General features: G+C 44.4%; 3 protein-coding genes and 1 non-coding gene across 10 annotated transcripts in view; 3 read left to right on the top strand and 1 right to left on the bottom strand.

Annotated features, from left to right (window-relative positions):
* Positions 1-39,336: 39,336 nt before the first annotated feature.
* ITCH (itchy E3 ubiquitin protein ligase) lies at positions 39,337-97,185 on the top strand. 3 transcript variants are annotated; one of them, XM_062505152.1, is made up of 25 exons: positions 40,282-40,297; positions 41,687-41,803; positions 64,108-64,198; positions 66,586-66,724; positions 68,601-68,725; positions 69,898-70,035; positions 72,014-72,056; positions 74,091-74,260; positions 75,379-75,607; positions 76,820-76,915; positions 78,835-79,009; positions 79,843-79,909; positions 81,380-81,464; positions 82,875-83,003; positions 83,656-83,728; positions 85,135-85,206; positions 85,851-85,939; positions 86,591-86,750; positions 87,030-87,163; positions 89,328-89,468; positions 91,225-91,345; positions 92,311-92,415; positions 92,637-92,733; positions 93,091-93,163; positions 93,820-97,185. In XM_062505152.1, the coding sequence occupies exons 3-25, from the start codon at positions 64,129-64,131 to the stop codon at positions 93,917-93,919; spliced, it is 2,631 nt and encodes an 876-aa protein (XP_062361136.1). In that variant the 5' UTR covers positions 40,282-40,297; positions 41,687-41,803; positions 64,108-64,128; the 3' UTR covers positions 93,920-97,185. The 3 variants fall into 3 exon arrangements, with proteins under 3 accessions (XP_062361135.1, XP_062361137.1, XP_062361136.1); XM_062505151.1 differs by lacking the exons at positions 40,282-40,297; positions 41,687-41,803 and adding an exon at positions 39,337-39,394; XM_062505153.1 differs by lacking the exons at positions 40,282-40,297; positions 41,687-41,803; positions 74,091-74,260; positions 75,379-75,607 and adding an exon at positions 39,337-39,394.
* Positions 97,186-100,057: 2,872 nt separating this feature from the next.
* On the top strand, positions 100,058-105,503 carry DYNLRB1 (dynein light chain roadblock-type 1). 4 transcript variants are annotated; one of them, XM_062504888.1, is made up of 4 exons: positions 100,058-100,109; positions 102,535-102,610; positions 103,869-104,036; positions 105,112-105,503. In XM_062504888.1, the coding sequence occupies exons 1-4, from the start codon at positions 100,107-100,109 to the stop codon at positions 105,153-105,155; spliced, it is 291 nt and encodes a 96-aa protein (XP_062360872.1). In that variant the 5' UTR covers positions 100,058-100,106; the 3' UTR covers positions 105,156-105,503. The 4 variants fall into 4 exon arrangements, with proteins under 4 accessions (XP_062360872.1, XP_062360870.1, XP_062360873.1 ...); XM_062504886.1 differs by lacking the exon at positions 100,058-100,109 and adding an exon at positions 100,263-100,690; XM_062504889.1 differs by lacking the exon at positions 100,058-100,109 and having other exon boundaries at positions 101,596-102,610; positions 105,118-105,503.
* A 4,834-nt stretch (positions 105,504-110,337) lies between these two features.
* MAP1LC3A (microtubule associated protein 1 light chain 3 alpha) lies at positions 110,338-127,034 on the top strand. Of its 2 annotated transcripts, XM_062505160.1 has the most exons (5): positions 110,392-110,443; positions 110,894-110,971; positions 119,782-119,837; positions 125,431-125,537; positions 126,056-127,034. In XM_062505160.1, the coding sequence occupies exons 1-5, from the start codon at positions 110,404-110,406 to the stop codon at positions 126,216-126,218; spliced, it is 444 nt and encodes a 147-aa protein (XP_062361144.1). In that variant the 5' UTR covers positions 110,392-110,403; the 3' UTR covers positions 126,219-127,034. The 2 variants fall into 2 exon arrangements, with proteins under 2 accessions (XP_062361145.1, XP_062361144.1); XM_062505161.1 differs by lacking the exon at positions 110,894-110,971 and having other exon boundaries at positions 110,338-110,443.
* A 15,081-nt stretch (positions 127,035-142,115) lies between these two features.
* TRNAK-CUU (transfer RNA lysine (anticodon CUU)) overlaps positions 142,116-142,171 on the bottom strand; it is a 73-nt gene continuing 17 nt past the window's right edge. The window contains exon 1 of the tRNA in view: positions 142,116-142,171. This exon is cut by the window's right edge and continues 17 nt beyond it. This is a non-coding gene — a tRNA (tRNA-Lys).

Raw genomic sequence — 142,171 nt, 5'->3', positions numbered from 1 at the left:
TGTCCCTGTCTCCTGTACTGGGCAGCCCAGCTCTGGGCCCAGCACTCCAGGGCTGGCCTCACTGGTGTGGAGCAGAGGAGAAGGATCCCCTCCCTCCACCAGCTGTGACACAGCTTACATATTCAGAAGGATTTGGCAGGATTTGCAACATGGTTTTCTGTTCCATATCTTATGTGGGAAAAAATGTAATGATCCATGCTCCCTGTCACCAGCGGTGGGAAAAGTGGTCCTCTTGTTGGTGACAATGGATGTTGCCTGATGTTGCAAAACATTCAACAGCCACGCAGTCTCCTCACTGCCTGAGTGGCGAGATATGGACCGAGTGATTGGCGAAGTGAATGGAAAACTGCCCAAACCAGCAGGCTCAGTGCTGCTGGATCAGGTGTATGTAGTGGCCAGGTTGTGGTTATACCACTCACTGATCATTCCTGGAGCCACTATTACTGTTGATTAATGACTAATATTTATATGCAGAGGATGTCTCCTCTAAGCAATTATGTGCCGTGAAATTTTACAATGGGAATTTGTTCCACCATGTGTCCTGGTTTGAAAGACAGGTGTTTGCTAAGGAAAGCAGAAGCTTCCCTTTGGACTGAAAAAAAACGTGATTCTTCCGATTATTATAATTTTGGAATTAAGAGAGCTCTCAGGCAAAGATATGGGGGTAGGAATAACAGTTCTTTACTAGTATATCTAACAAGACAGACAAGAACAACAACAGCTATGAAATTACCCACAAACAGAACAGTAACTCAGTCCCAGTGTTTTTTGGCTGCAGGCACCTTTTCCCTGAGCTGCAGTTCCCGGTGCTGGGGGCGGGCGGGTCCCGCAGAGCCGCAGGAGGGCTGGGGGTGATAGCAGCGCTGTCCCAGGGGGAGAGAGAGAGATGGAGAGAGAGAGCCCTCTGCTCACGGTGTGGGTCCTGATACTCAGCAGAGTGCTGGATGGTGGTAGTTCACAGCGAGAAGGCAGCAGGGCAGGGTCCGATAGTGGTTTCCCGGCATTGGGATGGGACAGAGAGGCAGGAGGCGGCGATCGTCCTTCTCGTCCCAACTCCGCAGGGGAAATTGGCCGAGGCCCAGCCTTCCGCTTCCTCTTCTGGCTGTTTGAATCTCGTGGGGCTTACCTCTTCCCTCCCGTCCCCTCCCCCTTGTCACCAGGGCCCAGTCAACAGGTATCTTAGCATGACAATGGGGAAAATTCCACAGAGGGAAAAAGGGAGAGAACCAACCCCCAACATTATCCACCCCGAATTTTCCCCTACCATGATGCTAAATCAAATTAAAATCTTCAAATTATACACATCCATACAGTTACAGATACAGGCACAGTAGTGTAGGTAGTTAACCCAAAACAAGGTCTCCTTGGGGTATGCATCGGGTCTTTCCATCCCTTTGCATCACCTACCAGGTACAACCTGGCCCTTGAGCAAAGACCACCCCACGAATTGGATTGTCTTTGCTGGAGGCAGGGTTCACCCAAACAGTTTTTCCTAGCATACCTCTCATATGCACCACTGGAACCTTGTCCCCATCTGGTGTTCTCAAGGGCTCAGACTGGGCAGGGCCTGCTCGATTAGTGGAACCTCGGGTGTTCACTAACCATGTGGCCTTTGGTAGATTAATCTCCCAGTTTTTGAGAGTCCCCCCACCCAGTGCCTTCAAGGTGGTTTTAAGCAGCTCATTGCACCGTTCCACTTTCCCAGCCGCTGGTGCGTGATAAGGAATGTGGTACACCCACTCGATGCCGTGTTCTCTGGCCCAGGTGCTTATGAGGCTGTTCTTGAAATGAGTCCCATTGTCTGACTCAATTCTCTCAGGGGTACCATGTCTCCAAAGGACTTGTTTTTCCAGGCCCAGGATGGTGTTGCGGGCAGTGGCATGAGGCACAGGGTAGGTCTCCAACCATCCAGTGGTGGCTTCTACCATGGTCAGCACATAGCGCTTGCCTTGGCGTGTCTGAGGCAGTGTGATGTAGTCAATCTGCCAGGCCTCCCCATGCTTATATTTGGACCACCGCCCCCCATACCAGAGGGGCTTCACTCACTTGGCTTGCTTGATGGAAGCACACGTCTCACAGTCATGGATAACCTGGGAAATACTGTCCATGGTGAGATCCACCCCTCGGTCTCGTGCCCACTTACAGGTAGCATCTCTGCCTTGGTGACCTGAGGCATCGTGGGCCAATCGAGCCAGGAACAACTCTCCCTTGTGTTGCCAGTCTAAGTCTATCTGTGACACCTCTATCCTTGCAGCCTGATCTACTTGCTCATTGTGTTGGTGCTCCTCATTAGCCCGACTCTTGGGGACAGGGGCATCTACATGACAGACCTTTACGGGTAGCTTCTCTACCCGAGTGGCAATGTCTTTCCACTCATCAGCAGCCCAGATTGGTTTTTCCTTATGTTGCCAGTTAGCTTTTTTCCATCTTTCCAGCCAACACCACAGAGCATTGGCTACCATCCATGAATCAGTGTAAAGGTAAAGCTTTGGCCACTTCTCTCTTTCAGCAATGTCCAGGGCCAGCTGAACAGCTTTGAGTTCAGCAAGTTGACTTGATCCACCTTCTCCTTCAGTAGCTTGTGCAACTTGTCGTGTGGGGCTCCATACGGCTGCTTTCCACTTCCGGTTCATCCCCACGATGCGACAGGAACCGTCAGTGAAAAGAGCGTAGTGAGTTTCATCTGCTGGCAGTTGGTTGTATGGCGGGGCTTCCTCAGCCCGGGTCACTTGTTCTTGCTCCTCTTCATCGGCAAGACCAAAATTTTCACCTTCTGGCCAGTTTGTAATTATTTCCAAAATTCCAAGGGCGATTTGGGTTTCCGATACGGGCGTGCTGTGTGATGAGGGCAATCCACTTGCTCCATGTGGCATCGGTGGCGTGGTGGGTAGAGGGGACCTTCCCTTTAAACATCCACCCCAGCACTGGTAGTCGGGGTGCCAGGAGGAGCTGTGCTTCTGTGCCAATCGCCTCTGAGGCAGCTTGAACTCCTTCATAAGCAGCCAAGATCTCCTTCTCTGTTGGGGTGTAGTTGGCTTCAGACCCTCTGTAACTTCGGCTCCAGAATCCCAGAGGTCGGCCTCGGGTCTCACCAGGTACCTTCTGCCAAAGGCTCCAGGACAAGCCCTTGTTCCCGGCTGCAGAGTAAAGCACATTTTTCACCTCTGGTCTCGTCCTGACTGGGCCGAGGGCTACAGCATGAGCGATCTCCTGCTTGATCTGGGCAAAGGCTTCCTGCTGCTCAGGGCCCCAGTGGAATTCGTTCTTCTTCCGGGTGACCAGGTAGAGAGGGCTCATGATCTGGCTGTACTCAGGAATGTGCATTCTCCAAAAGCCTATGGCACCTAGGAAAGCTTGTGTTTCCTTCTTGTTGGTTGGTGGAGACATCGCGGTGATCTTATTGATGACCTCAGTGGGGATTTGGCGCCACCCGTCTTGCCACTTTACTCCCAGGAACTGGATCTCTCGGGCAGGACCTTTTACTTTGCTCCTCTTGATGGCAAAACCGGCTCCCAGCAGAATCTGGATGATCTTTTCTCCTTTCTCAAATACTTCCATTGCCGTGTTCCCCCACACAATGATGTCATCGATGTATTGCAGATGTTCTGGAGCTTCACCCTTTTCCAGTGCAGCCTGGATCAGTCCATGGCAGATGGTGGGGCTGTGTTTCCACCCCTGGGGGAGTCGTTTCCAGGTGTACTGCACGCCCCTCCAGGTGAAAGCAAACTGAGGCCTGCACTCTGCTGCCAGAGGAATGGAGAAAAATGCATTGGCAATGTCAATGGTGGCGTACCACTTTGCTGTCTTGGACTCCAGCTCGTACTGGAGTTCCAGCATGTCCGGCACGGCAGCGCTCAGCGGTGGAGTCACTTCATTCCATGCACGATAGTCCACAGTCAATCTCCATTCTCCGTCAGACTTGCACACAGGCCAGATGGGGCTGTTGAAGGGTGAGTGGGTTTTGCTGACCACCCCTTGGCCCTCCAGCTCACGGATCATCTTGTGGATGGGGATCACGGCATCTCGATTTGTCCTGTACTGCCTGTGGTGCACTGTCGAGGTGGCAATTGGCACTTGCTGCTCCTTCACCTTCAGGAGTCCCACTGAAGATCGGTTCTTTGACAGTCCAAGCAAGGTGTTCAATTGCTTAATGCCTTCTGCCTCTACAGCAGCTATTCCAAAAGCCCACCTGAGTCCCTTTGGGTCTTTGTAATAGCCATTCCTGAGGAAGTCTATGCCTAGAATACACGGTGCCTCTGGGCCAGTCACAACTGGATGCTTCTGCCACTCCTTCCCAGTCAGGCTCACCTCAGCCTCCAGCAAAGTCAATTCCTGTGATCCCCCCGTCACCCCAGCAATAGAAACAGGCTCTTCCCCCACATGTTCTGATGGTATTAGGGTGACCTGTGAACCAGTATCAACTAATGCCCTATGTTTTTGTGGCTCTGATGTGCCAGGCCATCGGATCCACACCGTCCAAAAAACCCGGTTTTCCCATGCCTCTCCCTGGCTAGAGGCAGGGCCCCTCTAGCACTGGTTATTATTTCCTTCCTGGGCATACATGTTGGAGGTTCCCTCAAGGGGATCTGACAAATCATCCTCCCTTTTGTAATACCCTGCATCTTGGTTATGGGAAGTTGAGGCTACCTTCACTTTAGTGGAGCTTCCTTGGTTAGTGTTTCCCTCCCTGAGTTGATGCACCCGTGCTGCCAGGGCAGAAGTGGGTTTCCCATCCCACCTCCTCGTGTCTTCCCCATGGTCACACAGAAAGAACCACAGGTCAGCTCGTGGGGTGTATCCTCTCTCCCTAGCTGGGGGACGTTGGGCTCTAACTCTGGTATCTGTGACTCGCACTGGTGCTGCATTGACCTTCCTCATCTCCTCCCTCACCCCTCTTATCTCCTCCTTGAACTCATCTCTGAGTTCCCTAATCACAGCAGAGAACTGGGCCTGCATTGAGCCATTCATTATGCTCTCAAAATTTCTGAGCTTATTTTGGCAACAGAACCCACTATCTCGTGGTTGGTGTCAGCATTAATGGCTGCAATGAATGTGGTGTATTGAGATGGCCCCAGGTGTGCCAGATTCCACAACATCTGCCCTGTGCACCTGACCTTGTCGGGGTCATTGTCATGTTGTCCACCCCTCCCAAAGAGTACCTCCAGTACTGCCACTTCTCTCAGCTGTTGGATCCCCTCCTCAGCAGTCTTCCAGCGCAATCTATGGTGGTGCTCCTGCATTCTCTCTCTATGGACAAACCTCTCTCTTACACTCATTAAAAGCCGCTCCCAGAGGGAAAGGGGGCCTGGTTCCCTTACAAATATGTGATCCACACTTGAGTCCTGGGTCAGGGGTCCCAAATTCCTTGCCTCAGTACCATCCAGCTGCACACGTGTACCCATAAGGTCCCAGACCCGCAGTGACCACGTTGTAAAAGCCTCACGGCCCCTTCGCACAACATCTTTACGCAGATTGCGGAGACTCTCGTATGACACGGACTCTGTGACGATCTCAACCTCTGGCTCCCCTGCTGGTTGCGAGGGCCCTGCTTTCTGATCATTATTATCCAGGTGCTTTGTTTTCACCTTAGACTTTCTAGTTTCCACGGGGGCAACTGCTGCTGGCTGTGACAGCCCTTGCAATTCAGCTGGAGCCTGGAGAGATGTAACATTTGTGGGTTCCACTGCTGCACCATCAGGTTCTCCCTCTTTAAGGCAGAGGGACAGTTTCTCAAGAGCTGGGGAAAGGTACTCCTTCAGCATCTGGCCCATCTCCTTCACTGGAAACCCCACCCACTCTGGATGGTTCCTTTCTCAGGTGAGCTCTGGGGCAGAATCAGGCTCAGGGGCAACATCCTTAGCCTCTGGGGCAGAATCCTTAGTCTCTAGGGCAGAATCCTTAGTCTCTGGGGGAGAATCCTTAGTCTCTGGGGCAGGGGCAGGGCCAGGCTCTGGGGCAGGATCCCTATTCCTTGGGGGACGTATCAGGGTTGTCATCCAAGTCAATCTCCCCTCATCTCGGAATGTTAAATAGAACAGGTTTACAAGGCCTATTAGCAATGTCAGCCACTGTATGATATCATTACCACTTAGAAGAGATTTGAACCCTTCAAAAGCTGGTGGAGCAGACCCAAAAAACTGTGTAAGGGGTTGGGACAAAATTTATCCTGGTGTCATATCCTCACAGTATGTACCATTATTAAAGTAACCCCCACAAACATACAGTTAGAGTGTGAGAGCTCTGAATCCGTGTGCCCACCTTCCAGAGGAAGTTAAAAATCCATGAATTTCTCACGTTATCAGCCCACAAAAGGAACTGGATAATAGTTACAGCAGCCTGAGTTATAGGACCCATGTTCAAGTAAGGGATTGCAAATGGGAGAGATAAAGCTGTGGCCACATGGAGCCCAAACCACGGTAAGCTGGACAACATGATGCCACCTAACACAAAACTGAGGTAACTCAAGAACTGTTATTCCTTTTTCACCCTTTTCTCTCAATGCCCTCGGGCCCCACATTGGGTGGCCAAAATCTGTCCTGGTTTGAAAGACAGGTGTTTGCTAAGGAAAGCAGAAGCTTCCCTTTGGACTGAAAAAAAACGTGATTCTTCCGATTATTATAATTTTGGAATTAAGAGAGCTCTCAGGCAAAGATATGGGGGTAGGAATAACAGTTCTTTACTAGTATATCTAACAAGACAAACAAGAACAACAACAGCTATGAAATTACCCACAAACAGAACAGTAACTCAGTCCCAGTGTTTTTTGGCTGCAGGCACCTTTTCCCTGAGCTGCAGTTCCCAGTGCTGGGGACGGGCAGGTCCCGCAGAGCCGCAGGAGGGCTGGGGGTGATGGCAGCGCTGTCCCAGGGGGAGAGAGAGATGGAGAGAGAGCTCTCCGCTCACGGTGTGGGTCCCGATACTCAGCAGAGTGCTGGATGGTGGTAGTTCACGGCGAGAAGGCAGCAGGGCAGGGTCCGATAGTGGTTTCCCGACGCTGGGATGGGACAGAGAGGCAGGAGGCGGCGATCGTCCTTCTCGTCCGAACTCCGCAGGGGAAATGGGCCGAGGCCCAGCCTTCCGCTTCCTCTTCTGGCTGTTTGAATCTCGCGGGGCTTACCTCTTCCCTCCCGTCCCCTCCCCCTTGTCACCAGGGCCCAGTCAACAGGTATCTTAGCATGACAATGGGGAAAATTCCACAGAGGGAAAAAGGGAGAGAACTAACCCTCAACACCATCTTTCTGCATTACCCACCAAGTGTAACCAGGTCCTTGAGCAAAAATAATCCCAGATTGGTTTGCCTTTGCCTGTGGTGGGATTGATCCAAACAGTCTTACCTAAAATACCTTTCATGTGTACCACAGGGATTTTGTCTCCATCCACTGTGTGCAGGGGTTCAGATTGGGCAGGATCGGCTTGATTGATGGACCCTCGGGTGTTGACCATCCAGGTGGCTTTTGCCAAGTTCATTTCCCAATTTCTGAAGGTTCCCCCACCGAGTGCCTTCAGGGTAGTTTTAAGGAGTCCATTGCACCGTTCAACTTTCCCGGCAGCTGGCGCGTGGTAAGGGATAGGATATATCCATTCAATACCATGTTCTCTGGCCCTGGTGTTGATAAGGCTGTTCTTGAAATGGGTTCTGTTTTCTGACTCAATTCTTTCAGGGGTACCATGCCTCCAAAGGACTTGTTTTTCTAGGCCCAAGATAGTGTTCCGGGCAGTAGCATGAGGCACAGGGTAGGATTCCAACCATCCTGTGGTTGCTTCCACCATGGTCAGTACGTAGCGCTTGCCTTGGCGGGTTTGGGGAAGTGTGATGTAGTCAATTTGCCAGGCTTCCCCATACCTGTACTTTGACCATCGTCCACCGTACCACAGAGGCTTCACCCGCTTGGCCTGTTTGATTGTGGCACAGGTCTCACAGTTCTGGATGACCTGTGAGATGCTGTCCATAGTAAGGTCCACCCCTCGGTCACGGGCCCATCGGTATGTTGCATCTCTCCCCTGATGACCAGAAGCATCATGGGCCCAACGAGCTAGGAATAATTCTCCCTTGTGCTGCCAGTCTAGATCCACCTGTGATATTTTTACCTTGGCAGCTCGGTCCACCTGCTCGTTGTTGTGATGCTCTTCATTAGCTCGACTCAGGTACGTGCGCATTCACGTGTCGAACCTTCATGGTTAGCTTCTTTACTCGGGTGGCAATGTCCTGCCAAATCTCAGCAGCCCAGATGGGTTTCCCTCTGCGCTGCCAGTTGGCCTTTTTCCAGCGATCCAACCATCCCCACAGAGCATCCATGAGTCAGTGTAGAGATAGAGCTTTGACCACTTCTCCCATTCAGCAATATCCAAAGCCAGCTGGATGGCTTTTAACTCTGCGACCTGACTCAATCCACCTTGTCCCTCGGTAGCTTGTGCAACTTGTCGTATGGGGCTCCATACTGCAGCTTTCCATTTTCGGTTAGTGCCTACAACTCGGCAGGAACCATCAGTGAAGAGGGCATATCGTCTTTCAGTCTCCAGTAGATGATTATATGGTGGGGCTTCCTCAGCACGTGCCACTTGCTCCTCTTCTTCAGAAGATAACCCAAAAGTCTCACCTTCAGGCCAGTTTGTAATTATTTCCAGAATCCCAGGGCGATTCGGATTTCCAATACGGGCGCGCTGAGTGAGGAGGGCAATCCATTTGCTCCATGTAGTGTCAGTGGCATGATGTGTGGAAGGAACCTTTCCCTTGAACATCCAGCCCAGTACCGGTAGTCGAGGTGCCAGAAGCAGCTGTGTTTCAATGCCAATTACTTCAGAGGCTGCTTGAACTCCTTCATAGGCAGCCAAAATTTCTTTCTCTGTGGGAGTGTAGTTATTTTCAGACCCTTTGTAGCTTCTGCTCCAGAATCTCAGTGGTCGACCCCAAGTCTCAGCAGGTACCTTCTGCCAAAGGCTCCAGGATAGACCATGATTTCCAGCTGCAGAGTAGAGAGCACGTTCTTTACCTCTGGTCCTGTCCTGACTGGACCAAGGGCTACCGCATGAGCGATCTCTTGGTTGATCTGGGTGAAGGCTTGCTGTTGTTCAGGGCCCCAGTGGAAATCATTCTTCTTGCGGGTAACCAGGTAGAGAGGGCTCACAATCTGGCTGTACTCAGGGATGTGCATTCTCCAAAAGCCTATGGAACCTAGGAAAGCTTGTGTTTCCTTCTTGTTGGTTGGTGGAGACATAGCGGTGATCTTGTTAATTACCTCTGTTGGGATCTGATGACGTCCATCTTGCCATTTGACTCCTAGAAACTGAATTTCCTGAGCTGGTCCCTTGACTTTACTTCGCTTAATGGCAAAACCAGCCTTCAGCAGAATCTGAATAATCTTCTCTCCTTTCTCGAAGACTTCCCCTGCTGTGCTCCCCCATACAATGATGTCATCGATATACTGTAGATGTTCGGGAGCTTCACCCTTTTCCAGTGCAGCCTGGATCAGTCCATGGCAGATGGTGGGGCTGTGTTTCCACCCCTGGGGGAGTCGTTTCCAGGTGTACTGCACGCCCCTCCAGGTGAAAGCAAACTGAGGCCTGCACTCTGCTGCCAGAGGAATGGAGAAAAATGCATTGGCAATGTCAATGGTGGCGTACCACTTTGCTGTCTTGGACTCCAGCTCGTACTGGAGTTCCAGCATGTCCGGCACGGCAGCGCTCAGCGGTGGAGTCACTTCATTCAATGCACGATAGTCCACAGTCAATCTCCATTCTCCGTCAGACTTGCACACAGGCCAGATGGGGCTGTTAAAGGGTGAGTGGGTTTTGCTGACCACCCCTTGGCTTTCCAGTTTACGAATCATCTCATGGATGGGAGTCACAGAGTCTCTGTCGGTACGGTGTTGCCGACGGTGTACTGTTGTTGTGGCGATTGGTACCTGTTGCTCTTCAACTCCCAGTAGTCCCACAGCAGAGGGGTCATCTGAGAGACTAGGCAAGGTATTCAGTTTTCTGATGTCTTCTGTCTCTACAGAAGCTATCCCAAAAGCCCAGCGATATCCCTTTGGGTCTTTTGAAATACCCATTTCAAAGACAGTCTATGCCGAGGATGCATGGGGCCTCTGGGCCAGTCACGATGGGGCGTTTCTACCACCCTTTCCCAGTTAAACTCACTTCGGCCTCTACTACAGTCAGCTGCTGGGATCCTCCTGTTACCCCAGAAATAGAGATTGACTCTTCTCCTATATACCTTGATGGCATCAGGATACATTGGGCGCCGGTGTCAACCAAAGCCTTATGTTTTTGTGGGTCGGATGTGCCAGGCCAACGGATCCACACAGTCCAGTAGATCCGATTGTCCCTCTCCTCTACCTGGCTAGAGGCAGGGCTCCTCTATTCCTGGTCTTGGTACAGGTTGCTCTCTTCCTGTAGATAGGTTCTTGAGGTCCCTTCAAGAGGATCAGTCATATCATCGTTCTGATACTGTTTGGAGTTCTGTGCACGAGAGACTGGAGCAGCGTTGACTCTAGATGAGCTTCTTGTGTTCGGTGTCCCTCTTTTCAGTTCACGTACCCGGGCTGCTAAGGAGGAGGTGGGTTTTCTATCCCACTTCCTCATGTCTTCTCCATGCTCCTGAAGGAAAAACCAGAGGTTACCTCGTGGAGTGTGTCCTCTCTCCCTGGCTGGGAAACGCCGGGTCCTAATGGCAGAGACTCTTGTTGGTTCTGGTGAGATCTGGTAGTTTTCTGCCTTAAGTTCTTTTTTAAGCTTCTGGTGGCCCTCTTCAATCAAGCTCCGGAGTTGCTCAACCAGCCTTGTTTCCACGGTTGAGACATGGGTACGAAATGGGGCAGTGACAGTGTCCTCATAAATTCTTAGTTTATTGGCCAAGACACCTACCATGTCCTCACCTTCCCTCCATTGCAGCGTTGCCAGGTAATGGGAGTATATCTCTGGTCCAAGCCGTGTGAATCTCAACCACATCTGTGACGTGCACTGGGCTCTTAGGAAATCTCTCATCTTCTGAGAAAATGATCTCCAGCACAGCGAATTCCCTCAGGCATCGGATACCTTGTTCCATTGTTCTCCATTTTCCTTGGTGCACCTGCAGATCTTTACAAAGGTATCTGTCCTTCACACTTGTCAGCAGTTGCCGCCAGAGGCTGAGGGTTTCTTGGGTTTTCCCAACCCCCTGGTCAATGACCACATCCCGGGACAGAGATCCCAGTTGCCTGGCCTCACTTCCATCCAGAACTGTGTCATTGGCTGCAGCGTCCCAAATGCGGAGCAGCCAGGTCAGGATGGACTTGTTTGCCTGGCGGGTGAATTCCCTCCTCAGGTCACGCAGCTCACCCAGGGATAGAGAGCGAGTGATGATTTCTGGGTCTGTCTATTCTGCCGGGTGCGAAGGTCCTGCCACATCCTCATCAGTGACTATGTGAACTGATTTGCTCTTTGATTTCTTTTTCTGAACGGGGGCGACTGCTACTGGTCTGGGCTGTTCTGGTTCGGTGACAGTTTGTGTGGAGATGCTGATGGCACTTTTGGTTCCTTCTTCCTCGATAAACGTCTGTGTAGAGATGGATGCTGTTGCTTTTCTTTTGGCTCTTTTCTCCTTTGTGACAGTCTGTGCAGACATGGACACAGTAGATTTGTTTCTTTTTTCCTCTTCCTCAAGAATACTCTGCACTATACCATGTAGTGTTTTGTTTCTAAGCATGTTGCAGGCTGTGAAGGCTGTGCAGAGAAGAAAAAGCAGAACTAACAACAATATTATGCTGTCCTTGGCATCCAGAGAGAACTCAACGTTTCCAAAAACTGCTGTGCCATGCCTGAAAGATTGGAAAAAATCATCCTTTTCCCCTCCCCCCAGGGGCTGGGTGCGATTGTTGAGACCCCAGATGTAGCAGCCTAGACTAGGACAAACAAAGTTGAGTATATATTCCGAATGATGTTCATTGCCTCAGAGGTTATCATGCAATAGACATAATAGACCAATAAAGCAATTTTTATACCATACCCTGGTCTACACAGGAGCATTATAACCGGCAGATAGTTACCCCTGTGCGGAAAAATAAAGAGAGTAAGATATAAAACCCACGTAAGCATGTTGAGAATCATGGTGAATAGGTGGCTGGCACAATTCAAAATTGTAATGCTGACTTTTTTCTCAGTACCTTCTTGCCCCACGTTGGGCGCCAATAAATGTACTGGTTTAAACAATAAAACCAGTGAGACTTCAAGTCAGTAATACAATTTTTAATAGGGAAGAGGAAAAAAAAAAGAGAAAAAACAAAATACATGCAATAATAAAAATAAAACCACTGACAGAGTCAGAATACAACCTGATACCCTGTCAGTCAGGGTGCTGGTACAGTTTTCCTCCAAAGGGTCGAGCGTTGATGTGGATAAAAATCTGGTTCTTCCTCTGGAATCCAGTTGAAAAAGGCTGCCTTTGGCGTTCTAAACCTCAGTTTTTATCTAGGTAGGAAAGGCTTGGCTCGTCCTCCTGGCTGGAGCATCTCCCAATGGCATGATGTAATCTTATCAGTTATACAGTAGGACTGCGTGGCCCATTAACAGAAGATGCTTCCCACAGAGATTAGGATGATCACCCTTATCAGTTATGGCCCATCAACAGAAGACATTTCCCACAGATATAAAGATGATCACCCTTCTCAGATGGTAATAGAATATGTATGTTGTATTGTAAACCAGGACAGTACTCCTTCAGCATTTGGCCCATCTCCTTCACTAGAAACCCCACCCACTCTGGATGGTTCCTTTCTGAGGTGAGCTCTGGGACAGAGTCAGGCTCAGGGGCAACATCCTTAACCTCTAGGGCAGGGTCAGGCTCAGGGGCAGCATCCTTAGTCTCTGGGGCAGGGCCAGGCTCAGGGGCAGCATCCTTAGTCTCTGGGGCAGGGCCAGGCTCTGGGGCAGAATCCCTACTTCTTGGGGGATGTATCAGGGTTGTCATCCAAGTTAATCTCCCCTCATCTCGGAATGTTAAATAGAACAGGTTTACAAGGCCTATTAGCAATGTCAGCCACTGTATGATATCATTACCACTTAGAAGAGATTTGAACCCTTCAAAAGCTGGTGGAGAAGACCCAAAAAACTGTGTAAGGGGTTGGGACAAAATTTATCCTGGTGTCATATCCTCACAGTATGTACCATTATTAAAGTAACCCCCACAAACATACAGTTAGAGTGTGAGAGCTCTGAATCCATGTGCCCACCTTCCAGAGGAAGTTAAAAATCCATGAATTTCTCACATTATCAACCCCCAAAAGGAACTGGATAATAGTTACAGCAGCCTGAGTTATAGGACCCATGTTCAAGTAAGGGATTGCAAATGGGAGAGATAAAGCTGTGGCCACACGGAGCCCAAACCACGGTAAGATGGACAACATGATGCCACCTAACACAAAACTGAGGTAACTCAAGAATTGTTATTCCTTTTTCACCCTTTCCTCTCAATGCCCTCAGGCCTCATGTTGGGCAGCCAAAATCTGTCCTGGTTTGAAAGACAGGTGTTTGCTAAGGAAAGCAGAAGCTTCCCTTTGAACTGAAAAATGGGATCCTTCCTTCCTACAGATTATTATGATTTTGAAATTAAGGGAGCTCTCAGGCAATGATATGGGTATAGGAATAACAGTTCTTTACTAGTATATCTAACAAGACAAACAAGAACAACAACAACTATGAAATTACCCACAAACAGAACAGTAACTCAGTCCCAGTGTTTTTTGGCTGCAGGCACCTTTTCCCTGAGCTGCAGTTCCCGGTGCTGGGGGCGGGCAGGTCCCACAGAGCTACAGGAGGGCTGGGGGTGATGGCAGCGCTGTCCCAGGGGAAGAGAGAGATGGAGAGAGCCCTCCGCTCATGGTGTGGGTTCCACTGCTCAGCAGAGTGCTGGATGATGCCAGGTTAAAGAGAGAAGGCAGCAGTGCAGGGTTCGACAGCAGTGAGGATGGCTCCCAGCGCTAGGATGGCAGGGATGGGACGGAGTTGGTGATTGTCCTTCTCGTCCAAACTCCGCGGGGGAAATGGGCCGAGCCACTGCCTTCCGTTTCCTCTTCTGGCTGTTTGAATCTCGTGGGGTTTCCCTCTTTTCTTCCCTCCCCCTTGCCACCAGGGCCTAGTCAACAGGTATCTTAGCATGACAATGGGGAAAATTCCACAGAGGGAAAAGGGAAAGAACCAACCCCCAACATCCAGATACCATCACTTGTTACCCATACAAATTGTCTTGCACTTTGGATTGTACTCTTTTCACATCCCACTATTATCTTATAATCCACTTTACTTTGTTTGTGTTTGATCTTTCTGCAGGCACAACCAATTTGCAAGGCTACTGCTAGTGGTGGCATTTGTTTTATCTTTATGTCATCAGAAGTACAATCATAAGTGTTATTGCATGCCCACCAGCTTAATTTTTCTGCCTTTATTCTACTGCTAGTAGCAGTGTTTGTCACTGCTGGATCTGTTTCATTCTCAGGGCCTTCCCATTTAATGCACCAAGGGGTATTTGCCATATATTGAAATTTCTGAAGTATACTCATGGACCACGCACTGTCCCAGGGTTCCATTTGACCTTTCCAATGTTTTTCCTCACACTTCCATAAAGAGTAGTCTCTGTGATATTCTCTTTAATCTTTTTGGAGCGTGGCAAGAAGCATTCCCAGTCTGCAAGGTTTTGATCTTTGACCCACCATTCTATGATTTGTCCTACCTTTGCATGACTTAAAATACAGTCCTGTTAAAGGCCTCATCCATTCCCTTATTACTTTCCAGGTCTCCTTGATTATTTGCCTCGACTCTGGTACTTGTTTACATGCAATTATTTTGTTCTTTTGTATTTCAGGTAATTTTGACGTTATGATTCCCCAGCTTATCGGGTCTCCCGCTGCCTTCGGTATTGGCAGACAGGCAGTTATTCTACTGGTGTTTTGCATTTTGGCAAAGTCTTTGACTAATCCAATCATTACATTCTCAGCCCAAATTGCATTGGGAACCCTTATCACCTGTGTTTCTGCCTGGACCTCCCTCTTCATTCTGGAATGAAGAGTGGTCAGTTGATCCTTTTGCATTCCACATCCCAAAGCAACATTAATTCCAGCTGGTGACATTAATATTAATAACCATAAAATGAGCATTGGCACAATTCCTGACATCATTTAAAACAATTAAACAGATCTTATCTGCAGCTTTGTTGGTCCTACAGCTTGTGCAGTCCACAGTCCAGGACAGACTTTTCTTCACTCAGGTATAGTGTATCCAGGTATCCACTCCAGTCACCTTGACTGCTGTAAAAGTTGTCAACAGCACCTGACAGGGTCCACTCCACTTCTCTTTTAATAGTTCTTAGTTCCACATCTTGATGTACATGTCGTCTCCTGGATGGATGTCATGAACTGGATTCTCAAGAGCCAGTGGCCTATTCCACATGAAGGCACTCCAAAGCTGAGCTAAAGTTTTCCCAAGAGACAGAATATAATTATACACTTTCTGCTTCCCTGTGACATATACATTTGGATTAGGTTTGGGAGATTCATATGGTTTCCCATACAATATCTCATAAGGACTGACTGACATCCCACTTCTAGGCTTTATCCAAATCCTCAGCATTGCTATGGGTAAAGCTTGTGGCCACTGCAATTTGGCTTCTTGGCATATTTTACTGATTTGCCTCTTTAATGTCTGATTCATCCTCTCTACCTGTCCACTTGACCGGGGTCTCTGGGTGTGTGGAGGTCCCGAGTTATTCCTTGCAACCTGCTCACTTCTTTCACCACTGTGGCTATAAAATGTGGGCCCCTATCTGATGATATCCCTATAGACACCCCAAATCTGGGAATGATCTCTTGTAGTAACCATTTAACTGTTTCTTTTGCTTGGTTTAAGTGAGAGGGAAGGGCTTCTGGCCAACCAGAAAATGTGTCATCCCCCACTAATAGATATTTGTATCCTCGAGTTCTTGGTAACTCTACAAAATTTACCTACCAATAGTCTCCTGGTTCTATCCCTACCTGAATTCTTCTCAGCTGTGCCTGTCGTCTACCCACCAGATTGTTTCTCAAGCAAATCTCACATTTTGTCATTACTGATTTTGCCATTGCTGACATTCGTACCAAGGTTAAATTTTGTTTTAGCAATTTTACCAATGCTTCTGCACCGCAATGACATTTATTATGTCTAATTTGTAAAATTTCTCTCATTATTAAGGGAGGTACCACTATTTGCCCTTGTGTAGTTACATACCACCCTTCTGAATTCTTTTGTGCATTCAGCAAACATCTCAGTCTCATCTTCTGCTGAATATTTTGGTTTTAGAGGCAAATTAAACTGAGATACATTAAGTTTTAAAGGTATTAATGCCACTGCTATTTGCACCTTTTGAGCAACCTGTCGGGCTGCCCAGATTGCCTTTTGATTCCCCTCACAAATTTTGGAACCTCCTGATTGATGTGCTTTACAGTGTATGACTGCCACTTGGTCAGGTTTTTTGCACTGCTTTTATTAGTTGCAGGATTGCATCTTGATGTTTAATGTGTGTACCCTGAGAAGACAGCAGTCCTCTTTCTTTCCACAGTGCTCCATGCACATGTACTACTCCAAAAAACATATTTTGAGTCAGTCTGTATGTTCACCTTTTTCCCTTCACTAAATTCTAGTGCTCTGGTTAAGGCAAACAGTTCTGCCTTTTGGGCAGATGTGTTTGGTGGTAAGGCTTTTGCCTCAACTACTGTACTGATGTTACCGCATATCCAGTGTATCTGGTTCAGTTCCCCACCAAGCTGTTTCCATCTGTGAATAACTCCCACTCTGGTTGCTCTAATGGGACATCTTTTAGGTCTTCTACACAGTCATGATCTAATGGGCTTTCTTCAATTATGGTACCTAGGAACAAGGCTGGATTAAAAAAGTTAGTTGTCTTTAATGTGACATCATCCTGCTTGGTCAGGATTACCTGGAATTTTATCATCCTGCTTGGAGACAGCCAGTGGCCCCCCTTTTGCTCTAAAACAGTGGTTACTGCATGTGGCATATAGACATCTATGTGTCTTCCCATCGTGAGCTTCCTGGCTTCTTGTATCAACATTACAGTGGCTGCGACCACCCTCAGACATGAAGGCCATCTGGCACTTACATTGTCAAGTTGTTTGGAAAAATAGCCCACCAGCCTTTTCCAGCTTCCCAAACGTTGAGTCAGGACAACCAGTGCCAGGTGCAGCCTTTCATGTACAAACAGCTGAAAGTCTTTAGACACATCAGGTAACCCTAATGCTGGAGCAGTTGTCAGTGCTTCTTTCAATTTTAGGAAGGCCTTTTTCTGTGGTTTGCCCCAGGTGAACGGCTGCATCTTCTGAGCTTCATACAGGGGTTTTGCAATTAGTCCATAGTCCATGATCCACAGACTACACCACTCTGCCATTCCAAGGAAGACTTGCAGCTTGTGGAGACTCCGGGGCTCTGGAATAGCACAAATAGCTTGGATACAGTTAGTACCTAATTTTCTCTGTCCTTGTGAGTTTTCACATCCCAGGTAAATTACAGTCTGTTGGGTAATTTGTGCTTTTTTTCTAGATACTTTGTATCCTCCCATAACCAGTGAATTCAAAATCTCAATTGTTACCTTCCTGCAGGTTGCCTTTTCTTCTGTCACTATCAGTATATCATCAACATACTGCAACAAAAGGTATTGGTCTCTCAGTACTTGCCCCTCTTTGGTCCATATCTCTAGTTCCTTTGCCAGTTGGTTTCCAGATAGGGGTGGGCTGTTCTTAACTCCTTGGGGTAGTCATGTCCAAGTGAGCTGGGTCTTTCTTCCATTTCCTGGATTTTCCTACTCAAAGGCAAATAGTTTCCTACTTTCTTTGTCAATGGGTATGCAGAAGAAAGCATCTTTTAGATCAATTACAGTAAACCATTTATTTATCTCTTTTACAGATGTCAACAATGTGTACTGGATAAATGTCTTTAGTTATTTCATTTATTGCCCTAAGATCCTGTACTAGCCTATAATCCCCACTGGGTTTCTTTACTGGGAATATTGGTGTATTATATTCTGATTCACATTCTTCTAGAATTTGATATTTTAAGAGTTTATCAATAGTCTTTGCTATTCCTTGCCATGCTTCTGTTTTTATAGGATACTGTTTGACCTGTATGGCAATTTGCTATATGCTGTTTGCAATATGCACACTAGTTCAAACCCAACCCTTGCATGACTGGCCCTCCGCAGCCCTTGCCAAACCTACCCCTCCCCATAGTTCTGCCTCAGCTGCTTCTAGCACCTCCCCTTGCATTTTCTTTTACCACTGCCAAGAGGTTTCGCCCCTGCTGCTTGGTAACCTCTTTTTCTCTATTGTTATAAACCTTCCAAGCTACCTCAAGCAGTTTGTCTAAATTTCTTAACTCCCCCCTTTCTGGCCTGATCTCATATAATTTGGACCAATTCACAGCCCCAGGCATGGCACCCTGAACCCCTCCACCTAGATCCACCCTTGGTATTTCCCCAGCCCCATCATATCCACTCCAGGTGGGCCACTAGGATCCCACAATGGGTCCTCGGTAGGAAAGTTATAATCCAAAGTCCCTGTTACTAGCCCATTGCAAATTTCTCACCCTTTCCCTGGCTGCTGTAACTGCCATTTCCTTTATTGGTAGAGTCCATTAGAGTATCTAATATAACTTGGATGTCATCCCGGTCCGGATTTTGAGTTTTCAGAATCATTTTCACTAGTCTGGCCACTTTATCAGGGTTTTCTCTGTAAGTCCCAGCTGACTGCTTCCAAATTACTAAATCTCCCAGGGAAAAGAGTACCTTTACAAAAACCGGTCTGTCCACTCCCACTAGTTGTCTCAAAGGGGCAACTACAGTTCTCTTTTTTCTGCCTGATCTTAATAAACTCTCTCTTGTTTTAGACCAAGCCAGGGCTAATTTTGATCGTGTCCAATGAGCTATAGGGGTTAGTGGTTTATCTTCATCGCTCCCACTACTATCTATCCCTTTTGCACCCTCCCCATGTCTTTGTATCACAGTTACATCTTGGTCATTTTCTGGGGAAGGAGGGGCAGGTGAAGATGGCAGAGAGGGTACAGGAAGACAGGAGCAGGCGAAGGAGGCATTGGTAGGAGAGGAGGGTATTCCTGAGCAGGAGTAGGTGAGGCAGGAGAATATCCCTTGAGCAGGAGTAGGTGAGGGAGGAGGGTATCTTTCAGCAGGGGGGGTATAAGTGGGTCAGGTGAAATAGGGCCAGGTGAGGTAGGGTCAGATTCCCTTGATGCCATGAGGGCTAGCAGCAATTCACCATCCATATCATTTTTCCAATATAAACTTTCATCCAATGCCAGGTGTTCCAAACAATGCTTCCCTTGGACACAACCCATGCACTTTTCAGGTACTTTAACAATCATTAACCCACACTCAGCCAGCCACTCTGGTTTTTCCTGCAAATAGAAAAGCAAATCAACATACGGAACTTCATCCAATCTCCCCTCCTGTTTACAAAACATCAATAACTGTGAAATCATGTCAGATTGCAAAGAACCATTTTTCAGCCATGTTTTCCTTTTTTTCTCTCTCTTTTTTACCTTTTTTATTTTTTTTTTAATTTTATATGCAAGACATATTTTGGCCACCAAGTGTTACAATAATCAATCAACTTAACCTTATGTAACTCTTGCCCAAAATTATCTTCCTTCCAATGTGCTAATAAGCACCCCAAAGGATAAGTGTGTAGTATGGGGGCATTGCCGCCCAAAATCCATTTGAACTTCTCCATGTTACAGCTATAATAGACCACTGATGTTGAACCTGCAATGCTTTTGCGATTGACTGACAGACGGTGCCTAGGCAATACCAGGAATTCCTTAGCCCAACAACACACAGCTTTCGCTGCGTCTAACTGGCAGGCAACCAGACCAGATTAAAAGCACCTTACCTTTCTCCAGGGGACATTGTGAGCGGTGGGGGGTTCCAGTGCCGATGGGCTCCCCGAGAATCCCTTGGTGCCGGCTAGAGCGTGATCGGGTCGTGGGGTCATCAGCAGCACTCACAAGGTCCCATCTAGGTCACCAAAATGTTAGCATGGAAACACATAATCACAGGATAATTATATGCAGGTGCTTTTATTGAAGAGCTCTGGGAGCCGGGGTACAAACCCAAATCTGACTCCAACATGGATTCGAGATGAACATGTTTTTATAACCTTTTTATTATATAACTATATATTAATCATTAAACCCATATTGTTCTATTGTATACATTGATTTTATCCAAGCATGAATTCTCATAATTTTCATCAGGTCTCCCAAACGTCTTTGTTGTGATTCTTATTACAATTAAACAATATTCAACTACCAATCAATCGCATCATTTATCATATGATAATTACACAGGTGACCACCTTTCTCATAACTCTTATTACAATTAAACAATAACTATTCAACTACCAAACAATCGTATAATTTATCATACGATGATTACACAGGTGCAGTTTCACTTGATCTAATTCATTCCCAGGGCCTAGTTCCCATTCTCAGGGCCTAGTTTCTATTCCCAGGCCTACCAGACCCAACCTTTCTTACCATCCCCTGAATCTATATAGTTCCTGTGATTTTAGAGACATTTTAACCTTGTACTATCACACCCAGACATCGACAGAGCAGCCATGAACACAAAGGTCTTCTCCAGGGGCCAAGCAGCCTCTGAGGGCATGCAGTCATTGAAACAGTCTGCACCATTCTGTTCCATCTGGTTTCTTAGCTGGCATGATAGAAATGTTATAGGGAGACAAGGCTCCAAGAGACCTGCCTTTAACAGGGACTCAATAACAGGCTATAACCCCTTATTTCCCACCCTTGAAAGAGGGTATTGGTTTTTAGACACTAATTGTCCTGGTTGCTTCAAAGTAATTTGGAGAGGCTCTAAGTCTAGTTTTCCATATTTCCCTGAGGCTGCCCACACTTCTGGATTTACTTCAGCATAAGCCTTCTCAGACATTTTGCACAAAGATATCACAGTTTCAGACTCCGTTTTGTTTTTACAATAATAATTTGCATTCCCATTCTAGCCATCAAATCTCTTCCTAGTAAATTACAATCACAATGGGGAACAATCAGAAACTCATGCTTTTCAAACCCATCTCACGCATTCAGCAAAGTCTCGCAGCCTTCCCGTATTTCTTTTATTTTCCAGCAAAACTCACAAAATCCTTAAAAGAGAATCCTAATCTTTTCACATACAATATGCATTTCCCGATAGTCCTTCATCCTTGTTCTCCCTGTCTTTATCACACACTGTATTCCAGAGCCAGTCCCTGTCCTGTCGCAGTCCAAACACGGCTCCTCCTCCACCCGTGCTCCCAGAGGGCACGGCCAGCAGCCTCACATAGAGGGGGTGTCCCACAGCATCACGGGGGCCAGCGGCCACTGCTGCCACTGCTGCCACTGCTCAGGGGTGGCAGGGTCAGGCACTGCCCAGGGCTGAGCCCTGGAAGCCCCACAGGCCCCCACAGGCCCCCAGCCCATCCTCCCGGTCTTGCACCTCCATGCCTGATTCTGCCAGTCCTTGCCTCACCCATGTCTCTCCACACTCCCCTTCAAACAATTCTGTTCCAACACACAAACATTATTTGTCCATCCACTGTTGTCGAGACCATTTTTCTACTCCCGTTATTACCCTCCCCAGGCATGGATTGTCGAGATCCCTTCTTGACATCTCTTATTGCCCCCTTTGGGCATCTACATTCTTAAGTACCTCTGGCAGAATGTGTAAACCAACTCTACATTCTTCTAGGGATTCCAAAAGAGATATTTCAAGATCATAATCTCTTTTGCTGGGGCTCCTCCTGGCTTTACCCTTGCTACCTTCTGTGGGTGCCCTCCCAGGTTACCTGTGCTACCCTCCGTGGGTGCCCTCCCAGGTTTGCTCCCCGAAGATCCCATTTTACTCACTGGTGAGATTTTCAGTGGTCCTTCCCTGTGGACCCTTCAAAGACCCCCCTGGTTCTCATCTCATCTGTCTCCTGGACAGTTTCGGGAACCCAATCGATCACTCGGTGCCAGCCGACAACAAGGGGAGCTGATCACCAAAACCGGGTGAGGTGCTCCTTCAGCTCTGCTCACTGCCCCCTGCCCCAGACGGTGGAAATATGCTGGATGAGCCCCCAGAATTGTCAGCAAAATTAATCCACAAGCATCAGAGGTTTATGTCCAACAAGGAGACAGAGGAGTCCTTTTTGCTTTATTCGAATAAAGGGAGAGGTCATGGGGCATTCCCCTGGGATCTCTCAAAGTTTTGGAGGACGCAATTTCCCGGCTGCATTTCCCTCTTTCCATTGGCTGAGGTATTTCAGAAGTACAGACTTCCCAGAATGCCTGATGCCTAAGATTCCCTTCTAATGTATAACCCTCTCTTTTAATATTTAATTCTTAGAGAATTCATAGCTTTTTCCCATTGTGTCTTTCAGCTTTCAAGATCCAATTTCATTTATCAGCAAACCTACAGTTTCTTTGTAAAGGGAAATCTTTTCCCATTCATCAATCAGTAGAATCCAGCCCATTGTTTCTTTTATCTCTCAGTGCAAGTCTTATCTACCAGCAGATCCACAGCTTGTTTGTAAAGCCAGCTCTGAATTCCTCTCCAACACATCTGTCAGGGTGAGTGAGCACAGCAGTCTGTCAGCCCTTCCAGCCGGGGGGAGCTGCAATCCCTGCCCCGGCTACCGAGTTCTCTGCTCTCCAGGCCTCGGTCTTCAGCCAGATTCCTGAACAGGAAGGATCTCCAAGAGATTATGTACGTGGATCAAACCTGGATTTTCGGCGTGCACCTGGTAAGAACGGCCAAGAAGCCCCAGCCTCGAGCTAGAGAAGCCCCCTAAGCACGCTGCTCAGAGTGTGTGGTTGGCAGCCGTGCCCCTACCCAGTGCTGCACCCACACGCGGTTCCCTTTCCTGGGCCACGAGGGCTCTGCTCCCAGCTCCTGTGGCCCCGAGCCGGATGCCGATGAAGCCCCGGCCCAGCTGGGCTATGCGGCAGGGCAGCACCGCGGCTCCCCGAGCAGCAGCCGGCCCTGTGCCCCCTCTAGAGCCCGGCGCCAGCGGCTGCTGGCCGCCTCTCAGGGCTGTGCGAGCAGGGGAGGCCAGTGCTGGCCTCAGGGAGCGCCCGGCCAAGGGGCTGAGCCTGCACCAACTGCACCCTCCTGGCGCTCTCCCCAGCTGGCAGAGGACAGGAGCCGAGCAGCCGAGCACCTGCGGCACGCCCTGCTGTACCTGGACAGCCCGCAGGAGTCCCTGCGACAGGCGGCCATCAGCTTCATCGGTGAGCCATCAGCCCGGGCTCCCTCCCCACCACGCCCAGCGCAGCTCACCCCCAGACCCGGCTGCCGCCCCAGCAGCGCCATCCGAAGCCGGCGCCGTGGAGCCCCGGCTGAGCCTCGGGGCTGCTGCCTCCCTCTCGCAGCCGTGTCCTTGGGCGTTAGTATGCGGCAAGGGGCGGGGCTGAGCCCTGCCGGGGGCACGAGGGCCTGTGGCCACAGGGCTGGCAGCGCCGCGGGCAGGGAGCTGTGCCGCTGGGGCAGCGACAGGCTCTGTGTTCTCAGGGATGGCCGGGCAGCACATCAGGGGAAACAAGCGAGAGCTCCAGTACATCTGCCAGGGTGAGTGAGGGCAGCGGGCTGTCATTCCTGCCCTCCGGGGGGAGCTGCAATCCCTGCCCCGGCTGCCGAGGGCTCTGCTCCCTGTGCGGACCAGGGCTGCGGTGGCCAGAGCAGCCACAGACATGTCTGGGGCACGTGCGGCAATAGTGTCCAGTAGCTTTGGGCTGATCCCCTTGCTCCCTGCTCCCTCCTGGCCATAGCCAGAGCCCCCTGGGATGGCCCTGGCACGGGGGTCTCCTCGGGTCTCCGGAGATGTGGGATCTGACCTTGGCTCTGTTCCTCTCTCTTGCAGAGGACATCAGCCCTGGCATCAGAAGCCAGGCTCTCGAAACAGCCTATCTCCTGTGAGCAGTAGAGAGAGCTTCAGGCCCCATCTTGCAGAAGCTGCAAAATCAATTCCGCAGTGCACGCAGGAAACGGCCTTGTCTGTGGGGCCGTGGCTGGCTCTGCTGCTGCAGCTCTGAGGAGAGCTGAGTGGAGAGGCGCCCTGTGAGCTGGGACCACCTGAGCCAGCGGGCATTGTTCTTTTCTCTTAGGTTGTTTTTTCCTTCTTTCTCGTTCTTCTTTAGGGTGTAAATATAGGATGTGTTCTAATAGCCAGCCTCCCAGGAGCTTTCTTTTGCTGCCTGTGTCCCAAGGGGACAGGGGAAGAAGGGAAAACGAGTCCTTGTGCTCAGCAAGCTGCCCAGGCGTGCAGTGGGGAAGGGAAGATGGCCAGAGGCCCCTTGGCCTTTGGTGGTTCTGTTGAAGCCTTGACGCTGCCGAGCGAGCGGCTGGGCGGGGGCCGGAGCTGCGGGGATCCCTGTGAGACCGGTGGCTGCAGATGGCCACAAGGCCTCTCCCAGCCAGGAAGCGCCATCTGTGGCCTCCTGCCCGTGTGTTGCTGGCCGGATTGCTGAGGGTTCCGAGGTGCCTTTCGATCTGGCTCCTGCGGAGCTGCATCGGGGCTGCACCACTGCCGGGCAGGTTGGTGGGGCTGGGGGAGACCCTGAGGGGACGGGGCGGTGGGAGGCTGCAAAGGGATGAGATGCTGCTGGGGCCCTGACAAGACAAGGCCATGGAAAGGCAGGAAGGACACATAGATGGGAGGGAGTGGGTGGCAGGAGCTTCCAAGGGGACAGGAGGCCCCTGAGGTAATGGGCTGGTGAGAAGCCCTGAGGAACTGGGTGTCAGAGGCCATAAGCAGCCCCCAGGCAGTTGCCTTGTTCCTGCCACCTGGCTGCTCTGACGCTTCCCCAGAGAGTCTGCCACGCCTGTGGCAGAAGCCCTGGAGGCTGGGCCTCAGCAGGAAAGTAGGGACAGCCCCAAGGGGCCCAGGCTGGGCTGTCTGGGGACAAGGAGGCCAAGGGGGCCCTGCCAAGGCACAGTCACTGGGGACTGCCAGGGCAGTGGGTGCAGGCAGGGCTGGCGGTCAGACCGGGCCCCGGCGGCTGCCCAGGCCATGGACCTGAGACTGAGGCCCCCCTGACACAGAGCTCTGGGCCCGCAGAGCTTCTGCTTCCATGGGGAGGGTGGCCACATCTCCTCAAGCAGGGCGGCCAAGTCGCTGCTGCCCCAGTGGCTCCGGGCCCACACAAACAGCACAGGAGGTGCAGCACCCCAAATGCTGGCACCTGCTCAATGAGGCATCCGCACCAGCTGTGATACCAAAAGGGGGCATGCTGTGGGCACCATTGCACGTGCTTTGGCAAAAGGCTTCAGCAGAATTGGCCACAATGATTTGCTCTTGATTTGTCAGCCTCACAGCAACCCTTGGCAGCTGCAGCTGAAGGCTGTAGCCCCGACTGACTCCAGTGGCCATGCTTAAAGGCAGACTCACCTTCCACAGGCAAGCATCCCAAAGCAGTGGCCTCTGTGTCACTGTGAGAGGGACACAAGTCCTGCGCCACAGCTACCATGCCTATCCTCTGTGCAGGCACCATAAAGACATGTGCATGAGCTTCCAAACTAAATCCTGGACTGGCCTGGAAAAAAGGCAGAAGCAGCAGGCACTGAAGAAAAGCAGGTGCTTGTGGCCAGTGTTCAGGGCTGGAGGGAAGCACTATGGTGTCTGCTAAGGAGGTGGCCCGCTTCACCGGCTCAGGCTTTGCTGCTAGAAGATCATGCTCTGCCCTCACTGGAGGCTATTCCCTACCAATGCATGCCCCTCCATTGTTCCTGGATCAAGTCTGGTGTTGTGTTGGGGGTTGGTTCTTTCCCTTTTCCCTCTGTGGAATTTTCCCCATTGTCATGCTAAGATACCTGTTGATTAGGCCCTAATGGCATGGGGAAGTTGGGAGGGGAGGGGAGGGGAGGGGAGGGGAGGGGAGGGAGGAGGGAAACCCCACGAGATTCAAACAGCCAGAAGAGCAGACGGAAGGCTCTGGCTCGGCCCATTTCACCCGAGGAGTGATGAGAAGGACGAGAAGGACAATCGCCGCCCCAGCCCCATCCCTGCCATCTCAGCGCCGGGAGCTATCCTCACTGCTGTCGGACCCTGCACTGCTGCCTCCTCGCTTTAACCTGCCATCATCCAGCACTCTGCTGAGCACTAGGACCCACACCGTGAGCGGAGGGCTCTCTCCATCTCTCTCTTCCCCTGGGACAGCGCTGCATCACCCCCAGCCCTCCTGCAGCTCTGCGGGACCTGCCTGCCCCCAGCACTGGGAACTGCAGCTCAGGGAAAAGGGGCCTGCAGCCAGAAAGGACTGGGACTGAGTTACTGTTCTTTTTGGTGCTAATTTCATAGCTGTTGTTGTTTTTGTTTGTCTTGTTAGATATATTAGTAAAGGACTGTTATTCCTGTCTCTGTAACATTGCCTGAGAGCTCCCTTAATTCCAAAATTATAATAATTTGTAGGGAGGAGGGATCACACTTTTAATTTTCAAAGGGAGGCTTCTGCCTTTCTTAGCAAATACCTGTCTTTCAAACTAGGACAACCTGTGGCAGCAAGTCTGTTCCGTGTGCACTTGACAGCAGAAGAGGGCAGGACAAGTCAGCTTGCAGCACTTGTCTTGGCTGCTCCTTCAGGGGACTGACACCATCATCAGAGACACAGACCAGCTCCTCCCTGAGTTATCCCAAGCCTCTGCACTTGTCCAGGTGTCTGCCTTGATGTTCACTGGGGATGTCCCTGTTTGTGGCTGTCCATTGTTGTCCATTGCCCAGCAGGCACTCAGTTGTGTTTGGACATGAGCTGCCACAGACAGACACACAGAAACTGGAGTGTTGAATAGCAGAGGCTGGGGCAGCTCTTTTTTCCAAAATACAAGAAGGATAGAAAAGCACAAGGAAACACGGCGCTGTCTCTGTGGAGTCTCTTTGTCCTGTGAGATCCAGTAGCTGTTGGTGTTTTTGTGCTACTGCTAATCTCTTCCATGAAAAAAAGCATTCCAGGAAGGACTAACATCATCTGACACATAGCAAGTGTTGCCACCAGTTGCTGCAGGTTGCCCTGCTAACGGCCCCTGCAGGATGGAGCACAGCCCTCAATGCACTTTGGCTTTGGCTGCCCTCTGGAACAGATGTCCCTCCGGGGCACAAGACTTTGGAACAGGAGACAGGCACCAGCGCTTCCAGGGCTCGGGACAGTGTCAGGTCTGCTTGGGCTGGGACTCTGTCACACCTGCTGATGTCACTGCTCCCTGCACCCCAGGGCTCAGAGCAGCATTCGTGCCCTGGCCCACACATTCCTTATCTGTGTCACACCCACAAGTTTAGGATGGCCACGAAGTGGGAGGTGCCCCAAGGAGGCTGTGCCAGCTTCTGTGGAAGGCCCTGTGCCCTTGCCATCTCAGCTGCCTCGGCAGTCCCGGGGTTCCTTCTGATGCCCTGAGCCCGAAGAGCAGGGCAGAGTTTGCTGATGGTTTGAGCAGTTCCTAAGGATCCTGTCGGGCTGTGTGAGACATGAGGGGCAAGGCATTCCTTCACACCTGAGCCTCTTTGGGGGGGCTGGGGGCAGCCCCAGGGCAGGCGGCAGTGTGTGCAACAAGGGCCCTTTTTGACACGGTGCTGGAAGTCAGGGTGTTGCCTGCAGCTGGTCCCTGCCTTGCTCACTTGTCTAGTATCAGGCTATGCATTGCTTCCAAGATTTACCTTTCAGGTATAAGAAACTCTTTTTTAAAAGTCACAGTGGAAGATTTGTGGCAAGTGTGGCACAGAACCTTATCTATGCCTTGGGGTAGTTTTTGTTTTGGAGAGGTTCCTGTGGGATTTGCTAAGACATGGGCTCCTGCTATTTCATTTTGTGGGTTTGTATGTACAAGAAAGATACTTCAACTGTGAATTCAGCTGTGTTGGGACTTACAGATGTGCTCAGGAGGACACAGAACCTACCAGGCTGTGGGTGCTCTCCCTGTCCCAGAGTGGCACCTACAGCAGGTCTAGCCCTCCAATAATCAACAGCCAAAAATAACAACAGGTCGGGTGCCTGTTCTGGTCCTCCCCCACTTGATCAATGTCAGGCTGCATGGATCAAAGTCCAGAGTATATCACTGACCTTAGTAAATGAAGCACAGAGGGGTATGGCCCTGCCTGTCCTAGTCCCCACATAGCTGGAGTCCTCCCTCCTCAGCCTGGCATGTTGGCTGGGGAGTTCACTGGAAACAGCTGAAAAACAGCTTTTTCAGGGCCACCACACTGTTCACCAAAGATAAGGAAGGTTCTTAGGGAAGGGATAAAGCCTTGGCAGGCTGGATACTGCTCTAGGTAAACACAGCATGGGTCATCCCATGGAGCTGGCCCCAGTGTGTGAGGATGGGTAGGATGTCATGTCACTCTGCTCTTCCTGAGAGTCTCCTCCTGGGCTGTGGTTTTCAGCACCACTTCTGGTGGAGTTTTTTCCTGCCGTGTCCTAGCTCTGGATCTGAAAGAGAAAATAAAATCCAAATTGCTGTCTACAGGGAAGCAGCCAGGGGTATCTTCAGTGAGAGGTTCCTGGTTTATTCCCACAGAACTGTGAGTTTTCTTTGCCTGTCTTGTTTTTCTTTGGTGATCCCCAAAAGCCTCTTTCTACTGAACAGCTTCTACCTGTCCAGGTAGTACCTGGCAGATGAATGGGGGTGATTCTAATGAGAATGCAGTGGATAACTCCTCCTGCCCTGCCCATACCTCAGATAAAGCTGCAATTTTCTGTCAGAACTCTTGTCCTTATCTCTGTTTTGTGCTCTTATTTGCCCTTGATTTTTCTTGGAGAAAGTGATGAATGAGACATGGTGGGCCTTTTTTTGCAGCCTGTGTGGGATTCAGGATGTATGGTGCTGGAGTCTGAAGGCACAGATCTGACTGTGTGAAGAATTTGGGAATTTGTACATACAGGGCAGAGGATTTGGGAAAAAAAAATGATAAATTCTAGAAAAATTATGAATGCTGGACTCTTTTGTCTTCTTCCATGGCTACTGGGAGGAAACTTGTTTACTTTCATGACTCTTTGTAACAGTTGATCAAGTTGATCAAGTTGATCAAGTGTTTGATTTAGGCACTGAAAATAAATGGGCATTTTTAGCACTGGTCTTTGAGGTGCAAGGGATGACGTCTGTCCTATCAGACTGATGAGAGACCTCATCACCCTGCACTGCGCTATTTTCTTTGAGGACATGGTGAAACCCCAGTTGAAGAGTTATCACAATTGCATGACTTCTTCTTTTGCACACATCGGGATTCCTGAGTAATTCCTGTGTTACGTGTAAATCCCTTTTCTAAGGATATCAAAGTCAAAAATATTTGGGGGGAGAGGAAGTGTTGTCAAGTTAGCAGGACAAAAGGGATTTACAGCAACTCTTCTGCTTTAAAGCTTTCCACAAGGTACCTCTAAGCAACTCTGTGGGTAGAAGTGAGTAATTCCAGAGTATTAAAGTTTATTGTAGACACAACAGTGCAGCAGAAGTTATTTGTCCTGGCTCTTGCTCATCAGCACAGTCTCGCCTTCTCTCCTTTGTGGCTCAGCGAACTGCTAGTTTTGCAGCTTCAGTAAAAGCATGGAAGTATCTGGAACAGAGAAATGTTTGCAAGAAAATTCTGGGTATGTTAAAAAAACCACAGCAATAGTATTGGGCAGCTAAGGTAGTCTGTGTTTTAAGGATGCTGCTGGAGCTCTGTGCCCAGCCTGGCTGCACAGGTAGCTATAACTAGTGGTAGCTATAACTAGTACTCTACAGTGTGATCAGGGGATATGGGACCCTGCCAGCTACACAGATCCCACTGAATGCATTACAGGCAGTGGAAAACAGCAAATTATCTTTTTGCCAACAGTGGTGTTGGGTCACTCTCTCCTTTGGCATTCACATGTTTTTTCTCTTACCTTCACAATCACTTGTTTTATTAAATGAGGACAGATCAGCTCCACTTGGTGTGAAGATGCTCCAGTGACAAAACATTCTCAGTCATTTCTGGGTACATAAGGAATGCTTAAGGAAAAGCCACTCTAGCTGCATGGTTCATTCTGACCCTCTAATTTAAAAGATTAATACCTCACAGCACACAGTACTATAGTACTACTACTACATTTTCATGTATTTCATGCCTTGAATACTCCATTACACCATGGTCCTTTCATTGTTGCAATCACTGGTGAATCTGGAACAACAGCTGGCACAAGACAGTCATGAAAGGAAGAGAATAGGATGTAGTGAAAAAGAAGTACAGGAAAAAGAAGAGTACAGAACCCTATTACCCAACAGAGTCCATGATACAATAACAGGATGTTATTCATGTTATATATCCTGTGACTATTTCATTTATTGTAGGAGTTCAAGCAGGGAAGCTGTGGGATGTAAATTTACACATTTCATAGTCACTGAAATGTTGTGGAACTCGGGGGGAAAAGTCTCACTGCTTTAAAATTAAGAATATGATATTTTTTCAGAAGTATATTTAACAAAAAACCCCTGGGCTTACTGGTATGGCTAGGAAGTGCTGTAGATGTCAAGACCAAGAGGAAAACATCAGTCTGAGCCTCTGTAATACAGGTGATATTGACACAAATGCTCCATACAAAGCCAGCTAGTAGCTTGATTGGGATGATTTATGTGCTATAAACATTATGAGAAGGATTTTATACAATCTGATTTTTATTATAAAAATAATTATTTGTTCAACAGGATTTTCACTTGGCAGAACACTGGGAAGATCTATATGAGTGTGAATTAGAAACACACAGAAAATGAGGCTGTTGTTCACAGGATTTGACTTGCCACAGCAGGTAGAAGATGGGCACCAAAGAGTGGCAAGTATGGTCTGACAATTAATGCAGTGCTATGAGCATGGAGAACAAGCTTCTATCCCCTACAGCACATCATCTCCTTGTGGTGCTGCCTCAACCCCTAGGACAGGCTTTGCAGAAATCCTTAATTTCATACTCATTTTCTAGGTGTCCATGACAAGTGTCCTCTGCTCTTTCCTGTTTCTTGATCAATGTTCTTGATCAATGTCAGGCTGCATGGACCAAAGTCCAGAGTGTATCACTGACCTTAGTAAATGTAGCTGTTGGGGGTTGGTTCTCTCCCTTTTCCCTCTGTGGAATTTTCCCCATTGTCATCCTAAGATACCTGTTGACTGGGCCCTGGTGACAAAGCGGGGGGGGGGGGGGGGGGGGGAGGAGGGGGAGAGAAGAGGGAAACCCCGCGAGATTCAAACAGCCAGAAGAGGAAGCAGAAGGCTGGGCCTCGGCCCATTTCCCCTGCGGAGTTCAGACGAGAAGGACGATCGCCACCTCTGTCCCATCCCTGCCATCCCAGAGCCGGGAGCCATCCTCACTGTCAGACCCTGCCCTGCTGCCTTCTCGCCGTGAACTACCACCATCCAGCACTCTGCTGAGTATCGGGACCCACACCGTGAGCGGAGAGCTCTCTCTCCATCTCTCTCTTCCCCTGGGACAGCGCTGCCATCACCCCCAGCCCTCCTGCAGCTCTGTGGGACCCGCCCGCCCCCAGCACTGGGAACTGCAGCTCAGGGAAAAGGTGCCTGCAGCCAAAAAACACTGGGACTGAGTTACTGTTCTCTTTGTGGGTAATTTCATAGCTGTTGTTGTTCTTGTTCATTTTGTTAGATATACTAGTAAAGAACTGTTATTCCTACCCCCATATCTTTGCCTGAGAGCTCCCTTAATTTCAAAATCATAATAATCGGAAGGATCACATTTTTTTCTCAGTCCAAAGGGAAGCTTCTGCTTTCCTTAGCAAACACCTGTCTTTCAAACCAGGACAGTAGCACAATTCCAAATACTCTGACAAAGCACTCCCAGCATGTCTCAAAGTGGTACCCACAGGGAAAAAAAAAAAATCACTTAATGTTATAGTCTGTACCTCGTGTTGCCCTGCATGTAAACTGCAATGATTTCACCCTTCCACAAACTCAGATGAACATTTGCAAACACAAATTCAGTTCTGCATTTCAGGCACTACAATTTTGTGGTGGTGACCTTCAGGAGACCCTGGTAAACCAGTGGAAAGACCACTGGAAACCAGTGTTGTTCTACCCTACACAGTGGTTTGGTGAGGAGTGAAGAATCCCCATGTTGAATGATGCAGATGAAAGAGGATGTGCCTAACTGCTATTCTAGCCAGCACAGCTATTTTGTGCAGAGGGACACAAGGAGTGTTTGATGATCCAGTTAGATCACACCATGGCAAATGTCATAAGGTGCCTAGTGAAGACACCGGTGATGGCATCACTGGTGTCTTCTAAGCAAAGTGCTTTGTCTGTAGCCTCACACTTTTGAGCACTCCAGCCAGCAGTATAGAATGGCTGGGATCCAGTTCAGTCTCCATCCACAGAAATGTTTATATTACTGTAGCAACAATTTGCATCATGATGCAAATTACCCCAGTGATATTAATTTTAATGCATTCCAGTTTTACTGCAGCTGACTTTCTCCCACCCTGTCCTCAGTAAAGGCTTCTGCACCATGCCAGGTCCTGATGCTGTAATGGTACCATCCCTTCTCACCATGAACTGCCCAACAGAGGGCAGAGAGAGCCTTCATTTTGCTTCCCTGGGAATAGAGACAAGCAACATTGAAAAGTTGGGTATGATTGAGTTGGTGCCTTTTGGGAGGAGCGTAGTTAGTACAAGGGTTAAAAAGTGGCTGTGTTTTTGTTTCAAGAATTCTAGAAATTCTTTGCTCATGAACATGCTGTGTGTACACCAGGTGCAGGCAGAAACTGAAGCAAGATCCAGAAGACAACAAATGAACTGGTGTGAAGGGAAACTTGGGCTAATTTTATTACCTCTTGCCTCTTATTTTCCTTATACCCTCAACAAGAGGAAGAACAGAACAATTTGTTACTTGTGGGAACCCTGGGGCCAGCCTCTTACACAAGAGGCTGGTTCAGTCCATGAGAGCCCCAGGCTCTGGGCTGGTGGTAAGTCAAGTGCATCATCTTCTCCTCCCTCTCCAATCATAGCAAGCATGTACAGAACATCAACTGAGGACCAAACCCTGAGCCTTGCAGAGCAAGTTTAACTGAGTAAATTCTCCCTTAATCCAGTCCAGGAAATCATGAGCACTACACCTGGTATGTTAATGGCATGTGATGGGACTGGTACAGCAACCTTCCTGCCCCTGCTGTTACTCACCCTCAGACTGCAATTCAGTGCCCAGTTACTCACTGCACACTGGGCATAAGAAAGGCTAGATAAAAGAAATCTTGGAGCCGCAGTTCCAAGGGACAGAGGGGCATAGTGAAATACCACTCCACCTCTCTCTCATCAGAATTGAAAGCTTGTGTGGGGTTTTAAATTTTAGTGAAGGACATTCAGGTATCCTGTTACGAAGTGCTACATAAGGAAAGGAAGGTACATACCCCTAAAACTGATAAGGACTATTAAAGAATTATTAATGGAAATCAGTTTATTAGCTTTATTTGGCTTTGAATCAAGCTCCAGGTATTTAACTCATACTTCCTCCCTTTGTATTAGTTTTGGCATTACATGGCTTTTTATCAGCACCTGTTCTGCTCTGAAACACAAGCTGATTTATACCAGAGCAATTTGCAAGAAGGCAAACCACTCAGAGAATGAGTCTGCCTTTCAGACGTAGATAATTCACAGCTGTATAAATGAGAGAGGTGATTCAGGTGGGACGGGAATAAACCTTTGTCTAAACAAAACGTTCTGTCTCTACAAACATCTGCATGTCAAAAAACTCCTCTCAAAGAGCCTGGCAGAAGCAGGCATCCAGCTTACACTGACACTGAACAGCTGCTCCCATCGTGTGTCCTCAGTGCATCATCCAAAAGGCAAAGCTGTAAGTGGAATCCAAGTGGTGCCTGTGGACACACAGTGGTTGGTGTGCTGTGGTGCCTCCCACAGGCCCAGCTGACCCTGATTGCAAGGCCCCTGTGGAGATAAGAGCTGGACAGAGCCACCAGCTAAGCACTGCCTGGTGTGTTTTACCTTTCTCAGCAACAACATCTCATGTCTGCTTCTGAAAACCCCCTAGCACATTTTACAGTGTCACATTCTTCACTCCCAGAGAAAAATAATTTTCAGTCTTTTGCATGAAGAAGAAAGGAACAATTTTCCCAGTAGCTTCGCCTTCCTTTAAAGCATCTGCATATCTTGACTGTGTCATTTCCGTTCTCAAGACACCTAATCACTCCCTCCCACTTCTCTGATTATGCACTGTAGAGCAATTGAGTAATAAAACACTTCATTAAATAGCAGCATGTCTTTGTTATACCCTTTAATTAGATTACTTGGAAATAATAATAGTTTCTCGCCAACCTGAAGGGTTCATTAATTCCCTCTGCAGATAACAGGAAGTAATCTATCTTTTCCTACTGGTATTTTTCTAAATCTTAAATCAAATTAATCAATTCTGATTTTAAAGTCAATTAGAAATAGATACACTCTGACACTACACCATTTTCTTCATGAGTGAAATGAATTCAGACCCTCCTTACAAGGCAACTCAACAAAATTTCTCCTCCTACGGATGACCATTTCAAGACAAGAAGTCAGATTTTAAAATATAAAGCACTTCCTGGAATAATTATCCAACTAACAAAATGCTCCAGAAGAATAAGAAGATTGACTTTATATAAAGTGTTTTAACACCAGTAAAGAAAAATGATGTGAAAACAAAGTAATCTTGCATTTACAAGTCAACTTTACACAACCTTAAGTCAGATAGCAGCATTAAGCCATAGTTAAAGACTGACAATTGCTTAGGAACTAATGGATGATCATGACACCTGATGACTATTCCGCAGTCATTGTGATACTTGCTCCAGGCTGTGTCTATCCTAAAACAGGTAAACATCCACACTACCAAAACTGCCTCCATGGAGAGATGGTCACTGTGGTCTCCCCAGTACCAGGACCAGCTTCTTGTTGTCAGGTTAATCAGCAATAGGGACTGAGGTCCTACAGGAAGGTGAATAAAACCCTCAGGAAACTCAGCAAAGACAAATGCAGGTGGTCAAAGACAGTTCTGGGAGGGAGTAATTCAAATTCAGCAGGACATGGGGTGCTGCCTTGAAAGCAATTTGATGGAAGAGGTGCTGTGGTCCTCATAAGTTGAGTAAGACCCCAACCGAGCACCCTGTGCCAAAGAAGGACGTTCAGGGCTCCGTCACCAAGAGTGCAGCCAGAAGGGTGAGGAGCCTCACCTTTTACTCTGCAGTGATAAGAACCCACCTGTGAGTACTGGGACCAGCCTGAGCTCTGAGCTCCCTGGTGCCTGTCCTGTATAGGCACTGATGTACCAGAGTCCAGAGGAGGCCACCAAGCTATCAGGGATGTAGCACAGGACACATGAGGAGCTCCTGAGAGCCTGAATCTGTTCAGCCTGGAGAAGAAGCAATGAAGGGGCACCTTACTGCTGCCTGCAGCTGCCTGCTGGGAAGGTGTGAGGAGGACGAGCTGGATTCTTTGCAGAGCTGTGAAGTGAAATCACAAATAAATATAAGGTAATAAAATGGACTGTGAGGGGCATCAAACACTTCACCAGGGCACAAAGGGGCTGTGAGATCTCCAGCCTTGAAGGCATTTATCTCTCACCTAGGTAGCATTATTTAAGTTGGTTCTGGTTCAAGCATGGGGTGGATTTAGAGGCCTCCAGAGGTTCCTTCCTACCTGAATTATTTTGTATTTAAGTGATTCGGTCAGGATTTTTGTGGGCCTCATAAAAAAATAAAAAAACAAACAAACAAACAAAAAACCATACCCAAACAGCAGCAACAACAAAATCTCACAACACTAAACTAAACAATCATTGAATACTCACAAGGAGCTAAGAAACCTAGTCCTGTTTCTAAGTCTGACAAGAGACTTGGTGTGCAACCTTTAGGAAATTATGTAATGTTGGAAAGAAGAGGTTTGTCATGTATGAGATCAATGGAGTTGGTTGAGAACGGAAAAACTGAGGGAATGAAGGCAGGGTCTACTTCAAGAGAGGGAATCCCATACTCTAGGGATAAGAGAATAATAAGAGTGTTCAATGCTTCGGTTATACAGTCTTGTCCCAGCCCTTTAACTGAGGGAGCCCAGGGCCCAGAGGTATCAGTGAGCAGTCTTCATTTGCAGACTTCTGCTCAAAAATCAAACCGAATTCCAATATCTTAATGATCTTGCAGGATTATTTTATTACCCCACAAAAGGTTCAAACATGGAAATCATTTATACCACTCTGCCACACAGACCCTTATCCTCAGTGGCTTCCCAGTCAGCTCTCAGCACCAACAGCCCTCACTGAGTGCTGTTCTGAGTGCAGTTCTGTTATAACAGGGTAAGTTTCCATTAGGGATGTGAATATTATCACTTACCACAGCCCAACCAAGAATAAATGCTACACATATTTTGCCACAAGCACCAATCTCTGTTCCACTGACAAGTCTGTAACTAAGAAAGAAAAGAAAAATATTATAAAAATTATTAATTATTATTTCTCAGAAATTATCTCCCAGAAACACAGCTTCACCATCCCAAACGCAGCAAATGTGGAAAGCTACTAAACATTCAGTTTTTCTGAAAAGCCTTTGCATAAAACAATTCTGCACTGTTGTGGGAAATTTTCCTATCTGTTGGGGTTTGTACTTGTCAAAAGAAAGCTATCACAGGGAACAGCAAGAAAATTTCATCCCGCCTGAGTACCTTGTAGTTATAAAAAGAATAGAGGAAAAAGACAATAATCGAGCATTCCACACCTCTCTCCAAAGGTAAATCTTGGATACATAGTTCTTCTGCCACTCAATTATATTCATCTTCTCTCAACACATATTCTGTGCTAATTATTTATTTGTTTTTCCTGTTCACTGACAGGCCATGATTTTTACCAGGGAAAATGATATCTGAAAGAGTGTGACTGTGAGGATTGCTCTGCATTCCTCTTGTCCTGGCAAGCACAAACTGATCAGTATCTGGAATGCACCTGGAATACATTTTTTTTCTCATGAATTCTACACAGCAGATGGAACTAATGGAACTTGATTGGAGGCATCAGAAGCTGGAAAAAAAAGAGATTAGGGCTGCTGAGGTTGAAAACCAGGCACTTTGTCTGAAAAAGGAGGGGAAAAACAGTAACACAGGACAACTGATGTCATGTTCTTAAAAAGAGAGTGTTATTCACGTCTGCTTTAGCAACCTTTACCTACTAAAACCTAGTAAGACAAAAAGAGACTGCAAATGGTCACACTGCCCAAGGGATGGGTATATGCACATCTGCTGAATTCCACAGGGGCTACAGGGATGTGTCCTTGGGGGCAGCATCTGGCTTCTTCCTGCAAACACTCAACTCTGCTAAAGGTAAAATTAATCCAGGAGACTGGGGAGAAGGGTACACTGCAATGTTCCCACTGTTTGGAATCAAACTACAGGCAATGTGCAAAACCAAACAGTGTTATGTGGCAGCTGGGAGACAACAAATCCACCACAAAGGACACCCAGCTGGTCAGAATGCCAGCTGCAGTCAGCCAGAGCGTCACTGGCCAGGACAGGAACTGGACAAGAGACCACTGTTTATGTAGGTGATGCATGAGACAGATCTCTGTTCAGCAAGGCTTGTAGAACTCATTTTTATCATTATTAATTTTAATAGACCATTAACTGGAACTTTAAATGTATGTGTATGTGGCCAAATATATTTAAAGGAATATAAAGACTTAAAGGTGCAAAGAAAAGGTTTAGAGAAAATAAAAAACTCTCCAGACCTTATTTCAGCTGTTCAGTTTGCTTGTCCATATTCTGGGCTGTAACCTTGGGTCCAAACTTGTTTCCCAGGGATTCCCACCTGTCTGACAAAGGCACACACTCCTGACTTTTCCATACTCAGCCTCTGGCTGAGTAGCACACATTGTTCTGTGCTGGAGTTAAAGTGATTTCTGTGCCTGAAGTGATGTGCACATGTACCTTGGTCAGTGGGAACCACAGATGGCTGACTGGCATCGAAATGTGCATGTTAGTCTGTCGAGGAAACAGTTGGAGCTGTTTTATTGCTTTGGCCTTATCAAAATAAACAGTTACTTAATTGTGGCTGTGAGATCTTACTGAAGTTTATGTGTGGAAGACAAGTGGACTTTCACATCCCTACCAGTTGTACGAAAATGCGAAACTTTGTACATGCAAAGTGTATAATTTCTCTGAAGAACTATTGAGGATATTCTACTCTCTGAAGATTGGGCAATCTTTCCTCTGATTTCCAACCGTGGACTCTCTCATTCCTTACTGTCAAAAGAGGAAGTGCATTGTAACTTCTATGCATTCACTTATGCAAGTGTGTTCAGGTTAAGAAAAAAATACACTTGAAACAAGATTTTAAGTAAAAGTTAAATACTATCAATGGCTTAAGCCATTGCAGCAGATACAGCAACCTGCAGCAGATATTTTAAATTCACAAAAATGATTTTATTTTAAAAGGGCTTTATTTTGTGTTCCAAAGCCCACAGTGACAGCAGTGATGTCTCAGCTGCTTGACTGTCACAGACTCATGTTAGCCAGGATGTCCCTTTGTGCTCTCAGGGATTTCCCATTACTGATGTCACTGCAATAACACAGGGACAGGGATGACTGTGGGCTCCTCAAGGTGTTCTTGTATGTGCAGAGCCCTCAGGGGTGCTTTGATTATCCAAGATTTTCACTGCATTGTGTGTGTACACATACACATATATACACACACCCATACATATACACTCTTTTTACAGAATCACAGATTCATGTAATTATTTGGGCTGGAAGGGACCTTAAAGATCTTGTTCCACCCCCTGCCATGGGCAGGGACACATTCCACTGTCCCAGGCTGCTCCAAGCACCTGTCCAGCCTGGCCTGGGACACTTCTAGAGATTCAGGGGCAGCCTCAGCTTCTCAGAGCAACCTGTGCCAGGGCCTGCCCACCCTCACAGCAAAGAATTTTTTCTCAATATCCCATTTAACTCTGCCCTCTGACAGTGGGAAGCCATTGTCCTTGTCCTGTCACTCCAGACCCTTGTTCAAAGTCCCTCTACAGCTCCGTCGGAAATCCTTAAGGCACTGGAAGGCGCTCTGAAGCGTCCCTGGAGCCTTCTCTTCGCCGGGTAAACACCCCCAACCCTCCCAGCCCGGCCCCACACGATACGGATTTCCGCTCTTTACCAGCGATCTCACATGGCCCTCCTTGCCGGGTGGCCCCGTGACCCTCACCGAACATGCGCAGTGCCTGGCGCGGGGCAGGGAGGGAGATGTAGTCCTTGTGCCCCAGCCAGGGGACTCGGCGCCTGCGCATGTCGCGCCCGACTTTGATAAGTCGCTGCCGGAGGCCGGGCGGGCCTCGCTGCCATCTTGGACCTGAGGGAACGGGGAACCGCCGCTGGTGAGCGGAACGGGGCCGGGGAGCGGAGAGGGGACGCGGGGCTAGCGCTGGGGACGGGACCCTACGAGAGGGAGACATGGGGGGCGCGGGAACCCCGCGGTCGGGCCCGGATCCGGAGGGGCCGCTCGCCCCGGGAGGGCTCGCTGAGGGTGGACTCGCCGCTCTGTACCCCCGGGCCCCGCGGGCGGCTCCGGCAGCAGGGCAGTAGCGCTCTATTCCCAGGGCGCGAGCGGCGGTCCCGGGACCCTCGCGCTGCCCATCCCCGCCGCCCCTCTGCGGCTGCCGCGGGCACCTGCCCGCACCCCGGTGCCTCTAGGTCTGAATCCCTACCCCCGCTGTCCCCGGCAGTGTTGTGTCCCTGCCCAGCCGGACCCCGCCAGCCTCTCCCGGTTCCTGGTCGCCACGGTCTGCCTCTAAACCTTCGCCCTCACGGGGCCTCGCTCCCTTCAGGGCTGTGCTTTCCGCAGCTCTTCCAGCACAGCCTCTTTTCCGCGTGTGTGCTCCCTCTGTCCCGGGGCTCCTTCCAGGTGTTCGACAGTTCGGTGTCTTTGTCTCGGCCGAGTACAGCCGGACATTGAAGGAATGTTTCCTAGCGATAAAGCGTGACTACGGAGGTTTATCCCCAACGGTGTTCCCTCTTGTAAACACGGCAGAATGGCAACGTTGGTGCCACCGCTCTATTTTGGAAACACGGACAAGTTCTGGCTGTTAACTCTTCCGCTCCCACGCAGGTTGTCTTTGACCTTGTATGCAGTGCTATCGAGATACAAGCAGACAAAAGTGCTCGAGGATGGATTTCTCTAATTTGCTCTGATATTCGAGAATTCAGCATGTTTTATTCGCTATAATTTGTGATGTTAAATTGGCAGAACACCTTCGGATCTGTGTGTGATGCAGAGAAAGGTAGCGTTTGGGGTACCTGTGTTGTGGCAGTCTTTACCGTTGATGCTTCAGAAAATACCCCCAGCAAAACTTACCTTTATAGCTTAGTTAGAATTGAAGAAGTCAGAAACCAGGGTATTTTAGACTATCCTTTCCCAATATATTGATGCTTATTTTTGTTAATTTCTTTTAAATTGTTTTGCTTGGCTTCTGCTACCCTGTCTGTAAACCTTTTCAAAGGGAAGTGGAGAGAAATCTGGACTGGGGTATTTGAAAGAAGGCATTCTGTGCTGAGAGAGTGACAGTAGATCCAGCAATTGCTTGTGTTTACCTGAGAAAAGTCACAGGCGCGGATTGTCTTTGGTTCTGAGGATTTTAATGCTTAAAAACTTATTATTTGAAAAACCAGTAAATTCTTTTCTGTTTTCTTAAAGTGAAAGTCCAAAGCAGTTCTAATTGCAATTACCTTACTATTCACTACAGCTGTTTAAATCTGAATTGTGTCTAGTGTGCATTCTTAGTTGTGATTTAGCTGACATTTAATCACTGCACTGAATGCATTCACTTCCAAGTGATCTTTGGAATAATGTGTAGCATTCAGGCCCAAAGTGAGTTTTCTTGCCCTTAAAACAAGAACTTATACAGTAGATGTGAAAGATAATGTTGGAGTGGAAAATAACTGAGACTTCTGAGTGCTAATTTTGAAAGCTTCTTACAGATTAAAGTTATTTTGGGGCTTAAGAAAGATTGAGAGAAGATTATTTATATGAATTTATTAGTTAAGCAGTGTCACTGCTTTTTCTTCCCTCAATTTTCTCCCCCTTCTTTAAGTTCTGTTTCCTCTGTTGTGAAATAGACCTGAAGCATGAGTTATCTTATTTCTTTGTTCCTAAGTTTCAAAATGGTTTGGGGGAAACAACAGAATAAATAATAGAAAAAAAGGCAGTAAAGTAGCATGATGTTTGCCTTGAGGAGTTTAAATTAATAATTTTTAAGAGATCTTGTCATAGACTTCTTGAAAAATGTTTCGTGAGAGATTTACAAAGTAATTTCTTCTTATTTTACAACATGTGCAAGAGATAAGATGCTTGTCAGTAGCATTATCAGTGTCAATCAATGATAACATCTAAGTAAACATCTTTTGTGAGTTTAAGCTGTTTAAACAAAGTGGTAAATGTATTCAGTCATAGTGAAGTACTTTTCAAGCAGTAAAACCAATTTGATTTCTTCTTAAAAGGAAGGAAGAGAGTTTGTAGGGTGAGAGTAGAAGAAAAACCCTCACATGGTGGTGGTGAAGCTTCTGGGAGTGCTTCTGAGAGTTTATTTTTAAGCTTTTCTGTTTGCTTGTTACATTCATGTAACATTTTAGCTTTTGTCATTCTGCTGTACTTACATGTTGCATAATTGCAGGAACTTCTTTGTGCCTTCACAAGTGAGGAAAGTGAAGGTGTGTGGATAACCCAGAGGAGTGCTGGCCCGAGTTCCTTACTGTAACTGTACTTTGCCCAGCTGCAAAAGCATTTTGAAGTGAGTACTCACCTCAGAAGAGGAAGTAGACAAGTCATGATTGTAGTCTAGTTTGGGAGTATTCTAGATATTTAGTTTTACTGTCTCATAACTTGAGTATTTTTAAAGACTTTAGGCAGTCTTTCTTGAGCTTGGTTGGACTGTTATCTGAGCTAATTCTGTGTGCACGTTTAGGTGAGGAAAGGTTCTTCATCCTTCTCTCTGAAGACTGAAGCAGTAGAGATTTGGTCATTTTCTCTAAATGACTGACACTCAGGTTTTACTGTAGTGCAGAGTTGCTGGAGCTGATGGATTGATATTTTCCTTCATAAGAATTGCGAATTACACATAGTAGAAATGAAAGTATTGCAACAAACTGAGAAAGTGTTTTGAAGAAGCCAAGTCCCTGTTTCATATGACCAGCTCTCAAGTTATGCCTGGAATTTCTACTTTTGCTATACCAAAGCACAGCAGGTTTTTTCCTCTCTGAGGAAACACAGCACCAGATCTTGTTGTGCTGGTTATTTAAATAGTTTTTCAAACTTGGCAGCTTTTTTTTTTAAGTTTTATTACAGAGTTCTTGTTTAGGAACTGATAATTCCTGCCTTCTGCCCACCTGCCCAAGCTATTCTCAACTCTGCTGCTGGAAGAGGCCTATTGTTTCAGTCAGGCACTGTACTCCTGTCATGTTTGCATTTGCATCACTGGTTCTGAAGATGGATCTCAAATGGTGTTGTTGCTCAGCAAGAAGAGGCCTGTTCAGGAAGATTGTTCCAGTTTGATTTTGTGGAATCTTGTTTCTAATCAGGAAGTGAAAGTTAGGTGACTTACCTTTACCTGAAATGTGCAGATCTCACATTCTGGATTTGTTAGTGATACAGAAGCTGGAGCTTTCAAGAGGAGTGTGTCGCTATCAGCCTCTATAAAATCTTCATGTTCTGTTTTCTGTTTTTGATAGGTCTATTTTTCTTGCAACGGTAGCCTTTACACATATTTTTTCTTTCTAATTATTAGCTGGGTACCTAGTAATCTTTTTAAGTTTATTACTAAGGAAAAGAAATATCAGGGAAAAGATTAAGGTGATCTTGAAACAGAAAAAGACATGGTAAGACAGGTCTGCAATCTGCTTCTGATTTATTCATTAATTCATCAAATTAATAACCCTCTGCAGTGAAATATCCATCAGGAATATAAAATGTATGACTGGAAGCATGTTAATTTACTGAAAAATAAAACAGGCTCTTTGATCCCTTCAGTTTCACATGATTGGGATGGCATTTTGCCTGGGCGAGTTATTAATAACTTACTACTCTTTTTAGCTTTGCCTCATTCAATGGAAAAAGTGAAGGAAAGCTCAATGCTGAGCAAGCTGAAGAGATGGACTGAGACATAGGAGAGTGGGTTGTGTTAATTTTTAACATGCTTTTGGTCAGTATCCATCCATCCAGTCCCCAGTGCTAAGTAACTTTTAATTATGTATTTATAATCTCTATTCTTTCTCAACAGAGTGCTCAGATAGCCAGATTTTTATTTTTTTCACTGCTGGCTTCATAAACATTTGAATGGATTAAGACTTGTTGCTCTGAATACTTTTCTACTTTTCTGACACACTGAGGTTTCTGCTCTGTCAGTGCTGGTTTTTTTCATCTCTTTGCAGAGCAGCTAGATGGAGTGAATTTGTTCTCTGTAAGGATTCTTCTATAAAGTTTTTTCTGCTTTGGCTTTTCAGAGCCTGAATTAAGTGATCTGTGGATCACTCTGATTAATTTTTCTTAATAAGCTTGTCTCTACAAGTGTGTGTGCCTTGGATGTGTACATGTGTATTTCCTTCTGCTGTAAGTATATAATTTCATAGACTAGATAAGAAATGAGGACCAATATATAAAAAAGTTCATAAATGGTAATGAATTTGGCCTAATATTTAACCATGCTTACTGACTTCTGGGAAAGTGGTGAGCTGCATATTTTCACCAGATTTTACCTCAACACCCTTTCCTATCGATTCAGATTAAGACTTCCTGGGCCGTCCTGCATGTGAAGGGCTCTTTGTAAAGAAAATGAGAGAAAATTTGTGATCTTAAACATAAAAAGTGAGAATTGTCATACTGTCTTGCTTTTTGTATCAGGATCACAGCATGATTTGGGTTGGAAGGAACATTAACAACACCAGTTCAATCACAAAGCTGCTTTGGTTCTTAAATGTATGTGATTGACCCAGTGCATGTGATGTCTTCAATGGTGAAGCCTTCAGAGCAGTTTTATTGCAGCTGTTTGAGGGGGAATAATGTGTGTAACGTTAGCAGGGAAGAGGAGGGAAATGCTGAAGGAAGACACTTTGATCACCTCAGTCTACATGGAAGAAGCTTCCATAGCTGCCCAAACTAAACAGCTGTCACCCGTGTTTTCAAGCGGACCTCACCACGTGTAACATTTCTAATTCTATTTAACGGCTCATCACCTAAAGATACAGAGGAAAACTTAGGATCCACAAGCAGTAATCCTGCATGTAATTGGCATGTTCCACTTTGTGTACATTAAATTGAGTTTACCAGTAAGATTTCAGAATATCTTTTTTTTTGCCTTATACCATTGAGGCATTTTGTGAATATTAAAAAGACTAATTTCCAGAGAATGCTGCATTTATTAAACCTTTGCGTGAACCAAATTGAGTTCCGGTCAGTGAAAAAGCTTTCATGAGGCAGTGGTGTTCTCATTGTTCTTCTGTGTACCCACTGAATCAGGGTGTTTAACTCCTATTCTGAAATCTGGTTTGGGCAGATGGATTTGCTGTCTGGAGACCTGTTGACATTGCTGGTGGTTTATGTTATATTCTCCATGGTTTAAAGGTTTTAAACATAGCCCTTTGAGGCACTGTGGCATGGGGTATTTTTTTCTCCATTCCCTTTTCCACTTGTCATGAGGCTCTCAGAACTACAAGACTTAAGGCACTAGTGAGAGCTTGAGTTGTTAAAGAAAAAAATAACATTTAAGCAACATCTTGCTTTCACACTTACGATGTGAACAAAATAATACTGTCCTGAGGGGGCTATTAGGGGTGAAAATATTTTCAGACTAATGCCTGTTCATTTTGAGGCTGGAAGTTTCCCAATGCATTCTGTGTTTGAGTGGAGAAAGACAGCAACAAAGTGAAATTCATAGTTAAGGGTGGCTGATGTGGGAGGTGAGAGAGAAGGGGACTTAGACTGTAATAATAGGGATGAGATCTATTCTAAGAGAGTCTGTATCACAGCTGGGATTTCTTTGCTTTTTTGGCATTTCACTTCCTGTTTTAGAAATCGTAAACTCTATAATTCATATTCTGTATTCCTGCCTTCATGACTTCTAAACTCACACAGTAATGTTCTGATGTATTGCAAGCCAGATAAAGTGTCCAAACAGAATTCAGAAGAAAGCTGTCAGAACTCCTCACATGGTTCAGACTCAGTATTTGCATCTGTAAAGATGTTTTGCTGATTGAGGTGATCATTGCACAGCATTATAACTCTATGGGCCTGTTCTTTTGCTCCAGTATGTGGGTTCCTTTTTGATGTTCCACGTGATGCATGGCCAGGGAAACCATGAGAGAGTAGATATATGATGTAGTGTGTTCACAATGAATCACTCTCTCTGCACAGAATATTTTGCAAAGTGTGCCTATTTTCTTTTTAAAGAATACACTGTTTCACAGTTATGAGAGCCCTAGGCTTTTTTTCCTGAAGATTTCCTGGATTAAAACAGGTCATTGAATATCAGTTTATGATGAGAATTGACACAACGATAGGGAAGGACTGTGAGACAGGGGAGTGTCAAGGGGAAGGGTGGGCCCACCCCCTGGGCAGTATCCAGCTGCAGGAGAGGAATACCCGATCTGCACTGCTCCATAGGTGCAGCAGCTGCACTGCTGACACATGGGTGGTGCAGTTACTGCTGGTTCACTTGAAAGTTTTGGTTTAGGAACCAGTCCTAAGCTTCTTCACCAACCTGTGGGCTTCCAGTTGTATCCCAGCAGTAAGGTGATTCCCTTGAAATTGAAGGATACAGTCAGTGTTTGTTATGAGAAGATGGTCTTGTTCTTTTGGTTTTATTTAATGTGCAAATATCAATTTTTCACACTGAAGATCTAGGATGTACAGACCAAAACTTTTGTTTAAGGATTTTACTTATTATTAGTTGGAAGAATTAAGATTTCTGACATCTGCTTTATCTTTTGATAAAGGTCAATTTTAAATAAAGGAAATTCCTTTAAATTCCTTTTTTCATAAAGGAATTTTAGGGCAGCCTCACAAAACCCAAGTTTAATGGAAGTGTTGAGAATATTAGAATAGTGATGTAGTTTCTGTTTTATTTTACATGAGCTGGAATGTAGCAAGCAGTCAGATTTTATAGGGTTAGGATGGGTGTGTTTTCCACTCATGGCTGTACTTTCATGTTGCCATCTGGTCACTTATGAAAAATTCCTAGGAAGCAGGTAATGGACTTCTGTTGAAATTAGAAAACATGAAGACGACTCCTCTGGAATGCAAGGTTTTGCTTGCCGCAGTTTGCACTTTTGGAAAAGTGACCCGTAGCAGATTTTCAGATACCTCGGGTATCTGAATATTAAATAATCTCACTACTTTTTCCTCTCCCTGAAATTGTAATTTCCATTGCATCTTTTTGGCTTTACTTTAGTAATAAGTAATTTAGCTTCGAAAAATGCTACCTTTATTTTCTGCTGACAGTTAATTTTGCACACAGCAATATTACTTCATTTTGTTGCAAGTACCAGCTTTTCACTTATAGTTTCTTTGATTCTACTGTTTGAGAATACTCAGAGAAGTAGCTTATTTTTCTTAGGGGGCAGTGTATGGGTAGTCATACCTTGGTAGTGAGTTACCTTTCAGAATTTTAGTGTGTTGTCTACAGCAGTTCTTGTACCCACAGCTGAGTCAATCAACAGGAACTGTCTTACACCGTGTACTTTGCTGAAGCAAGTACAAGCAGCAAGTTACAAAGAGATTTCTTTTTCAAGAGCTGTCAAGTCATCAGTGCATTTCAGATGTGTGGTTGTTGCTGGTAGTAAGGAATGATTCATCATTTTTTGATGAGCCTTGCCCAGGCTGAATTGCAGAGCTGTGCAGTCTATTTCAGTTTCGTTTATTGCTCAGGTACCTACAGTGAGGTTCTGTTTAGCAAGTTTTTATAGGCAATATCTCCTGAAAGCTCCATGGGCCTTTTTATCTGTGTTCTTTGGAGCAAATGAGTGGAGGTGTGTCTGGGGCTCTCTTCATTGCTATACCTATAGAGGGAGATAGTGCTCATTAAACCTTCAGCAGTGCTGTTGGAAACTTAAAGTGCATTGTGTGCTGGACAGTCCTGTACAGAACATCCTGAGATATCATGTTTAGGTTCATGTAGACACCAGTGCTGCATTTTTGAAAATTCTCTGCTCCATTTGAGGCTTCCAGGTGAGATGATCAGGGTTGACATTTTGCTGGTAGACAGCAGTCTTTCCAGAAGCTACTTGTAAAAACATTACAAGTGTACAATTTTGCAAACATATATACATGTACAACAACTGTAATGGCTGCTGAAGTTGTCATTCTTAGTAGTGACTACAGGTAGTTGGGTAATTTAATGGTCAAGCTTTCTGGTTTTTTTCACTCCCCAGAGTTAAAAGCTTTTTGCAGGTTTGTTTAGGTGTGTGTATGAACCATTGATAATGAAATGTAGCTCTGAGAAAGGAATGGGGAAATAACGTGAAGCAAGCACTGTAAATAAAAAGTAAAACTAATGGCTGGAGATTATGAAATCCTCTGTAGATGCTGCCCTCTGTTAATAACTGAATGTGTAACTGCTTCTGAAGGGACTTGTTCCAAAGCTGCAAGGTGGGTGGCAAAACAGAAGGTAGTGGCCTCATATTTTGTTTTGCTGTTCTATTTTGCAGCAGATAAAGCATTTCTTATTGACACTTTGATGTGCTTAGGCCTGAGTGGCAGGCCTCAGCCAGAGCTGATTTACAAGATGAACCCAGGGCATTATGTGACTAACACCATCAGTATTATTTAGTTAAAAATAAATGACACAGATGCTTATGTTAGCTCTATATACATATAGCTTATGTATAACCTTGTGTAGTTATCTGCAAGAAATATGTCATTTTAAGGAACTTTACCAACTGCCATGAATAGAGGCTCGTTTTAGGGATATTGTAGTAGAAAACCCTCCCAGCCAAGGCCTGAACTCTGGCCCAGCTCTGGTCCCTGCTGGTCAGGAAGTGTGCCATCAGATCCAGGAGTTTCTGTGCTAAAAATACTATCAAGTCACTTTGACTAGCTGATTTGGGCCTATAAAATCTGGACCCATTTTCAAGGTGAATTTGGAGGCCTCACCTATGGGTGGATGCACCACATAGGATTTTCCCAGTTGCTGGGCAGGGTTCTCCAGGTCATCACTGTAGAACAGGGGTCCCCAGCAACTGTGGGCTCTGGCTGGCAGTGTTCAGGCAGTTGGTGATGTATCTTTCTCTGTCATTATCCTGTCTCTCATATAGCAGTTATTAGGTGCATTACCTTGCATCTTTTTGCTTGTTGCTAAGCCAAGTGTGTAGTTTTATTGAATGTATTATTTTACTTTTGTGTTGCCTTAATATTCATAGTCAAATTCTTTCTATTGGTGTCTGCCTTTCAATTGCCCCCATCAACTGGCAGAACACACTTCAAAAGTAGTAATGCCTTTGAAGTACATTTAAAAATGTACATTTAAAAGCTGTAATATAAAAACCATGGATATTCTTCCAATGGCAAGTCACAAAATAATGTGTCAAATTAAAGTTCAAGTGATTCGCTTAACATATCCAGTGATACCAGTCTATTTGTCTCTTCCCATAAGCATCAAATTAAATTCTCCAGTTTCTGAAATTTGCTCAGGAAGGTTGACTATTTCTGCCTTTTTAATTGAAAAATAAAGCAGTAGTGTGAGCTGTGATGCTATGTGGGTATGTCTGTACTGAGATAGGGAAGATAAATGTAGGCACTGAAAAATGAGGGAATGTCAGTGGTTGAGTGAAAATCAGGCTGAAGTGGTAGAAGAGTGCATTGATGAGAAAGGCAGCTATGTTATGGTATGCAGCTATATTATACCTTCAAAATCAACTTACCTGTATAGACATCATGGGGAGTTTTGACAGCATTATTTTTGTTTGGTTTTAGTATCATAAGTGAAACTTCAGTGCTAGTCTCTCTTACTGAGGTTTGGATTAATACATATAGACACTTAGGAGAAGCTTTTATAAAATGTTGAAGGATTGGCATCCTTTAAGCAACTGTCCAGCCTAAATTTGTCACAGATGGGATATTCTTAGGTAGAAGATAGTAATTAGTTTGACTGAAAATTCCAGAACAGTGGCTTTAAAGCAGCATGGGAGACATATGGAGCAACATAAAGGTAACTGTCCAGATTTGTTTGGGTAAATAATAACCATGTAAGTTAAAATCAAGAAAATATATAAAAGCATCAACAGATTATGATATAATTTTGGATAAAGAGAGTATCAGCCATGACATTTAATGACTTTCTCATCTCTGATGTTTTTATAATTCCAAGGCAGTGATATGTGAATTTTTATGAGGTTTCTTATTAGGGCAGAAGAAAATGAAAATCAGCCAGGAAAACATTGTGCATATGAAGTGTCTAGTAACATCTTTATGTAGGGACGGTTGAGCCAGTTGACTTCTGCATGGTTTTCAGTTTCTTATTACCTGATTGTCATTCATTGGAGCTGGCTAACACTTGGGTCTGTATAGTGGTGGACATGTAGGAAATTTACTCAAGCTGTATTGCTTTGGTTCTTATAATATACAGCAGCAGTAAGAGAAAAGAAAGTAGTTTTTGTAAGTGAGAATACCTGGTGTAGCCTTGTGCATTGAATTTTAGGACTTAGGAAAAGCTGTAGAAATGAAAGTCGTGATGTTCAAGATGAACATTACTGAACCTGAAGAATGTGCAATGCTGATTTATACAATCTGTGCCTTTCTATTCAAACTAGTAAAACTTAAGATGTATTAATAACTGGGTAGTCAAAGGGATCCTCGGTTTGGAAAAAAATAGCATATATGACCAGCTTGATTGATGTCTCTTTAGAGGAGGAATCTGGACAGAGAGCCAAAATGAACAGGACAGGTACAGCAGGAATCATTGAGGTTGTTTTAGGGAGCTCAAAGAGAGAGACTTCTGGACATGGACATCCAAATTCATCTTAGCGCAAGACCAGTTAGAGTGGTCAGTAATGTGTTCAATCAGGTTTGGAATTGCTCTGAGAATAGTAATTTAACCTCTTTTGACAATTTCTCTGCTGTTCAACTGCCCCACAGAAAAATAAATAACTCCATCCCCTGTTTTTAAGTTGAATTTCCTGTATTTTAATTTGTGGCCACTGGCTGTTGTCCCATCCCTGAATACTGCTAGGGAGAGTCTGCCTTCAGCCTTTTAACCCTTCAAGTATTTATACACATTGATAAGATGCTCCTGATCATTCTCCTTTCCAGGCTTAACAGCTTTCTCAGCCTCTTCCCAATCACTTTATTGTCTCTATCGCCCTTTGCTGGTGTCACATCAGTACATCTGTGTCACACTTGATTTGGGAAGCCTAGAATTAGAATGAGAGAGAAGGATCACCTTCCTCATGCTGCTAGAGATGCTTCTTCCTAATCCAGGATGCTGGCAACCCTTTTATTTGTTGTTATTGTGATGAACTATTGCTAGTTCGTGTACAACAGCACCAGTGCTTTCTGCAGAGTTGTTCAGTTGTAAAGGCCCCCCAGCCTTTACTGGTGCATGAATTTATTCCTCCCCACCTACAGAACTTTGCACTTCCCCCTTGTGGAATTTTTGTTTCATCAGCATATTTGCTGAGAGTGAGCTGGGTCCAGGTCAGATGGGGAACTTAAAAAGCACTGGTCAAGTCTGTACCCCTGGGCTACAGTACTGATGCCTGGGTTCTAACTGGACAGTGCACTTCTGATCCCAGCCCCAGGAACCTTGCCCTTCATCCAGGCTTGCAGTCTACCCCATAGTCCTGCCTGGTCCCTGCTTCATCCCCTTGTGTGAGGTTGTAGGATATGGTGTTGTCCCAGCTACCAAGTCATATTCTCAAAGAAAGCTCTCAGGTTAGTCAGATTTATTTTATTTCCCATTTATAAATCCATGCTGACTAATACAAATCACTTTCTTGTCCACATTATGTTTGGAAATGGCTCCTGTGAGAATTTGCTCCCTGACCTCCCTGGAGTTGAGATGATGCTGGTCAGTCTGTAGCTTCTTGGATCATGCTTCTTGCCCTTTCAAAGAAAGGAGTATAATTTGTTTTTTCATTACCAGGAATGTGGAGAATCACTCACAGGAGCTGGACTTTTCACTTTAATGTGGCACAGAGTGGGCTTCACTGATTTTCTCTAATGCATAGAATGAACAGGAAAAGAAACTTCTGTTTTTCAGCATCTCTAGATGCTTAATACTTCTGGAAATTTATCCTCCTTGTGGAAAAAAAAAATTGTGCTTATACAGGTAGTGGTACTCAGTTACTTCTCCTTCCACATGAAAAAAGCAGTTCTGTGGTCTGGCTCATCACTTAGGCCTCAAGGGAGACAATCTTGCCCTGTTTGATGACACAAATATGTTGTGTTTTATGACAGACTTTTTTTATTAAACTACCGGATTCATAACTTGTGTTAAACAGACATATACTCTAAATGTAATCTTAATCTAGTTGACTAAAAATACTCTGATTTTTACTTATACCAGAGCACAGCAGTTAAAACTTCCTAGTAGTTTTGTAGAAGCAATTTTCTAGCTTTGATTTTGAAGAAGGGAGAAAACACACCTGTCCCACTGACAGAGAGTGAGAATCTTGGGACTTCCTTTTTTATAATTTTATAAAGGAAAATGTTCTGAAAAAGAATCACATCTGAAACTGTCAAAATGGAGTGAAAGGTGGCAGTCCAGAAAGAAAGTGACCAAGCAAGGTCACATATGAAAATTCTCCTGTCCATGGGCAGGGAATTAAAGGAGAACAGAAGCAATGCAAAAAGACTGAATTTGAGGCAGTGGATGTGAGACCTCTGCAAGTTTTCCTCAGTGCCAGAAGGTATAGCAGAGAGAACAGGAAAAGAAACAATCTTCATTAGTGGTTTGATTGTTTTAATTTGGATGAGGAGGCCACTTTGGAAATTAATCCATTGAATGTTCTCCCAGACTGCACTTGATTTGACTTGTGAAGTGAGCTTGGGTCAAGGAAGCTGTGTTGCTTTTTGATGAAACTAAACTGGGAGCTGTGGTCCTGCTGGTGTGGGACTGTGGGAGCCCAGTAGAGCTGTTCCAAACTAAAACTCCAAGAATATATCCCATGTAGGTTTCAGGTCTGCAGACCTTGCTGCCTTGCCCCACTCCTGTTGCTTTTGGGTGTGGGCGCAGCAGATCCTTATGGGGGAGTTCAGAGACCATCACTGGAAAAGCCTGTGCCATTGTGAAAGGGGCTGTAGCAAAAAAGAGACAGGTAAATTACAGAAATTAACTACTAATTCTGAAAGGTGGGGGCACAAAGAGTTTTTAGGAAGATTAGAGTGCAGGAGGTGAAAATGGGTTTTCTGTAAGAAAATAGGAATCTGTTTTGGCAAGTAATTCCTACAAGGAAGCTTAGAAGCCATATGACAATGCAATGAGCTGGTACAAGCTGAAGGGTAACAGTCTTATTCTTAAATGCAGCTTTTATTATTCTTATTTTAATTTTTCTCTGAATGTGTACTATATGAACAAGTTGTGAAAATGAAGCAGCAGTGGAAGGCTTCAAGAAGAAACCAACAAAAAAACCCCACCTAAATTGAGAATAAGTGAAGCATTTATATGGGTTTTTATTAATAAGAGGAAATATACATCCTAAGATCTTAAAGGAGTAGCTTAAAAACTAAGGAGAATCCTTCCAAAGCAGTTAGCTTGGAAATTCTTCTCAGTCTTTCAATTGAAAGCCATCTGAAATGAATGTACAAGTATACACAGAAAAAATGGTTGCACTTCTAAGAATTAAATAATGTAACAAAATAAATCTTGACATATGCAATGTTTGGTTTGTTTGTTTTAACTGTTAGACATTTCCTGTGGTTTTAGTGAAGCTGTTTGATTTGTGGTATGAAGTTCTTACAGAAGTAAGCAATCTTGACTGTGAGGTATCTCTTACCATGTTATTGCCAATATCAAGAGGAATAAAATTTCTAAGGAATGCATATTTTTGTAATTTCATATTTAATATGTTTTAGTTTCCTTGGTAGGTTTCAGCAGCAGTATGGCAGGAAGATGTGAAAGGCTGACACATTAAGAATGGAAGGCATTATGCACATTTATGCCCTAGTAAAATAGCATGTTTATGTAGAGCCTCAGAGCCACTCGCTTTGTTGTCGTTGTATCTGCAAACATGAATATCTGTTAAAATGCCTCTATTTTACAAAAACATATTTTGCTCCTATTTGAATGTAGTGAACATTTCTACAAGATACTGAACAGCTTGGGTTAATACTGGTGTTCCCTGTTTTGGAGGTTGTTGGATGGGATGACCCCAAGAGGCCCTTTCAAGCCCAAATTATTGTTAGTTTCTATTAAAAAATGAAAATAAATTTAAAGAAATTCCTAGAAGTGTGTTTTTGTTTTAAGATATCGTTGTATGCTCTTTTAATAACCTGTTTTCATTTATGCTATTTTCAGATCATTCTTAGATTGTGTTTTGCTTAAATGCACAACATAGGGAAGAGCAGAAATACTTGGAAAAGGTCTGGGAGGTAAATATATAAATGTTGCTTGCACTTGTAGGCTGTTTTCAGAAGTCTTGCACACTTTTCTCATCCTCAGTGAAAAATTTTCACAAGATTAGGTACCCTGACTTCAAAGCCGGTGCCAATTCTGTGTGTTTTGGCCCCTTGTCCTTGATTTTCTGGGTGCTTCATAACAGGCAAAACTTTGGGTTTGGTTTTTTTTTTTGCGTGTCTTTTCATCTTTTCAAGTTTTGTTCATGTGTTACGTGTTTCATATTTTTAATGAATGAATGCCTTTGTTTTAAATACATAGGTGTTAATTTGTGTTTTTCCTGACTGCTTCTGCTAACTTCTTGGAAACTTGCAGGAAAAGTGTTGAAACTGCAAAAAGGTGGCTAAAAGGAAGGTGATTTGAATTACCTCTTCCAGGCAGTCATCAGTTAATAGATTATAAGTAAGAAAATTGACTTAATGTTTTTCCTCTGAGTGATCACAAGATTATTTCATTGCCCCAATCAAAACTTAATTGAATAACATGAATAAGTAGCTTATAGCTTGTGGATTTATGTGACTGTTTTTTCTCACTACTGTGTCACGCAACTGAAGCAGTGGTAAGCAGAGGCCTCCAGATAAATTCCAATGGTAACAAGGCAGGAAGGGACTTTGGGTAAACTTCAGAAGATTCCTTTGTATGCTGTCATTGTAAGGTCTAAACCTGTTGTGAACAGCACCATGAATATCTAAGATGCACAAGCTTGGGATTTTTGCTTTGTAGGAGCCTCTCTGCCTTTGAGCCATCTGAAACTAAACATGGCTATAGGGAAAAACAAGCTTTTACAGGGCAGATGGAACAAACCATTGTTTGGGGTAGCTGTTTTGTTAGCTTTCTCGTGCTACTTCTCTTCAGTGCTTCTTTGGGCTCTGAGTTGTCCTTTCTGATAAAATGTGAGTTGGGTTGGGAAACCTGATCTCCAAACAGATAAATGTATTTCTACAGTCAGGGTGGGATGTTACCTGGGTGTGCCATTACCGAGGCTGCATGCTGTAGGGTACAGTGTTTATCAAGCAGCTGCAGTTTATAGGAAGCACTGAATGTTCTCAGAAACCTGGTCAAGTTAATGTCAGAGCAGTTTAACAGTGCTTGGAAGTATCTGGCCATACTGTGTGCTTTTCCCTGGAGAAAATTCTCTTCCAAGGTTACCACTGAAGAAATACTGTTTATACTTTCTAGGTACTTTCTTTATAGAAACCTTGAAATGTAACAGTTGGGGTTTTTTTTGTTTTGATTTGTTTTGTTTTGTTTAAGTAAAATGTAAAATATTTAATTGCCTGTTAGGGAAAAATATGCTGTTGATTACATTGCTTCAGTCTGTCTTCTTCCTCTCTGAGGAAGGATATCCCTGAAGTTACAGCACAGAATATTTCTTTACCTCTCTTTCCTCAAAAGTCCATGTAGGACATGGTTCACAGTGCAAAGAAGTGAAGAATTAAGAAAGGCAGCTGTAATTAATTTCTATAAGATATGAGAGTTCTGATTGCTAGAACTTGATGTCTTTTTTGTTATAGGTCTATAACAACAATCTAACAGTCCTAGTAACAGGAATTTTTAACTTCAGAGAGTCTTTGGAGATGCTAAAAGGGTATTTCCCTGTGGAAGAAGGGTATTGCTCATTCTGAGAAGTTGGTTCACTGTACAGCCAAATCATTCCTAGTTCTAGGACTTTCACCTTTTAATGGCATAAACTCTCTGCTCACAGTACTGTCACCCATTGGGTTTCAGATTGTGGGTTTAATCTTTGTTTTGAAAGCTGAACTTAATTTAAACCATTCTGTGAGGAATGTGATGGTCACATCAGAGCAATGGAGTGGGTTAACCGTGTCTGGCTGCCAGGTGTTCACTCTGCCTCCTCAACCAGGTATGATCAGATATGTTTGAGTAAAACTGTTGTGTGCTCACACCTTTAGGAGTGTCCATTGAGAAAAGGCAGCCAGCAGTGAATTAAAACTCTTGACCTTCCGGAAAAGAGGGGCTAGGAAAGAATTTTGCCCAACATGAGCTAGACAGAAGAGCACATACCCCTCTAAATGAGCTTTTACTTTGTGTGTTGTCAGCCCATGTAATACCTGGGAACTGTCATCTATAAAGGAACAGGCTTGAATATCTGGTTTCTTGAATGAAAAGCAATTTGTCATGCTTTGCAGGTAGCAAGGTAACTACTTACCTTCCACTTCACAAACTGTAACTTTGTTCTGGTTGTGAACTCCCACTGGGAGATTTTCCCAAAACGTCATCACAGAAGCATTAGAATGAAACAGTTCTGAGTCAGTGCAGTATTGTGTTGAAACTATGTGATTACCAAAGATTTTTTGCAAATCATTTTAAAGGCTAAAATTAATTTCTAAAAGCAGTGGCTTGTAAAACACAAGAGTTCATGTCCAGTTAATATGGGTAAATCCAGTAATTCAAACATCTGTTTGAGGTTGTGGTAGTTAGTTACAACTATTCCAGTTTCACTGCCTTTCCTCTGTCATCTTAATACTAGTTTAATTCTCTGTGCTGGGGGTTACCATGCGTGCCAAGTTTCATAGATGTTTTCCAATGTCAGCATTTAAGAACCAGCCATTTTAAATATTACTCTATTTCAAAGATTACAGCACTGAACCAGTTTTAGCTTAGTGGTTTGCATATATGAATTGTTGTGCTCTTTGAAATGGATTGTACCATGAGAAGGAAATGGCTGAAATAAAAATAACCATCTCTTTGTTTTCACAAATGGTTTTAATTATCCTGTGCAGCTCTCTGCAGTGACTGCTCTTGCCAGGCATTTGGAAATGAAGCAAAAGACATATGATGTTCATGTACATTTTTCTTTTTTTTTCTTCTTTTAGTCTTTCTTAAAAGTTAGTAAAAGCTAACATCCTCCTAGTTAGGAAGGAAATCCATTGGGATTGTCCATTGTCTGAGATGTCTGAGTAGTAATGCCTGTTTTATCCCTTTTGTCCTTCCTGCCAGAGTTTTAGTCTAAGAACAGCTTGTGGTTGGGGAATTTCTGATGTAGTACTGAAAGTGTGAAAAACTGTCCAATTATGCTTGTCTTTCTTGGAATTTTTTATATTACAGTTCTGCTTCTTTACCTGTCTTTTTCCCATTATTTTATTCAGAATCAAATACTACATGTATGTAGAAAAAGTAGTGTGAACTATTTCAGCTGAGGTGCAGGTTTTACAAGCAGGCTTCTTATTGCAGAGAAATGCTAATGACTGAATTCTCTGTAACTTTGCTGAAATTGTCCAGCTTGGGAGGCCTAATGACAGTTTAATTTTGAACCGCAGGCGGTGTTGGAAGCATTTTTCTCCTCGGGCTGAAGTTGATAGACGAGTTTTTCTAACCTTTGCCATTTGCACAAGGAATGCTACCTGGTGATCCCAGGTATTCAGGGAAAAGTTAAAATGAGTATCAGTGGGTGTCTGGCTGCAACATTTCCAGAGTTATTCTGCCTTTCATTGGGCAATATCTGTGCTTTGGTGGGCAGGGTGAATGTTTTTCAACTTTTCCAACTTAAAACCTGAGATTCAGAGGAGTTTCCCATGTTCAGTTCTCTCTTGAAGTGCTAAATATTTAGGAACAACAAGGAATCAGCACTGATTATTACTGTTGCATAAATAATTGTTTCTAAAAATATGTTTAAGGTTGACTATATGTAATCTCTTAGTCTTTGCTGCTGTGATTTAAGATCTGTTTCTGACAGTTTTTTATTGCCATTGCTGGATATCAATATAGTGTCACACATTATCATTCGTGTTGCATTGAGGTTGCAGGAAGTTAGTAAGACGTAACTCGGTATGAGACTTTGCAGGGTAAAGAGTCTCACTCTCTTTACCACAGAGAATGTGGTATTTGTCTTTAAAATCTCACATTACTTATACACTTGCACACATTTCATTAACTCATCCTCTCCCTCGTGTTCTCTTGGACACCAGAACATTTCCACATATTGAAGTGGGATGGGCAGTGTCTCTTTTATGCTTTGCCTAAGAAGCATAAAAGGAGGGTGGAACTAATGATACCTATCACTGTTTATTGTGCTTCAGGTTCCTGTTGGTGACAACTTCAGATATGGATATTTTATATCCTCTGGGCAAAAAAGTTGTTTTTGCTAGTCCTGTGCTTCAGAATATGGCTTACTTCGACTTCCATAAATCTTTGGGGGAGGCTAATGCTGCTTGGTTTTTTCCTTATTTGGAATATCCATCTCTTTAAAGCTACAGTATGTTTTCCTGTTGGGCTGACCGGAAACAGAATGACATATGTGATGTTACATAACCCTGTTGCCACTCTCCACTTTGGAGTGCAGGTTGTTTTGCTGGTCAGGCATCTGTGCTGGAGTCTTATCAGAGTGAAGGCATCCTGGCCTTGATACAAACATTCCTCAGTTTTATTCCTGCAAGAAGTGCCCCTTGTTATCAATCAAAGCCATTTTAACTCCTGTTTAGCTGCTTTATGCATGTTTTCATCCCTACTTTGTTAATTTCAATTTAGCATCTTCATTACATTCTCTACAAGGTATGTTTTACTGCTCATAGCAGTAGAAGATTCAGTAGGAAAGTTCAGAATAGTGGGTCTAGAGAACAGATTTAGACAATCACACTTGTAGAATTAGACTTGTTGATTTAGAGATGTGACTTCTGACTCTTGATATACCACTCTTCTTGGAAAGAGTGCAGAAATGATAATATGTAAGGGGATGTAACAAGAAAGTGATTCCTGTATTGAGCCAGGAGTACAGTAGGTCGTATATGTTGTATGCATGATCAGATATGAAAAAAAAAACAACAAAACAATTTTAAGATAGGATAGTAGATGAAGCTTTGAAGTTTCTACTTCAGCATAAAGGATTTTTTGTTAGTAAGTCTTCTGTAGGGACAGGATAGAAGTTGGGTCCCTCTTTTCATTTGTTTTGGGTTTATATATCTTGTGTATCCCTCCTTGCAGCCTCTGAAGGTCATGTCACTTGGTTTGCTTCCCAAACCGATTAAATTGTATCCCCCACAAATATATTTTTAGCCTGTGTATTGAATTGGCTCCAGCTTTATCTTTCAGTTGGGATCTCTCTTGTTGCTCTCAGAGCAGCTGCGTGGATGTTGGCTTGTACCTGGATAATCTGAGTATGGAGGCTGCAGGAAGGTGGGCCTGTGCTGGCTCTGATGGCAGGGGAGACAGGACCACACAGTTCTGTAAGCCAACCCACAGCCTGCTTTTAGACCTAGCATGTATTTGACATTTGTTCAGATATCAGTTCAGGCATTTTAAGTTCCAGCAGTTGTATTCTGGCACAGACTGCTTGGATTTTCCAGACTTCTTGGTGAACGGATGTGGTGCTGTTCACAAAGTAATGGCCAAAGGGAGCCAAGCTGCATTCTGTGTTAAACCTCTCTGATCCATTCCTTATATAAATATCCTTTGATGCAAACCTCATAATTGCTTCCCTTTCCAACATGTGTTCAACACTCTTATAATCTGTGTCTATTCTTTTCTCCCTGGTTGTTTACTCAGCAGTTTCTTCCTTTCTGTCTTTTGACTTGTTTGAGCAAACCTGACCACATCTTTAAAACTTATTTTAGGGGAGAAAAACTGTAAACCACTAAAATCAGCTTTGTCAAACCACATTTTACTTTAAAGATGAAACTTGAACAGTTAAAGTAACTGCAAATTTGCTAAGCAAGTAAGTTGCAAAACTCCCTGCCTCTGCCTGGGCTCACTGTGTAGTTATAGCTAGCATTAAAGAGAAAAATATTTTCCGCAATATGCATGCCTTCAGTTAAAGAGAGGCTTCAGTGTTTGTGAGAGAAGGAGAGGAAGCATTTCTATAATTTCTCACACACAAGAAAGTGCATGTATCTGTCACATACCTGTTGATAAAAGGGACATGTTACATTTTACATGCAGCTTTTTAAACAAAGTTTTGTATACTTTATGCTTTTTCCAAAAGTCTCTATTCCTGTTACGTAGTGAGATTCTCAAAACCCCTTTTAAAATTACTAGGTATGTTAAAAGAATTTTTTTCATCATGTGGGTTTTTTCTCCATCATTGAAATTGTAAATGCATTTCAAATAGGAACACCTGCAAAAAGAGAAGCTTAGCATATTCTTAAAATTAATTATTAAACATAAGACTTAAAGGAGCCAACAATGTGCAACTATTTCAGGTTTTTTTAAATTATAAAGAGCGCGTGCCAACGTATTTCCAAAGCTGTGTGTATGTAATACAGTCACAAATAAATAAAAAACAAAATCACCTTCAGTAAGCTGGTTCCTTACCAGATAAATTCCAGTGCTGAATAAAGTCACCCAAGTTAAATTGGTGTGATGCTGAAGGTCTCTCAGTCCATTGATAGCATTTTTCTTCTGTCTATACTCCCTGATTTTATGGCTTGAGGAGCTGCTCCTCAGCTCTTCCCCTCCTTTGGTTTAACCACAAAGCACTAAAAAGGGTGGGGAGAAAAGCAGCTTTCCCCCTGATTTCTTAGAAAAATAAGTGAGGATACTCCTTTGCTGCCTTCCTTTGCCCCAGCATAGCATTTGGGCTGCAGTTTCCTCCTCTTCCACACCCCATGCACTGTAAACTGTGGTGGAAATTAGTTGTCTTGGATGAAAGTACCCCAGCAGCACTGGGTCAGGCCAAAGGGGAAGCTGCTGGGAAAGCACTGGGAAAGGTAGGATTCAGAGAACATGACTAAAAGGATGCATGGTCCAAGTTTCCTGCTATGAGGCAGATTTATTTTAAGCAGTGTTTGTTCAAACCTGCCTGAGTACTAGCAATGGTGCATGCAATTAGGAAACTGAGCATAATTTATCTAATAATTTTCATGTTATGGTAGGATGTTGTAGAGCCAAACCTCCCTTGGAGCAGGAATGCAACTATGGAGGAAATTCAGAAAACCATTTCAATGGCTTATTTTTAATGGCAAGAAGATACTCTTTCTCTGTTCTGTCTTTTTATATGCCAAAGAATTTGTCTTGTTCATTTCTGAGAAAATCATACTTAACCTGATCATGCTTTGAACATCCATTACATTGCTCCAGTTATTCTGTCACAGCTCTCAAACTTTTCAGCTAATGTTCCTAAATGTCAGTTTCTGACAGTTTCTTGGAAGTGAGTTGCAGCATCTGGGAGAAAAATGGCAATAGGAGTTTACTATAATTTAAAACAAAACAAAACCAGAACAACAGAACTAAACACCAACCAATCAAAAAAAAAAAAAAAAACCCTCAAAACCCAACCTAAGCCACACAAAACCCCTAAATATCCATGAAGGTGTGTTTGATATTTCTACTGCAGAAAAAACCCTTAACGTGCATTCTCAGCTTTGGAATGACAGTTTCAACTTGTGGAAGTGCTTGTAGCATTACATTGAATTTATAAAGACATTTGCTTTTCCTGTTCCTAAGTACCATTTCTGTTATAATAAAACTAGATGGAAGTACTTTGACAATGATTGAGGAGGTTTTTTTTATTATTTTGTGATTAGGCTTACAAGTAGCTGTAGGCTGATTCTGAGTTGAAATAGTCTGCAGCTTTTAGCAGAGTAGTTTTTTACACACAAACAGAATCTGTTTGGTATATTTGTTACATAAATAAAGAGGAGTAAAATGTTAAAAATAGTGTAAATAGACAGTAGCTGAATATCTGTGACTGATGACGTTACTGCCTTTTGCACTCTCTTTTGCTTCTTTCTAAGTCCAGTTCATTAATCACCACGGAGTCTTCTTTGGCTAATCAATATGTTTTAGCTTAGTTTCCTAACAGAATGAGGTGTACATAATTCTACCTGCTCTCTTCCCATTTTCCTGTGTGTTGCACTACAGACATTCTAAATTACTGATCCACTCCAGCTAAAAACTGATGGAGATAGAGGTAGAGAAGTTGATTAAATTCCTATGAGTTGTGAAAAATCCAGATAAAGTACATACATGCATGGTAGGGAAGAGACTTAAATTAGTGCCCAGCTGAGAGAAAAGCTTCAGTGTGTTTTCCATTATTATTCTTTGCTGGAAGCTTGGCATGGAACGAACTATTCTGCTTGTGGAATCTTCCTCGGCAGGCACTTAAGGGGAGAAGAAGAGGCACTGGAGTCAAGGTATAGAAAAACATGGAAAGACAGGTAGGGATGTTGAAGTGCAGGGTAGCAAGAGTAAAATAAAATAAGCTTTGTTCAAAAATAATTAGAAACTTTCTAGCAGCTGAGAGAACTAAACAATGTGTAGTAGTTTTGTTTGTTTTTTTTTTTTTTTTTTAGAAGTTTTGGCAATCAGTATATTCCTGGAAATTTCCTTAAGCTGTGGGCTGGTGCAGGCTGTGTCTCCCAACATACACATTTATACATCTACATGTGTTAGCTCAGCTCTGTTTGGAGGATACTCATTTCAGATGTGGTTAAGATGCTAGATTTTCTCTGCATATTCTCAATGAAAATGATCACATTAGTAAAATAAGTTTGGGTGTATTTGCTGTGTTAGAAATCAAAGTTGGCTTTAACACTGCTTCTGAATGAGTGTTGTAAGGTGTAAATGCTTAGTGTGGGAATTCAATTCAGAGTGATCCCGTCCAAGAACCCCAGGGGTATTCTGTGCAGTCTTATTTCTCCAGGTAGGGAGCTGGGAATTGGCAGCTCTTTCATAAATCCAAACTCATTCAGACTATCCAATGTGTCTGTGTTAATCTAGATGTAATCTGATTGCTTTCATACTGCATAAAGGATACCCAGGGAGGTTGGTACATCCAGTCACAAGAGCAAAATTAAGAATTGCCCTCTAAATCATCTAAATTTAGGCTACTTTATAAATACTTGCATTAAAATCTTTCTTATTCTAACATGATTGCATTTTTTTATTATTATTATGTGATTCATATCTGAAGCTTAGTAACAGCCCTGAACTCTACAAATAAAACCAAATACTATTTGAGTATGTCATTATTACCTTTTTGGTACTAATTCCTAATTACAAATTAATTAGTAATTTGGTATTATTTTTGGTACTAATTTGGTTCCCTTCTGCAATAGGGAATACTCACATCAGCAAACTGCAGGATGAAACAATTACCCACTTCAAGACTTTGAAATACCTGTGGGATTACAATTTCCACAGTCCCTGTCAGACATTTGCTTTGAATCGCAGCCTCCAATAAGAAAGTTGCCATATCAAGATCTGATCTCCTTGTACAAATTCGGGTTTCCTTGGTGTGGCTGAACATGTCTGGGGTTAGATAAACTGCTTGTGGTATTATCAACTGTAAATTCATAAATGGCATGTTTTGACTCAAGATGCAGATAGCAGCAGCCTAAGCTAACATTTTCCTTTCCTTGTTGGAAGTAATGTGTGCTGGAAGGTGCTTGAGAGCTGGCAAGGGAGGTTTGTTCTGCATTGGGATCCCATCTGGTGGTGGCCCAAAGCAGAGCATCAGGGGGGACTCAGGGCTGATGAGCAGCTCCTTGGCCACAGCATCTGAGCCCCATGAGAAGGGGGGGTCAGCCAGAGGTGCACAAATAGTTGGCAGTAGGTTCTAAGCAAGGAAGATGGTGTGGAAGTGGCACAAATGAGGGAACATGGCATGACAGAGATGCAGCGAGTTCTGGAAGTTGGTTCCAGCAGACTGTTCATTTTGCAGTGGAGTTCAGTTGGTAAGAGATGCTGAGGTGAAATGTGTTTTAACAATGAAGAGGTAACAGTGGTATCTGGCTATTTCCAGAGTGATGTCTGTTTTTAATGTAATAGAAGTAATAGTACACGATTTAATTTCTCTGGAACCTCTATGATGCACACTGTCTACTTTGTTGGTTTCCCCCTCCCCCCCCCCCCCCCCCCCAACCAGTACTGCAAGGAGGAACCTGTGCTGCTTTGGGCTGGGAGGATCAGACAAGCCTTGGTGTGAGGGTTGGAGTGTGCCAAGAAGGAAAGTTGTGCAGTAACTGAAAGTTATCTTGCTCTCTTTGAAAAGTGATTTATTTCCTTTTTAAAGTGCTTTGTAGAGTTACAGCCCCTGTCTATAGACTTGATCTGATCAGGTAAAACCAAAAAAGATACCAAAGCAGCTTTCTCTAAATTTTAAATTCCTTTTTTAATTTAATAACTTATTTTCAGTCTTTTTGCTATGCTTGTGGATTGTGGTGTTTGTTTATTTTTTTAAAACCATATAGTACTTGACACAGATAAACTTATCCAGGATTTATGACACCAAGACAAGCATGCATTTTAGACGTGAGGTGTACAGCAAATTATGGAATTAGAACATCATTCACTCATTAATTGGCAGAAGGAAGTGACAAACTCAAAAGACCTCTTTTGCCTAGAACCTGAATAGTTATAGTTCATGTAATAGAGACTGAGCCCTTTGTGAAGGATTTTCTGTACTTTGGGGAAATGGAAGGGTACTACACAAAAACCAAATATGCTGGGTTTGTTTGCACTGTAATGTATCCACATGTCAAAAACCAGATGAATTTTTGAGCTTCTAAGTGTTGAAATGTTTGCATTCTCTCTTCATGCAGATTCAAGATCCAGCCCATATTATGGCTGGCAGTGGGTCCAGATCAGGACCAGCTAGTGGATTGTCCATGAAATCACAGCTTCAGATCACTGGTGAGCCTTCTGAAATTATCTGTGTTTTCTGGTTAGAAATACGATGCTATTTTTCCACAACTAAACAGAGTTTGCTATGTTGCATTTCAGGAAGTTTTGCATTGTAAAATGCCCAAGAGAACTCAAGATTGATGTTAGGCTATCATTACTTCATTACAGCTATTTTATTCTGAATTTTATCTAAAATGCATTTATAAATTATGCGTATTTGTGTAAAAGAAAAAAGAAAGGAATAATTATTTTTGGGTGCTGTTAAGTAAATTGTACAGGCAGTCCTCCTGGAAATGTAACAGTGCATTATGGTACTTCTTGCACTTACTGAAACTTGGCATAATGTCAAATCTAAACACTTTCTCCTGATACTGCTGTTCGTTAAAGTTGACTTAAGGCTTCTCCCTTGTTCCATGTTTTTATGGTCTTCATTGAAAAGGATAAAAGAAATGATAAAAAATTTAATAAAAGCGTTGGTTAGAATATCTCTGCAATTGAACAGCTCTGGATTGTTTGGAAATGGATTCATATGATAGGCTTTGCTTTTTTGTAGCACCTCACCAAGAGAGCAGGTGTTGAAACTTAATTACCAAAGCTTCCTCACTTTTGCTCTCTGGAAATTTAACTGAGGTATCAAAAGTGAATGGGAGATCCAGGGGTGTGTGCAGGTCTCTGTTTAGAAGCATAAAGAGTAAATTTTGCATCCTCAGTGTGAAGACCTGTGGGTATATGCAGTTGTTTCAGAAAAGGGATATTGTGGGGATGGAAACGAATTGTCAAAAATAGATAGAAAGCTTTAGACTAGGAAGGAGGTGGGGGTCTCACTAACACAGGCTATAGATGTCCCCCTGAGGTCACAAGCTTGTATTTCCTTGTAGGTTGTCAGGCTGTATAGAAATCTTGTCCCTACAGGTTGATATTGTAGAGAAATTGGAAGAGGTTTTCGAAGGTACCTCCTCCACATAGGGATGGAGAGCAGAGCCAAGGATTAAAGTGGTGATTTGCTGTCCAAGGCTTTCCCCATTAAAGGCCCGAGACTCACACAAAGACAGTAAAGCTGAATAAATACCTCAGTGTTTAGAATTGAGACAACTGAGGTATTTGAATTTTAGGTCTGAATTTCTGTAGATGTTTAGCCATGACCTGCAGCAAAGTTTTGGTGGTGTTGCCTCCCACCTGCCCTACCCTCAGCACCCCATTCTGCTGCCCTTGTTGGTTTTAAATGAAATTTCAGTGTGTCTGGGTAAGAACAAACCTTAAAAGTAGGTACAAGTCTGCTGTTTTACAAAGCAGATCTTCTAGATAATTAGAAATGTTGAAGTATGACAGGAGGGGAAGGATGGGGAGCTGTTTGTGAAAATTAATGAGTTAAATTCCGTGAGATGTCTGTAATACACAGAGAAAGAGTTTTCCTTGGGAGCAGTTCAGATACACTAAGCTACTTCTCTAAAACTCTAAAGGAGCATAGGCTATAAAGGGAATCTGGGGAGATTAGCCAGATGGGCCTGAATTAGTCATTTCTTTTTAAGGATGTAGTGAGACTGTGGTGTGTGACAAACACAGAGGAGCAAATTGTTTTTTGTTAGAACAGTGAATTCAGGGGCCAACTGGAAATAGCATCTTTGTCTTCAGCACTGTTTTGTGAGTTCAGTGTTGCCGGTGAATCCAAGAATGCCTGGGACTCTGACATCGGGGTAGACACACATCATAAATGAGGCAGCATAGCAGTGGTGTTTGGAAAGATGGGAATGCTGCAGTCAGTAATACTGAATGCCAAAAAAAACCCCAGTCAACACCCAGCACACCCTCTCCCCACCAAAATCAAAGCGCTAGAGCTGCAAGTCCTGTCCAGATTTGTTGTTGCTAGAATAGGGGGTAGTTACTGGAGCCCAGGGTTTGGATTCAGCTTTTCAGTAAGTTTGCTTAGCTACAGAAAACTTTGCACTAAATTAATTTTCTCAGTGGTGTTCTGTTCGTGAGAAGTTGTGGCAATCAGTGCCTTCATGAGAGGCAGATCATGTTTTGTGCTTTCTAACAAGTAGTGTAATAAACTCCAGGAATTCTTTTGGCTGGTGATAGACAGGAGGAGGTTGTAGAGGATATTTTCTGCTTTCAACACCTAAGCACTTCTGTGGATCTTGTACTGGTTATGATTAATAAGAGTGTCTGATGTTGCAAAAGTATTGCTGCATGTTTTAGGCATTTGTGTGAGCTGTGGCTTTGTATAAATGTGCTGGAATGAAAGAGGATCTTTATCCATCTAATGTGGGGTTTTTTTTCAGTGTTACTATCAGGCATCAATGACCTGACACTTGAATATTGAAGCACCCAACTGAAAAAGTACCATTTACAATTGAAATATTCCTGAGTTAATTACTTTTTTTTCTGTTTAACAGTTATTTCAGCAAAACTAAAAGAAAAGAATAAATGGTTTGGACCTAGCCCTTATGTGGAAGTCTCAGTAGATGGACAGTCAAAGAAGACAGAAAAATGCAACAATACAAATAGTCCAAAGTGGAAACAACATCTTACAGTGTAGGTTTGGTTTTATTTTCCTTTTTATTTGAGCTAAATTAAGGCAATTGACAGTGGTCTTAAAGACTGTGTTTTTATTTTAAGCAAGGAGTAGAAAGTTGCATGAGGTGGTGACATTTGTATAATTTTTAGAGTAAATACAGTACAGTCTGAAATAGATATTTACAAACTATTACATTGATTGTGCTTGTATTTTGTATTACTACGTGTGGCATATCAAAGGAGCTCTAATTCTGTGAGTAGTAATGTAATGTAAATGGTAAAGTAATTTAATATTAAAACTGATGGCCCCATGTACATTTTTATTGTCATATTTAAAGTTACGGTTTTCAGAAGTTCTGTTGCTGAAAAGTGTAGCTGTTCTTTGTGTCCCACTGTGGTGTACCATGCCATAACACAAGGTAGTTGCCTCTGTCTTGTGCACCTCTAAATTCAAGCACAAATCCAAAATTCCCAATTAATTTATGCAAGTTATTAGTACAAAACTAACATCAGATTAAAGATGAATACAGCTGTTGATGTTTGCTTGGCCCAGTATTTGTGTTGTGAATAAAGAAGAAACACAAGTTCTATAAAATTTAGTTTTCTCTTAATGTCACATGGAACTCTGGGATATAGATCAGTCTGTGCTTGCACATTGGACAGAGACTTTTCACAAGGGCATGCCAGGTGGGATATTAGGAAGAAATTCTTTTCCTGGGAGGGTGCTGAGGCCCTGACACAGTTTGCCCCCAGAAGTTGTCTACTCATCTCTGGGAGTGTTCAAGGCCAGGCTGGATGGGGCTTGGAGCAGCCTGGTATAGTGGAAAGTGGGGTGGAACAAGTTAGGCTGTAAGGTCTCTTCATTGCAAACCATTCAGTGATTCTGTGATTTCTTGTACTTAAATTGTGGATTATTCTTCTTGAAACATCTGGAACATTGCCTGAGGAAAACCTTTTTTGTATCTGTACTTTTATTGTGAAGTTTTAATTACTACTATTACTACCTTACTCTGCACTGAGATATGTTAAGAAAAATAAAAGCTTGCACTTTATATGTGTGTAAGTGTAGAAGAGCAGAATTTTATTTTGCCTTTTAAAGCTTGCCTTTTTTGTTTTCTAATGGGAATGTTTGTGGTTTGTGCAGTGTAAATCTACACAGTAATATATGGGCAATTTTTGCTGCTCTTGAGTAAGAGCTGAGCACAGACATGCCTTCATACATACATATATATATATTTTATATATTATAAAAAAAACTTCATCGAAAATTACATTAAAGCTATGTGGAGCTTAGTGAAGTGAATTGGTTTTTAGGAAATATTTTGGCACAGCTGTCTATATTCAGATTCAGGATTAAAAGGAAAAATGTGCTTCTGCAAATGAGGGAACCTTCTTGGGGTTCCTCTCCTTGGAGTTTGTTAGGTGGATCTTCTGAAGGGATTGGCTGACTGAAAGTCTGAACTTATCAACCATATACAGCTGAAATTATCCACTGAGAAAATAAGCAGTCATTTGTACCTATTTCTCACAATGAAAATAATTTAAAACTGTATAAATATTAGAGTGTTCCTTATAGAAAAAGAATATCAGTATTAAAAATTACTTAAAAGTTGCTGTCACAGAGCTTAATGTGTATTGGAGTTGCTGGCAGCTTTTCTATATTTTCCTTAAAAGAGTAATAATAAAAAAATGTATTTGATCTGTGAACAACCTCACATTGATTGAAGTGACATATTCAGGTGACATGAGAATGTGGTAATTGGAAGTAGTTTGGTGTTACCACCATTATTTATTTATTTTTAAATAGCTTCTAGTGACAGTGGAAGTAGATGGCTCAGTTCAACCCCTTCCCCACCAACAAATGCCCTTACAGTACTCAATTTTCTCTTTTCAGAATTGTCACTCCTGTAAGTAAATTAAACTTTAGAGTCTGGAGCCATCAAACATTAAAGTCTGATGTCCTCCTGGGAAGTGCTGCTCTGGATATTCATGAAACGTTGAAGTCCAACAGTATGAAACGTAAGTCTGAGATGGAGGGTACCTCAGAATGCCACAGAGTTCCTCAGGAATTGTCTGTCAATAAACAGGAATGCTGTGTGAACCTCTGGAAATGGTCCCTTAAGGCTTCCTTTTGGTGTTCCTGGTTGCTTTTATGAGCTTCCTCCCACTTTTTGAGAGTAATCATTTTTTGTTATCCACGGGTTGCCATGGTGTCCTTGAAAACAAGATGCTTTTTACTTTGCTAGTATGTGCAAGGCTGAGTGAAAGGCTGATTAAACAGGAGAGTTTCCTTATACATAGCTTAAAATTTAAAACTATGGGATTGATGCTAGACAGGAAATGTGTAAAGTTATTTTTGTTCTAAACTGCAGGGGTATATTGTATTATTTCAGTTATCTTGGAACTAGTTAGGCTTTGGGCAGTATGTGCATCCTGGGAAGCTTGAAGGAGAAATGTAGGTTTTTACAGACCCGTTAGAGCGCTCATGGGTCTGCAATACAGAGCTCTGTGCTGTCCTGCTTTTGTTCTGTCCTTTAAAGAAGCGCTGGCTTCCCAGCTGTCATACATGGGTGTTGCAGATGGAGAGTGTTGACAGCAGTGAGAGCTGCTCTCCTGGCAGTGTCTGTCCTGATCAATCTGGGTGAAAATCCCTTTGGGTCAGTGCATTTGCTGTCTGAATCCGGGCACTTGTTGGAGCTCACTGGGATTTGTTTCAAACCATTTCAGCAAGACTGTTTACTTACTGTTCTGTTTCACTGAAAACCCTGACTATACCATTGGTCTGGGAATATGATGGAAAATGATTGCATTCTGAATGTGAATCTGGATGTCATTAGGTAAACGTGAACCTTTTTAGTCAGAAAACAGAAATTGTATCTGCTCTTAATCAAGAATAAAGTAAATTACACTTCCTAACTCTGTATTGGGGGCAGGTGCATTAATTGCTTTAGTAATGTGAGACTCAATCTCTGCTGTAATGATAATCCTTTCTAGGCAGCAACAAGATTATGCTCAGTTTTACCACACAAAAAAATAATGGAGAGGCAGAGCTGTAGTTCTGGAGAGTGTTTGGGAGTTTTTTTCCCCCTTGATCACTGAGAATATGAGGTATGCAATTGGCTTCTTGTGTAAAAGGCTCTTTTTTTCTCAGGCAGTAAGATAAGCTCCCTTTGTTCTGTGTTCTTTTCCAGTGGAGCAGGTAGTGGTGACGTTGCACCTCGTCAGTGACAGGGAGCCAGCAGAAGTGGTGGGAGATCTGTCGGTCTGTCTGGATGGGATGCAGGTTGACCCTGAGCTCCTGACCAATGGGGAAGCCTCAAGTACAAGAAGTGAGAAACTTGCAGTCCAGATCTACATTTATCTGCTATGCAAAGTGATTTTTGGGGAAGCTTTAACACAGTGTTTAAATAAGCCAAATAATAGCACTTTCTATAACTTTCTGTTTATAGAGATCAGAAATCTCATGCATTTTTATTTGAGGTGGAGTCATAGTTCACAGGGCAGACCTTCAGCTTTATTGCAACAAAATCAAGATCAGCATCTTTATTTTCTGGACTTTGCAAGCTTTTATCTAGTGATCCCAAATGTTAATGAAAGCCTCTAGGTTTCCTGAATTTTAATAACATTGGAAACAAAAAAATAAAAAGTTTGTTTGATCTCACCATCATCCTAGCAATAAGTATTCTGCTTACTAGAAGACATGGGTTTATATTAATTTTTCTTAAAATAGCTAATTTAAATAAATGTATTCATAGATTTAGTTCCCTGTGGAGAGCTGCAGAGAGGGATCCACTTTGTTTAGTTGGTGTGACAGCTTTTTAAACTGAAAACTTGAATACATGTAAAGTATCTAATTAGAGTAAAATAAAAAGGTAATTTTAATTCCCTTGAAATATGACAGTGGAACATATGTGAAATATGACAGTGGAACATATGTGAAATACTGTGCATTGAGATGTGGAACTATGTAAGACTTAATCTCCTAGAAAGCAGCAAGAGAGACTGTCTGTAGTAGTGACCAGCTGTACACTTTATTGGCAAGTTCTAGGTTTCTGGGTTGGGAAGGTGTTTAAATTAATTTAGAGGAAGTTGCTTTGAAATTTCATCGAAGTATCATAGAAAATTTGGATTAATACACAGCTTCTGTAAACATTATTTCTTAGAGCTTTTAGTCCATTTTCTTTGCATTTTGTTAAAAAGATCAACTGCACAGACTGATTGTGTGAAATTTTATTTGTAAATAAAAGCCAGATGCCGGGATTTTGTGACACTTACAGAGCAGGGCTGAGGTGTAGGGATAGAAATATCTCATGAAAGTACCAAATTTTCCTTTTATGCAATACTTGATTTTCATCTGTGCGTTCTTGGATTTTCCAAAGTTCACCTACTGAGAAAGAGGTGGGAAAGTCATGCAGGTAGGCAAATACATTGTTTATGGAGTTGCTTTTAGGTTTAGGTTTCTCTTGCTGGGATTTAATTCCTTCCATGCACAGTCCACTAACAGCACATTATCCTAAGCCATTCTGCGACTACATCCTTGTCTTTGGCCTAGATCTGTCCGCAGTTCCATCAGAACTAAAAACTGATTTCTTTAATAATGACATTTGTTTAACTCTGTGGAAATAAAATATTGGTGCTGTCTACATGAATGAGCAGTTCTGTGCTGCATAATCAAGGTTTGCAAATGCTGGCACAAGCGGCAAATATTTTCAAGCTGGCTGAATAAGCAGTTGCAAAACATTTGCAAATCTAGGCTGAGCTTCTGTGTAATGCTTTTGGAGTACAGCCATATTTTATACCTGCTTCAATGCCTTTGTGTTAAATAATTTACTGAGAAGGGGAAGGGTCTGGGCTAGAGAGCCCCCCCCCAAAGAAAAAGCCCCCCAGCCAACTAGAGAGGAGATTTTAGTGAAGTTTTTGCCCTTTCTGCTCCGCCTGCCATCACTGAAAAGGGAGCGAGTATGAAAATCCAGCTCCACTTAAAAGAATGAACACTGCTTTATACTGCTAGAAAGTCAGTGTTATTAAAACTGTGTGTGTTTGGGAATATTCATACAGTTAAATGATGTCCTGTTGCATCTTCCATAAGGTGGAAGTATTACAGTGGCAGTGGTTAAAAAAATTGTGTTCACACATTCAAATAGAGACATGCAAAATATGTACAGCTTTGAAACCCAGTAGATAAACAGCACATTATGTCTCACCTCTACACTTGAAAGAAGTGTGAGCATTAAAGGCTGCTGCTTTCCTTGGAAATGATTCATTGTTGCTTATGCTTATGTTCTCTTCTTCTTCCTGGTGTTTTAGGTCCTACACAGAGTGAAAGTTCCAGAGTGAGGAGTGATACACGGTAAGGTTTTTTTGGTGTTTTTTTTTTTTTTTTTTTTTTTTGGTTTTTTTGGTTTTTTTTGTATTCTGCCTTTTAGTATTCACAGTTTGGAAAGAAGAATTGTGTATTTTGTAAAGACAATGAAAAATTTATGAATATGCCCTGCAGCAGTATCTGAGATCTGAGAATGCCCTAAACAAAAACACTCAACTGCTGCTCAGTTCCATTGTCCAGCCTCAGTTTTGCCTCCATACTGATCTTTTTGGTTTTTTCCCTTTGTGTTCCTCACCATTCTCCCAGTGATTACCCAAAGTAAAATATATATTTAAGAAACCCCAAACAAATGGCACTGCTTGTTTTTACACTGGTTTATAGCATGGAGGTACCCGAATTATATTTAGCTTTGTTGGGAAGATCCCAAAAGCTGTCTGGCACTTAGTGTGCGAAGGCTGATATCGGATTATGAACCTTGCTGCCTGCTGGGATAAGAGTGTGCCCAGCACCATGTTACTTTAATTAGTTCCCAGTTCTGTGAGTATTTTAAGGATCTGTACAAGGTACAGCACTCTGGATGACATCTGGAGTAGCCAAGCTAGATTTCACCTTTTTTTAATAGTTTGTATTCTTGGCTATGTTGTCTGAAGTCTTCCCATGAAAGTTTCTTTTTCTTCTGTTTCCTTTTTGTGTTTGAAAGAGTGTTTAGATGCCTGGATATTCAGAATACCTGAGTGTATATTAGATTAATAATAACAATAATAATAGTTCAATTTTGGTATCAACCAGGTGGCTTCTGGTGGTCATTGTGAGGATTGTGTAAATGATCAGGAAAGCCTTTCTACAAGGGCATGGTGTGAAAGAACAAGGGAGAGTTGCTGAAAAACTGGGGCTAAACCTCCTCTGGACTTGAAGTCACTAATGATGTAGACCCACTTTCAGAGTCATTTACTTTGGGATTGGTGTAGTATGAAAAACATGCACCACACCTGGTATAGAGCAAAAGTCTGTTTGACCATGATATTGAGGTTAAATGAACATGGTTTTACTTGGTCCTTTTTGACTTGTGATTTACCTAGCCTTACCTACTAGGTTTTATTTTGTGTACATTTAAAGGAATGTTATTTTAGAGGTACTGCATTGAAACTGTTACCTCTTTATTTCTGATGGTTTATGTGCTTGACCTGTAAATCCACTGGAATTTTAGTTGACAGCCTTTTTGTATTGCCCAACATATTCTGAAAATAAAATGCTTTAGAATAAATACGTAGATACCTCTGACTCTGCTTAGGGAGCTACAAATATATCAGAATAATACTCTGCCAGGTGTAAGTGAACAGCACAGCATGGGACAGTACTGCTATGTAGTTTCTTAATTCCTGTAAGGTTGAGCAGTTTATATTCATAGCTGTTGGTCAGAACTTTAATGCTTAGTCCTAAATTCTCCAGCATGTTCCAGAATTGAGTTTAGAGGAAAAAATATGTATGCATAAGTATGATTTCTAAACATTTGTAGCACTGTGTGTTCTGAGCATATGCCAGCCCTGTGGAGTAAAGGCACACAGTCTGTTCTCAGGTGTTAGCTTTTCATCTCATTAGGGACTCATGGGCAGGAAATAGCAGAGCAGCAAAATCCAGAGCCTGGACCTAAGGGCAAGTGTATCAAATTGGGGAAATGAAAGAGATTTTGGTGAAAGATGTTACATACATCTATTTCACCACCTTTCCATCAAATGAGGTTTCAGGTACCTTAGGAGATTAACTCTTGAGTGTGTTTATATAGATGTATAGATACTTGGAATTACTGTGAGTGTAACAAATCTCACCTAGTTGTAAATATTGCATTCTAGTGACTTTCACATGTCTTTTCAACCCTTCATGAAAGTGTCCCAGGCCAGGCTGGATGGGGCTTGGAGCAACCTGGTCTAGTGAAAGGGGACTGGAATGAGATGAGCTTTAAGACCTATCCCAAGCCAACATCTTCCATGATTCTGTGATTTGCAAAATTTCATGTCACCTGTGCTCTACTAGAACAGTTTTCTGTGTCTTTTCCTGCAAAAGGACTAACTCAAATGGCCTTGAAAACTGCGAGGATGCTGCTTCCAGTGAAAACAAGACTGTTAATGGCAGTGACTCCCCGTTGTTCACCAATGGAACCTGCAAACCTGCCAGGCCTCCCAGGCCTGCCAGGCCCCCACCCCCCACTCCCCGCAGACCCCCATCAGTCACTGGTATGTTCACTGGTCTGGGCACTCCTTGAGTGAACCTAACTCTTTCTGCTCCTGTTGTTTAACTGCACTTTTGATGGTAAATTCTTTGGCAGGTCATTTCTGGAGGAATATTTTTTAGCTTGCTTTCAGTACGTGTTGTGTAGTCATTGTTCTTGTTAGTGGAAATTTCTTGTTTCCACATCTGCTCAGGGGTGGTGACAGTCAGTGATGCTGCTACAGAGAGTGGAGCTGGAACCAGGCGAGCATGAGTGCTGCTGCTGCACTAAGACACCCGCTGAGGGTGACACAAAATCCACTGAAGGACTCACAGCACTGCCTCAATTTGATAATACTGGGTTCTGAGATATGAGTTACTGGTTTGTACAATTGCAGTTAGAGTCTGTGAAGCTGCAGCACTTAAAGCATTCATTACACTTCTGTGCTGCAATGGATAGATTTTTTTAAAAAAATCTAGTTATTTTAAAACTACCTGAAGGCCACAATTCTAAAAAGTTATGAGATGTTTTTGGAGTAATTCCTTTACCCCCATACAGTGCAATGTTTCAGTAGTCTCGTCATTACAATTGATAAATGCTGGGTCTGGATGGGCCCTGCAATACAGTAATTACTTTGAAAGATTAATCCAGTGCAGTTAGTTAATGAGACTTGACCTGTGTTCAACTTCTAACCCCACCCACCAAATGGCATTATGATAAAACTGAAAACATTTAAAGAATGTCTGTATTCTCCTCGTATTGTGCTTGTTACTTTCCATGCAATGGAAAATATCTTGAAAATTTTATGCTTATCATCACTTAAATTAGTATTCCAAATAATAAATGGAAAATAATTAGTTCATTAGTACAAGGAAGTCATTTTTTTACCATCAATTAATTTTTACAGAATGCAGACAAGGTAAATATTTATCAGGGTTATCAAAATGCTGTTGATGGCAGTTCTTGGATTAAAGTATTTTTACATTGCAACAGAATTGCTTTTTAGTTTTTGTCTTGAGCTGCAAAACGTGGCTGTGGAAACAGCAGTTCTGGTAGGTTTGCTTTTGTAATGTGTAACTTATGCAATAGATTGGTGATAAATGTCAGTTAAAGGCTTTTTTTCTTCTCTCTCTCACATCATAGTGAGTGCAAATGGTCCTTCATCCACAGAGAGTGATGGGGCCAGTGCAGGATCACTGGCAGGTACAGTCTCAAATACACCTTCAGAGCAGAGCCCTGAGGGAGCAACAGCTGCAACCACAGCTCCTGCCACTCCTGCACTCACCACTCCTCCAGTGTCGAGACAAGTCCAGCCAGTAAATCCTTCACCTCAGGCCCTTACTACAGTCAGCCAAGGTCCTCTTCCACCTGGGTATGGGTTTAATGGTTTCTTTCTCCCCATGTGAAAACCACTTTTCTGGTTTTACTTTATTGTACTTATCAATTATTTGTTACACCTACTATAACATCTGTCTTTTGCTGCCTGACAAAACCCCCCAGTATCAATTTGGAGAGTTTATAGCTGTTTTGTATGGTTGGTCTTCAAGCATTCAAGGAAAGAATTACTTCTGATATTTATCATATGTTCCCTGTCAGTGAAACATAGGTTTAAAATAGTGTGACAGCTTGTTGTCTTCAAATTAAAATAAAGTCAGGTAGGAAAATATTGGTACGGGTAAGTAGAAGGAAAGCTGCTGTTGCAGTTCTGAGGATTTGGATTTCATACTACAGCGCCTGAGAGTAGTGTGGACATGCTGCTGTGCTTTGGTTAGATATAGAGTTTGGTTGGCCTGTTGCCCCAAAGCTCTCAACTCAAAAAAAAAAAAAAAAAAAAAAAAAAAAAAAAAAAACCCACAAAAAACCAACCAAACAAACCCCAAAACGTTTCTGGACTCTGAGTAAGGGAAATCAAAGACTTTCCATGTGAATGGTGTAGTTGGTGAATTATCTGCCTTTGTTTGCCAGTATTAGAACCAAAAGGTAGAAGAGGTTTGAATTACCTCACAGGATAATGGAAATAAAAAAGTGGTCTTGAAAACATCAGTTGTTGCTTTTTCATTTTGATTTCAACAGAAATGGCAAATAGTGGGGTATTTTTTTCCCTTTGTGATGTTACATCAGATGCAAATACAGGGGTAAGTTATTGTCTCAAATGCTGCATATGCAGAAAATGGGACCAATTCCCCTAGGGTAATCTCTGCATGTACTTGATCACTGGAAAATGTGCATATATTGGATTAATGCTACTATAAAAGGGTATTATGAGCTATAGTTGGTTCTGTTCAACAGGTTATTGATACACTTGATATTGAATACAAACTTTTGCTAAAATTGTATACCTAGGCATGAATATGAACTTCTTTCTCCAGAAAGGTGGTCATGTACGATGTTTTTTTATTTTTAGTTGACATAGAATCACTGTTAATAGGAATGGTACCACTGTATGCAGCACACTGTTCTGGTGCATCTCATGAGCCGAGGGTTAGTTTTAAGCATTTTATTTAGAGATAAGCGTTTTATGCTGTAGATGAATGGTGGGAGTAGTTTGATCTGGAGGAAGCTAAAGTTTTTGATGTATTTTCAGCTGGGAGCAAAGAGTAGACCAGCATGGTCGAGTGTACTATGTGGATCACGTTGAAAAAAGAACAACGTGGGATCGGCCAGAGCCTCTTCCTCCAAGGTGAGCCCGGATCAGCCATATGATGATCTCAGATGTCTGGGTTTTCCAGAAATTAATTGCCCAGCAGTTTGCCAAAGCTGGAACAGATATTTGAAAATATAAATGTGAACCAAGTTGCTTTAGGTTGTCTCCAAGGAGTGCATATGGAAAAAAGTTGAATGTCAAAAATAACCAGATCTGAATTTCCTGTCAAAGATTAAGTAAGTGCATCTTTACTGACTGAGAAACATATTTCAAAGACAGTAGCTACCCCCAAGCGTAAAAGAGAACCAAAATCACAGAAAAGTATTTTGGGACTGAGGTAACTATCAGCTTGAGCAGGAATGCTCTTGGTTACCTCTTATCCCGAGGTTACTGTTCGCAGGCCTTTGATCTTATCATAGAAACCAGCTTTTGTTATTAAGCTTCTCCAGCTCTTGGCATCAGAACAGCCAATTATGTTAGTTCACAGTTGCTGTTTCTTATTTTTTAGCAATATAAGAAAAAATACAAGAGTTGTTCTGTTGCACTTTTTCATCCTCAAATGGTGGACACACTATAAAGAATTACAAATTGAAAATGTTGGAGGGTAAAGAGAACTTGATATTAAAGAACAAAAACTGGCAGTCTCATAAATGGAGCCTACCTGTTGTGTTTCAAGTTATTTTGAACTCTTTGATCAGAGGAACTTGTATATTGCTTAAGCCTACTTAGAATAGTAATGATTTCTGTCAAGTTTTATAAGTAGTACTGATCTTATATTAACTAAAAATTAGAAAAAAAACCCAAAGAAACTCAAAACACCAAACCCCATGCCCAAACCTTCTGTCCTGGTTTGAAGGACAGGTGTTTGCCAAGGAAAGCAGAAGCTTCCCCTTGGACTGAAAGAAAATGTGATTTTTCCGATTATTATAATTTCGGAATTAAGAGAGCTCTCAGGCAAAAATATGGGGGTAGGAATAACAGTTCTTTACTAGTATATTTAACAAGACAAACAAGAACAACAACAGCTATGAAATTACCCACAAACAGAACAGTAACTCAGTCCCAGTGTTTTTTGGCTGCAGGCACCTTTTCCCTGAGCTGCAGTTCCCGGTGCTGGGGGCGGGCGGGTCCCGCAGAGCCGCAGGAGGGCTGGGGGTGATGGCAGCGCTGTCCCAGGGGGAGAGAGAGATGGAGAGAGAGCCCTCCGCTCACGGTGTGGGTCCCGGTGCTCCGTAGAGTGCTGGATGGTGGTAGTTCACAGCGAGGAGACAGCCGGGCAGGGTCCAATGGTGGTTTCCCGACGCTGGGATGGCGGAGATGGAGGAGAGGCGGCGATCGTCCTTCTTGTCCGAACTCCGCGGGGGAAATGGGCCGAGGCCCAGCCTTCCTCTTCCTCTTCTGGCTTTTTGAATCTCGCGGGGCTTGCTTCTTCCCTCCCGTCCCCTCCCCCTTGTCACCAGGGCCCAGTCAACAGGTATCTTAGCATGACAATGGGGAAAATTCCACAGAGGGAAAAAAAAAAAGAAAGAACTAACCCTCAACACCTTCCTTTTCTGCCAGCTCAGTGTGGGGAAGTCTTACATTGAATAGCTTAAAACATCGGGAGGTTTGCTGTATTTTGGGAGAAACCAGCTGGCTTGTGTTACAGGGCTGGGTGGGATAACTGCAGTGGTGCCAGCCCAGTATGGACAGTGGTCTAGACAGCTCTTGAAAACCATTTCAAAAAACCCTAAAAATTCAGTAAATTGAATGGGTCTTACCTTGTATAGTATTCAACAAATAAAAGTGATTTTTCTTAAAACAATTCTAGCTCTTGCATATAATGTTGGCAGAGGAGAAAAAACTGCTGATGAGCCCATACTGTCTGTTCCCTTCCACCACATTGGCCTCCAAGTGCCTCTGAGCACTTAAAAGTGCCAGCTGTTGACAACTGTGGCTTGTCTTTTTTTCCAAAGCTGGGAGCGCCGAGTTGACAACATGGGGAGGATTTATTATGTTGACCACTTCACCAGAACAACGACGTGGCAGAGACCAACACTGGAGTCTGTCCGGAATTACGAGCAGTGGCAGCTCCAGCGCAGCCAGCTCCAGGGAGCCATGCAGCAGTTCAACCAGAGGTTTATATATGGGGTAAGAATACGTGGGTCACTGAGGGTTAGGGTGGTTTTGAGGTTTGGCCATGCCTGTGGGTGACCTTTCCCCATAAAGGCAGCAGCCTGTGTTATGGTTTATGATAGTGTATCTCTGTGTGTAGCATTGCAGGGAGGGCTCATTGTAATGTTAGTTCATCTATTTGCAGTCAGCACATGGGGTTTAGTTGTCACCTCAGTATAGGGCTTCTTGGATAAAATTTATGTACGGTATTGATAAAGCCTTTGGTTAAAACAAACTGCGTCTTAGTAATAAGCTGATTTATTTGTATTGTATCTTACGTTACCCTGGCCAAACACTTGGAAGGTGCAAGCTTGCAGGCTGTGCATTTGTGCTCTGGGTAAAGTGAATTATGCACAATGAAAGTTAGGAGAGCAGGGAAATTGAAAATAATCCTTCCAGCATTTTTAATCCATTGTTTGCCTCTAATGAATAGCAGACATTAGATCACTTCAACCACACTCATCAGTGGTGTAGGTTCTGATTTGCTGTTTGTGTGAGAATAAAATGGAGCCCATAAGTGATGGTAGGGAGAACTGTACTGACTGCAGGAATGAAGTTTCTGATTGTTTTGGGTGCTACTGTACTAATTTCCTCCTGCATAGGCAGGAGTACTAAACAAGGAATAATTATTTCTTGGCACTGTAGTTAATTAATCATGCCAAGGTCAGTAAAACAGGCCTTCTCTGTGGAGAAAAATAAGTAACATTAGCAAAAATGCATTTGCTTCAATAATTCAGGATGGCTATAGTAGAACATCTGGAAAGCAAATGACTAGTCATTAATGCTTCATTTGTTCGTGTGACTTGCAGAACCAGGATTTTTCATCTACACAGAATAAAGAGTTTGATCCTCTTGGCCCTCTGCCACATGGATGGGGTAAGACTGACGTGAATGTGTTTTGTAACGCAATGTAATTAAACATTAAAGCATACTTCTGCCAAATTATTTGTTAGCTGTTCTAAGCTAGTTTTGAAAAATCATGATGTGGATTAAAAATATTTAAAGTTAGATCTAATCAGATGTGCTATTAAAACAGAATCCTGACTTGGATATGCCATTCCAAAGTGGTTTAGAAAAACCATGAAGTGTTCTGGTTTACTCCACTGGTAACAAGTGTAATGGCTGCTTTAACACTGTCATCCTTTTCAGACTTTTCCATTCCCCCCACCATCCTGTTCCTGCTAAGTCAGGCTCCAAATCCTCTCTGAATAAAACTGCAAATTCTCTCTCCAAGATGACTCTTGAAAAGTTCTGTTGGTCTGAAAATGCTTTTTATAGTGACAGCTAACTGCTTCTTGATTTGGCCCTCTACCTGGAATAAATTTGTTCTTGTACTTCACAGGGTTGAGAATTTGCAATTAATAAAAATTTTGGCAGGGTAATAAAAAATAGAAGTGTAGAACTGCTTTCTGGTGTGGCTGTCAAGCAGATATAAAAATTCAAATTTTATGATATGTGGGCGAAGCTCTCAGAATTCTCTTGTGGAATTTGGAGCAAGTAATTACTTGCCTGGACTGAGTTTTTGGGTTCTTCTGCTTTTCAAACAGAACTATTTGGATTTTTAGTCCAGTTATTGATGCAACTTCATTTACTGTCGTTCCCCACACTTGTGCTTAGGTACATGATATATATAGCATTTCACAGAAAGATCTTTAGGCTGCCATTGTCCAAGAAATGGCAAACTGAGTCTCCACATCGTGTGGAATTTTGCTGTCAGTCTCATAGGTAAATTCCTACTTACAGACTTCTCTTGGAAACTAGAGCTTTTAACCTGTAGTAGTCAGTTTTTGATCCATTTTTTGTAATTTGTTTCTCTTGCAATACTAAATAAAAATGGTATGAAGAGCTGCAGAATGGTACAGAGGAGCTAGCCAGGGCATTTCTGATAGGCAGTGTTAGGTCAGTGTATGCCCATGGCTCATCTGAGGGAAAATATTAATGGTTTTTCTCGGACACATTTTTTATTCCTTGCTGTAATTTGACCTTTAAGCCTCCTTGTACCTTCTTGATACTTCTGTGTACATCTGTTCCCTCCTCTGTGTTTGCTTTCTGTATTGCTTGTCAGGCACATCACAATATTTGACACAATTTGAGCTGAAATTTCCTGTGGACAAAACAGCTCACAGTTTCCCCTTTTTCCAATTAATTTTTCCTGCAATTGAAAAATAAATTACACAGGAATAATGTCAATTAAAGTGAAAATTTGTTGGGTCAGAGGAGGTACATAGAAACCTGAGAGCAGGAGAGGCTGTGGCAGGGTCTGGTGACTGATATTATTTATTTGATATAGCATTAGCAATATTTTAAAGGGGGAATTGAATTTTTTCTCCTTCTACATCATTTCAGAAAAGAGAACTGACAGCAATGGCAGAGTGTATTTTGTCAATCACAACACACGAATCACTCAGTGGGAAGACCCCAGGAGTCAAGGGTAAGAAATCAGTTGCAGCTGCATCTATGATGAAAAAGTGAATGAAATTAAAATGTAGTCACATAGTAAGAGTAGAGTGAACCAGGAATTGCTGCCCACAGGTGAGGCATGGATTGAACTGTGCAAACATCAGAGAGCTCAATTGAAAGTTGAGATACTGTCCAAAATGGAATCTGTCACAATGTTACTTTTTCATCCTACAATTGCCAGGAAAGCCTTGGTCAACAGCAAGCAATAAACTCATTCCCCACAATGGCTTCGACTTTTCTTAAGTAATCAATTACATTTGTCTTAATATCTGTATCATTGGAGGAAGGAGAGATTTCCTTTGTATGATGATGGGATAGTGGGCTGGAAAGGACTTTAAAGCCCATCTCCTTACACCCTCCTGCCATGGGTAGAGACACCTTCCACTGTCCACATGTCCAGCCTGGCCTTGGACGTGTCCAGGTATAGGAAGAAGACAGAAAAAAAGACAGACCCAAAACCTATAGCACCTTTTCTCACACCTTTTTAAAAAATGAGGAATAAAGGAAGGAGACAGAGAACTTGAGGCACTGCTAGAAACACTAGAGTTCCGTTTATTTTGGGCTGTATCACTGTGAAGTCTTGGAGGTAAGGAATGGAGACAGGAAGTTGAGGGTGAAGTATGTTCAGTCCCAGCTGCTGTTTGAGCTGAAAATGTCTGTTTGGTGAAGCAACTTCACCTGTCCTCCATGGAGGAGGGGAAGGGGGACAGCCAAGGCTGCGTGAGAGGGGTCACAGCTAATAGCCACTCACCTCTGCAGCAGCCAGCTGTGGAGAGCAGTTACTCTTGGAACAGCCCAGCAACAGAATGTTGGGGCTGCACAGTCAGAACATGGTACTTAAGGAGGGAGGCCCCTGGGGAGCACTTCAGTGATTCTACTCATGTTTTCCAGATATATTGAGATCTACTTTTGTGTATTACAAAGCTGAGTTGGAAATTGTCAAAAAGCTCTATGTAATCAGTATTTGCATTTTCTTTTTATTTTCGTCATTCTGAAACATTTATGGCTGCTGTGATTATGCATGAGGTACCAAAAGCTGCTCGTTAAAATTATGTCAGTTTTTGAGTAAAAGTCTCATAATTCAAAGATAAAATTATGTTGTTTGTGAATGAAACAGTAAGTCTTGCTTACGCTTTTCCCTTAAGATCTTTTATTGCCTTTATTTAAGGTAGTGCAAGCAAATGAGCTAATGTTTACTTAACTGGTCATTTTGGTCTAATTGAGAGCTGACTCCAAATTGAGGAGAGGAGGGAGGAAAAGCTAAAATAAATCCAAATGGAAACTTTCTCAAAATTTTCCAAAATGTTTACTGTCTCAGGTGTTATTCAGTTGACTTAATAGATGAATTGATCAGTCACCTTGAATTTTCTTGTATCCATAGTCAGTTAAATGAGAAGCCCTTGCCAGAGGGCTGGGAAATGCGTTTTACTGTGGATGGAATTCCCTATTTTGTGGATCACAATAGAAGAACCACTACATACATAGATCCCCGCACGGGCAAGTCTGCTCTGTAAGTGTTCTTCAAATTTTACTAAGATTTCAGAAGTCAAGTTTAGAGCACATAATTTTTTAAATCTTTATTTTTTTCCTTTTACTACATTATTAGGCAGGAAGGTTTACATGGAACGATGCTGCTGTATTATGTGGGATTTTTCATTCACTGAAAGTCCCTGAAGAAGGCAGAGTTCTGAACACTTCAGAATCCTTCTTGCTATGTAATGTATGAGATTTGAGAGTAATGGAGAGCTGCATATGTCCTGTTGATCACCAAATCCTTTCCTTGTAGTTACTAGTCTCTCTCCTTAAGAGACCCAGCCGATAGATTATTATTAATAATTTTTTTTTTTTTTTTTGGAACCAGAATGAAGTTGAAACCAGAATTTACCTCCCAAAATAACTGAATGTCATCACATCTTTAGTGTTAGAATATTTTTTTGCAGTTAATGATCAGGTAGTGTTTTAAATGTAGTCTTAAGCGTTCCACAGTTTACAAAGGAAGATTTTTCTTTATAGTTTAAAAACAAGAAATTACATCCCAAAATCAAAAGCTGTGACGAGGTTGCCAGCCAAGCCATACAGCTGTGTAACTAATACATTTGCAGGCTTTTACTTCAGTTACAAAAACACTTGGAAATTCATTCTTTTCCTCCTTGTGGTTGCAGAGACAATGGACCCCAGATAGCTTACGTACGTGATTTCAAGGCCAAGGTCCATTATTTCAGATTCTGGTGTCAGGTATGGATTCGTTTTTTGGTAATATTTGCTTGCTCTTTTGGTTTTGCTTACATGCTTCCAATGCCTTCTTCAGTGCCTTCCAATAAAGGAAATTAAACTACTCTCAGATTAATGGTGGGTTAAATTAGGAGGGAGGAAATGCAGGAATTGTATCATCTCGTGTAAGCTTTAAAGTGGTGTAACTTTCGCCTTTGAAATGTTTTAGAATAAAGGAAAGCATCCATTTCCCTACTTTTTTGAAATGGTGGGTTTCTGAATAGTGTTTTCTTGCTACTGTTATACAGGAATATATGGAGGCACAGTACTTTTAGAGTTGTCACTTTGTGTAGGGTTTCTACTCGGTATTTAAATACCCATTTCTGGCAGAAAACGCAGGGCATTTGCAACACAACAGACATGTCTAAGCACGGAGGGATATACTGTGGTGCACGTTAGGTTGCTCTAACATAATATCAAATTCCACCATGTGAGTCTTGGTCCTCTAAGCTCCTTATATCAAGGGATGAAGTACCTTGATGTTTAAGGAAAAAGTCTTCGGTTTAAAATCTTCCAGTTTTCAAGAGTCACTGAATTATCCTTTGAAAATAGAGGAGAGACTAGCCTTGTTTTTCACTTGGTATTTTGTGCAGTATAGCCTGAATATTCTAATTTTTTACTAAATTAATAGAATCAAAGAATGGTTTGAGTTGGAAGGGACCTTAAAGATCATTTCATTCCAAACCCCCTGCCATGGGCAGGGACACCTTCCATTATCCCAGGGTGCTCCAAGCCCTGTCCACCCTGGCCTTGGACACTTCCAGGAATCCAGGGGCAGCCACAGCTTCTCTGGGCAACCTGTGCCAGGGCCTCAGCACCCTCACAGGTGCTTAGAATTCCTTCCCAATATCCCACCTAACCTTTAATGGCAGTGGGAAGCCATACCCTGTGTCCTCGTACTCCAAGCCCTTGTCAGTACTCTCCCTCCATCTCTCTTGTTGGTCCTTTCCAGGTACTGGAAGGCCACTATTAGGTCACCCTGAAGCTTCTCCAGGGTGCACAATCCCAATTCTTTCAGCCTTTTCTCACAGGAGAGGTACTTCATGTGTCTCATCAGTTCTGGGGTAGAAAGCCTTACTCAGTTGGAATGTTATTGATCTTCATGTTTTCCAGTATCTTGTAGGAGTGCAATATTTAACCTTTTCTGAGCAGCATCTGGAGGTGTGTTCATGTCACTGTAGATAGCAATGTTGGAACCAATTTATTCTTGTATTAAATTGCAATTCAGATACCTTGATTGCTGGGTTTGTTTTATATTAATTAATGAATTTCAGCTGTACCTTTTAATATATACTACAAATGACAGTCCCAACTCAGTAGTGGAAACCTTAAATAATTGTACCCTTCACCTCTAAAAAATTTTCTTTCAGCAACTGGCAATGCCACAGCACATAAAGATCACAGTGAGCAGGAAAACATTATTTGAGGACTCATTTCAGCAGGTATTGTATTAAAACATGGGAGTAATGGGCATGAAAAGTGGAGTCATTAAATTTATTTTCGCATGTCATTTTTGAGCCTTTGATATCTTGCTAATGTTGCTTTAAGTAGACCAACAAAAAAGTACTCATTTAATAGTTAGGTTGCATTCGCACTTACAAGATCATGCTAAAATATGAAGTTCTGGCACTGTTTTATCTGACAAAAGGGAGGGTTTTTTCTTCAGAATTATTTAAAATCTGAATTAATTCTGAGGAGAGTGTTGGGGCAGAGCAGCATCCCATTCTCAGGATGTTTTTGTGTTGTGCTTATGTTTGTTGGTGCATTTCTCCTCACAGTGTATTGCACTAGCATGGGCTACATAGAAAAATATAGTAAGTCATTCTTAGTCTGGTTGTCTTGAAATGAGTGATTTTTGTTTTTTTTAAATAAAAATTATTAACTGAATTTGCATTATTAGGAGTTAAATTCTAAATCTCTCTAGACCTAAGGTTTAAATGTTTAGGTTTTGTTAAGGTGTATAGACCCTGATTAAAGTTTTTCCAAATTATTAAATGCTCTAGTGTTTGTTAGAAAATAGTAATAATTCTAACCAGTGCTTATAGCTGTTTTCTTAAAAAAAATTGATTGTTTTTCTTTCACTAAGATAATGAGCTTCAGCCCTCAGGATCTCCGGAGACGTTTATGGGTTATTTTTCCTGGTGAAGAAGGTTTAGATTATGGAGGTGTGGCAAGGTAAACTACACTAAAATGGCAGATAATAACTTGTCCTGCAAGTGGCAATGTGAAGGCTTCCCCAAAGTAGATACTTAAACTGCAGTGCTTTCACAGTAGGAGTGAAATTTATTCCTTATCTTGGAACATCTGAGGAAGGCAGTTCTGCAAGACGCTTGCATTTCTTAAAACTGTATAAAATTATTTTCAGTTTGCATTAGGAATGACTTTAATCATCTCCACGATTAGAGAGATGCAGATTACTGAACTAAAGTGAGCCTTTGACCCAACTGTAAATTTGAAAGTAAGAGTTTATTGAAAAAGTGAACAGAAATCTACATTCAAATCCAAAGTCTTGACTGGAATGTAACTGAGAAATGCACATGTTAATTGGCACTCCTCAACACCAGATGTTTAGATCAGTGGTAGACTTGTAATGTGCTCATTCAGATAAGAGTGGGTTTTATCCAAGCCACTGACTGTTGTATATCATTGCAATTTTGCATTTTAATTTGTAATTTTCTGTAGTTTCCCTATGGTGTCAGTGTGGGCCAGCTGCTCTCTAGGGAAGGAGGCAGACTGTGCCAACAAGGACCTGAGTCAGCATGAGTTAGCTGCAGTAATTTCTGCTATGATTTATTTGGAAATGTGTTTTTGTTTGTGTGATTTCAGGGAGTGGTTCTTTCTATTGTCTCATGAAGTCTTGAACCCCATGTATTGCCTATTTGAATATGCAGGAAAAGATAACTACTGCTTACAGATAAACCCAGCCTCTTACATCAACCCAGACCACCTGAAATACTTCAGGTTCATCGGGAGGTTCATTGCTATGGTGAGCTAAAGCAGGAAGCAGGTCTGTCCTGTAGCTTTCCTATAAATAAATATCATGCCATCAGATGGATAATTTAAAAATCCATTTCTGAGTTCACAATGTGAGGTGTTTTTGGCTATAACGCCTGTTGGTATAAGTTACTTCAGCATACTGGCAGTCATGATACTCAGGCTGATTTAATTCTTGGGCTGTCAGATTTCATGGGCACAGAGAACAGAATGTTGTGATACTAAGTACTGAAGCATCCTTTGCATTATTTTGTCTGTTTTTGTTCCTCAGGCTTTGTTCCATGGGAAGTTCATTGACACTGGTTTCTCTCTGCCATTCTATAAACGTATCCTAAACAAGGCAGTAGGACTCAAGGATTTAGAATCTGTCGACCCAGAGTTTTACAACTCTCTCATCTGGGTAAAGTGAGTTTGACTTCATTTTATTCTTGAGATAGCAATACAATGTTTTTGGTTTACACTTCTGCCAGGAAGTAGGCATAAATATATTACTAACAACCCCATGGAATAATACAATCTAACATTGGAGAGCAGTATGAAATTTTTACTGTGACTTTAGATACACGAAGAACGATGTGTTAGTGCAGAGGCTTTCTGGTTCATTGAATATTCCATGCAGCATCTTGTACTGTGTTTTTGCTGGCTGTTACTAATTCTAGTTAGACATACAGATGTGGCAGTCTTGAACATGGTTATAAATAAAATGGCTTGAGTAAAATCAACTGAGACTTCTCCGATAACTGTGATTAAAAGAAATCATCAAAAACCCATTTAATATTTCTCTAGTACCTGGTTTAGCTAGAAAACAAAATGTTTATTGCTACAATAACACAAAGTTAACAAATGTAGTTTATTACTTACTATCACATAATTTTTCTGTTAGTCACACTTAAAATTTGACTTCAAGGTTGGTATTGAAGATTTAATGCCTTAAAGTTATAGCTGTCCTGGTATTTTTTGCCCCAAGCTTAATGATTCCAGACCATACCTACTTGCAGCCTTCCACTTCTGCATGATCAGGCACCTCTCTGTCCATGCTCTTTTGGAGTCCTCCTCTTCCTGGAAGACTTTGCAAATTCCTCTCCAGAGACTAGCAAGTAAAAAGGATGTGGAGTTTCTAGACCACAGATATTTTGGAATTATGTATTATGGATATGTTAAATTATTTTTAAAACCCTTTCAATCTAAAGCGTTGTAATTCTATACTGATTTTGTCATAGGAGGATGTTTTAGTCTATGGTTGATGTGCACCATTTGTTTCAGTAACATCTTTTTTCTTTCAGTTAAAAATGTTAAATATGTAAGAAGAAAAAGAAACTTGAGTAAATTTTTTGTCTTCAGCTATAATAAAAACAATTTTGCAGAAAAATTGCGACTTTCTTGCGACTAGAGACAAAACTATTTCACTGAAGAATGGCACTAAGAATAGTTTTAAACATGCTTTGGAAGCTTCACAGAAGGTGAAATAGATTGGGTTTTGAAATGCAAAGCTAAATATAAAAGCCAGATTTTTCATCTCCTGTAGTGGTGATTCTTGGAAGGTTTATCTTAAATACTGAGGAGTAAAGAAAGCAGCATGAGAGATGTTTAAGAATTAAAATAGGAATTTTGTTTGGTTTTCAGAGTAGTATGTTCTGCACTCCATGGATGTGCCGCTAATGTGCCTTCATTTTAATTCAAACCAATTTCTGTAGCGGTAGAAATCTTCTAGGCTGGAGTCCAGAAAAGCCTTTGCCCCTTTTTAAAAATACTTAAGGATGTGAAAATAGGACAAAAGGCTTCAGACCTCCAAGGGCTGCAGAGTCCTCTCAGTCCAGACCCAAACTTCAGTGTAGCTGAGCCTGTTTGTCTGTAGTGCTGCTGGAGGTACCCCTGAGGAAAGGACTGCACATTTACAGGGGAGAAGAGCCATGTCTGTCAGGACAGACATAATTTTGTTCCTCACAAAAAAAGCAAATTTTATAACTTTGCAGGAAGTATTCCTTGGCACTTATATCAGGGGACTGCTTTTCTCATTCCCAAAAGTTTGAGGATTTCACAGATTGACTGAGTTTGGAAGGGGACTTTTGTAGGTCCTCTGCCAGACCTTTGTGCCCAAACGGAGCTGGAACATGTAGCTTTCATCTTAAAAGGGATGGATGATGAAATAAAATCAGCCCTTCATCTGAAGCTTTCCCTCCTCCAAGGTTTCATGCAGTACCATGTATTTTGGAAAGATGAAGTTCAGAAGTGCAGTTGTATCATGGGGCTCAATAAACCACAGCCATGTTTTCAAGACTGGCATTGCTGTGTTATGGGTCAGGATAAATACCTGGATTTTGCACTTTATTTTGGAGGAAAATGATCATCAAAACCTCTGCATATACAGGCAGTTCTTCACTTTGCAAAAGCATAAATCAACATATAACTCCAGGACTTCTTGCAAGGCCATAATTACTGTGTAAGGCGCGTTTCCTTATCTTGACTATTTAGCTCCAAACTCTCTACCTTAAGGGTCTTCATAATCATCTTCTCTACAGTGTGCAAGTTCTCAACACAGTTATTTAAAACTATAATTTTTTCCTTCCAGAGAGAATGATATTGAAGAATGTGGCTTGGAAATGTTTTTTTCTGTTGATAAAGAAATACTAGGTGAAATCAAAAGCCATGATTTGAAGCCAAATGGTAGCAACATTTTGGTCACAGAGGAAAATAAAGAAGACTACATCAGGTGAAAATAAGTGAAGACTTTAAAATACTCTCTAATTTTCTTTTTAGAGTTCTAGCAACAAGACTGTGTCATTTAAAGCATTGATGAATGAATGCTGATGCTGGCAACAAGTGGCAAGTGTTTGGATCTCATAATTGAAAGAGGAAAATTGATAGAAATACGTTTCTAAAATCCACTTTTCCTAAAGATCATGGTTACAAGAAAGTTCAATTTTTTCTAGAGTTATGTCAGTTTAGCAGAATAGCATGATGAGAATTATGACTGTTACGTATTTCATGAAATGTTACATGTGTTTATTATTGTAATTATATTGCTTTGTAGCCTTCTAATGTTCTAGCCAACCATTTCTGGTTCATTTGAAGGTTTGAGGGATTGTTTTTTTTGTTTTTGGTGGTTTTGTTTGGTTTTTTTTGGGGGGGGGGGGGTTGAGATAACTTTTGGATGGTTTTGTGAAGATTCTTATTTTTAAAAGATATTTGGAATTCTGTTAGTTTTATCTGAACTGCTCTTGTAGTTGCAAGTATTGTGAATGATATTATAGGTTGTAATGTCATAAAATAAGGTTCATATTTGCAGCACCCAAATATTTTAAAGCAATAGATGGAGAGTAAAGGAGCCTAAGAGGGATTAAAGAATAAAAATGTGAATAGTGACCTGCTTTGTCCTGAAATATCCCCTCCTTCCTCAGTGTGCAGCAGTACAGCAGCTCTGATTTAAGGCATGAGCTTCAACATAAAAGCTTGGAGGATGTGCTTGCCAAAAAAAAAAAGAAGTCATCACACATTGCAGGCACAAACTAAACTGAATCACAGAGAATTTTCCTCTTTATTGTGATGTGTTCTGTGAAGGCTTTTTCCATGGGCAGTGGGAGGGAGTCGGGAGTGAGCTCTTTTTTCATCGCATGAGAAATCTGCAGACGTTTCAGTGATTCACAAAAGAGGTGTTGTTGCACAATACTGGCATTTGGCAGGAGGGAGGAGCTGCAGAAAATAATTCTTCTCTAATTCCTAGGAACCCAGGGAGAGCTTGGATTCTAGTTTGTTTCAGATGCTTTTGTCTTATTCCAAGTCCCCCAAGTTTCTAGGACTGAAATGAGAAATAGCCACCTCTCCTTTAGACTCCAGTGCTTCTGACAGGTTAGGCTTAAATTCAGCATAATATCTGCTTCTCCCTGGATTCAGGTTCTCCGGGTCTCCTGCCTGCTTTTCACCCTTTTATTAATGGAGAGTGGAGTTTCTGCCACAGAGCAAAGTTTCATGATTTAACAAATCATGAAAAAACAAATAATGAGAAACAAATATGGAACTTTCCAAATGGAAAACTTTCCAAATAGTCACTGCTAGGTAAGCTGGCAGTCTTGCTGCTCTTCACCAGTACAGCTTGACTTGTTTTTCACTTGTCATGGATAACAACTGAGATTTCTGGGGAGAGTACCAGGCAAAATCTACAAATACCTTGGGACTCCTGTGCTCTCATTAATGTAATTATTGAAGAGATGCTGCCTCTTTGAGTCCAAAATAGTTTTGTAGCAGAACAGTTGAATGCTTAGGGTAATTTAGAGAAAAACTGAAATAACTTGCAGAGAGTAAAGGCTGCTGATAAAATTATTCAGTGTTCTATCCTCAGAATTTTCCAGGTTTTCCCTGTTTTTTTTTTTTTTTTTAACTTAGCTTACAGTTCATCTCAAAATAGGCAAAGATGTGGACTTGGGTTAGCATGGGCCATTTAAATGATCTTAGTGTGTTTTCTTTTCCAGGCTAGTAGCAGAATGGAGATTGTCCCGAGGTGTCGAGGAGCAGACACAGGCCTTCTTTGAAGGCTTCAATGAAATTTTGCCACAACAGTATTTGCAGTATTTTGATGCGAAGGAACTGGAGGTAAAGGATTGCTTGCCTATTGCTGGATCCAGGTCATTACTCATAAAGTACTTAAATGCCAGGCAGTACATCTGAAGAGCAGAAATCACTGAGGCTGACAATTGTTTTATAGGGAATATGGGGGAAGCTTCACGGAATAGTGTGAAATTAATGTGTTTTCCTTAACTTTCTTCTTTGCAGCCAACTTAGATGTTTCTATAGGCCAAGATTCTGTCAGCAAAAATTTCTTACTTTGTGGTTCTTTGATTTCAAAGAATGAGTAACTTAACAGTGAGAGATAAAACTAGATATGCAATGACTGGTTGCCTATAGATTGGGCCAAGTTTTTGGTTTGGGTTTGATCTCTCAAAATTACACTTTCTGAAGCATCTGTGCAGTTTGAAAAGTAAAACCATCAAAACAAATAAAAAAACAAAACCCAAAACTGTCAAACAAACAAAACAAAACATCCCTAGTGAAGAATTGTATGGCTGGGCAAAGAAACTGGCTTGTATGTCTACATAGAGTCCCAGAATAATTTGGGTTGGGATCATAAATAATCTTGTTCCAGCCCCCTTCCATGGGCATGGACACCTTCCCCTATCAGATTGCTCCAAGCCCCGTCCAGCCTGGCCTGGGAAACTTCCAGGGATCATGGGGCAGCTACAGCTTCCATGAGCAGCCTGTGCTAGGGCCTGCCCACCCTTACAGGGAAGAATTTATTCCTAAAATTGCAAACAATTACTCCATTTTTCACAACAGAGATGTTGACTCTAATCTGTGGCTTCTCCAAATACATTTCATGAACCGTCACCAGTCTTTGTTTATAGATGTTTTGGATTAAGTTTAAAATTAAAACCAAGTGCACTGTTATTGCAAGTGCTGCTAAGTGGGGGTTCAGTTGTTCTCTGTTGCTGTGTATGAGGTCACAGAGGAAAAGAGCAAATTTGTATTCCTCTGCTTATTTCCCTTTTTCTGCCCTGAAGGTGCTTCTCTGTGGAATGCAAGAAATCGACCTGAATGACTGGCAGAGACACACCATCTACAGGCACTACACCAGAACCAGCAGGCAGATCGTGTGGTTCTGGCAGGTTTGCAGATTTTGCTTTATTCTCAGACCAGCAGAAGTTACTGAGCACAACAGTGAGCAGTGGTCAGAACACTGAGCACAGCTGCAGAGTACAGATAGAAACTGTTACTGCTAACCCAGCTGTTCCCAACAGCCACTACTGTTCATCTGGGGATAGTGATGATCTGCAAATCAAAATAATAAATTTATCCCTAAATGTTTATTTCAATTACTGTTTTTCAGTTTGTGAAAGAAATAGATAATGAGAAGAGGATGAGACTCTTACAGTTTGTGACTGGAACATGCCGATTGCCAGTGGGAGGATTTGCTGACCTCATGGGTACGTATTAAAACCCTTCTAATGCAGCAGATGCTTCTAAAAAAACCCAAATTATATATTTATGGCATTTGTAATGAATTTTATATTAAATGCTGTTTTGTAAACCATGCATATAGTTGAGCTATGATGGAAAAAGATGGAAGGAATGTTTTATTGTGGTTTAAAGTCACTTCAAATTAATACCTTTCTCCACATGCATACTTTGATCCAGGCAGAGCTGTATAGTGAGACAAATGTCCATTCTCTGTGCAAATAATGGTAATCCTGTGTTTATTTAAGCCTTGCATGCTTCAGGTGTGTATTATAGTGATACAAAGGTAGCTGGACCTATGCCTTATCTGTTGGAATTTGTTACAGGGAGTAATGGACCCCAAAAATTCTGTATCGAAAAAGTTGGAAAGGAAAACTGGTTACCCAGAAGTCATACCTGGTGAGTACATAACAAATCAGAATTATTGCTATTGCTCTGGTTTTGGTGACCAGTCTGCTTTGACATTTTAGTAAATGGGTAATATGCTGAAGTGGTTGAGAGTCTGTGAAAGCAAACACAAATTACACCAATGAACTATGTTGTTGAATGATAACTGAACTTCTAAAAATCTCTTGTGGCATGGAATGGATTCCATTGTGAATTCCATGGATTTGTATAATATATTAGTGAACAATTAAAGTAATTAACAGAACTGTCTAACAAGGTTGGGATTATTTTTTATCACTGCATTCCTTAGAAAAATAGCCACATTCACACATTTCCAGAAAAAAGGTCACTTCTGCTCTTTTCTTCAGGAGTTAGTGGTAGGCAAAACCACACAAATTGAAACTTTCCTATCTGAATGATGACTCTAATTAACCACCTAGAGGTTGGTTTTCCTCCAACTAGGAAAAGTTAATGAAAACTATCACTGTATGAGCACCTGAATCCTAACCTCTGGCCTCAGAAATACATACATTTATATCAATAGTCAGCTTTTCTGGGAGTATAAATCCCAGTATTCATCTCCACAGCAAAAATTCGAATCACCTACATTCATAATGGATTTTTGTTTCTATCAAATTCTTCATCAGGACTTATTTTTTATTTTTCAGTTTCAATCGCTTAGACCTTCCACCATATAAGAATTATGAGCAGTTGAAGGAAAAGCTATTATTTGCAATTGAAGAAACAGAAGGATTTGGGCAAGAGTAGCTGAAATTTGCACCTTGAAGAAAGTGAACCCAACATGATATATGTGCTCCACTACTTCTGCTTGTTGCACACTTCATTGTAAAGTAGACATGACTTGGGTTTATTTAACAGTACTAATGTGTAAATAAATGGATGTTATCCTGAGGTTATCCACATTTACTCTGGATTTCTACTGAGCACTTTCAGAAATCAAATGCGCAATCAGATATGGCTACAAGTCACTAATGACCGAAGTAGAGGTTTAACACAGCTTTGGGCTCTGCTTTGTTCTACCATTTATTCATTAGAATGTGTCCTTAATGACTGACAGATTTTTAACAATAGTTTTGTCTTTCCTTTTTAGTAGCATTTTTGCTACTGATGCACTGGGAAGTTCATTGGTAGCTGCAATGCTGCAGCAGCATCCTGAGCCTCTCAATAGCAGTGTCAGATCCAGCCTGGATCCACCTCTGTGCCATGAGCAGCTCCATTCCTTAAGCTCCTTTTTCTATCTCAAGCGTGGCCAGACTGTTTTTCCTTGCCTGGAGTCTGCTCATGTGCCAGCTGGACTGAAACTGCTGCTAAGGGGATGTCAAACTGTGGCAGAAATCCAGGGCATAGCTTCATTTTGTTTTATGCCAGTCCTGCCCCTATCAGCAAAAGACACCTGCCCGAAGTTGTTGGAACACTGCTCTGTGCCCTCTGAAGAGTTCTGAGCTTTTGCTGTGTAACACATTTTAACTTTGAAATCAATATTAACACTGTGGTACTTCACTTGTTTTGCAAAAGACAAGCCCAGCTGGGATTGCACTGATTCCATTGAGGTTCCTGTTTGTCTGCAGTGTTAAAGGACATTACCCTTGGTGTTTTTCCTACATGTTGCAATCAGTTTGCTCCAAAGAGTTTGACACAAAACAACTGGATTCAGAAAATGATCCTACTAATCATTTCTGCAGATGAACTGATGCATGAGACTGGCGGAGACCAAGAGGATTAGAAAGTTCAGACATGGATTACAGGGTTTTGGGAAGCTGGAGCATCAGTAAATAGTTCTATAAAGTTTGAAACTAAAGTTTTTGGGGAGATTTCTAAGCTAATTCACCCTAAGCTGCTTACAGCTAGTAACTTCTGTAGCAAGTTCCTTTTTAATTAACATTGTTTATTTTCTTTTAGAATCTGTTAATTCTTTTCCAGTTTACAATAGCATTTTGCATTTTATTGCCCCTTTAGACTGAATGCACTTTTTGGGTCTGGTCAGCCCTTTCCCTTACCCTGAAGGGAGGAAGTCAGACACCAGTGAAATGAGGTGTAGCTGCAGTGAGAGATGTGACACTTGAAATAACATGTTGTAGCACATATTAAAGCAAACCTGCAGCTCAGAGCACTGGGGCAGGAGCTGCATTTAAGACCTTTCAGATGACAGAGCTGAAACAGGACAGTGGGAAAGTGTAAACCTGAACGTCCAGTCTGGAGAAGAGTATTTCTTTCCTGCTGTCTCCTCCATCTAAGCTGTAAGAGGGAAAAACTGATTCAGGCCTAAGAAGAACCAAGATACTACAGGTTTTAACTGACTTCACAAGTGTGTCAGGGCTCAGTGCTAAATGCTTTGGGAAGGCAGGAGGGTGGGACTTGTCAGGCTTAATCAAAGGAAGGCCTGGGGAGAGATGTTGATAATACAGAAATGCCCCTCATTTTAAGTTTCATGGATGGAGAGAATTCACCTTCAGGTGTGACTGGGAGGAGAATTGCCAACTTCCACAACATCTGGCTCTATCACAGTATACAGCTCATGAGGAAGAAAAAAGCCTTATATATATATTTTCTGTTTATATTAATTCTTACAATGAAATGTAGTTCTCTAACATATTTACAAGAGAGATTAAATTAAGCAAGATAATGCAAGGTTAAGCTATGAAAATAGTCTATGTTCTGCATATTTGCTTTACGATTCATGTAGGGAACCTAGAACTGTTGTTCATGTATAAATATCACCCAAAAGGCTGTCAGCCCTATATTTTTAAAATAAAGAATAGTTATAATTGAAATAGCCTTAGCCCTAGTTCTATAGGGTTTGGCTGTTGAATATTTTTATGGTTGAAATGTTTAGTTCAGGAAAAACATACCTGCTTGTATATATTTTTGATGTCCAGGATTCCACTTATTCCATTGTTTCTTTAATTTAAATGGCATGTTTATATGTCTTTTCTGCTGTACCAGGATGGGAGAAAGGGGGCTGGATATCCCAAGCACCAGATATGATTTTAAAATATTGCAAATAAAGAATTCATTGAGGGGGGGGCAGGGAATAATCAGTGAAACATTGGATTTGGCCAAATATAAGAAGTTGAAAGCACCTTTACAGTGTTACATTGAAAATATTTCTGAAAGCACAAGTTCAGATTGCTTAGACATTTGATTTGTGAATACTAACTAATCTTAAATTTTTACAGCATGTTGTGTAGAGGTTCAAAGGAATTATACAAGCCACTGGTGCACTTTTCAGTTCTTTCTGGGGATCTGGTGAAGCAATACGGGGATGAGCTGAGAGCAGCTGCTCTCCCAGATAACAGGATTTTGTGGATTGGATTTACAAGTAAGATTTTTCAGCAGAGATTAATTAATTTGTCTCCCACTGCTTCAACTGTTTTAGCAACCTGAGCTGCATAAATTCATAGTATGTGACAAATGTACATTCATATACAACTGTCACTTGATCCTAATTGCCAAGTATTAAAAGAAATTTTATTTAGAATTTTCCCTCATGAGAATGACATGAGAAAATGAAATACTGAGAATTTACAAAGCCTTATTGTTACAAGTAGCTCAGGAACTGTTCATTTACTAATGACATGCACAGTAAATAGATCATGTCTTTATCTCATCTAGTATGGAAGGTTTTTTTAATCCAGTTGCTTGTGTTTAAAAGAAAAGCAACTTTTTCTTTAATTATTATTCTAAGAAAAATAAAAAATTGTTGGGGGAGTTAGTGGGTTTTTTGGGGTTTTTTAAAATTTTATTTTATTACATGCTGCACTGAATTTGTAATCTCAACTGTTATATTGGTATCTCCAGCCCCCTTTTTTGTGGTGTCTTTTTAATTTTCTCCAAGAATCACTGTTTGTCTATATGTGCTCTAGTGAACTCATGTAGAAACTGGGATCAGCAGCACTGGATTGTAAAATACTGTACTGAAATTCATTGTTGATATTTCCTTGCATTGTAATTTCAAATACTCAGGTAACTGTAACAGTATCTCAGTAAGTCAAATACTTTTATAAAACTACTTAAAGAGCTAGTGGTGTGGTCCTTATTCCTTATGTGTGACAGAATATCCAGATGGAAATGAATTGTCAGTGTGCTCCTGGGGGTGAGGGTCAGACTGCCTGGACTTGTCCTTCCACTAGGATTCTTTAGGAATAGTTCTTTCCTAAGACCTCGTCCACCCTTGTTGCTTGTATTGGATATTGAACAGGAGATTGTGGACACAATTTGTGGATTATTTAGGCTTGTGGATGCTGCCCTGAGGAGCCAGTGAGGGTTGTGAGGCTGCTGAGGCCTGAGGGAGAGGGGATGGAGGAAGGTTCTGCAGGAGCCACAGCTGTAACATCTTATTGCAGCACTGTTGCAGGGATACCAACAATGAGGTATGACACTGCAAGTGGTTTGGATCAATAGAATGCCACAAAGGAGGGGGGCAAAGCTCCAGTGAGACCAACCAGCCTTTTAGCGTCCCTGATCCTCTTTGGAGGGGGTAGGTGGCAGTTAAGATTCTTCCTGTCATCAGAACCTCTCCTGACGGCCACAAGCTTTCCCAGATAATTGAGATGGGCTTTGAAGTGAGGTTCCAGTTCCCTCAGTGCTCACAGGGATGTCCTGTCAGGTCTTAGGTTGGACTTGATGTAAAAGGTCTCTTCCAACCTAGTTAATTTTGTGATCCTGTCTCAGGGACCCGATTCTATCCACTTTGGCGAAATGGCCCCTAAAGTGCTCATCCTTCCCTGAAGGTGATATTCCCTGCTGCAGAGCTTCCCACTGTGTTCTTCCTCTGCTGACTTTCCCAGGTGTTCCCACAGGCTCAGTTAACACAATTTTGTCCGGGACAGCAAATCCCAAGGATGATTTCCTGTGCCAAGCAAATATGAGCAATAACAGCTGCCTTAGTGTGGAAATGCTTTCTCCAAGTTTTGAATTGAACCATTTAAAAGCATCCTAGTAAGTTGTGTAAACCCAAAATTTGAAAAGTGTTTTGGGCAGCTTTATTGTGAGTACAGATACAACGGTATTTCACATACATCTGAAGTTTATTTTATAAAGGCAAAAATACATCACAATGCAATGTATGATAAATGTACATCTCAGTTGCACCATTTTTTTTTTCTGTTTGCTTTGATGATGAGGGTGCTAAGGTCAGCACTGGCCCTGGGTGGGGGTGTGGAAGGTTTTGTTCATGGCAAGATGGGAACAGTTGTTTAAACAAAACCACGTTTGGTTTGGGTGTCTGATGGCAGCTGTGCACTGCTTATTATTGCCCAAATTATCCACCACAGCCTTACTATTGCCCAAATCTTACCATCACACAGACTAGCAGTTAATCAATGGCAAAATGACTTCTTGTAGCCAAGCTGTAAAACTCACTGCTGGACTGGTAAAAGGGATTATAATTTAACTGAATTAGGTTGCAGAGTTGTAAATAGCCACTAGAAGAGGAAATAGCCTCTTAGATCCTGAATAAGGATTTTTTTTTTTCCTGATCTGTGGCAATGCCTGATCCCATGTCCGTTCTCAGCCTGTCAGCCCAGCAGTGCCCAAATGAGAGGGCTCATTGGAGAAATCTTGGTTTCTCTAAGGAGAATGCAGACTCTGATAGATTGGAGAGGCTAGTGTAGGATACCTGGTGTGTCAAATCCTGGCTTTCAGAGGGGTAAAAAAAGTTCTAAAAACACTTCGTGAGGACATGTTTTACATTTCACCTAATACCTGCTCCCTGTGACTGCCGTGGGAGCTCAGTGTGAGCCCAGTGTCTGTTTGCTGATTCCAGAGGTTGTGGTCCCAAAAGAAAGAGCACTCAAACTGACAGGGAGTAGGTTTTGGATATTGAGAAGAAATATTCGGTATTGGGAATGAATTCTTCCCTGTAAGGATCGTGAGGCTCTGGCACAGGTTGCCCAGAGCAGCTGTGGCTGTCCCTGGATCCCTGGAAGTGTCCAAGGCCAGCTTGGATGGGGCTTGGAGCAACCTGGGCTAGTAGGTGTCCCTGCCCCTGGCAGAGGGGGACATGAGATGGCGTTTAAAGGTCCCTTCCCACCCAAACCATTCTGGGACTCTGTTTCACTTCTAGCAGAGCCTGAGCTCAGGGGAGAAGTCCCAACTGCTGCTGTTGTGTGTGTAGAATAGAGCAGGGGTTATGCGGGATGCAGTTCTTCAGTGTGTCGTTTTGTTTGCCATCAGACTGTGGATCATTCCCAGTCCTTCCCCCAAGGTCCTTTACCCTCAGGCCACAGATCCCTGGGGCTGTGGCAGGGAGGTCCCAGGGCTTTAAGGGTGCACCATGCCTTGGAGTGGCTCTGCCCCTGTTCCGGGGGTGCGCTGGCAGCAGCTGAGGGGACGCAGCCATTCAGGGGGAAAAAGAACTCCCACACGGAGCTCTTTTCATGGAATATCACGGAATCACAGAAGGGGTTTGGGTGGGAAGGAACCTTTAAAGGTCATCTCATTTCACCCCCTGCCACGGGCAGGGACACATTCCACTGTCCCAGGCTGCTCCAAGCTACAATGTCCAACCTGGCCTTGGACACTTCCAGAGATGGGGCACCCACAGCTGCTCTGGATACCCTGTGCCAGGGCCTCAGCACCCTTACTCACAGGGAAGGATTCCTTCCTAATCTCTAATCTAAACTTCCTCTTTCAATGTGAACCAATCCCTCCCTGTCCTGTCACTCCATACTCTTGTACACAGACTCGTGCCACCTTTCCTGTAATTGTAATCCTTTCAGCTACTAGAACTCTGGGGTTTCACGCTGATGTCCCTAAAGCGGAATCAACGACCAACACGGTCCCCGGGCACGGACTCGGGCGCTCGGCAGAGATTTGTGCGGGCTCCGGGGGGTTGGAAGGTTCGGGGCGGTGTCCCTGGAGCGGGCCCGCCCCGCGCTCCAAGCGCTTCCGGGGCAGCGCTGGGGCCGAGACGGGCGGAGGCGGCGGCTCCATCATGGTGGGTGAGGCCAGTCCGGGCCGGAGTCCGGGCGGGGCCCCCGTGCCGCCTTCGGGGGTCTCTGCTTCCCCGGCGCTCGGGGGCTCCTGCGGCCGGTGCCGGTTCCCCTCAGGCACGGGGCCTTTGGGTAAAGGCGAGACGCCGCGGGGGCTCTACGGGGGCTGCGAGCGCCCGGTCCGGTTCGGTTCGGTTCGGTTCGGGTTGGGTTGTGTGTCGGGCTCTGTGTCAGGCCCCCGGGCGGGATCGTGTTTGTGCGGGGCGGGCCCGGGGGCGCTGCGGGTCCCGGCGCTGCTTCCTTGGGGTTTCAGTGGCTCTGCCCGCCCTGAGTCACTGCGGGTAGAGACCGAACCTTCACCCGATCCCGCCCAGCCCTGTGCCGCGGAAACGCACACAGCGAAACCTGCCTTTCCTGCGGCTACTAGGGCACATTCCTAAAGCTGGAAGGAGTCGGAAAAAAAGAGACTGGTTTTGGATGTTTAATAACCAGGGCTGAATTCCTTCTGTTGTGATTTTATTGGAGGTTTCTCCCTGCTCAGATGTGTTGCTCGCTATTGCATGTTGATGAAACTGGGGATCGAAATGTATGTTAAAATGTGTAAAGAAATAAATGCTGACCGAAGTTGCAGAGTGAAAATTGAAATTATCTAATAAGATGTATTTTTTAGGCAAACCTAGGAGCTCAGGTATTGCAGATGAACACAGGAAGACAAAGGCTGGTGATGTAGGTATAGCAAAGGGTATTTAGCAGCAAAATGGTGTTGAAGGAGTGTTTATTCTCTTTTTCTGGAGTGTCTCTCTCCTTCTCCATGTGCTGTCTCCTGTTCAGCCCTTCATTGAAAATGGGATTTGTGTGTTTCATGATTTAAATATGTAAATTTTTTTTCCTCAGTACTATTTTTGTTGGTCTGGTGAGCTGCACTGGCTTATGCAGGTGCTGGACAAACCTCAGAGTGGGAATAGGAGGAGCAGGACCTTCCCACATCAGCAGCAGTGACCTGTCAGAGCAGATCACCCACCTGTGAGTTAGATCAGCTGAAGGTGTTAGAGGAAATGAAAAACTGGTATCCTTCTTTAGGGATGCTGCTTTGCATCTGAAAAGGTTTGTTAAGGTCGTGTGAAGGAAAGTATTTATTCAGTTAGAAGGCAGGAAATCCAATCTTAATTTCTTAATAGGTTAAAAAAATTGCCACTATATTTTTTCAGCATTCATACACCCTTTAGTTTGTTTCATTTCTTTTGCCTTCCATTTGAGAATAGTCCAGCATTCAGAAATAATCGAGAGTTTTGTTGAAAATACTTGAAGTTTTCTGTGCTAGATCACACAGAAAATCTTCTGTTTCATAAAGACCAGCTTGGGGGGTTCCATCTCTTATGAGCCACAGGTTGTGTTACCAACAGCACCCTGATGAAAGTGCTGGTGGTGCTGGGCTGAGCTGATGTTGTGTTGTGCTGTGCTGTGTTGTGTTTGCTGTTGGACAAGGTCTCTTCCCAGGGAACAGGGCATGTGACATCTTTGTGCCCGTTTGCTGTGGAGAAGTGGAGAGGGCTATTCAGAATGTCCAGGAAACACAGCTTTGGCCAAATGCTCCTTGTAGGTCTCACCTACAAGGTTCGGGTGATTCCCGTCTCCCTTCCTAAACCATTTCTGGGGGACTCTGCCTTGCAGGATCTGAAAGATGCTGCTTGTTTCTGTTTCCTTTACTGGGAATAAAAAATGCCAAATACTCATCCAGCTGTAGAAATCAGCTCAGGTACAAGGGCTTCCCACCCTACTACAGCCTACTACAGATGCCACAGTTATATTTTGATGGCTGTCTTGTATCAGGGAAGCTGTGCAGAAGGTACTGAAACCTCCTTTGATGGTTTTTTATAGAGCAGACAAAGGACTATTGCTTTGGCCTGCATTTGCATTTCTCCTTTTTAAGTTGTAAATTATTGGCAGTGGTTACAGCCTTGCAGCCATCCCAGCAAGAATCAGAATTACAAACAAAAAGTATTCATTCATTGGTTTTCCCCTCACTTCTCTTGTAATTGCTTTTGGCATTCATTTGATAAAAGGGAAGGTCATCTTGCACCCACAATGTATCTATTTCCTACTTTTTTCATAAATTCCGTGTCCGTTTTCAAAGTTGATTTTTGTTTGGCACCTAAATTGTAGCAGACTGCAGCTGCAAGCCTTCAGCAGGAGGTTTGGGGAGGAGGAGAGAGGGGAGTTGCAGGATGAAGGAAGGCAGATGGAAAATAACTGGAAAGACCAAGTAGAAAAGGTGGCACCAAAGTACAAACATTTGGCTGTGTAAACCAGTGTAGGCAGTGGCTGTTTAATCATCCCTGTGCAACTTTGTTTTCAGCTGCGTTATCCCAAAGCTGTGCTGGGAGGCAAGGAGCACTGTAACCCTGTATTGATATGTGCTTTGTCTTGCAGGCTGAGGTGGAGGAAACACTGAAGCGAATCCAGAGCCAGAAGGGAGTGCAGGGAATCATCGTGGTTAATTCGGAAGGTGCTGTGTCAGCCTCACTTTTCTGACCTATCGCTTACTCCAGCCACCCGTGTTGAGGGCTGCTGCTTGTGCCACTTGCACTTAGAGTCTGGCTTTGGAAGAGGTATTCCTGCAGCCCAAGGAGACATACAGGAGGCTACAGGAGAAAATTGGATTCCAATTTCTGCAAGCTCACTTTATTATTTTAGGAAATAAAATAATTTGCAGAAGCGTCAAAATATGTGAGTTATGGCAGTTTTTGAAACTGGGTTTGTGGAAACTTTAATCAGTAGCACTGAGGCTCTCATAAGATGTAAATTTTGCTTTTGGACCTGTCTAGAACACTGCTGGCCTGGCAGACTCCAGTTCTTTAGCACTGTAGTGCTTGCAATCTCATGGAACTCATCAGCAAGTTGTCTCTTTTTGGAGTCTCTGAAGAGTTCAACAGAGCAACTTCTTCAGAGCGCTCTGAATACACAGTGAGCAGCCCAAAAATTGAATATTTCCTAGAAATAATCCTTAGAAATAGTAACAGTAGCTACATGTTAATATACTGAGGATCACATCATGAAGCTTGTCTCCTGCTCGCTTTTCTATGATGGTGTCCTCTGTGCTGCAGCTGCAGTTATTCAAACAGACACCTGGTTCTGCCCTGCAGAATTCAGTACTTGGGTGCTGTGTTCTGACCCAGGAGCTGAGGTTTGACTGGCTTTTGGTAGGAAAACACATCTGATGGGTGGCTTAACAGTGTGTCTGCCCTCAAGGCTGGTTATCACTGAACCAGGGGGCCTCCCAGGACTGCACCACCTCTTAGGGTTGAATGTTAGATCTTCAGTCTTGGGGTGTGGGATGCAGCAGCTGGTGTCCTCCATAATCACTGATCCCAGCCTGGCCTAGCTCAATACCATTTAACTGGTGTTGGGAAGCCTTTCTGAAGTAATAAAGATGTCCCCAGTCAGGAGAAAAAAAACTGCAGCATTGGTACTTCCTCAGTCCTCTACAGATAATTATTTTTGTGTAATGTATTTCTGTTTCTCACTCTCAAAATGCAAAAGTAAAGCACTGATGCTACTAGAGGTAAACAGTTCTCACCTACCTACACCTGTGGTCCTGTGTCTCGGCTTTTTCATATCTTCTTGTTCTTCATGTTTTCATCTTGCCTTCAAAGAGAATACTCCCAACCCCTGGTGCAGTGACACCCGAGGTTGGACCTGGTGCTGCCCAGTGTAGGATTGTTTCTGGAGGTTTGTCACTGAGTCTTGCTGTCCCATTCCTGCAGGTATTCCCATCAAGAGCACCATAGACAACTCCACCACCATTCAGTACGCCGGCCTCATGCACAGCTTCATCATGAAGGCCAGGAGCACTGTGCGGGACATCGATCCCCAGAATGACCTCACATTCCTGCGGATCCGCTCCAAAAAAAATGAAATCATGGTTGCTCCAGGTAGGAGAGAGCAGGGCAAAAGGAGGAATGTGGGAATCCAGCAGGATTGTTTTCTCTTGGGGCTGACACTGTCAGCCTAGAAGGAGTCTGCCTGCTGCTCGTGTTCACATTGGATAATCCCTTCTTTCCAAGAAGCTGTTCTACTTTCTGGGGAGTTGAAAGCTTTATCATCGACCTAAGTTTTCTTTGTCATGTTTGAATGTTGCAAATCCCTTCCCTCATTTTGTGTAGATCAAAGTAGAAAGTATTAGATAATGCATGAGAGAGTGCTGCACCCTCTCATGCTTTGTTTTTCAGAATAAAATCCTAGGATTTGTAAAGAAAGGCTTTCTGGGCGCAATTTCCATTCAGAACTGTGGACTCAGTGATAAAACAAGGCAGTCCTGACTTTCTGGTTCTGGGAAAAGTATTAGAGTACACTGTAGCTGTAATAATAAGTCATGGTATACAGCAGCAGCAACCTTCTTTTCAGGAAACATCCTCAGTATTTTGTTGAATTCCAAACTGGGAAGCAGCAAGATGAGTGCAGGTCCCTCATGTGGCAGGAATTCAGCCTTGTCCTTGAGTGGTCCCTGCTGCTGGGATGGGGCTGGTGGAGAGGCCAAGCAGGGGATGGCAGTTCCCTTAGGCAGGTATGGGCCAGGGCAGATCTTAACACAGGCTCTGGTTCATGCTGAGGCAGCCTCAGATTTCCACAGGAGGGATGGAAAGAGGAATAAGCATTGCTCCATTAAAAACAGCTGTGGCCCTCAGTGTGCCTGTGAGAGAAGGGCAGTGGCCACCTTGCACTAGTGTGGCATGTGCTAGTTACTGTAATTTTCTGGCACAAACTGAGTTAAATTCAGGTGCCTTGGGAATGTGCAGTTTCTAAAGCTGAGAGTTTTTCTCAGTAAAACCCATAAAATAAGTGATCTGACACTTGGAGCCAGTTTTGCTCATTAAAACTGAATGTCAGGGCTCTGGAATTCCCACAGTGCATCATAGAGATGTGAAAAATGTTGGAATTTACTGTTTCTGCAAACAAATAGCAGCATTGCAAGAATAATTTTCTTATTTTTCTTTTATTTCTCTCCAGATAAAGACTATTTCCTGATTGTCATACAGAATCCAACTGAATGATTACACTGACTCAGTCTGTTTTTTTCCTTTTGCCTGTTTTATTTTCCCTGTTTGGTTGTGTGGGTTTTCTTGGTTTGGTTTTTTTTTTTTTTGGAGGGGGGGCAGTTTGGGATTTTTTTTATTTAATGGTAAAGAATAGAGCATTAGTGTTAACTGTTCTGTGACTCTTCAGTAAGGTTTGGGAGAATTAAAGCAGGTGGTTTTGTTGTCTACAAACAGAAAAAAATGGCGCTTTTTGTATCACAAGTCATTTTGAGTGGGAGCTGGTGAGTTGGAATTGGGCAGTAAAAAATGCAGCAGATTCTCTTGATAGCTAAGATAATAAAATTGTAATAATAACCAAAAAAAGACTATTCTTTGCATGCTTCTGTGCTTCTTTCACCACTGAGCTCTGCTTTTACACTCTTAGTTTTGAATGGCTATAAATATGACTGCCTGTCCTCTAGTTCTTACTCTGTTGGTTTTATTTCAAAAAAGTCTGACCATAAGAAATTAAAAAGTGTCACCAATAACTGTTTTTGTCTTATGTGTTTTTCTTCTCAAGATTTTAAGTTTTCTCATGATTCATTGAGTTTTTCTTCAAAAAACAGAACCTTCCTGGGACTCCTTTTGTTTGCCTGTTGCTTTCTCTAAACAAGGATTTGGCCCAAGGGCATGTGCAGTGCACTTGCAATCGGCTCCTGTGTTGTAGCATTTTCCTACTGCTTTCTGTTCGAGACAGAATTTGTATGGCTAAGGAAGGCCATTGAGGCCACCCATGGGAGATTTCACACTATCACAGCTCAGTAGCCAGTTTGATTTGCTGTTTTCCTTTGGTATTTTTTTATTGATGCCATTAAGGACAAAAAAAAAAAAAAGCCCACATGGTTACTCCAAAATGTTCATGGGGTTATTTTGGTGGAGATTTTCTTTAGGAAAAAAAAAAAAAAAAAAAAAAAAAGCAGGGATGGGGGTGGTTCTGGAAAGTGCAGCTGTGGAGATTTTGATCGAAATGTTGGTGTTGACTTGGGCACTTGAGGCTTTCAGAGCCCAGCAAAAGGTGGGTGTATAGCCAAGGTAACCTGCATGTTCAGGAATTTCTCTGTGCATTTTAAGACTTGGACATGAATTTTTAGACTGTATCTAATCTAATCTAGGTAGTGGCCGTGACCCTGAAGATCACAAATGCCTGTTTGGGGTCTGTAGCCCTGTAGGGTAGGTGCTTTGGGTATCCCAGCTGCCCCTGTGACTCAATGTTGGTTGTTGCTGCTCATGAGCTGTTTCTCCTGCTTGGAGAGCTCCTTGGGAGCAGCTGTTTCTCCTCCTTGGGAGCAGCTCCTGATACACAGCAGTTTATGTAATGCCCATGATCTGCAATAACTGAATGCTGCCTCCCAAAAAAAAATTACCTCCAGCAAGCTGAAGTCTGGGTAATAACAGGGAGGCAAGGCAGAAGAAAAATGTGACCTTAGTGATCTCTCTCTGTTGTTTGTAACCCAGAAAAGTATTTCCTTGGAGGTGGTGACCTGCTTATCGATTATGGCTTTCCCAAGTAGATGGGTGTACTACTTCTCTGACCAGTGGAAAATCTGCAGTGTCCTGCCTTCTTTTGGACACTTCCTTAAGGATTAGCTGTCCTACCAGTAGCTTTGTGTCACAGGAGCTTGGGACAGAGAGTGTTGAGTGTTGGTTTTACTTAAAACAAGCTGTTAAAAATAACCTATTGCAAAACAAAAGATCATGGCCCTTTTCTGTTGTCTTGAGATGATAAACTTGCAGTGCAATAACTGAGCTCCTGCTATGTGCTGGTTGGTTGGAGGGTTGGGGTTTTTTCTCTCAGGGATTGAGAGCAGCTTGATGTGAAACATAGTTGGGAATTTCAATGAAAGGCTCTTAAGCTGAGTTTAGAGTCAAGGAGCTTGTCAGATCCATCTGGGCAGTGCATTGCTTAGGCTATGTAATGCCACCTTTACACCAGCATCCAAAGGTAACTCAGATTTATTTTTTAAAACTGGCAAGGGGTGAAGAAAACTGAAGAACAGCAACTTCTATTTAGTTACTATGGAACAAAGTAACTAAATTAAATAGTAACTAAACTATAATAAATTGAAGTTTATTTGGATCAGGACCATTAGAGTGTCACAGAGCTGGCAGCAATTTCCATGTATGAAAGTTAGGGGAGGGTTTTACTTTCCTATGTTATCACAGTCAAAAAAAGGGATGGATGGAGCTCAATTTCTGATCCTGTGCTTTGTGAGTCTGGACTTGGTAATTTGTATGGTAAAACTACTGCTAAACTGAGGAAGAGTAGAAAAGTGAGCATTATGGTTCCAGACCTTTTTCATAGCCAGGATCACAGGAGGCCTGAACAGCCTGTGCCACCTGCACCTTGGAGCTGCTCTGTGCTGGGGCTGGAGACTAGCCTGATTTTCTGTCTTGGCAAAGGCAGTTTTGGTTTTGGTGGACCCCCATCGAAGACTGAGGAAGCATCTGCTGCTGGGAAAACCAACCCTCATGGATTAACAAGGTAATGAAAGAGAGTTTGGGGCATGGCTCTGGGCTGGGAAGAGCAGCACTTGAAGCCCAACGATGTGTCTCTTGTGCTGCCTCTGTGATGAGATAAGGCTCTGACAGAGGAGTGGAGTTAACACTGTAAAAGCTGAGCTTGTGTAAAACTTTCCATGGATTTGTATTGGCTCCAGTGCCCTCTCAAGTAACTCATTCCTTGCCTAAGGTAGCTAATGACAGTGTCCTTCATGTACAGGACACGGAGGAGCTGTGGCTGCCCCATCCCTGGACGTGTCCATGGCCAGGTTGGACGGGGCTTGGAGCAACCTGGGATAGTGGAAGGTGTCCCTGCCCATGGCAGGGGTTGGGACTGGATGAGATTTAAGGTCCCTTCCAACCCAAAACAGTCTGTGATATATGTTTGATCTTATCTTAGTTACTTCTCTCAGGGACAAAGAGAGATCTCACACCAAGAGAGGCTGGGCTAAAGTGAACAGAGCTACAGCAGCTCCTGGGATCCACCAGCTGCAAGAGAAGCAGAAGCAGCTGGGGGTGCAGGGGCAGGAGCCCAGACACTGCCCTGGCCAGCAGGAGCCTGAGCATCCACACAGTTCCATTGGCAAAAGTACATTTCCTTTAGCAGCATCACAGGATTCCTTCAGGGACATTTGCCTCACTGCTGTGATTTCACAAGATTCAGGAGTGCTCTTTATCAGTGTTGCTACACTGTGGAATGCTGGCATGCTGGAAGCTCCTTGTTGATTCCAGGTCATGTTAGGACAGCTCATTGGTGCCTTAAACCTCTGACTGATCTGGGTGGGAGGGGGGGGTGGGATCTGAAATGCACCTCCTTAAATAAGGAGTTTTGCCCATGACATCAGTAAGACCAGGCAAGAGAGGCATTAATGTGTGCAGGACTGTTTGGGAAGCTGAGGGCTGAAGGAGGAAGTGTATAAATTAAAGAAATTTCTTTGATCCATATCCCATATCTGGAAGTACATTAACATGCTGAGAAGCTCCAGGGCTCCTATGAAATGATTTTCTTTTTCTCTCTCTCCACGTGTCTGAATAATATTCTGTGGAATTATGGCCCCAGTCCTGCAGTGAGGTCTGCATGGATAAAACCAGGGGTCACATCACTAAATTGGAAAGACTTCCACATTCCTCTCATCAAAAAGAGGTTCACACTTTATAGCAAGTGTAATAAACCCTTTTGCTGAGGAGAAAGTCTGTAAGGTGCATCACTTGCTATGTCTGATTCAACATTCCTGCTTTCCCTTAATTCTCAGATTAACAGGACCTATAATCAGAGGTTAATCTCTATTTGTATCTTAATTATGAAAGTGAATCTCATGAGTTTATACTTCCTTACCAGTATGTGCTCGATTAACTACTGCTTAGTCAAGGAAAATCCATTACATTGGCCATGAGAATGTTTTCTTTCTTTGGTAAACTCAACAAGGAAACAAGAATTTCTTCAATTCTCATTAAATATAAATTTGTTTTAACTGGTGGCACAATAATCAGAGCAGTTCTTTCAAAACTGCATCTTTCATTTATTTTTTTACCAAGGTTGTACTTAATCCTTTAACATGTGTTCACTCCTGTTTTGTGCCAATTCACCGTAACAATGAGACAGTGTTCTAGCATGATACAGCTCCTGTTGCAGTGTGCAGTGGGAAGGGACATTAGACCTGGTGAAACACTGACTGTTTGCAGTTATTTTTGATTCATTTACCAGCTCCAGAAATAGCTGCCCTATTTGTAGCTGTGCTGTGGGCTTTAAGATATTCAGCATAACCATGGCTGTGAATGCAGCAGGGAAAACAACAGGCTCTGTTGGTGGGGAAGTGATTGGGGTAGATGTGAGAATTGAAAATGTCTGAGTATCTGTGTGAGAGTAGTCCATGTCCAGGTTTGTTGTCTGGAGTCTGTGGTCTGAGCTGTTGTGGCTTCATCCCCACACAATCCTTCCTCCTTCTCCTCCACCCTTCTCACCACAGCCACATTTGCTGCCCAAAGCTGGCAGTGACACTTAGAAGATGTTTGAGCCAAGATGTCCAGAAGATGCCACTGCAGGCCAGAGTCATGGACACCTCTGTCCTTTGAGCACCTCTGGAAAACCCAGCCGAGGTGTACTTCTGCTGCCTTAAGCTAGGCCCTCAGGTCCTCTGTCCCATCAGGACTTGAAAAAGTGTGTTTTGGGTCATCTCTAAATAAATCATTATGTCCCCATCGGGAAGTGGGGATGCTCCGCCGTGGCGTTCCTACTGAACAGCTGTTCTCATGTCACCAGCTGCTCTCTCTTGTGTTGGGGCTTATAAAAAAGCGAGGGGCAGATAGTAACAGGACAAGAGGGAAGGGTTAGTCTAAAGACTAAGAGAGGCGGGACTTCGATTGAAGATCGGGAAGGAATTGTTCCCTGTGAAGGTGGGGAGGCCCTGGCACAGGGTGCCCAGAGAAGCCCCTGGATCCCTGGAAATGCCCAAGGCCAGGTTAGACATTGGGGCTTGGAACATCCTGACACAGTGGAAGGCGTCCTTGCCTATGGCAGGGGTGGCACGGGCTGGGCTGTAGGACCCCTTCCAGCCCAAACCCGTGAACGGACCCACGGCTTCGGCGGCTCCCGGGTGACGGCGGGGCTCGTCGGGGGCCCGGCCGGCCCAGGCCCCGCCCCCCGATGGGCGGGGCCCGGTGGCGTCACCGCCGCTCCGCCGCAGCCCCAGTCCCAGTGCAGACGGAGCCGCTCGGTCCCGCCGCGATGCCGTCGGACCGGCCCTTCAAGCAGCGCCGCACTTTCGGTGAGCCGGGACCGGCCCGGAGCGGCCGCGCGGGAGGGAGGTTCGGGAGGAATCTGCCCTGCGGCGCCCCCGCCGTGGTGCCCTGCGGGGCGGCCCCGCCGGGGCTCGGCGGCTGCGGGTCCCCGCCGGGTGCGGCTGCGGGAGCAAGCGGGGCCCGGGCCGGGGGCGGCGGTGCCGCAGCCGCCGCGCGGTGATGTCATCCCGGCCGGCTCCGCACCGGGGGGGCCGCACTGCGCCCGGTCTGATGTCCCCGGGCCGTCCCCGCTGTGTCGCCGCTTCTTCAGGAAACCGGGGCCAGTGGGGCGCGGTGGCGGCCGCCAGGGGCCGTGGAATGCCCAGGACGAGGGTGGTGGCCGGTTGTCCCCTTTGACTGTCAGAGCGCAAAGACCTTCCCGAAAATCGCCTTCCACTCTCGCTATCTCGTCAGCGTTAGGGCGGTTGTTGTTCCAGGATGCCGCTCGCCCTCTGTGATGCTTGTGGAGACCCAGAGGAGTCAATGCTTACATCCTCCCTCCTCCTTTGTCAAAGGTGCGTGGTGGGGAAGCTCAGAGGGTAAGGAGGTGAGTCTAGAAAGTCCCAGATTTTATCTCCAGACCCGATAGTGGAATCCGAGGAAACATCAACTGCTGTGTCTCTTGCACTTTGCCAGCCCGTGCAGGGAGAGGTGTGTATTTCTGGAAGGTTAAATTCCTGGGGAGGGGCTGACAGTTGAGCTTTATTGGCTTCATAATGCTGAAATCGGTGTTTTCATGCCTAAAACCCCTCATAGTGTGCCAGAGACTGTCCAAACACAGGTGAGGGCGTTTCCTACATGAGTTTTAAAATTGGAGCTTTTTCCTGCTGAAAACTGCTGATCCAGCCCCTTGCTGCTCTCTTGGAAACTGTAAATATTTGGTATTTTATTGGCACAACCCTTCTGGCCTTGAATGCCTACCCAGCCCTCCCCTGCCACAGGACTGAGCCAAGGGAACATGCACAAACAAGAACCGGCTGAAACCTGGGAGCTTGGGATCCTTGCTGGGACCCTGCTGTGTTCTCCTAAGCTGTGTATTAAAACAGTAAAGTCCTAAATCAGCCCCTTAGTAACTCCTTACTGCTAAACTGGTGAGAATCAGCTTATTATGGTCAAGAGGAGACTGGTTTGCCTTTGTGGACTGCTCAGGCTTTGTGTGACCCAGAAGGAAAGCAAAATCTGGGGCTCAGAGTAGTTGAAAGAAAGCAAGATTAAAATAGCCCAGGAGGGACAGAGAGGGTGAGGGAGTTTGGTGCCGGCAATTGCAAGTGCTCCTTTTTTCTCTGTACTTTCCTCTGCCCTTTTGCTCTCTCAGCTGACTGGGCTGCAGAGCTGAGCCAGGAGGACGGGAGGAGGAGGAGGTCTGGCAGCTCCCGCAGTTGCTTTGGGTCAGGGCTGGAACTACTCTGTTGGAGAAAGTAAATATGGCTTGTTTTTGTCTTTGAATCATTACACAACAGGAGCAGGAAGCGATTGTTTACAATGCAGTTGGAGAGGGCTGGTGGAAAATATCTCCAGTGATTCTGTACCCTCAGAATGGCTTCATTTTTAAGGCTTCAAAACTTTACAGAAATGGAACAGTTCCAAAAAGGCAGCGAAAAGGCAGAGTCAGGGCTATGACTGTTTTACAAAAGCCACCCAGGCTCCAGTTTCATGGCAAGTGGCTACCTTAGGTCTTGGTCTGCTGCTCCTCAGTGAAGATTCTGCTTTCCTCAATGCTTGTGTTCCTCCTTCTTGTATTTTTGGATTTTTTTTCTGTGAATTTCTTATGTTTGTTCATCTTCTTGGTCTTGGGTCTCTCATGAGTAAAATTTCCTGATTTCTTTTCATCATTGCTGAAGACTTGAGAAGGGGACTGGGAAACACGATGGCTTTGGTCCAAGGCGTGTGTAGGGCATGGAGTAGTGACTCCTCCTGTGATCTGAGGTGCTGTCCCTGGTGAGCAGGTGAACTCAGGTGAGCTCTGTGACCAGGTCCTTGGCAGCAGAACATCTTTGCTGTAGGTGCAGGGGGTGAAATGCAGCAGCACCCTCTGCATTCATGTGCTGAACGCCAGAGGCTGAGGCATGTTCAGATCTGCTGCAGGAGTCCAAAACAATTCCCAGAACAAAGCTGTGGTCTGTGTCAGAGGAACAGGCTGTCCTGGCAGTAGTGAGTGCATGCAGTAGCCTAACAACACAGTTGCACTTCCAGAAATGAACACAAATCCTTGGGAACATTGTCCCATTGCTCCTGAAGTGGGGGTTGCATTGGGCTGGCAGCAGCTGCCAGCTGTGTTTTCAATGCAGCACAAAAACAGTGTGGTGATGGACACGGGCCTGGATCCTGGACTGGCCAGATGACCCAGAGTGCCTTGGTCCTGTGCCCCCGTGTCCGGCTGAAGTGGAGGCAGGAGCACACCTACGTGTGTCCCATGGCTCAGCTGGAGCCCCTGACTTGGTGACAAACATAGAGGATTGACCTTGGCCTCTGGACAGAGTGTTCCCATCCCAGGTTCCATCCTCTGGGAGATCTGCCTTTGGTTGTGGAAGCCACTCCTCTTCAAAGGAAAGGCAGTGGTGGGTGTGGAGTGCATCCCCTCTGGCTCTGGGGAACGGTGTCCCTGGGGACTAATCCAGTGTGAGCCAGCCATGCCTGTATCCATCCAGAGATCAGCAGTGGCTGACTTGTCTGCTTCACACACCATCCTGTGCTTGTCACAACAGTTTTGCTCGTTGGTGGCTTTAAAGAACATCTGGATATTGATGTGGGGTCAGTCCTGGAGCCCATGCTGGTCCTTGGTTGGTCCTCAGGGTGTCCATGCTCTGGCAGTTGTGCTTTGAGAGATGGGATTCCTTGAGAGGAGGATGCTGCTCCAAGCTGCTGCTTAGCTGCCTGTGCCTTGGATTAATTACTGAGGACATTCTGTGACTTGACTGGATGTGAGAGTAATTATCAGCATTGAAGAACTGAACAGGCTTCCAGAATAAATGCCAGCCTGACATGTAGACCACAGATTTTGGTTTTTTCATTATTATTTTATGTAACACAAGGTCCTGACTGGTAGCCAGGAATAATAAAACCAGTGTGTTTTGTTCATTATTGATTTTTTTTCCCACTCTAAAAACTTCAGATCTTCCTTTGAGCCAGAAGGGTGCAGACTGGTGAATCCAGGGGCTGTCAGGCTGGTAGGCCCTTGCTACCTCTGTCATCGAGTAGCCATGAGCCATGGATAAGTCATGTCCCGTAGCTTTGTTGTTCTTCTGTGGTCAGTTCCAGCAGGAATCACAGCCAGGAGAGTCACTTGGGAGGTCTCACAGTGTGTCACCTGCTCGTGTGACATTCTGTGGTTGACTGCAGTGTGTGAACACTACCAGCTCTGTCATGCTGTTGTTTACTGCCGTTTGTCCTTGGAAGGTAGTTTAAGGCTGTGAGAGAAAATGCAGGAATGAATTCAAAACTCTGGTATCTGGCACATGTCCCCAAAGCATCTATGCATGTCCAGGCCTGTTTGTGCACAAATAGCAGTGACCTGTGCTGGGCAAAGGCTCTTGGTGCATGCAGGTGCACGGTGGGCTGCGCCAAAATACGGTCCTGCCAGCAGTGCCAGGTCTTTCTTTGAGCAATTAGAAGCATACTGAGTAACTCTGGGAAATCTGAGTGTGTTCTACTGTCTTGGAGGATATGGATGGAAAGGGTGTCCAGGTGGAAGATCATGCAGCAGGGGTGGATCACAGAATCCCAGAATGACTTTTTTTTAGAAGGGGCCTTAAAGTCCATCTCATTCCATCCCCTGCCATGGGCAGGGACACCTTCCATTATCCCAAGTTGCTACAAGCCTCATCCAACCTGGCCTTGGACACTTCCAGGGATCCAGGGGGAGCCACAGCTGCTCTGGGCACCCTGTGCCAGGGCCTCCCCACCCTCACAGGGAAGAATTAATTCCCAATATCCATCTAACCTTGCCCCCTGTCAGTTTAATGCCATTCCCCTTTGGGGAATGTCACTCCAATGGTACTGTATAGCCAGAGGACAAGTGTCTTGACATGTCTTTAGAGTTCACAGCTGTGGTGTGGCTCTGCTTGATCATGAGCTAAGCCCTTATCATGATTTGCCAGATGCAAATGCTCATTTCTGGAGCCAGGCTCAAAATCATACTCCTGTTACATTTTTAAACTGCGAGAAAAATGAAGGCGTTTCCTCTTTGTGTTTTAAAATCCATTTTCAAGCTCTATTCTGGAGCCAGGAAGATTGGGAACTTCTGTCAATGAATAAGGCTGCTGAGATCCTTCTGCAGTCACAGGGCCCCAAGAACCTGGCATTCAGAATTCCTCCCAGACACTGCACATTTGGTATTGCAGTTATAGTGATGGGATGGAGAGTCATGAAGACAGAGCATCCGGTGCTCCATGGCCATTATTTGGTAATACCTTCCAGGGACAGTTGAGCTTCAGGTTCCACCTTCCCTGATGCAGCAACATTTTTTTTAGTAGTTCAAAGCTTTTAGGTTCAGAGCAGTGTACGTTTGGTCCTGAGCCATTTGCCCTGTGTGGAGCACCCAATTTTGCAGACAGACAATCGAATAAACCTGACAATCAGAAGCACTGTCAGGACTCTGCAGTGCTGCTGTCCTATGTAGCCTGGGACAAGCACCCTTTGGGGTGCTGAGGACACTTGCCCTGGGCACAACTCCTTCCTTCCTGGATGTTGAAGTCTCCTCTTGCTCCTCCCACAGCACCACTGGCCTGAGAAGGAGCACTGGGCAAGGACAGGTCAGGTCAGGTGCTGGGTGAGCCATGACACATTCACAGGGGTGTTTCCTGGTTGTTAGAGGTATCTGGCCTTAGGGTGGTGTGATATTACAGAAATAGTCGTTGATGTTCATCTGGAATCACCTGCACAACTGGCTTGTGTCTCCAGCACTTGCCAGCTCATCCCACACATACCCTGATTTCAAACCATCCAATTCCTCCTCTCCTGGCAGAAAATCACTTGGAGAGAAGTCCATGCGCTAGCAGCACTCTGCCCTGGGAAGAAATATGTTCATTTCTGTATCTGCTTCAAATCTTAGGCAGATCCCTCTCCGGGCTGGCCGGCAGGGTATTGTGTGGATGGCAGGGAGAAGCCACAGGGCCAGCAGTCTGCTGGAGATACCAGGGATGTCTGTACACTCCAGAGCTGTGGGACACAGGGAGAGGCAGTAACTCATGTTGCATTTCTGGTCTCTGCTTTGCTCTCCACACAGCCCTTGCTCAGCTCAGGAGCTGTTTATCTGGTAGCACACTGATGACCTTTCCAGGTGGTATTTGTTCTTATTGGTGTTTTCCTAACAGCATTCCTGCTGGTCACAGGCAGCAGGGCCTCTCCCTGTTGTCCATCTGCTGCCCTGGGGCAGCACTAGTGCCTGAGCAGTGCTTGTCTGGAGTCTCCTGAAGAATGGTGCCCCTTATGCAACGGCGCTGTTGGAAGAATTACCATGTGTTTTCCTTCTGTCCCACCATCTGTATCCTTTTCCTGCTGAGGCTCTTTTGCATCCAGGACTGTCCTTTCATCCTGTGGCTGCGTAGCGCCCAGCGCAGCAAGCACCTGGCTCCTGTAGCCAGGGTTCCTGGGTGCTGCTGATAAAATAGGTTAATGTTTGCAAAGTATGGCTTAAAATTTTCCACTGTTCTTCTCAACTGCCATAATGATATCATCCTGCATTGCCATGGGATACACTGTGTGCTCGCATCTTTCGGAGCACAGCTTGGGAAGGACTTCAGTCTAGAAAACAGCCAAGTTCTGGTGTTTTGGGCAATTGGCACACTTTGCTGTTGGTATTTAACAGTTGAAACGGCTGTTGGTGGAGAAATAGGCAATTTCCTGGCATATGCAATGCTTCAGAAATACTCCTGTCTTTCAATAGACCTGGAAGAGAAGTTTCCCTGGGAATAACCAATAAAATTGTGTGGATTTTGTCTTGCTGCCAGCTTGAGATCAGACATCCTGGCACTGGGGAGAAGCCTGGCTTCCTTCGTGGCAGAGATGTAGTGCCCACAGCTGGAGCAGGGATGGGGCTCTTCCCTCTGCTCAGCTCCTCGGAACAGCAGGAGGCTAGAGCCCCTGAGCTGCTGCAGTCAGGTGTGGTGTTCTGCTCCCCTGGCAGCGAGGAGGGGCCAGAGGAGGAGAACATGGATACAGACAGGGCTGTGTAAACAGCTCTGGCTCACTCTGCGCATTGGCTAAGGGTTAACTGTAACCAGGTACTGCAGGAAAAGGGGAAGTCTCAACTTCAGCACAGTTTGAGCTGCGGGAGGAGAACAAAGCTTTTAAGATCAGACCTGTTGTGTATGAAATGTGAGTGTGCAAACACTGCTGGTGCTGGAGTGGGGGGATCCTGCCTATCTTCAGCAGGGGGCTCGGATGCTGTACTGGCACCTCCAGTCAGGTTTCTCTGATGTGCCTTTTAACAGTTTTCTCTGTGTTCCTGTGACTTAGATTAGACTGTATAGACACTAAATTAAGGCTGGTATTTATAGCCGTTCCTGCTGTGTGATGTTGATGCTTTCATGAATCACAGGCTCAGCCTCTTGCTCCCACCCCAGGCTGAGGAGGGTGTGGGTGACCATCACTGTCTCTTGCTGATCTCTTGTGCCTGAACTCCTGTGTGCACAGAAATCGTCAGGGGTTGATGCAGCTTTTCCTGATTGCCAAGCCTGCTTCTTCAGCTCTCCAAGGCTAGGATGGGACAGAGTGTGCTCTTTACCAGTGCTTCAGGTATCCTGGAAACTTCTGCCTGTATATTCAGGAACCTGAGCACCTTAGGTGGGATTGCTCCCACCTGCCTTCCCAAATGAAGTTTCTGAAGTGAGCAGTTCCAGGCCAGAGGAAGAAGTGCAGTGCTTGAGGTGTTTGTCGTTGCAATCCATAGAGCTGCTGGAGGGATCCAGCAGCCCCTGGAGTAAAGCAGCACCTGCTGCCATTCCACTGCGGTAACCTGCAGATCAGCCTCCTGCCACAGGGTCCCCTGAGGTCAGGAAGGCTGTGAATGCCCTGGGTCCTGCTGGCCAGAGGGAGCAGGTCCTAGGCATGTGGCAGGTTTTAAAGGGTGGGACAGGAGAGCTTCCACTGGCCCAGCAGACTTGAGGATAGCTGAGAGCTCTGTCACTGGTGTCTCATGCTGTTGGTTCCTCCTGGACACGGCGTCAGCAAATCTGGAAGGAGCTTTCTGCAGCAGCCACCTCTGTCGAAGGCACCCTGTCTGCTCCCGTTGGGGGACAAAGGACTGGTCCCAGTGCAGCTGGAGTAATGATGCATCCTCTTCCTCTCTGTGTGGCACCTTTTTCAGTGTAATGGGCAGGAGGCACCTCTGTTTCCACTATGTAAATGAAGGTGGTGATGGCTTGTGTCATCTCCTTGTGCTATAGCTGGTGATGCTTCCAGGGAGCAGGAAGGGGTGTCTGTCATGTGGCTGCCTTCTTGGCACACGCAGCCTGGGATAGTTGGATGCTCCAAGGTTATCTTCATTTACTAGCCATGATAACATGCCTTCAGCAAATTCCTTTTTTGACCCTTCTTACAATTATCTGCATTGTTTAGGCTTCTTGTGCAAACAGTCCTGCGATCTTGCAGGGCAACACATGGTGTTTAGGAAGCTCATCCACATGGCATCTCATAGTGAGGAGAGAGAAGCAGGCTAGAGTGGACACTGAAGCCAGAATGACTGGCCAAACGTGAGGATACAGCTCTGCAGGCTCTGTTAACACCCAGAAGTCTGAGCTGGCTGTAGTCAAGCTGCTGGAATTTCCATGGTGATCAACATCATCCAGTTGAGCTCTGGATCTCCAGCCTTTTGGATGCTCCATCCTGGATACAAGTGAACATGTGGGAATGGGGCTCTGTGGGATGGGGCAGCTGCTTCTGCTCCAGCTGGGTGGTGTGGACTGGGTGCTGCTGGCACTGTGTCCTTCAGCATTCCCAGGGAGGTGTCTCTGTACCAGTGTCACACACGGTGCTTATGTCTCTGTGACTCCCTGGCTGATTGGTACTTCAGGGGGAAAATTGTCTGTATCACAAGGATGACTCTGGATCCCTGGAGCACTGGATTGGGTGAAAAGGAAACATGAGAAGCTACGTCTTCAGTCATAAAACCCAAAACAAATATGCCTGAATTTTTTCATGAAATCCAAATAATCTTGCTCTGTGTTGCTTGCCTATGGAGTCCTACAGAGTAAAAGGTCTAGCAATTCCTAGCAGAGTGATATTTTCCTCTCAGAGGAGACAGAAATGGTGCTCAAAACTTTCAATGATCTGGTGATTTTGTAATCTTGTGGCTTTTAAAGACACTCCATTTTCTTATCAAAGTCATATCTAGCCAAATTCAACATATAAGCAATAAGGTTTTATTGAGCACTCAGAGGAGAAACTCTCTGTTTCTGAGGAGAAAACACTCAAATACGTACTTATCCTGCCCTCCGTTATCCCAGTGGGTCATGAGGAATTGGGGCTGTGTGAGCTGATGAGGGGAGTCAAGCTGGAGCCGGTGCTGTGCTGTGTGTGGGAGGATGATCCTGTGACAGATCCTGCAATACCTAGATCACTTTTCTAGGCAGTGCTTAGTCACTGACCTTCACTCACTGGCTTCATTTCTGGGCATTTCAGATGGGCCGTGGTAGGCTGTGAAGCACTTCCCAGAGTAGGGGCAGTTCCAGGAGGAATGCAGGTCTGTAGTATCCCAGGGAGAGCATGCACAGAGCCCTACCTGGCTCTGGTACTGCTTTTTCCTCTGCTTTCTGCTGCTTTGGGTTGTGGAAAGCAGAGAGCCCTCTGGTAAAGCAGTGAGGGGTATGGGAATTCTCCTGTAAACTGGAAGAGCACTTGGAAGTGCACAACAGGCAGAAGGAAATGGCTAAAACCCAACCCAGCTGGAGAATTGTCTCCCTGGGGGAAGCATCCAGGAGATGCAAAGAGCCTGAACTTGCAGAGCACATCCCCTGAAGCTGTGCTGCTGCCCTGCACCCATTGCTAGGAGCTGCATTTGCTTAGGGTGGATATAAGTTAGTTTTGCTATCTTTATGGTCTCCTTTCACTCACCTGATTTCCAGGTGTGCTGTCCAGTTTTGCCAGACAGAGTGGTGTGTCCCAGCCTGGGGGGTGGTTGGGGCAGTAGGAAGCCATGAAGGGTTGGTCACTGAAGCTGACATCTGGCAGACCATGCTCAGAAAAGGCCCAGTGAGCGGAATGTGCATTCCTTGGGAAATTCCTCTCTCTGGGTCAGGCTGTGGCTTGCAAGGTGGGTACCTCAGTTCTGCCTGCCCTACCACACACAGGTGTTTGTAACTTCATTTGTTTTCTTGTTTCTCTCCAGCGGATCGTTGTAAAGAAGTGCAGCAGATCCGAGAGCAGCATCCAAACAAAATCCCCGTAAGTGATTGTTCTCACTCTTCTGTGCCAGACTTCGCTCTCAGGACCCCTCTGTGCTCCTGGGTGGCTTCCATGGAGGTTGCAAAACTTTGCTGCCTGGAATGAGCACCATGAGCCTCCAGTGCCTTGTGTGTGCCAGCTGTTCAATAGCAGACATGTTTTCTGCAGTGCAAAAGACAGTCTGGCTCTAAAGCTCCATGCTGCTCTAGAGGGAGGGGACTGATTTGATCTCAAATCTATTTTCAAGCTAGTGCACTCTAAAATGGCTTTTCTTTTGGCTGTAGTAGCTACCTGATATTCCCTGGATAACCTGGTAAAGATTTCTCTCTTCCCTGAAAATGATATGTGAGCTGATCTTTGCTGCATTGAAAGTACAGAGTCTCTCTTAGGATCATTCATACCTGTTCTGTGCTTTCCCAGCATCTGTAGGTGACAGGCACAGACACCATGAGACACCATGAACTTGCAGTTCTTCTTGCCCTTGTCACACTTAATATGCTGAGTTGCTCTTTGGCTGTGAGTGTGCTTTTGAGCTCCTACCTGAGTATTCGCTTCTCTTCCTGAGAGGATGGAGAACTTAGAGGAACATCCCATGCCTGGAAGTGTTCAAGACCAGGTTGGACAGGGCTTGGAGCAGCCTGGTCTAGTGGAAGGTGTCCCTGCTCACCTTTAAGGTCCCTTCCAACCCAAACCATTCCATGATTCTATGAAATCATGTACTTGAGGCTTGCTTGACTTACTATTTGCAGTATCACAGCATCTGTGACCAAAAATACAAGATTCCTAGTTCAGCTCCCTCTCAGTATTGGGTGAACATCAACCTTGTCTTAAAATTGTAGACTGTCAGTATTTGGCCTTCAAGACCGAATGTCTCAAACTGTTCTTGGTCCATCTTACTCCGCTCCTGCCTCACTCTTGTTTTGTTTTTAGCACAGTGTCTTCTAGCCAGAAGAATTCTGTCTCTTCCTCTTCTCCCACCACAACTGTGGTGTTCAGGTGGTGTTCAAGTGTTTGCAGCTCAGCCTGCCCCTACTGGATACCAGTACTCCAGGTCTCAAACACATGGATTGATTTCTGCTTTTAACATGGTTTTAATGGCATTAGACTGGCTCTGCAATTCTCCAGAGTTGTGGCAGAGCTAATTGCAGTGCATTCAGGTTCTGGCAATAAGGCCAGACTAGAAATAAGTTGGACATAAAATGCACACACGTACATGTATCAAGTGCCTGCCCACAAGTGTATATTGCTTGGGGAATGGACAGAAGAAGCCAGAGCTGTGCATCCACAGGTGGAGTTTTACGGCATTATTGAGACACTGTGGGAGAGCTCCCATGGCTGCAGTGCTCTTTGTGTTGGGGTCAACACCACAACACAAGTTTTGCTGGAGAGGTAAAAAGAATCAGGAGGTGAGAAGGGTCATCAAGGCCTTGTGGTTATGTCACTGGTGTCTCTAAAGATGCTGTTAGACCCCAGAACCAGTTTGGTGCTGTCTGTCTTCTCTCCCAAGGCAGAGCTCCTGCAGGTTTCAGTGCTGCACAGTGATCAGAGCCTTGTGCAGGTGGATTGTGGTGTGGGCACTGTTGTGGGTCCAAGCACTGCAGGCTCATTGGGCTGTAGGAAGGTCTTGGTGAGCTGTGAAAGACAGGAGCTGTGTTTTCCAAGTGATTGGCTTCTCTGGAGAAGTGCTTGGAATTAGCAGAGGGGTTTGAGCCCACAGCCTGGGGGAGTTAGGGAGATCCAAGGTCACACCCTTACTGCTGACAGAAACCACAGCAAAGCTGGGCAGCACCTGCTGCCCTCCTGCATCTCCAGTTTCCAGCTGGAGTCCCTGGGCAAGTCCCTTCTGTTTTGAGAGGGGGCCAGGAGGATTTGCAGAGGGCATGGCCTGGCTGTATGCCCAGGGAAGAGCATATCTCTTCTGTTTCCATGAGTGTAGTTGCAGAGAAAGGTGAGGAAAGGACTGATGTGGCATTCTTTGCTTGAGTTTCAAGAGAAGTCACATCCCAGGATGCCCCACTGGACATAGGCAGGAGCCAGGTATCCTGTCTACCTCATGCCAGGGCTCCTTTGCTGTCTCTGCATTTCCCAGAGCTGTTTGCTCTGGTAGAAAGCGCTGAGCATAGGCACATGCAGCTCTTGCTGATAAGGTGAGATGGTTGTGTAGGCAGTAGGTGCTGCTCACGCTCAGCTCTCTTGGGAAGAAATCACCAGCTGCTCCTTGCAGCACAGTTCTTCCTTGGGCAGTCAGAGCAAGCAGAGAACTTCCAGCCTTTCCACTGGAACCCCCATCCACAGCCTCAATACATGTTTTCAAAATCATCTTCTGTCCTGTTAGAGGACAGGGAGCCAGTGCCCCCCACACTGTCCCTGCCTGCCCTCAGCCCCAGGGATCTTTCTGGAGATGATTGAACCCTCAGAGAGTCTGAAATTGCTGGGGAACAGCTTGTCCTGGGCAGCAACAGGAGCAAACCATTCCCTGGAGCCCTGCAATGCTAAATTCAGGTACATCTGGTGGGTCATGGGCTGTAGAGGGGGGTGAAGGCAGGGCCACCCCTCCTGCTGGTAGGGAGGGCTGAGAGGGTATTTGGGCTATGCAGAGAGGGCTCTGTTGGGTTCATCTGAGCACTCACAGAGGAGCATGGAGAGGCAATGGCAGGTGGGAGATCCCACATAACGCTCTGCCCTGGCACAGGGGTGGATGGAAACCCAAATTATGGACTCAGAGGAAGGGACAACCTCTGTGTTCGTGGGAGGGCTGTTGTGGGGAGTTGCAGATCCAGTGTCCAGTGCTGACATGACTCTGGATGGATCAACACCGGAGCACCTTTTTGACTGACGGCTACTGTGTCTGTTGCCACTAAAGGACTTTCACCCTGCTCTGCCAGAGGGGGACAGGATGAGGCTGGTGCAGTCTATGCTCGTGTGAGTGCTGTGTGTCTCTTTGTCAATCTCTGTGCCTGGCCATGGATGTTGGAAAGGTGTTACATACACACATTTGAACCTCTGTGCCTGCCTTACTCCTGATTGGACCTTGTCTCTGTTGACCATCACATCTGGCCATATTCCCTACCAAACTCCCTTTCCATCTCTCCAGACTGGCCCCAGAACAAAGGTCCTTTGAACAAACGCTGTCCAAGCCCCCTTTGCAGCAGGACCAAGACTCCAGGCTCTGCCGTCTGTTTCCCCTCCCCACCTGTGCCCACTCGTGATTTCTGCAGAGATTTGTGGTGGTTTCCCTCTGCAAGAGCAGGTGTCCCTTGCTGAGGAACCCCTGGCTCAAGGCAGCAGCTTGGAAGAGGATACGGGATGGGGGTGGCTGTGTACACCCGCCCTGTGGCCACAGGAATGTAACTTTAGCATTCGATCATGCTTTTCCCTCCAGAGCTAGACAAGAATGTTTTGTCCATTAGCCACCTGTTCTCATAGCTGGGTTACCCAAATAGCAGCTCATATTCTGGGAACAGAAACTCTTGGAGCTCTTCTACATGAGAGGCTCTGTGTCTACTCAGGGCACAAGGCAGCTGCTGCTCGAAGAGCCAGGACAGCCATTGCATCCCATTCTTGGATTAATCTACAGGTTTTTCTTCATGGCATAGAATTGGCTGGTAATGAGAGATGCTGACCTCTGATCCTGCTCTTGTGAGAATTGGTCCATCATCCAGGTGTGCAGGGCCCTCTCTGCAGGTAAAGGTGGATGCACAAACAGCTGTTGTGTAGCTGCTCCTTTGTGCAAACCGAAGAGCTGAAGGGCCGCTGTTGCCTGTGTGTTTCCCAGCAGCATCCATGTGGCTGTTGTGAGTGCTCAGCCCCTCAAGACTATTCCTCTCCACACAGCCAAAATACTCACTTGTCCTTGTAACACTTAAGTTAAATGTAGTAGGATGGTTCTGCTCATCTTGTCCTCCCTGTGCCGTCCTTGGAGGGATGAAGGACCATTAACAGGTTGGTGGGGAATGTCCCAATGCATGATTTAGTCTGTTGCAGAAATGGTTTTTTAATCAGATCCTCCTTTGCAAAAGAGGCCAAAGGGGCAATACCTGGTGTTCACATTCTGCTTGCCCAGGCGTTGGTTCCCCTTGGGTGAGATTTGTCCTGGGCGGACTCTGCAGAGGCCGTTTAGGTGCAGAGCTCCCAGCAAGGCACCTCACACTCCTCCCTTATCCAGGAACTGCCTGTAGTCCAGCCCTGTCAGATCAGCCCCACGGCCTGGGGGCTCCTCAGGCAGTCCCAGCTCACTGGTGACTCCTCAGTGTTCCAGCCGGGGTGTCTGATCCACTTCTGGGGGAGGCTGGCAGGAGTTCCACTGCTGCTGCTGCCAGAGGCTGATGTGTCAACAAGGGATCGAAGTTAGGGAAATCCGTGTTCCCAGAGGTTCCCTGGTCCTTCTGGCTCCACAGAGCCATCTCCTGGGAATCATCCTCTCTGCATGCTGCTCCATCCCTCCACTGCCAAAAGCCATTTGCAGTCTCTCGAGTATTTTTGGAAGGGATTTGAGAAAACAAATTATGGCAGTTCCTTGCCTTATAGTGAAAAATAATGTCAGTCTCAGGTAGGAGAGGACAGGGGGCTGATGAGTATCCAAGAGTCTCTCTATGGGGAAAACAACAGGTAGTGCTGGAGAGATGTGAGAGAGTATCACTATAATGGGAACATATTAAGCTGTATAATCTTCTCTTATTTTCATTTTACTTAGAAGTGCATTCCCTATTTTAACTGCCTGCCACTTTGTTTCTCAAGAATACAAAAGGTACCTTTCCAGGCTGGTTTGGAACAACAATTGTAGCTGTCAGCAAACAGCTTCACAGAAGAAAATCATTAATTATAATAGCAGGAAAATGGATCAGAAATCATAATTCAGCCATTTCAGAATGTAGGGATGGTAAGAGCTTTTCCAAGCAAGATGTCTGGCAGAGGAGGATGGGCTGGATGCAGGAGTGCCTGGGAAGCTCAGTGCACAGCTGGAGTAGCCCTGGGTTTCTTATCCTTCCTGGATTCAGCATGTCTGACTGTTAACATAAGGAGTGGGACTGGTGAAATCCAAATGCCACCTTTCTGAAGGAATGCCTGAGTGGCTTCACTGGGACTTCTAAAAACTGCTTGCTTGGGAATATTCACAGCTCTTCCTGAGCAGGCAGAGGGATGCTGAATGGCAGGAGGGAGGAAGGGGGAAGGAAACTGCACCATGAGCCATCTGTAGCTCAAGCCAGCAAAACCTGTGCATTTGGTCAGTCTGTAAGTGATGTTTAAATACTTCACTCCTCTTCAGATCTCCTGTATGCCAGAGCACAAGAATCTGTATCAGTCCAGTGGTGCCCACTGTTTCTCAACCAGCCAGAGCACTTGGTGCTCTAGAGTTCATTGTTTTGGATGCTGCCTGGCTTGGGCACAGGTGACTGATGAAGAGCCATCTGCAGCCAGCCTGGTGGTCATTGCTCATGTCCTTTTTTTTTTGGTTTGTTTCCTGTGAGGCTGAAGCAAAGTGAGGCTTTACCTCAGCTTTTCTACCCATGGTAGATGGATTTGTATTTGACCTTGGGATGAGCATGTGGGGCACCATGAACATGACTAATCCTACCCTTGACTTTCTTCCCAGGTCATCATTGAACGCTACAAAGGGGAGAAACAGCTGCCAGTGCTGGACAAGACCAAGTTCCTTGTCCCAGACCATGTCAACATGAGTGAATTGGTCAAAATCATCCGGTGAGTGGGGTGGCCTCAGCTGGCATGTTGAGAGCCTGTCCTCACCCACTGGCTGCTCTCTGCAGGGTGGTGGGGTGAGGATGAGGCAGAGGCAGCTGCTGAGGGCAGGGATGGGGATGTGGCAGCCGCAGCATCCTTGTGTGTGGTACAGACTATTGTGGGGGGTCAGGGGAGGACAGGCTCTTAGCACCTTGTGAAGGGCTGGGGTCTCCCTCAAGGGGACACTCATGAGCAATCAAGGGGTCCCCATCCTTTTTTATTCTTCAGCTCAGAGGGAAGAGGCCCCTCTGCTTTTCCCTTGCCAATAGCACTTGGAGAGGGGGGGCTCTGCAGAATCGTGGAGACCTTAGAGCCTTGAGCAGCTCAGCTGGACTCACGGGTACCATGTCCTGAGCGGTGGGAGGAGGTCCTGGCTGTGCAGGTCTGGTCCTAAGGGAATAGCATTGCTGGGAGGTGGAACTAGCTATCAGGGCACTACAGGTGGGCTGACCCTGCCTTTCCTGCCCTTGCCTCCACAGGCGCCGCTTGCAGCTGAATCCCACCCAGGCATTCTTCCTGCTGGTGAACCAGCACAGCATGGTCAGTGTGTCCACCCCCATCTCGGAGATCTACGAGCAGGAGAAGGATGAGGATGGCTTTCTCTACATGGTCTATGCTTCCCAAGAAACCTTTGGCTTCTAAGGGCTGCCAAGAGGTGGCATGTGGAGACAGAACTGTGGCACAGAGGCCCCTGACCTCAGAAGACAGCACAGCCAGAGGCTCACAAGAGGGGGCTCTGCTGACCCCCTTCCTTCCCCTCCCTGTCTCCCTCGCTCCCCTCCCCATCACCCTGTCACCAAAGAGGCTCGAGACGCGTGTTGGACTCGCACAACCCTTCCCCTCCGTGTAGGTCAATCCTGCTACCCCCAGGCGCCCACCCAGGTGTGTGACAGCCCCACCCAGCTGGGGCCTGGCCCCCTCCCCGTGTCTCTGCTCTGCTCTCGCTGTGCTGTGTGTGCTGTGCTGCTGCCAGACCCACCGGGCCACCATCACCCCAGCACAGGGAGAGCCACCTCTCCCCAGTCACTCATAAAGGGCAGGAGGTCTGCAGAAGCAGCTGACAGATGTTACCATTGCTCCTGAGTTTTAATTGATTTTAATTACACCTGTATCAGATTCTTGGTGCTACTGAGTAGATGTAGACATCTCTGTAGGACTGTGGGTAATGTGTATCCTTTAGATACATTTTATTGGTTTGTTTGTTTGTTTGGATTTGTTTGTTGGTTTGTTGTTTTTTTTTTAGGGCTAGATTGGAATGGGGAGAGGGGGTAACTTTGCTGTATTCTGTAGGTAAATAAATCAGGCTTCATTGCACTTTAAAGCATAGTAGATATCAGAGTGGAATTTCTTTTAATTTATACAGGTTTGCCATCTATAGTGCTGCTCCTGTGTTGACAGTTGTACCTACATTATCTTGATCCTTTTTTTTTTTAATAAAATTGATTTCCCTTCTCTCTATCTCCCCATTGCATGCAATTTTTCAGTCTCAGTGTGTCAAGGAATTCACCGGAGGAATGTACTGATACATATTTGCCATGTTCCTCTCCCTGTTTCCCATGTATTATACCAAAAAAAGTATATGATAAAATCCCCCCCAGTTTAATCTATACAGAGTTGTGTGTATATATATATATATATATATATATATATGTATATGTATATATGTATATATATATATGTATGTGTGTATATATATATATATATACACACATTTATATATGAAATAAACATAAATTCAAGTTGTGTCTTGTAGGAATATTCTGTTCCCATCTCATTTGTCTGTGTTAATGTCTCTGGTATATCAAGTGTGATGTGTGTTTCCCATGTTCACTGGTGTGTGTGTACCTGCCCAGGCTTCTGAGCTGGTTAATCCAAGCTGTGAAAAAGCAGCTGGTTGGGACTGAGGGGCTGGGACAAAGGGGGAAGATTAGGTTAGAGAACAGAGCACTGGACACTGAGACAGGAAACATGGTTGTCCTTGACCTACCTATGTAGAGTCTCTTGTCCTTTGACTGAGCTCCTCATCTGGGAACAAAAACTTGAGGTGGAGGCATTTGTAAAGTTTGTTTTTAAGGGAAGCTTTGAACAGTGCAGGAAATCGTGGCTCATCCTGAACACTGCATCAGAATTTTCTCCAACCAAAGGTAGGGGCTGATGGTCATCTGGCCGGTCAGTGTCTCCCTGATCCTTGATTCACTGTACTTCCTTGGCACCTCCCAGCAGAAAAGGGTTTAGGCCTGAAAAAACTTAAGGCTTGCCTGAGTTGCAGCGGACTTTGTTGTTTTTGTCCTACACCTGCAGGGAGTCCTCTATCCAGGAAAAGAGCTGGTATGAAGGACAGATGCAACAGAGCATTGCAGGAAGATGTTGGAAGCCAGCTGGAGCACAGCTCTCTGCAGTGTAGGTGAGAACAGCTGCCCTGCTGGTCCTGGCAGCTGGAGCAGCTGTTTATGTTGCCCCTCGCCTCATCCTCATGCTATTTAAACTCCAGTCCCTTGGGGAGGGTCCTTTCCCATCCACTTCCCTGTGGGATGGGTGCTGCAGGTGATGGGGCATGTGGCAGCAGCCCCAGGTCAGCCCATGGGAGGTGCTAAAGGAGTAGTAGATGTGCTCCAACAGCTCCACACCTGTCCTGTGCTGGGCCCCAGGGCTGGAGGCAGCTCTGCAGGTGGGGTCTCCCCTGAGTGGGGCAGAGGGGCAGAATCCCACCCCCCCATCCCTGCTGCCCATGCTGGAGGATCAGCCCAGGACATGGAGGGGCTTCTGGTTGCCAGCACACATGGCCAGGATGTGTTCATTTCTTGTCCACCAGCATCCCCGAGTCCTTCATCAGGCTGCACTTTCTGCTTCTCATGTGATACTGTCTTCAAGGTTTGACCATTTCCAGGATTTCTCCTCTTACTCTTTTTCAGGCAGTTCTTTGCTGTTCTCTGTTCTTCCACTCTGCCCTAAGCTCCCAGTGAGTTGTAAATAAAGTTGACTAACAACTGGAGTCTCTCCCCAGGGGCACCCAGCAACCCGGCTCATTCTTACACAGTTGTGTTTTTCCATCCAGCTGGGATGTGCAGGGCCAGACTTCTCATACCTTCAGGTTCTCAAAGGTCTCTGAAGGGGAATGCTGCTGTCCTGTCCCCTTCTCTCCATGTGGGAGATGAAAGTGGACCCTTGCCTTGTACCCCCGCTCTGCTGTTCTTTCAAGTGTGACCTTCAGGAAATGCCATGTTTTTTGGCAAAACCAACTGCTTGGGCACACCTGCCTGCTTGGGCTTTCTATGGGCTGATGCCTCTGGGCATTGCTTCAGATGCTGTTTGACTAGTGGATGATGTTACACGTGCCAGACTTGCTCCAAGGCCTGACCAAAACTGATGGAGCCAGCCAGCATGCTCCAGAGCTGGTCCATGCAGCTTTTGTGGCACAGCAGTATGAGTGATGCCAAATGATGGAACCACTAGGGTAGGAAGAGGCCAAGATTTCCCTGGGTATGGTGGGAACGCAGGTGAGCCTGGGACAAAGGTAGGTAGGGCAGAGTACTAGCAAGGAAAGATACAAATGCAATGCTGATCATTTCCCTCATGACAGAGGAGAAGGTGAAGACCTGAGGATGAGCATGACAGTTTCAGAGGACACTGTCAGTCCCCCATCTGTCTCAGCACATAGCTGCACATCCTGCTGCTGGTCTGTTCGTCTTGAGGCCACCCACAGTGATGCTGTGCAAGAGCCTGTGGTGAATCTGCATTGCACTGGGGCTGTGCCTCACAGCATCACTCAGTTACCTCAACCAAGCCTGTGCATGATACACAGCACCCACCGGCAACCCAAGCCATGAGACTAATATGTCACCTGGTGACTGCTAAGACAGGCTGTGACTGATGCTGGCCCATGTGGTCCCCTCTTGACAAACACCCACCCAAACACCCAATGCTGCTTCCAGGGCCATCTGAGCCCCATTGTCTCCAGGATGGGTAAGCCAAGCTCCCACAGCTCCATGTTACAAGCTGTGTGCACCAGACCCTCTTCACCTTGGGGGTCCCTGGGACATGCTTCAGTTTAGCACTGTATTTCTTGTAATGAGGGAACTACAATTGCAGGCACAGTTGGAAGTGTGGTGGGCAAGAGCTGAGCAGGACCCAACACTGCCCTCCATCCACTGGCCATGCCCTGTGGTCAGTTGCCACCATCCTCACTGCCTGGGTACAATGCTCCTGTGGCCCTAAGGAAGGCATCTGGGCTGGCTGTGGCTGTTAGTGGGAAGTTCCAGGATGAGGAACCACTGAAGACTGAGCTTGTGGCACAGCAGGGCAGTGAATTCCTGTTGAAAAAGGGTTGCTCCCACTGCCTCATGCCTCATGGGTGAGCCGTGGCATGGGCTGCTCAAGCAGCTCAGTTGCACAGTTCTGGGTTTCCACCATTGTGGTTCAACCCCAGTTGGTAACTAAACACCACACAGCTCACCCTCCACCTCTTTTGCCTTTCTCCCCTGAAGAACAGGAGATTGGCAAAAATAAAACTAAACTTTACAGCCTGAGATATGAACACAAGGTATAAAGGCATCTCTCAAGTCCCTGAACTTCCAGGTGGGCATTGGAAGAGTTCCTCCCACTGCCAGAGTTCAGGATCAGCTGAGGGAACTGACTGGGCACAAGTCTGTGGAGCTTGATGACATGTCCCTCAAGATCCTGTGGGAATGGGCTGATGGCATTGCCAAGCCCCTCCCAACCCTAATTTAAAACTCACACAAAGTCACTGGGGACTGCAACTAGGAAAATAATTTTCCCATTATTAAAAAGGGGTGAAAGAAAGACCCAGGCAGCTACAGACCAGTGAGCCTCATTCTCTGTGCCTGGGAAGATCATGAAGCAGATTCTCATGGAAGCAATGTAAAGGCATGTGCTGACAAAGGACGTGACCTGAGACAGTATCTTGGTTTAAAAGTGTCTGCCAAAGAAGGCAGGAACCTTCCTGGAATGGAAAATATGTTGTTTCCCCCACCTCCCCCTTCCCTCTGAATTATTCTAACTTTGAAATGAGGGGGCTGTCAGGCACAGCTGTGGGAGAAGGAGCAGCAGCTGGTTCCCAGTGTGTGTGTGCGTATCCCAAGGCAAACAAACAGCAGCCCCGGCACAGCCCCGAGCAGGGGCAGAGCCCCAGTGCCAGCCTCGTCCCGGCCGCGGGCACCTTCCCCTGCGGTGCAGTTCCGGGCACGGCCGGCAGGGGCGCTGCTGGCTCCCGGCCGGGCAGGGCGGCTGCGATGATTCCCCCGCGGCTGCAGGGGGCGCTGTGGCGGAGCTCGGCCGCCTCTCTCCACACGGGAATGGTGACTCAGGTGATGGGAGAGAGAAAATGACTCCCTCATGAAACTCATGGGGATAGCCAGTCCCACTGCCACACCAGATAGCAGGCTGGACTGTAGCAATAGCCTTGGAGCAGCAGGCTGGAACAGCAGAGGCAAGCACACCTGGGATGGAAAACTGTTGATTTGGCACAGCCTGGTTTTTGGTAGTGGGGGAGGGTCACAGAAGTGGCTTCTGTGAGAAACTGCTAGAAGCTTCCACCATGTCTGTCAGAGCCAATCTCTGATGGACATGCTGCCGGCCCAATTAGAGAGGTTGGTTACACCTTCATGATGTATTTAAGAAGAAAATCAAAACAGGACACATGCAGGTTTTTTTTCCAGGGGTGGGAAGGCACTGCTGCTGGGGCCATCCATGGCAATTGCCACTGCAGCTGCCACCATCTTGGTGTGGCCCACATTGAGCCTTGCCTGCTTGGCTCCCCTAGCCAGCTGCGCTGCAGGAGGAAGGGCAGGAGTGGTGGTGGTGGCTTCTCCTTCCCAGCTCCCCGCATGAAGAGAGGCATTAAATCGCACCAGTGCTGTGGCGGCTGGCACTACCCATGCAGTGGTGGCAAGGCTGCCTGGCCAGTGGCTGAACACATGGCAAAAGACTCCCCAGTAAGGAATCTAGGCAAGATCAACCTCTCAGTGCTGTGAAATGCTGCAGGAATCTTTGAATTAGTGGAACTTGTTGGCAGTGGTATCTATGAGCAGCAGTTTATCTTCTAGCCGGGGAAGAGGAGGAAGTGAGGACAAGTGAAGGAGAACAACATGGCAGCACCAAGGTCAGTGGAAAGGAAAGAAGGGGGAAAAGTGCTCCAAGTGTCAGAGTTGAGATTCCTCTGCAAACCATGGTGAACACTATGGTGAAACAAACTGTCTCCCTGTGATGCATGAGGTCCAACAGGGAATGTGGAGATCCACTTGCAGTCTGTGGGAAAAGTGCTCACACCTGAGTGGGTGGATGCCAGAGAAAAACTGTTATCCAATGGGAGACCTGAATAGAGAGAGAGGGCCCTTGCTTCCAAACTAGAGCAGTCTATCCTTAAAAGACTACACCCCACAGACAAGTGACCCTCATCACAACAGTTTTGGGAAAACTGTTTGCCTGTGGGAGGGACCCCACAGCATAACAGAAAAAAAGACTCCTCTCCCTGCACAAACAGAAAAGGATCCTGGGTGATGAACTGATCAAAACCCCCATGCTCTATCTTCCTGCACTGTCGGTGGGAAGGAAGGAAGGACTGGGGGGGAAAAGGTGTTTTAAAGGCTTAGTTTGCTTCTCATTATCCTCTTCTGACTCTGTTAAAAATAAATTTATACCTTTGAATTGGAACCTGTTTTGCCTTTTAGAGTGTTTTTTCTTCCAGTCCTTATCTCAACTCATGAGCCCATTGTTAATATTTTCCCCCTCTCCTCTGCCCAGCAGTAGCAGGAGAGGGTAAGCAAACCACTTTCCTGAGTGCCTGGCATTTGGCCAGTGTCAAACCATGACACACCTCCTCCCATTCTCCTGGTAGGAGTAAGTCCTTCACATATTGCAATAACCTAATTCCTAAGGATGGAATAAATTAACCTCTTCTCCATCTTGTTCTCACTCAAAAGCAGAATACTGTTTACTATGTTCTGTACATGGATATCCCCAGAAAGCATCCCTTTGTGAGGAGGGAACCCAACTCAAGATGGTACAAGGATCGGGGACAGTGGGGTGCCTGGATTTAATAACCTGTTCTTAGGTCCTGCATCATAACTGGCAGGACAGGAGTGTTATAGGGAGATATACACAGCTTCAAAAGACTCACCTTTAGCTCAGACTGCAACTGCTTCTTTCCTTTCTTTGAAAGAGGGTTTAAATGCTGGCCAGGAGTTTAAGCACAGAAGCATGAATGGGATGGGACTACTGTGGAGTGTGTCTCGAGCTGCTTTATTATTATATTTTCCTCCTAAGCATCAGTATCATTACATGGTTGGGACAGTGGGAAGATGCCAGCAGCTCAAGTCCTCAGCAACAGTCAGAGAACATGATGTTACAATGCACTTTGAAAGTTTTTTGACCAATCCCAAAAAGCAAAAGCATATTGACAGTAGTTCTATCCAACCACTATAAGAACATGTACCTTTGATTAAAACAATGCTTGCTTATTTTGAATACAATACCTACTTGTAAACCTTAAAATACAATGCACAGAGCTCCATTATCAAGCTTAGACTTTCCTAATATCTTGTTAGATATACTTTTCTGCAGCTTAGAGAGTTATTCTAGCCAGGCCTTAATACACAGACTATTTTGTCCTTGCTTTCTACATCTCATATAACTTTTCTGCTAACAAACCTTATGCTTTCCACTTAACTCTAATTGCAGTTCTGCTGTCTCTGAGGCCTGCTTTTTTGCAACTTGCCCAAAACCCTCTGATTTAGAGGATTCCCACAGGCATTGCTTCTAGACACCAATTGTCCAGGTTGCCTCAGAGTAATCTGGTGAATTCCCATATTATAAATGACTCAGACCCCAAGTGGTAATGCCTTACAAAAGTTTTATGGAGAACTAATAAAAAAATTCACAAAGCAAAAGGGACAGTGCTGGCAGTGTGGACAACTGCCACAGGCTTGTCCACAAAATGGTGGCTCTTTCTTTTATAGCCCTGGTCTTGCATCAGCCAAAAACATATTCATAACCTGTCATACATATTCCAATATTTTCCTTATATATCCCTGGCCCCTCCAAAAGTCTGCCAGATAACTTCTCTTTGCCATCCATTGATGGAGACTTTCTTGCAACTTGGTTGTAAGTGAGGTGCTGTCATGCCAAGTGCTCCCAGTGACAAGCTTCCCCTGCTCCCGGCTGCCCCATGCAATGGGCACGTGTACACGTCATCCCCATGTCTCTGACAACCCTGACAACCAGGGTTGCCTGGTGGCAACAATACAGAGGGGAGAAGAGAGGATTAAAGGGGTCCAAAAACAACCTACAACAACAGACTTACACTTTAAAATAATTTTAAACCTTAATAAAACTTCTTTTAACACACATAATATCCATTCCTCATTTGCGAAAGCCAATCACCACACCACCCATCCATATATAACATGAGGGTTTGGCCAAATGGGCACACCAGAAATTGGGACATCCAGGAGAAAAAGTCACTTCCACATAGGTCCAAGAATGAAGAATACTTATTTCACTTGAGATGGTAAAAACTATCATAGCTGGCTGCCCAGTTTGTCAGCATTCTCTTAAGTGACCGGTACCACATATAGTTAAAGGACACTTAAATCAAGGAAAATTATCTGGGCAGATGTGGCAAATGGATTACACAGGACTGTTACCTTGAGACCGTGGGTGTGGGTTTCTCTGTGAAAGCTGGTTGCTGTACCTTACACTGCACACCAAAGCTGGTCCTTATCCAGTCACAGTGTCCAGGTCCCCGGGTCTCTCTCCCAGAATCACAAGCTCTGTAAAGCACCAGGTCCCCATGGGCAGGCACAGCCAACAGTGCCACAGCACCTGATCTCAGCACTCCTCACCATAGAGGAACCCCCCTAAGTCCAGAGTAGCATTCACTACCTCTAAGCAGACAAACCCAAATCCTCCACCCTGGCTCCATAACAGCCCAGGGAGGGATGGGGGTGTAGGAACAATAACTCCTTGTTTTCCCTCTCCTGAGAGCTGGAAATACAAAAAACTTGCAGCTGGCCCTGTATTAGACTGCAGATTTTGAAGATAAGGCAAAGAACTCACTGTTCATTCCTTACCACATAGCCTCCCTGCTATTTGCCTTAACCATATTTCTCCACACTCCCCTTCAACCAATCCTTTCCCAAACGAACACCATATTGCACACTCTGGGCATGGATTGCCAAGACCCTTCCTCAGCGCTTCTTATTGCTCTCTCTGAGAGTCCATGTCCTTAACTACCTCTGGGAGAATGTGCAAACCATCTCAACATTCTCCCAATGGACCCTTCAGAGGTATTTTGGAATCATCATCCTTATAGTCAAGACCCTTTTTTTACTTTCTTTTGTTGCCCACTCTGAGTATCCTGCCATGTTTTAATCCCTGAAATAGTACTCACTGGTGAGATTTGCCAAGACCCTTTCTCAGCTTTCCCTTTCTACCCCTCTCTGAGCATCCATGTCCAGTGGTCCCTTCCTTTGGACTCCGTAGACCCCCTGGTTGGCCTCTCATCTGTCTCCTGGACAGTCTTGGGTACCCAATCAATCACCCAGTGCTAGCCAATGCCAAAGGGAGTTGGTCACCAAAACACAGTGAGGTGTGCCTCCAGCTCCTCTTGCCACGTGCCAGACCCAGACAGTGGAATGATCCCAGACAGGTCTCCAGTTGCCGGGAAAACCCACAAACACCAGAGGTTTGTGTCCAAAAAGGAGACAGAAGAGTCCTTCAACTTTATTAAAATAAAAGGAGATAGTCCACTGGGGCATACACCCACAGGTGTGGAGAGGCAGTTAAGCAGTAGAGCAGAAAGTACTGGGGAGTTGATAACTGGTGGAGATACCTTGGCTTTGGTAGGCCAGAAGCCACGGGAACTTCAAGCAGAAATCTGAGAGAGAATGGAAAAGGAATGCTGTGGTTTGTTTTAAGGTAGTGGAGTGAGACTGCACTTGCAAGGATTGTAGTTAAGCAGTATTGATAAGAAACATGAACAATGTGGTTATTGCTTGGCTGTACAAAATTCTATTCAAAGCTGTAAGGCTATAGAAACTGAGCTCTGAAATCAATAAATCGACTTCAGCATTGGCATTCCCTGGAGTCCTGTCCCTCCATTGCTGACACGCAGACTTTTCTCTCCTTTCTTGGTTTCAGAGGGTACAGACTCCTTTTATCCTAACTCCTGGCTGCTTATTGCCCGCTTCCTTAGCCCATTGGCTGAGGTACTAGGAAAGTACAGCCTTCCTGAACCACCTACCACATATTCCCCCTTTGAACCTGTCACTTTACCCCAAAGTTCAGAATTTCAGGCTTGTGCAGACCCTTGTCTGTTTCAGGAGACAAGCTTCTCCGGCTCTGTAAAAAAGTAGAGACATTAAGTTACCCAAAGTTACCAGAGACATTAAGACCCATTTCAAAGATGACTACACCCATACTTTCATGAATCAAATTGTTTGTAAAGACATTAGCTTTCCTCTCATTCTTTTGACCTTTTGCCATTTTCCCTGTAATGTTGAAACTGTCATTAGTGGGAGTCCCTGCACTAGCCAAAGGTGACAACCTCCAACTGACTCCGGTCAGCTGTACACCCTAAAACCTCTGACTGCCACCCCCACAGGTGGTTTCTGCACAGGAAAGAATTTCTTCCACATGTTCAGATGGAAATTGCTGCTGAAGGGTTTCTGCCTGTTGCCTCTTGCCCCACTGCTGGGCAGTGCTGAGCAGGGTCTGGCTCCAGCCTCTTGGCACTCCTTCTTTAGATATTCACCCAGAGACAGCAAGTGCTCCTGCAGAGCTTCTGAGGCAGCTGGGTCTGAGGAGAAAGGGTCTTGCAAAAAAGATCACAAGGCAAAGACATCATTGTCCTTCACACATGGTGAAAGCCAGGCTGCCTCCAACAGGATGCATTCCTCCACTTGCTTAACAGCAAAGCTTACTATACAAGACAAAAATGCTGGCTACTCCTCACGTCCCTAGCTCAGATTCCCTGTAAAATTGAGTTGCAGCATTGCTGAGACTGTAGAAGGGAAGAGGAGCAGGGAAAATGAATGGATCCAGTGTGGCCTGGTTTGGAGTGTTACAGGTAGGTGATATGATGATTTGCTTTCACAATTAAGGGATGAATATTATGTGTATGTTAAGAGAAGTTTTGTTGATGTATAGTTATGTTATTGTAGTTTGTTGTTTGGACATAATCTGTTCTCCCCATAGTCCCTTTCCCCACCCCTATACTGTTGCCACCAGACAGCCTTAGTTGTCAGAGACATATGGAGGAAGGGCACCTGTGCACATGTGCCGCTGGCATGGGCAGTTGGGAATCAGGAAGGCTTGTTACTAGGAGGTGCAGCATGACAACACCTGACCTCCAATCAAGTTACAAGAAAGTGGTCTCCAGCAATGGACAGCAAAGGAGAGTTGACGGACTTTGGAAGAGGCCGGGTTGGCTGATGCAACACCAGGGGTATAAAAGGCAGAGCATCTGTTTTGTAGATGAGCACATGGCAGTTGGTCACACACTCCCAGAGTGCTGCCCTTTTTCCTTATTCAGTCCTTTGTTGCATTTGTTAAAGTCTAATAAACCTTCTAAAATTTTAAAAGTGAGGGGCCATTTCCCAGAGGAGGAAGCACAAGCAAGGCCTTAGAAGTAAACTGTTTATTGATGGAACAAGTGCTGGAGTTTGCCATCCAGAGGGTCTTCAGCTCTTCTGCCACACACCTTGCTCACTTCAGATGAGTTTTGGGTTCACTGATATGAGCCATGCTCTGGTCTGAGCAGGGGGCTTGGGACCCTCTGGAGAGACGGGCTGTCAAGAAAACTGTGGGTCCACAGAGGGGAGAGTGTCCTCAGCAGCACAGCTCTATTCTCCGCCTTGGGATGTGGCTAGGTTTGGGACAGGTCATTGAAAATTCTCTTCAGGGGTAAGTACAGGCAGACACTTAGAAATCTGCCCTAATACAGAGGGAATGGTCTGTTTTGCTCTGGTCGTTGTATCTGAAGTGTTGCCTGAGGTTGCTGGATTCTCTTCTCTCACCAAGCTCTCCTTTACCATTGCAGGATCCTCAGACTCCATGGCTTTTGTACAGCCAGTCTCTTCTGCTTGGAGCTGTGGTCCTCAGGGAGGTGGCTTTAGTACCACACTCATTTCCTGTTTGGATGCTCCAGGGAATCCTGGCTGCATCTGTCTGTTGGAGACCTTACCCTTGGAAAACTCCAGGATTTTGGTGTACTTGCAGCTGGAGACTCCTTCAAACCTCTGGCCTGGTTGAGGTGCATGCTTGCCAATTAACTGTTTGCAGAGGTGCTGTGTGTACTGTGCTGTGCTGTCATGGTACACCACTCTTGAGCAGGCACTAGCTGAGGTACATTTGCATCTGCTTCTATGAGCTCACAATAGTCCATAAATCTCCTCACCTCTTGGCCAGATGCCAGTCACTTTGGGAAAAGATTGTAAAAAGTGACTTTCTGGAGAAACTTTTGAGATAGCCCCATGGAAAGAAGACACATCTATTGGAAGAAGACCACAAAGACGTTGTTCCTTCTGTTGATAGCTATTCTATGTCCCCTCTTTTTCTCTCTCTGTCTTTACCTTGTTTCCTTTACCTCTCCCCTCTATTGCATACCTGTGTTGCTAGCACAAAATAAAAGTGCACTGCAGTGAGTAAACTGAAGTCCCTTGCTGTGTGTCTTTTGCACTCTGAGATCAAACAAACCATCACGACTTCCACCTATATTAGTGGATTGTGACAAGGTGGTACCAGCAATTAAAACTACTGCCAGCGTGGTATGCAAAACTGTTAGAACTAATCATGTTTGTTATCCCCAGTATGGGATAGTAAATAGCATCAACTCAGACTGAAGGACCCATTTCACATCAAAAATTCTACAGCAGGTGGTCCAAGCTCTAGGTATGGAATGGGAATTGCACACTCCATGGCATCCACGAAGTTTGGAGTGGGTTGAAAGGATTAATCAAATTCTCAAGAGAACTCTGACTAAACTAATGATTCAAACCCAAATGTCATGAGTCAAGTGCCTACCCCTAACCTTGTTGAGAATCAGAACGCAACCCAGGTCAGACTTAGGATATATTTCTTGACATTGTCTTCCCTTTCTTTGTAAGTGGCAATACTATTTTGTGAAATCAGAAAACGTAAACCAAACATTGTTTCATTTGGTGAAACTCCTATCTATAACACAAGCTCTAGAACTGCAGCAAAAGAGAAGAATTCCTCAGACTGCTACCCTAGATTTCAAAATTCATAATGTCAATCCTGAAAACTGGGGAATAGTTAAATAATGGAAAGACCAACCTTTAACCCCACAATGGGAGGGTCCCTTTCAGGTGTTGCTTGACCAAATCAACTGTATGAACTTCAGAACATGGATGTACCCATGTTAAGAGGGTAAAAGGACCAATAGAAGAATGAGACAACTGGAGAACTATCCCTTCAACAGAAGGACTGGAAATTACTCTAAAGAGAAGCATGTGGGTGTAATAGGGCAAGTAAAAGACCAAACAACCATCCATCAGTCTTACCTAAAATGGGGTTCCAAAATGATTAGTAAGGAATGCCTCTGGAGAACTAAAAAAAATATTTATTAACAAAATAGGGAAAACCCCCTGAAAAAGATAAATAGCTTCAAATAGAAGTTCTGTGTGGTGGATCCCTGAAAAGCCTACACAATATTGGGCCCCAGAGAACAAACATAATTGTAAATATAATAAAGAAATTAAGCTCTTTTTGTGCAACAGTACTAAGAAAAATCCCTATTCAGGAATCCCCAAAATATCAAAATTCTGGGAAAATATAAATAATCAATGTTGTTACAATTATTGGACAGCACCTGATGGCCTATTCTAGATATGTGGAAAAAGAGCTTATCCCAAACTCCCTCCCTGATGGAAAGGAAATTGTACCCTAAAAATTATACAGCCAGGATTGTTCCTCTTACTGAATCCAGATGGAAATAACCTGGGGGTACCAATGTATGATACTTCAAAAAAAAACCCAAAAAACAAAAAAAGAGTGCAAATTAGAATTGGAGGATACCAAAAGTGAGGAAATGATGAATGGCCTCCTGAGTGAATAATACAAGCATATAAACCTGCCACCTGGGCCCAGGATAGAAGTTAGGTATATCAAACTACAATCTACATGCTGAACCATATTATATGACTCCAAGCAATATTAGAGATTATAACTAACAAAACAGCCTGAGCCTTAGATTAATACCTATTCAACAAAGACAAACTAGAGCTTCAGTCTATCAAAATCAATTGGCTTTAGACTATTTGTGAGCAGAAGAAGGTGTGTGAAAAATTAACTCATCTGACTGTTGTTTAAAAATTGATGATAACGGAGCTGCAGTTTTAAATATAAACGAGGACATTCAGAAAATAGCCCATATACCAGTCCAAAAGCGGGAATTCTATAATGAATAAAGGATAGTGAGAAGATTTTTTTAGAATAACCTAATAGAAACAGGTAGGATTTATAATGCTATGTGGAATAACAAGTTTAATTTTTCTTCCATGTTTAATTCCATGTCTTATTTGACTGATTACTTATGTGGTTCAAAATATGCAACTAATAACAATGCTCGCCAATTCCCAGTCAGGAACCTCAAGAGGAATGCAGAAAGTTAAAGAAAACAAAAGATGTTAAAAATTTAAAGTAGGCACGTATGATCTATTAAAGGTATCGGTGTGTCAAGAGTACAGAAGTTCAAAACCTGTAGCTCAAGCCAAATAAAAGGGGGAAATTATTATAGATATCAATATAATATTGGCTTTTGCATTCATGAATTAGCTTTTTGCATCACATGTATTTTGATATGGTACAATTTATACTTACTTTTAACTGCTTTTAAATAGCATAAACTGTCAATTTATGTATACACTGTATAGTTTATATGAATAGTAGTGTGATAAATACAGCGTAGGCTTTAGCAAAATGTTAAAATAGAGACTAAAATACCTCTATGTAACTAACTTAGAGAATAGTGTAAAGCAATTACTTTTTGTACATCAGCAGACTGGCCTCTCCAAGTGATAACAAAACAGTGACAGAAACCAGAGCATAAGAATCTGGGAAGCATTTATCAATTCCTCGTTATCAAGGAGTGTGGAACAACATGATAGGAACACAGGAAGAAATAAAATATACTGACCTAACCTACAGATGTCCTGCAGACAAGTCAGAAGTTAAAATCAAACAAGAGTTCATAGAACATCAAAAACTCAAAGGAATGTTTGAATAATGTATAAACTCATTAATATGCATGTACCTCCAACAATGTAACCATATATAGAAAATGATGTTTTACATTAAAGGTGTGCTCTTTGGCTAGTCCCCAAAAACACCCCAGCATTGGATATGTTTGTCCCTAATTTTATCCTGTATTAAACTTTTAAAATTCTAAATAAAATTCTGAATGGACTTTGTTTTTCACAACCCTGACCTAAAAAGTGGCATGAGTTAACTAACTGCTACCAAATGGTGCTGTTTGGCCACTGAAAAATCAAAACCTAGACATTAACCTGGCAAAATTGGAATCCAGTCAATAAAATGCAGTGATATAGTGAAAGACTAGATGAAGAGCAAACTTAAGATCATTAGAAGGAGCAACTGCCATCTGTAAAGTTAATAAGGCTAATTACTCCAGGCAGAAAAGCCTGCTGCCCTGAAAGAAAGCAGTGAAAATACTTAAAACACTGTTTTCACTGAACATAGAATCAATTACCAAAAAACCCCACAGAAAAACTGTGGTGCAGAACATGAAAACTAAAACTCTAGCTAAATAATAATAATGTAAAGTAATGTTGGGGGTTGGTTCTTTCCCTTTTCCCTCTGTGGAATTCTCCCCATTGTCATGCTAAGATACCTGTTGACTGGGCCCTGGTGACAAAGGGGGGGGGGGGGGGGGGGGGGGGGGCGGGGAGAGAGAGAGGAGGGAAACCCCGGGAGATTCAAACAGCCAGAAGAGGAAGCAGAAGGCTGGGCCTCGGCCCATTTCCCCTGCGGAGTTCAGAGGAGAAGGACGATCGCCGCTTCTGACCCCCCTCTGCCCCATCCCAGCATCAGGAGTCATCCTCACTGCTGTCGGACCCTGCCCTGCTGCCTTCTCGCTTTATCCAGCACTCTGCTGAGCACTGGGACCAATACCATAAACAGAAAGCTCTCTCCATCTCTCCCCCTGGGACAGCGCTGCCATCACCCCCAGCCCTCCTACAGCTCTGCGGGACCTGCCCGCCCCCAGCACTGGGAACTGCAGCTCAGGGAAAAGGTGCCTGCAGCCAGAAAGGGACTGGGACTGAGTTACTGTTCTGTTTGTGGGTAATTTCATAGCTGTTGTTCTTGTTTGTCTTATTAGATATACTAGTAAAGAACTGTTATTCCTACGTCCATATCTTTGCCTGAGACCTCCCTTAATTTCAAAATCATAATACTCAGAAGGATCACATTTTTTCTCAGTCCAAAGGGAAGCTTCTGCTTTCTTTAGCAAACACCTGTCTTTCAAACCAGTACAGATTTTGGTGCCCAATGTGAGGCTCAAACCCACAACCCTGAGATTAAGAGTCTCATGCTCTACC

The sequence above is a fragment of the Cinclus cinclus genome, chromosome 18, assembly GCF_963662255.1.
Source record: "Cinclus cinclus chromosome 18, bCinCin1.1, whole genome shotgun sequence".
In the NCBI taxonomy this organism is placed as follows: domain Eukaryota; kingdom Metazoa; phylum Chordata; class Aves; order Passeriformes; family Cinclidae; genus Cinclus; species Cinclus cinclus.
The sequence above is the reverse complement of the archived record's forward strand: the minus strand, read 5'-3'. Positions and strand labels throughout refer to the sequence as shown.

Bases quoted from the DNA above. Each gene is read 5' to 3' on its own strand.
- DYNLRB1 (XM_062504886.1), top strand. From the start codon at position 100,646: ATGTGTTGCTCGCTATTGCATGTTGATGAAACTGGGGATCGAAAT. The intron at 100,691-102,534 runs GTATGTTAAAAT...TTTGTCTTGCAG, and splicing joins ATGAAACTGGGGATCGAAAT to GCTGAGGTGGAGGAAACACT. The intron at 104,037-105,111 runs GTAGGAGAGAGC...ATTTCTCTCCAG, and splicing joins TGAAATCATGGTTGCTCCAG to ATAAAGACTATTTCCTGATT.
- MAP1LC3A (XM_062505160.1), top strand. From the start codon at position 110,404: ATGCCGTCGGACCGGCCCTTCAAGCAGCGCCGCACTTTCG. The intron at 119,838-125,430 runs GTAAGTGATTGT...CTTTCTTCCCAG, and splicing joins AGCATCCAAACAAAATCCCC to GTCATCATTGAACGCTACAA. The intron at 125,538-126,055 runs GTGAGTGGGGTG...TTGCCTCCACAG, and splicing joins GAATTGGTCAAAATCATCCG to GCGCCGCTTGCAGCTGAATC.
- ITCH (XM_062505151.1), top strand. From the start codon at position 64,129: ATGGCTGGCAGTGGGTCCAGATCAGGACCAGCTAGTGGATTGTCCATG. The intron at 75,608-76,819 runs GTATGGGTTTAA...ATGTATTTTCAG, and splicing joins CAAGGTCCTCTTCCACCTGG to CTGGGAGCAAAGAGTAGACC. The intron at 86,751-87,029 runs GTGAGCTAAAGC...TTTGTTCCTCAG, and splicing joins TCGGGAGGTTCATTGCTATG to GCTTTGTTCCATGGGAAGTT.